This window comes from Rhinolophus sinicus, linkage group LG04 (assembly GCF_036562045.2).
Source record: "Rhinolophus sinicus isolate RSC01 linkage group LG04, ASM3656204v1, whole genome shotgun sequence".
NCBI lineage: Eukaryota > Metazoa > Chordata > Mammalia > Chiroptera > Rhinolophidae > Rhinolophus > Rhinolophus sinicus.
This window is the reverse complement of record NC_133754.1, coordinates 111273804-111392504: the sequence shown is the minus strand read 5'-3', so window position 1 is coordinate 111392504 and position 118701 is coordinate 111273804. Positions and strand designations below refer to the sequence as shown.

Genomic DNA, 118701 nt, shown 5'->3' with positions numbered 1-118701 from the left:
AGTGAGGAGTACCCAAAAACAGTACTTAGCTCTATAGGACAATAACTATTACAGTAGATGTCAAAAGCTCATCAAACTGGGGGAGAACAGTACTGGAAAAGTCATAAATCAAAACCTTGCCAGGTCTGTAGCTGAGAGAAACTTGGGCATCTCCCACACCGCTGTTTCTTAGTTCCCAAGAATGCTGCTGCTGTTGGCGTAGTTGCTGTTGTTGTTGTTGTTGTTGTTAGAAGTCAAGGTGTCTTCTGATGCTATAAGCTGCAAGCTGCATGTAAGTTTTCAAGGTGTTAATAATCTGAAGAATGTTGTTGTTGTTGTTGCTGTTGTTGTTAGAAGTTAGTACGTCTCCTGATGTTACAAGCTGCAAGCTGCACACAAGTTTTCTAGACGCTAACAAGTTCTCAAGAGGACTAACGTGGGGAACAACACTGGAGAGATCGGAACCAGGCAGACCTCCCCAGGTTCGCGGCTGGAAGTCAGGACGTCCCCTGGTGTTGTAAGCTGCATGTTGCTGGAGGTCTTCAAAATGTTAGAATGATGAGAAATCACCAATGACAAATGACCAAATGATGAAATAATAATAACTACACTGCCAGCTGAGGTCTGTCTTATGTATTTTCTCAGATATACCTTAGAGCCAAGTTTCTTGTTCCTGCCTCCCCCTCCAGGAATGGCCAGTTCTTGAAGTGTCCGGCAGTTACTGATAATGAATGTTGTCCATCCTGACAAAGGGTCAATTCATCTGGACAAGCAATATCTCCTGTTCTTGCTTGGGACCATCAGCCCAAGGTCTTCCAAAGCCTGACAACATGCCTGTCACGTCGTCCTGATATAACTTAGCTACTTTTTCACGTCATCTGTTGATGTGGGTGAAACAGAAAGAACGAAGAGGGAATGCTCTCAACCCCTGATCAAGAATTTCTTTAACCCTAAGCTAACCATCACCTCACAACATGGACAGAACAACAAACATCTCATGTCTCCCCTGCTCAGGATAATGAGACCAAAGGGGTAATTTACTCAACCCCTGATCACAGCACAGAAATCACCTCACATACAGGAACAGATAAAAGCTAATAGACAAAAGCTCACATCAACCAATGAAGGCAAATTTTCTTTAACATCTTTCCTATAGTAGACATTTCTCCAAAGAGGACATGCAGATAGCCAATAGACATATGAAGATACTCAATGTCACTAATCATCAGAGAAATGAAAATTAAAGCTAAAATGAGATACCACCTCACACCTGTCAGAATGGCCGTCATCAGTAAACCAACAAACAACAAGTGCTGGCGAGGATGTAGAGAAAAGGGAACCCTCATGCACTGTTGCTGGGATTGGAAATTGGTGCAGCTACTATGGAAAACAGTCTGAAGATTCCTTAAAATGTTAAAAATAGAGCTACTTTATGAACTAGCAATTGTAGTTCTGGGTATCCAAAAAAATCCAAAACACTAATTTGAAAAGATATATGCATACCTATTTTTGTTACAGCATTATTTAAAATAGCCAAGATACAAAAGCAACTGTGTCCATCAATAGATTATTGGATAAATAAGTGGTACATATATACAATGCAATATTACTCATCCATAAAAAAGAAAAAATCTTACCATTTATAACAACATGAATGGACCTGGAAGGTATTATGCTAAGTGAAGTAAGTCAGGCAGAGAAAGAAAAATACAATGTGATCTCGTTTATATATGGAATCTAAAGAATAAAATAAATGAACAAACAAAACAAACAGACTCATAGATACAGGAAACAAGCTAATGGCTGCTAGTAGATGGGAGGGGGTTTAAGTGTGGGTGAAAAAAGATGAAGGGATTAAAAAATACAAATTGGTAGTTACACAGTAGTCATGGAATGTAAAGTAAAATATAAGGAATATAGTTAATAATATGATAATAACTATGTATAATTCCAGGTGGGTACTAGACTGACTAGTCAGGGAATCACTTTGTTAATTATATAAATGTCTAACCACTAAGCTGTACACCTGAAACTAATATAAATTAATATTGAATGTTAACTGCAACTGAAAAATTTTAAAAAGCCGGGGGGAAGTTGAAAAGGAATAAGAGATTCAAATTTCCAGGTATAAAACAAATAAGTCATGTGCATGTAATGTACAGCATGGGGAATACAGTCAATAATATTGTGATAGTGTGTACAGTGTCAGATGGTTGGTTACTGAACTTATCATGGTGATCACTTCTTTAGGTACATTAATGTTGAATAACTATGGTGTACACCTAAAACTAATATAATATTGTACATTAGCTATATTTTAATAAAAAGTCATTTAAAAAAATAAAGAAAAATATAAATGTAAGGGTTTGTTTCTGGACTCTCTATTCCATCTAGCTATATATCTACTCTTATGGTAGTATCATGTTGTTTTGCTTCCTGTAGCTTTGTAGTAAGTTTTAAAAATAAAGAAGTATCATTCCTCAAACTTAATTCTTCTTTTTCACTGTTGATTTGGTGATCCTGAATTCCTTAAATTTATATAGTAGTTTTAGGATTAGCTTGTCAATTTCTGCAAAAATGTCTTCTGGGATATTGATAGGGGCTGCGTTGAATCTATAGATCAATTTGGGGAGTACCTGCCATGTATAAATATTCTTTCAATCTGTGAATATTGGATACTTTCAACTGATTTAGTTCTTTAACTTTTTTCAACATTTTCTGGTAGTTTTCAGAGTATAAATTTTGAGCTTCTTTTGTTAAAATTTATTTCTATTTTACACTTTTGAAATCTATCATAAAAGGAATTGTTTTCTTAATTTCACTTTTGGTTTGTTCATTGTTATGTATAGAAATACAATTGATTTTTGTACATTGACCTATGTCCTACAACCTTGCTGAACTTATTTATTTCTTGTGATATTTTTAGTGGATTCCTTAGGATCAAATGACTTTTAAATATATGAAAAGAGACCAATCTCTATTACAGTGAGAGAAATGCAAATAAAAACTATCATGGGATATAATTTTACTCACCTATTAAATTGACAAAGATCTAAAATTTTGATATTGTTGTGTGGGTGTAGTGTCTATTAACACAAACACTCACACGCTGTATTCAGGAATCCCATTTCCAGGAATATGTTCTACAAGTATATATTCCAGATTGCATACAGGGATGCGTAAACAATATTGAAGGAATATGTGATTTGTAGGCATGTCATTGTTTGATTCCATTTATAAAAGTTCAAAAACAGGCAAACTAATTTATTGAGAGAAATCAGTATAATTGTATCATCATACTGTTTAATCAAAATCCTTCAAGATGTTTCTTTTAATAATGAGGACTTCCTCCTTCTCAACCTAACCATAATGTTACTATCATCCCCCTGCCACTAAAATAATAACTCCCCACTATCATCAAATATCCAGTTTGCTTGCTGTTTGAAAGTTATTATCCATTTCGTAAGTATTCCATTCAGTTCAAATCCTGTACCCAAAAATTATTATAGTAACTTTCTTCATGGTCTGCTATATTTCATGATTCCCATTGCAAATTCTCCTCTAGACAGCACCAGATTGATTGAACTAAGTCAACCACAAATCTGACCCAACATTTTTAGCTGTTTCCTGCTAGATGATGAAACTTCTTACACGTGTGTAGGTCGGCATAAACTTTATTTTGATCCTGACATTACGTTGTAAGAGTAGGTAAGGAGAGTTTAAAGTCCCCAGTATTCTGGCGTTTGAGGCCCTTCACAAGCTCTGTGTCCTAATAAATCCATAAGTTCCAGTATTCCCAGAACAAGTCATGCATTAATTTATAACACATAGTTGTTGAACACTTACCGTCCCCTAAGAAGTATGTTGCTAAGGAAAATAGATCTTGTTTCTGCCCTCTGGACTTTATAATAGGGAGGGCAACAGACAATACCCAGTAAACAAATCAACAATGTATGTAATTACAAAAGAGACTCAGAACTGCAAAGAAAAAATTCACAAGGATCTAAGTAAAAGAGAATAGAGAGGACAATCCACTTGTGCAGGCGATCAGGTGAGGCTTCTCTGAAGAAGTGACATTTATAAGCCTCCTTTACAGAAAATGACCTGGAGGGAGGAAAGAGTGAGCCAGAGGAGGAAACTGCGTATGTAGTTGACCAGATGGCTAAATTCTGCTCCTGCTGTTTCTCTCTTGGAGTCATTGATTCAATAAACATTTCCTTAGCATGATGTGATGTTCCCTCCATGACCTGTAAACATTCTTGTGTATGTACACATAGCATCCTCTCCAGAGGCTAATGCAGCAACTCCTGCTGATAGGGTCCATTGGATACTTGTTGAGCCAGGGAGTGGAAAAGCTCTTCTGTTATAACTTTACATTCAGCAGTGCTGTGAGAGTGACAGTGACAGTTTTCATTGTTTGAGAGAAGCATGGAAGGGGCATGGCACTCTCATTTGTGATTTTGCTAAGGTTCCAGGAACAAATTATCAAGCCAAAAATGAGTGTGGAGAGAGTACCTTCTGAGAGACAGGATTCCAGAGAGAAAAGTGGCCCTCTTTGACACTTCTGATCCCACTGCTGCCAGACATCCAAGCAGAGAGAGTTGCAGCAGGCCAGTTCCCTCCTTCTTTAATAGGAAGACACTTTAGTGTGGGGTCTACCTGACCTGAGGCTTCCATGGAATCGAGGTTGCCAGACCCCTTCCATTCTGAATGGGAAAGGAGGGGACTCATATCCTAGTTGAGGTGGACCCTAGAGAGAGCATTGGGGGAGTGGGGAAGGGGTCAGAAGAAAGGGGGCTTGGCCTAGAACTGGGTGTGGCTTCTCCAGGGCCAGCATTAGCATCTTAGGGTGGGAACCTGATTGTTTTTCCTAACTGGTTTACTTCCCCTAGAAGAATAACTTTAGCATTTATGTTGTGACACAAACCTGGGGAAGCCATCTAGAGACCACAAAGATTCTTCTGTAGAGTCATTAATGAACCCCTTCTCTTCCCAGGCTCTATCCTAGGCAGTAGAGATACAGCAGGGAAAGGAATCAAAGGATCTGTCCTCTGCAAGGGTGATATAAGATAAGATGACAAAGGGTGATGAGAGGCTTAGAGAATCTACTGTCACCAATTCCAGCCTCCTGTAGCCAGGAGTGGAGGGGTTCCAGGCACAGCTGAGCTCTCCTTACCCCTTCCCTTCTTTCTGGTCCAACTGCTGGCCAGCCAGGAAGGCTCTGGATCTTGTACTTCCTCCTGTAGAGTGTGTACCAACATGGCTGTCAGTCAGAGAGATCTGGCCCGGCGCCTGATCAGGACCATCAGAGAAGAGCTGCCTCTGTCCTAGTGTGGCCACCATCTTATCGGGATTCACATGTTCGGGCTGCTTCATCAGTGTAGCCACAAACATATAGTCACAGGTGGGACTGGGAGAGCCAGCATGAGCCCCATCCATGAGGGTCAGTGTGTTCCCCGTGTAAAAACCCTGAACACCCCCATTTCAGTGACTTTGCCCCCACTGCCTGTGACCAGGCTGTGGGACCAACTGGGGGTGACCCAGGCAGCACTGGGGAGAGAGCATGCCCACCAAGCTCATCCACCTAGAGGTTAAGCCAATACAAAGAAATATCCCTATGTAAGGGGTATATACTGGGTTCTGAATACTTTCTGCTGTGTTGCATAATTGAATAATTATGTAACTAATTTGAAAAGGGTTGGTTTCCAAGTATCACATCAATGTCAGTAGGGTAGATATACCAGGGTTCACCGTGCGTCTGAGTTCGCTCCACTCCCACATCACAAATGTGTAAAAAAAATACTAAATGGAGCCACTTTAAAATGGAGTTGAGCTGCCATTCCAGAACTGCCTTGCAGTCTTTGCCTCAACCCTTTGGAATGTTAAAACGGGGCAAAATAACCTTTGGACTGGGCCTAAAGCAACATTCTATCCCAAACAACTGTTTGCAAAAACAACCAGAAAGCAGTTATTATGACTACTGGACTGAAAATTAGAAACATTCTTTAGAATTAGCATCACTAAGTTAGCTTATCTGCCCCTATAGAAATTCCTTCCTTCTATTGATGTAATTGTTCCCGTTCCCTTTCTTATAAACAGCCCTTTGCCTCTGCCTCCTAACCTGAACACTATTTGGGTTTCTGCCCGAATCAGTACTTCCCCAATGGCTATTCTTTTGTATCTCAAATAAATGCTTGTTGTCTCACTTTGGCCATTGATTTTCAGGTTAACAAATGTATTCATCTTTGGGGCAGAAATTCCCATATTCCCAAGTAGGAACCCAGGGACACAGCATTAAAAGAAACATAGGCCCTACTATAGGTATAAGCAAATATAAATTCCTTCCTGCAGGAGGAAAATAGATGTAGGCCATGCAGACCTCAAATCCAGAAGTCAAATGTGGTTGAGAAATTGTAAAGGAATGAACTATACCAGGGGTGCCAAAAAAATGTATACAAGTGAACACTTTGGTCAACGTTGCTGAAGCAGTAGTTCATATAATCAGAAGTGTCTGGATGCTGATGGTAACCACTTTGAGCACCTCTTGTAATTGCAGAAGTCAAACGTGACTTGTATTCATCTTTTGTTACAAGTATATAGTGAGTATTACAATTTTAATAGTTTTCCTTTCTTAAAGTGTGTATACACTTTTTGGCACCCTCTGTATATTTAGGTTTCTGGAAATGTTTGGTCAGCAAGTCGGAAGAGAACGGGGCAGCCTGTGAAGCTGAAGCAATGCGGCTTACTGAGCATTCTAGCAATTCATGAAATAACTTGAATTCCACTTTTCCAGCTTATTTTGAAAAAAATTAGCTTTTCAGAAAAGTTGAAAAAATTGTGCAATGAATACACATATACCATTATCTAGATCCCAAGTTGTTAACATTTTGCTCTATATGCTTATCTCTATAGAAAACACACCTGTTTCTGAGCCATTTGAAAGGAAGTTGTAGCTGCCACAAGCTTGACTTTAAATAATTCAGCACATATCTCCTAATAACAAGGCATTCTCATTAATAGCCATTACCACACTGAAACCTTTAATTATGATTCAATAAGACTGTAATATTATTCCACAAAGTTCTCCAATTGTCCCTGGAATCTCTTTCATAACTTCTTTCCTTCAACCTGGTGTATGATGAAGGGTCATGTGATGATTTGTTGGTGGTCTCCTACTATGTTTGGAGTGATTCCCAAGCTTTTCTGTGCTTTTCTTGATACAGTGATACCTCGGTGTTCGAACGTAATCCGTTCCGGAAGAACATTAGAGTTCTGAAACGCTCGAAAACAGCCGACAGCTAGGCCTCAGGATCTTGAACTCAGAGGTCGTGTGACATGTTTCACTTCTGATTCGTGTTCGAAAACCGAAGCATTTACTTCTGGGTTTACAGTGTTCGTAAACTGAAATGTTCGTCAACAGAGACGTTCGAAAACGGATGTACTACTGTATTGACTTTTCAAAGAGTCTGGTGGAGCTGTTTCGCAGAATGTACCTCAATCTGGATGTCTGATTTTTACCCAGTGGTGACTAGATTCATTTCAAAGATTTTTGGCAGATATATATGGGTGACATAAAAACCCATTTTTGACATTAGGCATGCTAATGAGCAAGGATTCAGGGGGCAGTTGAGATGCTACTAGAAGAACTGGTAGATGTCATCTGGAGGGCGTGACCTTTTCTGACATAGGGCTGGCTGAGCTCCCCTGCCTTGATAGCTTCAGTGACCATCACTAGAGGCAACATTTAAACCAGGGTTTCTCAGAGAGGGGGCGGGGGACACGACACAACACATTCGGCTTTTTCTGGAGACATTTTTGGTTGTGGTACTGTTGGGGGAGTGGGTGTACTACTGGCATCTAGATGGAAGAGGGCAGCGATGCTGCCAAACATTCCCCTTGAAAAAGAATTATCTGGCCCCAAATGTCAATAGTGGTGAGGTGGAAAAACCCAGGGAGCCACTGATGTGTTCCAACCAGCTCCTTGGCACCATTCCTCCTTGTTCCTGAAATGCTCCACTACCTTCTGGGGCATCAGCATTAAACGCACAAACAAAAGTAATAATTTCCCAATACTTGCTAACTGCTAAGTACGATGATTCACTTTTATACGTCTGTATCTAAATTGGCCCTCTAGTTGGCCTGAACTTCCCGTGCCTGCCAGTGCTTATCTGACACGATCAGTTTGAGCAGGCACGTACCAACTTTATTTGGAGAAAAGGGTGCTAGTGAAATCCCAAAGAGTATTGCAAACAGGCGTGCTGCAGGTTAGTGTACAAAGTGCTTTCTAATAATAAGTCTTGTCATTTACACTGACAACACTTGGGGAGGCGGTGTATTATGATATGGCTGTGCTTTCGCACTTGAGGAACCACGTGGAGAACACCGGCTAGTGGGAGCTGGAGGGAGGGTTGTTGGGGGTAAGGCGAGAGCCTAGGCTGGAAGTGGGGCAAGTTGGGGGAAGCGGAGAGCACCAGGCAGGGGTTGGGGTTCAGAACCGGGATTCAGCCTCCAGGTCCCCCACTCAACCCCGCAAGAGTCAAAACTGTTCCTTCCTCTCTATTCCTGCAAACACCCACCCTAACGCTCAAAGGGCTTTTTAGGATGAAGCAAAGTCAAATAAGTTGACCTGCGCATGCCTGGCTCCTGATCTCAGGTGAGCCCGGCGAGGTACTCCCGTTTGCGGTGGGGGCCGGCCACTGGGAGGACGTCAGGTCTTGCAGAGGCCTCCCAGACCACCCATCCGCCAGGTAGGGCAGTGAGCAGGTGCGGTCCGGGTCCGGGCCACCGAGGAGTCCGCGTGGGAAGCGGGCCCGCGGTGGATAGCGCGGCTCTGCCCGCGGACGCCGTTGCCAAGGTGTCTGGCCTCATCCCGCCGGTAGCGTGAGCGCCGCAGAACACCTTGCTTCAATACAAGGACAAGGAGGGCTGGTTAAAGGCCTGCCAATGATCGAAAACGAAACTTCCCTGGAGGCCTAACTTCCGGCGCCAGTCTCGTCCACCTCGGCTCCCGGGACTACGCGCTCTGAACACCGCCCTTTCCCGGAAAGCACCTGGAGCGTGGCGGTCTTGCTCGCCTACCCCGCCACCAGGTGAGAGCAGCTACAGGCCCCGCCCCACCAGACTCCGCGCGGTCACCCCCCAGGTCCCGCCCCTCTCAGTCCTTCCCCGCCCGCCCCACCTCCAGGTGAGCCGCGCCTGGCTCCGCTCTGTCGCCCACCAGGCCTTGCCCCGTCGCCCGCCAGGCCCTGCAGAACTCAGTCCTGCCCCGCCCACCCTGCGGCCAGGTGAGCAGCGCCAGGCCCCGCCCACTGCCTGCAGCGCCTGCGCAGTGCAGCCCTTCGGGCCGGGGTCGAACCGCGCAGCCGGCGCAGTCGGCCGGCGTAGTGCGCGTGCGCCGTGCGGCCGGGGGCGGGCGGCGGCGGCGGTGGCGGCGGCGGAGCGGGGGCGGGGCGGCGCCGTCTGGCTCGGTCGGGGCGGGAGCGCGGCGCGGGACGGCGGGCCCCGCGGGCTGCGGACAGCGGCCTCGGTGGCCGGCAGGTGAGGCACGTGCGTCGTGGGGGAGAGGGCGCCGTGAGAGGGGCGCGTTGGGCTCGATGAGGGGCGGCGGCGCCCGGGGAGCGACGGGCCGCGGCTCATTGTCCGGGCGGCGCCTGCACAGCGCCCCCTGCCGGCCGGGCCGTGGGTGGGGGCCTCGGGCTGCACGCCTTTGTTCGCCGCCCCCGCCAACATGGCCGCCGCCCCCGGCCCGGCCGCACCGCGCGCTTTGTTCCGGACGCCGCGGCTGCGCGGTCCCGGGGCGAGGGGGGGGGGGATCGTTGCGGCGGGTGCCAGCGGGGGCGGGCGGGGTGAGTGTTGTGTAACCCAGGCTGGGGAAGGGGAACGGGACCCTATGGGCGTGGGAGGGGCTGGAGAGAGGGGGAGGGTAGGCGTCCCCCGGGGCGCGGGAGGGGGGTTGGAGGGCTTGGAGGCTGGGAGGGAGGGAAGGAAGGAAGGAAGGAAAGAAGGAAAGACGTGGGGAGGGGAGAGGAGAGGACGGGTCCCCCTGGGCGGGGGCGAGGCAGTGCGGGACACTGCTAGGGGAGGGACAGGGTTGTGACCCCAGGGAGAGAAGGGAAGGAGTTCTGTGGATGGGCCCCTACAGCCCAGCGCTGCCCTCCTGTCCTCGCGGTGGGCTTTGCTTTGGCACTCCTCGTGACGCCCACCGCCCCATTTTTCTTGCGGCACCCTTCACCCTAGGCTCCTTCCGCGAGACGGGCGGGTGGCGGGGTCTGCGCACTCACACACACACTTTTTCTCTCACTGTGACCTTGAGCGCATTCCGCAGCGTTTGTGGAGATGAATCGCACGACACGGAAACTGCGCAGTGCCTTCGGTTCTGTTCTGCCCGCCTCTCCACTGGGGGTGCGACCCCCCCACTACCAGACTGGGTTTTAGTGACGGCTTCCTCAGTAAATGCCACGAAATAGGCATCCCAAGTCTGTTTGCGCAGTTGTTTCATATTTATTTGCTTTCTTTGACTTGTGGGATGGAATTCCGGGTTTTGGAGATGGTTTTTCCTGCATGTTGAAGTGGCAAAGGAGGATTGTTTAGCTACACATCAAAAAGCAACACAATACATTTCAGTGTTTTAAAGGCTTACACTACATAACGGTAACGTGGTTTCTGCCAAAGACGACATACCTACCAAAATGCGAATACCTATATAACTTTCTTCTGTTGGAATTTTCTAGAGGGAACTCTGCAGTTGGAAAAGATTGATAGAGAATACAGTAATTACTTTCTACGTAGCTTTTGTTAGGAAGTGAAAATTAAACCTGTACTGGGGGTGTATACTAGAACATCGAGCTTGTGAACACTCTTAGAGACTTAACTTTTGTGAAATTTCAGTTGGGGTTCAAGTGAAATGAGGGAGGCTTCTCCCACCTCACCTCCCCCAGCCCTAGTTAATGGGCAAACACCAAAAAATTGTAGCTACTAATTTACAGAACGTTTATTATCAATCTTGATTATATGTAAAGATTGCACAGTATGTGTCAAAATTATTGGTAGTTTCTTGTGAGAAATAAAATAGAATTTCTAATCTTCTGAGTAGTGAAATGGTTACTGTTAAAATGCTGTGAAATGGGTAAGGAAAAAGGGCCTTTAGTCATCTCTTTATGTCTAATTTAGGATTTTTAAGACTTTCGATGATTCCGGGAATTCCGCTAAGACTGTTTCTGACAATACCTTTAATTACCGACTCAGAATACGGTAACAATATTTACTTAGTTTTGGAATCCAAAACTGTGTTACTTAAGGTGGTATTATTTGTGACACAACAGACATCCCACTTATGATTTTTCGACTTTACGATGGTGTGAATACAATATGCATTTAGTAGAAACCGGACTTCAGATGTTGAATTTTGATCTCTTCCCCACCTAGTGATATGCGGTACTATACTCTGGCGATGCTGGGCGATGAGCCACAACTCCCAGTCAGGCCTGTGATCACAACCAATGCTCTACTGTGGACTGTGTTGCCAGTGATTTTTGGATATTGTGTTTTGGGTTTTTGCATCCCGTCATGTTTACAAAACACCCATCTGTGTGTCCTGTTTCTGGTTAGAAGATGAAGGCAGTTACTCATGAGTAATTGCCTAACCCAACTGCCTAGCTGAAGGCTAATGTAAGTGTTTTGAGCACGTTTAAGGTAGGCTAGGCAAAGCCATGATGTTTGGTAGGTTGGGTGTATTAAATGCATTTTCAATTTACAATATTTTCAATTTAACGATGGGATCTTTGGGATGTAACCCCATTGTAAATTGAGGAGCATCTGTAGCTCTAAGAGATGCTACAGGAAAAGTGGTCACCTAAGTTTGGTAAACTGCTGTGTCCTTTTCTGCTCCCCTAGGGTCACAATTCACATTATTCCATTAAAGCCTGAGAGAAACAGTGCAGTAGTGTTTTCCATATTTGGCTCCAGATCCCTTTTTGTTCTGTTGTTAGTGTAATGTCTATTAACATCCATGAAGTCTAGGTAATGTTGGTCATGGGTGTCCACAGTGTATCTTAGATAATGAGTGGTACTTCTCCTTTAATTGTGAACTGGGAGATTGTTGTGGTTTCTGTGTGCCTGTGCACTTATGGGAAGTAGTACCTCAAATTTGACTGTTATTGTATCGAGATATTATGAGAGTTATTAATTTGAAGTCTTAACTAGAAGAAATTTAATTACAGTGTTTTCATGTCCCCATGACTTACCTGATTACACAGTTACAACTTCCCTGGATGCATTCCTTAATTGTTAGCATTTTTTTCCTGGGATGTTACAAATACATGAAAAGGATACTGTTGTTTCTGGAATTTCTCATGTGGATTATTTAGAGATTAAAAATAATGCTGTTGGATATTTCTTTTGGTTTGGCTGTTAGCAGGATCTTAATTTGCTTAGAAAGAACAGTTAATATATATCCACGTAAGTTTATTAAATGCTTAATTAAATATTTCTCTTTTCTTTGAATAAAAAGAAATTGGAAGAGGGGAATCAACTATTTTGTCCAAGTATTTTGTTCAGTTTGGAAGACATTATGGTGCTGTGAAGAGGAGATGAGTTCTGGAGTTGGATGTGGAGACAGTATGGCCTTTCAATTCAGAAGAGTTGGGTTGCAATTCAGCCCTACTGGTCCAAAGCCACATAGCTGATTCATCACGTAGCCATTTAAAACTTTGGATTCCTCAGCTGTAAACTGGGATGAAACCTATCATCTAAAGCTATTATGAGAATTAAATGGACACTAGAGTTTCCAATACAGTTCCTGAAAAAGAGCAGCTGGTGCCAAACATTGTTGATTTCCTCCCGCTTCCTGCTTTTGAACTTTGCTGTAGTTATTAGCATGACTTTTTCATGTTGAAGTAACCAGGTTGCTTAGTTGTGCCCAGTATTCAATTTAATTTTTAATTAAATCTTTATTGGGTGCTTGTTTTATGCTCCTAAAATTGGCATAAGTCCTTTCTAGAACAAGTCATGTATGGACATAATATATAAAGATGTGCCCTTAGAGACCTCACAGTCTGGTAGGAAGATACACATGTATATAATGAGGAATTCTATTGAGGGTATCTGGAAAGAAGGTTATGCCCCTGCAGAATACAGAGTAGGAGAGCATGGAAGTCTAGATGGAGCGACAGCAGGAGCAGAGGCATGAAGAGAGTGTTTGAGACCTTCCTGGGTTTGAATCCCAATAATCCTCATTATGTTTTACTCTTGTGTATGTTGAGTTGTAGAATGGGATGAGGACATCTACTTTATCAGGTGTTACGTTTCAGTGCGGTGGCTCCTGGACACATTAAGTGCTCTGTGGGGATTAATCATGATGATGATCGCCCCTGCTGACACCACCTGTAGTTTGTCATCGCCAGTTTGTCTAGGGATCAATTTGGGGCCAGATTTTAAATAATTCTACATATCACATTAAGGCAATTGGTATTTATCCTGTAGGTGATGGAAGCCATCGATAGGCATTGAACATCATGAAAGGTGTATTGGAGGAATCTGCCAGTGTAGTATCTCTAGTCTTGAGCGTCCAGCCTGCTGGAGAAGTTAGGTGAACTCATTTGAGGCAGGAGGAATCAGTCTGGAGTTACTAGAATGTTGCATGTGTTGACTTTTGGGGGATTGGGTTGGGTGGGGGGAGGAAGGATTCATTCAACATGGGTGTTATCCAAATGTTGAGAGAGTAAATGAAAAGACTAGTAAATTATTTTATACCATTTTAGAGATTTTTATTTATTTTTTAATTAAAGTTTATTGGGGTGACAATTGTTAGTAAATTTACACAGGTTTCAGGTGTACAATTCTGTATTACATCATCTATATTATCACATTGTGTGTTCACCACACAGAGTCAGTTCTCTTTCCATCGCCATATATTTAACATTTTAGATGTTTTTAGATTGCACTAATGTCTTTAAAATACAAAAACAACAACTTTTTAAAAATTTAGATTATTTGTTTATAGTAAGTTCATTTTGCTTATAGTTATATCCTTATAACCTAGGTTTAATTTGTGAATCTGCATATGACTTACATATTTACCTATAAATGATCTATACGTTGTAGACATGTATATGATCTATATATCGATCTGTAATATTAACTCATCATCTATCTGAATAGTCTTAGCTTGAGTTTTAGGTTCTGATACAAGCGATAAGAATGTCCTTTTTACTTTGGAAGGATTGGTTTGTTGTTGTGAGCTTCCTTTTTGCTCTCTCTCTCGGATCACTGTGGTCCATGGATTTTGTGTATTCAGTGTGTTTTAATTAGTTATCATTCTTTTTCCCCAGCTTGCCCTAACTTGAGTGTGGTGTTGTCCTTTGAAGCTAATTCTCTTCCCTTGGACACAACCTCATTAATCTTTGAACTGTTTCTTGCTCCTGACACAAGATGTCTGAGATGCATTTTGTGTTTTTCTTGCCCAGTACCTGTCAGCTGGTTCTTTCAGCCTCTTTTATCTGGGAGTGGAATTTAGGTACCAAAACCTGGTGCTGTGCACCCTGACTGCTACTGGGATGCCCCAGCTTTCACTGGGTATACTTGGGAAATACATAAATTTTGATTTTGTATTGATATTTCCAATTCATACTATTGAAAATTTGCATTCTTAGCATTAGTCACTTTCCTTTGCCCTACAATATAAATATAGTAGTTTGAAAACACTAATAATAAACTGATTATGGGTTTATATCATTTTTATTCTTAAAATGTATCCACATAAGGATATACAGTTAACATTCTGAATTACAGAATCATTTGAAAAGAATTTCCCTCTGATTATGTACCAATTTGAGTATTAGTTTGGTTTATTTGCATGAAATCCTTAGTTTTTTTTCTTTTCTTTTTTTCTTATTGGGGAAGGGAAACAGGACTTTATTGGGGAACAGTGTGTACTTCCAGGACTTTTTTCCAAGTCAAGTTGTTGTCCTTTTTCAATCTTAATTGTGGAGGGTGCCATTCAGCTTCAAGTTGTCTTTCAGTCTTAGTTGTGGAGGGCGCAGCTCAGCTCTAGGTCCAGTTGCCATTCCTAGTTGCAGGGGGCACAGCCCACCATCCCTTGTGGGAGTCAAACCGGCAACCTTGTGGTTCAGAGCCTGCGCTCCAACCAACTGAGCCATTCGGGAGCTCAGCGGCAGCTCAGCTCAAGGTGCCGTGTTCAATTTTAGTTGCAGGGGCCGGAGCCCACCATCCCTTGTGGGACTCAAGCTGTCAACCTTGTGGTTGAGAGCCCACTGGCCCATGTGGGAATCGAACCGGCAGCCTTCGGAGTTAGGAGCACAGAGCTCCAACCGCCTGAGCCACTGGGCCGGCCCTCCCTAACTTTTAAGGATTGCTTTAATTTAATGTATTTTTTTGGTACGTAAAACACTTACGTGGTTCAGAAGTTAAAGCTGTATTCAGCGGTATGTTTACGGCCTCCCTTCCGTTCTGCCCCCTCTATTTGTTTCCCTCCTGCCCCATTTTTATTAGTTCCAGCTTATTCTTCTGTTGCTTCATTTTTGCAAATATAAGCACAAACATGTAGTTTCATTTCCCTTCTTCCTTAAAAACATAGAACTTTATATACGCTTTCTTTTTACTTAATATATTCTGAAGGTCACTACATATAAGTTCTTTTCCATTTTTTTGTGCCTGCATTTTGTCTCTTAATGATGAACACTTATAAATATTGCTGCAGTGAAAATCTTGTGGCTATACTGTTTTGTGTTTGTGCAGGAACAGCTTTAAGATAGTGAGATTTTGGGGTAAAATGGATAAATATGTTTGTAATTCTGTTAGTGTCAAAAAATTACATTTTAGGGACCAGCCCGGTGGCTCAGGCGGTTAGAGCTCCATGCTCCTAACTCCGAAGGCTGCCATTTGATTCCCACATGGGCCAGTGGGCTCTCAACCACAAGGTTGCCAGTTCAGTTCCTCGAGTCCCGCAAGGGATGGTGGGCTCCGCCCCCTGCAACTAAGATTGAACACGGCACTTTGAGCTGAGCTGCCGCTGAGCTCCCGAATGGCTCAGTTGGTTGGAGCAAGTCCTCTCAACCACAAGGTTGCTGGTTCAACTCCCACAAGGGATGGTGGGCTGCACCGCCTGCAACTAGCAACGGGACCTGGAGCTGAGCGGCGCCCTCCACAACTAAGACTGAAAAGACAACTTGAAGCTGAACGGCACCCTCCACAACTAAGATTGAAAGGACACAACTTGACTTGGAAAAAAGTCCTGGAAGTACACACTATTCCCCAATAAAGTCCTGTTTCCCTTCCCCAATAAAAAAAAATAAAAATAAAAAAATAGTTACATTTTAGGGCCGGCCCGGTGGCTCAGGTGGTTGGAGCTCCGTGCTCCTAATGCCGAAGGCTGCCTGTTTGATTCCCACATGGGCCAGTGGGCTCTCAACCACAAGGTTGCCGGTTTGACTCCTTGAGTCCTGCAAGGGATGGTGGGCTGTGCCCCCTGCAACTAAGATTGAACACAGCACCTTGAGCTGAGCTGCCACTGAGCTCCTGGAAGGCTAAGTTGGTCGGAGCGCGTCCTCTCTACCACAAGGTTGCCAGTTCGACTCCCACAGGGATGGTGGGCTGTGTCCCCTGCAACTAGTAACGGCAACTGGACCTGGAGCTGAGCTGTGCCTCCCACAGCTAAGATTGAAAGGGCAGCAACTTGACTTGGAGAAAAGCCCTGGAAGTACACACTGTTCCCCAATAAAGTCCTGTTCTCCTTCCCCAATAAAATCTTTTAAAAAAAATTTCATTTTAAAAAGGCAGATGTAATTATGTCACCCTTTTACTTAAAACTCTCAATGGGTTCGAATTGTTTTGAGGACAGAACTACATCACATAGCCTCAAGGGCATACATAATTGTCATCCTTTGGGGCTTTTGCCTCACTATACTAAATCTTCCCTTGGTTTCCGAGTCCCAGCCATGCTGGTCATTCTACTATTTTCTGGGCCCACCATCTTGTCCTCCACAAGGGAGCGTAGCACTTGTTCTTTTCCTCTGTCCAGAATACTTTCTGTCCTTGTTTCAGTAGTTTACCTGATTTAAAGGATTTTTATTTTCCCAAAAGGGCTGAGCTTCATGAAAGCAGAGACTATCCCTGGTTTTGCCCATAATTACTTTTCTAGTACTTTGTTCAGTTCCTGGGTTGTGGGTGCTCAACCCCCCCTGGGCAGTAGCTAGAATTGTCCAAGGGGAGGTGGAGGCTGTGTGGTTATGTCTGGTCTGCTGCATAGGGGTCTGTGAGACTGGTAATTAGGGATCCGAGTTAATGTGTAGGAGCTGACGGAGCAGCTTGTATACAGTAAGGCTGTTGTCTACGTGCCTGATGCTGGAGATTGAATTCCACAGGGCAGGCATTTGGGAAAGGAAAATCGATGTGCAGTGAGGAAGAACACGAACAAGCTGAGGCCACGGCAAGCCAAATTGAAAGCTGTGTCAGTTCTGTTGCCTGCGATGGTCGTGTGGATAACCTGCAAGAGCTGGGCCCTTGCTATGGAACTAACCACACACTCCTGGCCAGGAGTCGGAGCACGAAGAGCCTGGGAGAGAAGATCCAGTAGTTGCTGCAGTCAGTGCAGGCCCCAGCACACCTTTCATCAGTGAGGTGGGTGGCGAGGTCAGCGGGGGCAGCTTACCGAAATGCCCCTTTGCTTGTGCCCTCCACCTGCTGTACAAGGAGCCCTGTACAAACTAGAGGCTCCGCCCAAACCAGAAACAAACACGAAAGGAAATTCTGGGGACTGTGGTTCAGTTTAGCTAAGTTAAAACATTACAAAGTGAAATGATGAACTTAGGGTTTTAAATTTCCAAGTCAGGTTCCACATAAGGGAGTTTCTGTGTCTGCCCTAAAAGTACAAATTGAATTCCCAGTTTGTAAGAGAGCATTGATTGGTAAAGGAATGGGACTCTGAAGATTGGATTAGGGGCATATGGTCAGATTCCGATTGAGATGGAGACCTTGAATCCCTAAAATTTGCTGCGCTCTCTTTGCCAAGAGAAGCAGTCTTTCCATCTTATGCCTGAGCAACTTAGTCTACATTTGCTGGAAAAACCTGTAATTGGCCTCTCTTATGATAATCCTGCAAACCCCAAAGGGTGAGATGAAGAGTGACTCAGGAGGAGGTGTGCTGCCCTCCAGAAGATTGTCTGCTTTGGCATTATATAGATAGGAACTTGGGGAATACGTGTGGGGATGGATCTTAAGGGTGTGGTGTAGTGGTGGAAGAAACATAACGTAGGGTTAGGCTGAATTCATTGATATGGGCCCATAAGCCAAGATTCTGAATCCAGTGTTGTAGCTTGAATGGTTAGAAAGGTCTCTTTGGTTGATTGCCTGAAACAACCCAAAAGGTGGCCTTTTCTAAGCGAAATGGAGATGCTAGAACTTCCTTGGTGTACAATACAGGAAGGGTCCAAAAACTTACCGAGACTGGAGTATTGGAGTGGATTTGTTGTGAAAGACCTGCTTGCCCACCCTGGGGGCATTCAGCACTCGTGTCTTATCCCACAGCCGTAAGACATTTTTATTTATTTTTTATTTTTATTTTTTATTAAATTTATTGAGGTGACAATTGTTAGTAAAATTACATAGAAAGAGGAGCCCGGTGTTCTTGAGAGCGCTGGTCACTGTTCTTTATACGTCAGAAAAATCACAGCAGGAATTGCTGCACTGAATTGGTGTCCATAAATGCAGTGCGGATAGTTGGATCTGAGGGTGGCAGGTCTGTTGAATGGTCTTTTTAATTGAGAGTTAATCTCTGGGTTACAACTATTGGTCATTTTTTTTTGGTTTACTCGTATTGTTTAATCTTAAAAAGTTTTTCCTTTAAATTACACAGTAAAAGATAAAAGCAATCCCATGTAGTTTTCATTCATACTTTTCACTATTTTTGAAATATTAGTCCACAAAATAAGGTTTACCTAATTAAAATACATGGTCTTTCAATATTTCATACCGTTGGTGGGACTATTCATTTGGTAGAGACTTTTTGGAAAGTGACTTCACTATACTTAATTTAAAAGGTGCATAATCTGTTTGGCCTACCAATTCAACTGCTAGGAATTTGTTGTATAGGTGTATTTGCACAAGTATACAAATCTGTATGTGTGGGAGTATTGGGGTTAATGGTAAATGGTCTTTATATCCATTTTAGTGTTGGTCTTTATATCCATTTTAGTGTGTGTGCATTTCAAGATGTTTGTGTATCTACATTGTGTTTTAAGTATTTGCACAACATTGTGCTAGTAGATTCTCAAAAGTCTTACCAGTGTTTCCCTCTGGAGGTGGGACTGATGGAAGAAGGGGGAAATGTCTTATGACTGCAGTGCAGTTCTGAGAAAGTTTAAGCAAGGCCTGCGAGAGATGCTCCAGCCAAAATTGGGTCAGAGGCATCCCTTGTCCTGCAGGAGTGGGCCTGCTTTATCATTCTGCTGCTAGAAGCAGTCTGTGTATGGGGAGCCTGCAGCTGGAAGGAGGGCGATGATGGCTTCAGTGGAGCTGCTGAGTCATTCACTTAAGCTCCCCATGGTCGGTGAAACTCCCCAGGGTAGGTGGTCCAGGGGGCTCACCTCATTTCCATATTCACACCTGGCAGCTGGCCTGGGGCTCATGTGAGATGACTTGCTGTGAACATTCAGACATGTTTCTGGCACAGTTTTCTGTTGGGTAGAGTTAGGAGTAGAATTGCTGGGTCACATATTATGCCTGTGTTTAGTATTTGTAGGTAGTGCCAGACTTTTCCAAAGTGGACATACCAGTTTCTGTTCCTGCTATAGCGAATACATTCTTGTGGCTCCCCATCTTCACCAATATTTGGCATTGTTGGTCTTTTTAATTTTAGTGGTTCCAGTGGATACGTAGTAGTAACTTACCCTGGTTCCTGCCTCCTAAGTTAGGTGTGGCCATGTGATTTGTCTTACGCAGTGATGTGAGCAGAAGAGACTTGTCACAAACTTAAGAGCAATGGCGAGATTAAGCAACTAAGATTTCTGGAGTTTTTAACCATAGCATACTTACTAACCTATCTTTTTTAAATAGATTTTATTTTTAAGAGCAGTTTTAGGTTCGCAGCAAAATAGAGCAGAAAGTACGAGTTCTCCTGTACTGTTATCCCACAGATGCACAGCCTCCCCATTCTCAGTGTGCTGTACCAGATTATACATTTATTACGATCGATGAACCTACGCTGACACATCATTATCATCCAAAGTCCGTCACAGTTTATATACTAGGGTTCACTTTTGGTGGTGTACTATATTCAGTGGGTTTAAACAAATTAAAAATATGTAGCCACCATTATAGTATCATACAGAATAGCTTCACTGCTCTGAGAGTGCTTTGTTCTCTGCCTATTTGTTTTTTACTGATTTCTAAATTCCATTGTGGTCAGAACACTATGTAATTAAAAGCTTATGAAATTTTCTGACGCTTTATAGCCCAACAGATCGATTTTTGTAAATGTCCTGTGTGTGCTTGGAAAGAATATGGTTTTTTATTTGTTGGGTGCTGTGTTTTATGTTTGTCAGTTCAGCTTGGTTAATCATGTTAAATTCTTCTACATCCTTATTCTGTTTTTCCTTTTCTTTTCAGTCTTTTGGTTGTATTGGTTACCAAAAGAAATGTACACATGTACTGTGGCGAGCCAGCCGCCACGAGTCGATCAGTACCTGAAAAGGGGAGTGGGAATGAAAAAAGACACTCACACAAATGATGATGCGATCGCGGACCCCAGTGATGCTGAAGCCACTAAGTTTATTCTGTCCCCAGAATTTATACATTCTGTGGACGTGCAGTTTAACAAGCACAAAAATGCATTACCTCATTAACAGTAAATCTTTAACTTTAGACACAGAAACTACAAAATAACTAAAACTCCCAAAAGCAATTATCCTTATCAATTGCCTTGAATAGCCATCAGTCTTCTGTGTCCGGGAACTGACCGCTCCCACCACATTCCTGAGCAGCTTGCAAGCACCCTCCAGATGCAGACAGAGACAATTGCCTCAGGGGGAAAAAATAGGTTAAGCATAAACCGAGCCATTCTGTTAAGGCTCAGAGTTAGCTGTAACCATGGCTCCCCACAATGTACTTTGCTTTTGCTTTTGTCTGTTTCTCCTCAGTTCTGGTTATTATTTTTGCTTTATATATTTTGAGGTTATGTTACTAGGTGCATACATGTTCAGAATTGTATATCTTCTCATGAATTCAGTCTTTTAAAATTGTGTCCCTCCTTAAGGGTAAAGTATAAATTAGAGGTAACGTTTTCTTAGCTTAATGTTAATGTAGCTGTATGTAATGTAGCTGTACTATCTTTGGTTAGTATATGTAGTGTATATATATTTGTACCCTTTTTTTCCTTCTTTAGGAAATTTTCCACCTTTACTTTTTTTTCAACTTTAAGTGTGTTTTTCCAGGACCCATCGACATTTAACAAAATAACAGACATTTGAGTTTAAATCTGTTACCTTAGTAATTGCTTTCTGTTTATTGTACCTGTTTTATGTGCCTTTTCCTCTCTTTTTTTGCCTTCCTCCGTGTGTTTAATTTTTATATTTTTCCCTCTTGAAAGTTACTAAAACATGCATCTTTGCATTATCAGAATCTAATATTTGGTTATTTCTTTTCCTGGGCACTTAACATTTATCTTATTTTCACTTGCATACCACTGTTGTAGTGTTAAAATTCTGTGTGTATTTTATCTTAAGATATTATTAATTTGTGCAGTCAATAGCCTTGTAGATTTACCCACTTTGCTCTTCGTTCCTTGCTGTAATTCCAACCCTTCCATCTTTAAATATTTTCCTTCTGCCTGAAGAATGCATTAGGTTTCCCACCTGTTGTGTGATTGCTGATAGTGAATTCTCTGAGCATGTGTTAGTCTAAATATGTCTCAAATTGATCTTCCTTTTTGAAGGATATTTTTGATGTATACAGAATCCTAACTTGTCAGTTTTCTTCTAAGGCATTGAAAGAAGTTATTGAATTACATCCTCAGCTTCTATTCTTTCTGGAAGATAGGTAAACTGCCAGTTTAATATTTGCTCCCATGAATGGAACCTCTTTTTTACTTCAGACTTACGATTTTTTTTTCAATAGTTTTACTATGATGTGTCTGTATATATTTTTTTATTTTGTGTTTATAGGTCCAATTGAACCTGTGGTAATGCCTTTTATTGTTTTGAAAAGTTTGCAGGCATTATGTTTTAACATGTTTCTGGTGCCCTGTCCCCTACCCTTTTTGAGAGCCCATTTTAATGCGTGTTAGCCTTCCCAGTCTTTTACCTCTCCATGCTTCATTCTGGATATTTTCTTCTGATCTCTCTTTCACTATTTTTTTTTTTAAACAAGATTAGCCTGCTGTTAACCTCATCTGTTGAGTTTATTGGGGTTTTTTTGTTTCAACTTTTGGAAAATCTGATTCTTTGATCGTTTTCTACCAAAGTTTTCTATCTTATGTCTTATCTTTTTGACCATAATACTTATACAACTTTCTAATTTTTTTCGTTTAATAATTTTCGTTATTTCTGTACTCTCCTTCCCCCAGTTTTAAATTGTGATTTTGCCACTGCGATAATTGGCGCCCCTATGGGTCTGCTTTTTGTGGTTTCTTATTTTGTTGTTTCGGCAAGTTTTTATTTTGTCTCCTTGTGGATTAGATTGTGCATGTGTGCATATGCAGGAGATTACGTTTTCAAAATTATTTGAAATAATTGGGGTTTAGGATGATATTCCTAGAGTGGATATATGCTTGCTTCTGCCAGGCATCTGAGGGAGTGGACAGTCTGAGATCACCTCAGTTCAGTTTTAGGGTAAAGATGAGTTGTAGCTGGGCTGCAGTTCTTAGCCTGGCTTCTTACAATTCCTCCAGTCTCCTGCAAGCAATTTAGGATTCCAGCTCCTGTGACATGAGTTCACCAGTCCTCTCCTTCCTTTGGTAGGTCCTGGTGCTCGCCTCTGGCCCCACACCTTTCAAAGCTGTCAGCCTTTCAGCCGTCCCTTAACACTTGGCAGTTGCTCTCGGGCGTAAAAGTGGTTCGAAATGTGGCGTTTACTTCCCTAGATCGTGCCTTTGTGAGTACTACTATTTTTAAGTTCTTTGAGGCCTTCAAGCATAGTTTTAGTGTATGTGTCAGTGTAAAATTTTTGTCTTGGAAGTTTTCGATCATATGCACAAGTCAAGAAAATAGTGTAAAACAACCCCCTTTGTTTCTTTGACACCACTCCAGTGATGTCTGTCTTTCTGGCTTTGAATGCTTCCTGGCTTCTGCCAGGCATGACAGAGGTGTTCTAGGCTTCTCATTTCCCACCTCTGACTTGGAATTAGCCATTCCAGTAAAGAATCCTGGTTCCTGGTAGTTTCTGTTAGGGGTGTTCTTTTAGATTTCAGTTTGATTTTTTTTAGCTTTCAGGAGAGTAGCTAAATTATTAGTTCATCCCTACCAGGAGTTCATTTTTAGCATTGGTGTCTGCAGGTGGCGTTTGAAGACCCAACATGGATTCATAGTTGCTTGTTACCAGTGGTTTTAGGCTTGTTACCAGTGGTTTTAGGCGGGGGTTGTTAGGCCATGGACCTTTTGGCAGTCTGAAACCTATGGGTACTTTCCGAGAATGTTTCTGAATACAATAAATAAAATACAAGGGATCACAAAAGAAATCAATTATTTTTAAATAGTTATAAAATTATGAAAACAAGTTTAATGTAGTAACGTGACTTTAGTAATGTTAAGTGACTATTGTTAACATACAGATAAAAATTTTATATATTAAGATATTAAAATGACAAGTTTTGATGCTTATCAAAAAGTATATTGAGATGGTCTCTGACTTATCCCCTTTCACATATTGACCAACAAATAATTGATAATAGCCAATACTAGAGAGCATTGTAGATCTGTGTGTCACTGCAGTGCAGTTCTGACACCCTAGCTACTTAGGAGTGAGGTCATATACTTCACAGGCTGAGGCACTGACCTCCAACAAAACTGCCCTCACTGCAGACACCAGCCACAAGCTTGGAGTTCCCCAGGCCACACACATTTCTGACCAGCTGGCTACAAATTTGGGGTTCTCATGACCCTCTTAGGTTCAACAATTTACTAGAACTCACAGAACTCAAGAAAGTGCCATATTTATGAATTACAGTTTTATTATAGCAGAAAAAGATCCAAATCAGGACCAGCCAAAACAAGAAACACGTATGGTGAGGTCTGGGAGGGCCTCAGAAGCTCTAGTTCTCTTCCAGGGAGTCAGTCCCAGCACCCTCCTGAATGTGGGTGTGTAACAATAAGTAGAGTCAGTGCATTGTTGACCAAGGACGCTAACTCCAGCTTCAGTCTAGTTGAGGAGGGCGCAGCTCACTGGCCCATGTGGGAATTGAACCGGCAATCTTGATGTTCAGAGCTCGCGCTCTAACCAACTGAGCCATCCGGCCGCCCAGAGTCCTTTATTTTAATATTGAGGAGGTTTTAGGCAAAGGGACAGCCTATACTGGAGGCTTCTAGAATGTAATTTTTAGGTGCCATCCACTGAAGCATTTGTGATTGCACTTGCTGGTAAATTCTTCTAGGTACCTAGGAAGGTTTTGAGTTGTATTCCATTGCTTTTTCTTTCCAGATTTACAAAATCTAAAACCATTGACTCTGCCTCTGAATTTTTATTGTGAAAATTTTTAAGCATATAGAGAAGTTGAAGTAGGCTGTTGAACATCTGTATGCTCACCATCCAGATTCAGTAATTATAAATATTTTGTCATCTTAATCTGTTTTGAAAAATAATAACTTAGGAAATAGGTTACAGACTTTTGAACACCTACAGTAAGTCTGTGTTGCCACCAATTCCAAGTGTGGCTACTCTCCTCTGTCTGCTGTTTTCCCCCAAACTTAAAATGAAATTTCCTGTACATAGAAAACTTGAAACTGTAAGTGAATTATGTAAATGTACCCTCCATTGACATTCATTTGCTAATATTGTGCTGTATTAACATGTTTTGTTGTTAAGCTATTTGAAAGGTACAGTAAATTTCAGACATCATGAGACTTGTTAAAATAGGTATTTTTCTTTGTAACGCCAATATCATAATTGAGAAAATTATTTTTTTTTTAGTATTTAGGTCCTATTCAGATTTTATCCATATGTCCTTCATTTAGATATTTGTGATAACACATTCCTGTTACCATGTTGACCCCTCTGTGAAAACAACTGGAACACAACGTGTTGGCAGCCCGGCTTCAGCTTACACTTGCCGTGTTTGAACATCAGTGCTCCTGTGTACTTTTCACATTAGTGATCCAGGTGTCAGTACCTCTTTGGGACTTAGCATTTTTACTTTAATAGTTTTAGAAAGTTCTTTTTATAAACAGCGTTTGGTGATGACAGCTGGCAGCAAATATTTTGATATGTAATTTTTATTTTGTTTATTACTGCTTTTATATCTGAAATGTTGAAACACCATTTCTTAACCTTTTTGGATGGAGACAGGATACGGTGGCATTGATTTTTGTCGTGCCGTCTTCCTTTGTGGGAGCTATCTATGTGTTTTTAAAATAGGAAATTTATCTCAGCAATGCTACTTGCAATTTGTGTGACTGTGCGTGAGCTATTTTAACTTTTGTGAAGTGGTTTTTGAATTTCCAAAATAGAACAGTTATAGTTTGTGCTTTCTGGTGGTTGTGAGGAGCCTGTGAGTTGATCATGTACCACAGTGCACACACAGTGTGTACTTTGGGACACTTGTTTTTCTGCGAAAGTTTATGAGCATCTCGTGACCTTCTTTGAGAATTTTGAGTTTCAAAATTAAATTCAGGACTGCTGGGAAAATTTTGGGAGGCTGATAGACCAAAAAAGAGGCTAACAACTCCAGCATTTCTTCAAGAGTTTATTAAGGGAACTTCCATAGGAGGTGCGTCTTGAGGCGGAGGCAAGACAACATGGATATCCTCCTTGCCGCATGGCAGGTCCTGAGGAGTTATATAGGACAGGGCAGCCTGTGAAGGGTACTGCTGCGGGACCCACCCCAATAAGGCAGAATTCCTTATGTGCCTGCCCAGGGCAGGGCAGGGCAGCAGCCTGTGCCAGGAACCAGCACACCGTGGGGCATCGGGGAGGCGTTGGTCAGGCAGTCTCTGCTCTTGTCCCGATCTGGCTTGAGGGCTCAGCAGCAGTCATGTCATGGAACAGTCTCGCCTCCACAATGACGCATTTTAAAGATGATTTAGTGAAATTGCAAGGCTGGATAGTTAGCTATATTTAATAAAGATGGACTTAGCAAAGGGAAATCATGATCCCCCCCCTGCTTTTTATTATGAAAAATTTCAAATTGAAATAAAAGTTAAAAGAATAACAGTATGCTCTTCGCCAGATTCAAAATTATTTGCCATTTTCTCTTTATTCTTTGTGTATGTATCATTTTTCTGTGAACCTTTTGAAATTCACAGCAGACATTCTGAATCTACCTCTAGAAATTTCAACTTGTATTTCCTAAGAATAAGTACATTCTCATGCATAACCACAATGTAATTATCATGCTTTTAAAGGTTAATAATTCTATAATTTCATACACTAGCCCCTGTTTAAAATTCCCCATTTGTCTTAAATATTTCCAATAGCTTTTATTTCTCCATTTAGGGTTTAATTATTGTCTCCCTTTAGTTGCTTTTAATCTCGAGCAGTTATGTCTACCTTTTTTCATATGATAATGACTTTTTGAAGAGTATGGCTCACTGGTCTTGTAGAAACTTCTCACTTGCTCCTGTATCACCTGTATTTCTTGTAAACTGTAAATTAGCTCTAGAGTCGAGTAGATGTAGATACAGCACTTTGGACAAGAATGCGCTCTAAGTGATGCAGTGTCCTCCACGTCATATCACATCTGGAGCATGCGCCTCTGTAAAGTGTTCGTGCTCACTGTTAGTGGTGCTGAGTGGTTTGGTCCCTCCGTTGTCGTGAGGGAGCATTTATCAGGTAATTGTGGGTCATCCTGTGGTGCTGTGCAGTATTGTTCTCCTCAGCCTAATGGGGGGTCTCTTCGGAATACACGACTGTCTTTTTTTATGGCTTTGAAGTTAAGCTCCATTTAAGAACATTTTTTGTAATATTTGAAAAAACTTGTACGTATAATTCCTGCTATCCTAGAAGTGAGATTTTGCTATCAGCATGTAAAGTTTAAATTTTTCCCCCTCAGTTTGTCTTATTTACTAAATTAAGCACTTTAGTATAATAACTTAAGGTAAAAATAGTATGTTTTTTATAAAATGAAAAAATTAAGTTTTGCCCTTTCCAGTCAAAAGAGAGTGAGGTTTGTTTCAGGAAAACTCCAATTCATCTCAATTTTCAAAGCATTATATGGTAACTATTGAAGCAAAATGAAGCCACGGTTTCATTAGTTAGCAAGCTTCAGTGTTTTCCTTTCACTTAGTCTCTATACATTTCTTTCTGGTCTTACAGGAGTTGGGATAAGATTTGGCAGTTGGAATATTAATTGCAAGTCAAAAATGGAGGACTTTCATCTGAAGTTTTACGTTCTTATATTGTTCAAAAAAGCTCCTTGTGTCCTTCCCCCATTGCAACTCTTCAATTTATATCTTATACTGTAAAAACGTATTAACGAGTTCAACCTGAAAATTTTAACGCACAATAGAAAGTATTACCAAAATAAGCTTAAGTGTAGTGAGGAGAAAGCACACGCATAAGAATGGTGGTGGGCTAAATTCGTCTTGTTACAGAACCAATGTAATTTATTAAGGTAGGCTCTACATTGACATTTGTGTAGGTTAAAATATTCCTTAGTCTGAAGTAAATAGAAGTGGAGAAAAGGAGCGGTGTCATGGGACATTGTTTAAAGTTCGGAATTACATCATTTATTATATGCTGATGGGAATATTATAGTGGTAGGAGAGAAATTGATACAGAAGACAGAGATGGGATTGATAAAACAAGTGAAAGGATTGAATTTAAACAATCATGTTACTGTATCAGCAGGGGATAGCAATTAATGGTGAATTTGGTGGTGGGAAGGTGAGTAGTTCTCATTTGTTGGCTTCTGTTTTCCTAGCAGATAACAAGCTCATTTGCTGACATTGGGGTGGTATTCTTGAATGGTCACTTGAGGCATGAGATTATAAGTTTGCGGTTTTTCAGCCATAGTTACCAGCTTAAGTTGTAGGCATAGTAGGCAGGGAGTTGGGTTATGGTTTCGCCACCAAAGTGACAAGAAGAGGAGGGAGAAAATGGAGAAAAGCAAGGAAGTCACTGTAGTGGTTGACTGTCCATGGATCTCAGTCAGTCCCCAGGGTAGACAAGGGGACAAAGACAAAATGGTCACGATGGAGGTAATGGTTGCACCAAAGAATTGTTAAGCAAGGGGTGTTAGTTTTAAAAAGTGGAATGATCAGAGGTGGCACTGAGTGTTAGATGCTTGCAGCCAAGATTCCAGAGGTATTGCAGTCGTACAGGTGGTGAATGGTCGCTTGTGACAGGAGATAGGTGGCTGGAGGGGGCGGTCGTCTGAAGTAAGGATGTTGAAGAACTGAGGGGACAGGTTGTTGAAAGGATCACATGTTGCCAAGGCTGTGATGATAGTGGTAGAAAAACAGGTGCAGCAGGTACCAGAGTCCTCGGTGTGGGCAGATGACTAGAGGCCTGATAGGTACCTGGCTGCAGCCTAAAGGGGCTGCTGCCCTGCGAGTTCTGGCGCACAGGCCTCCCTGTGGGGGATTCAGGCAGGAGATAGTGTGTAAGTGTAGACAGTGGGGAGTACACACAACAGCACTGAGAGAGCTGCAGGGTGATGGGACACCTGACAGACTTCGCTAAAGGCAGACAGCCTTCCAGAAGACAGTGGAGAGTTTGCACAGACAGGGATGGTCCCAGGAGGTCAGGGGAGATCAGTGTGGGAGCCTTGAATGAGGGAAGCTGAGAGGTCTGGTGTTGAGCACGGCAGAGGGATGTAGGCTTGCGTGGCTGTTAGATGGACTCTTAGGAAAAGATGGGTTACCCGCCAGTTGTCCTGGCAGCACTGCCCTCGGCTTGGGGCCGTGAGGCAGGCTGGTGCAGCTCTTAGGAAGAGCACTTGGGACCTTGAACAGGAAAGAGTTACCTCCAGAAAAGATGCTGCTCTTGGGTTTTCATCAGAATTACCGTCACTTGAGACGCTATTTATGTTCCTTACTTACTTGTGTACTGTCTCTCTCCTCCTACCTAAACTCGAAACAGTAGGCATTCAGTGAATATTCATTGATGAATTATACAATCCATTCCCTTTTAAATCTATCATCTTTGAATAATAAAAGTTTTACATGGTTAAGAATTTTTACCAAACTAATTCCTCTCTTCCTCATTAATTAGGCTTTTTAATTATTTTAACTATTTTGTTACATTTTAGTCTCTAGAAAATTAATTCAGCATTGCCTTTAATTCTTAAACCTGTGAACACATGGCTATAAATTACAGACATTAAGACTAATACATGAGAACTGAATGTAGTCATGTGGGTTTTTGTGTTTTATGAGAATATGTCTCCATATATGTTTTACTATGTGGACTGAAACTGGAACCAAATTGGCTTAAATGATACACTGCTTCTATAAGATATCTTAACTTTTGCATGAGTGGAAGTTTCTTTGAGGCTCCTTCAAAGTTACTTGGTCTTTTCCTTTGTTTTCTGGAAGCTTGGGAGCAGAAAGTGAACTGTAAAGTCTTGTTGGCTGTAATTGTTTCTCTTGCCCAAGGCGCTGGCCTGCTGACCTTCCACTGAGCTGTGGCTCTGTCTTGAACTTGACTCCTGTGCTGTCTCCTCTCCAGCTGTTATTCCACCTTTCCTCCACCCTGACCTCACATGTCACCACCCCCATGCGATAGGTCTTTGTGTCCCACCAAGGAGGTGGGCCATTCATGCCAGTCTGAATTTCTTCTGGCACCCCAGCCAGCATCCACCCTTTTCTGACCTTGACAGCAGAATGGGTCGAGCAACTGTGGAGGAAGCCAGATACTATGCTGTGTCCTCTGAGGAACTGTACTTCGGGGCTTGCAAATGCCCCAGACCTACTCATGGAAGGGTCCAGCGCCTCCTTTTCTCTCTCACTGAGCTGTCCCAGGCACCCAGGTCTGAGGAAATAAAAGTTAATTGCTTCTGGGCAGGGTGCATTTTAGCTAATGTTATGTTTGAAATTTGATGTCACATTTGATGGCTTACTCGGATAATTTTGCTCTTGTGATGCTGTAGTAATGAACTATTATTTCACTATTTTACAGAGTGCTTATGATTTCACGTATTTTTGCTGAACTTGTAAAAGAGGCACTTGGATGATGGATTAACAAGAACATTGAAATTCTGTGCAGTTTCAAATTGGAGCATATTGAATTTTCACCCTAGTTCAGCAGCTCTGCTGCTCACTTAAATACAGATGAATGAAGACCCCATTCGGGAAGACACCTGGCCAGCGGTCCAGAGCTGATGCAGGTAGGCAGTGCAGTTCTCTGCATACCTTAGTGCAACAAACTGAAAAGAGGTGTAAAACTGAGGAATACTGTCACATAATTCCTAGTGGTTTGATCTTTTGAAAGCGTTGTGGTTTCCAGTATTTCATACACATACATGCGAAAAAACAGGTTTAGTTTTTTGAGAGGCGGGGGTCATAATTTTTGCCCAGTGGTCTCACCTTCTAGCAAGTTATAGATGGCCAATAAATTTAGCAAGTGAATGTAAATACCTAGTGAATAGGATTATAGTATGTAAAGGATTTGTCATTTCTTTTTGAAAGAAGTGACAGTGAGGCAACTAGATGAGTATTAGATTTAGTAAGATTTAGGTTATTTATAGCAATTTGAAGGGAAAAAGATAGATTCGGAGTTTTTGTATATTTGAAATAACTTTACTAGAATGAAATGCATGGAAATGACTATTTAATAGAAATTATTCTTATGTATGTGGCACACAGCTAATATAACTAGAAGTTTAGACTTTGTATGATTTTCATCTACCCCCAAAACAAAGATAAATTTTACAGGCTACACTATAAAATAGGTAAGTGATATTTTCTTTAGGACTCAGATTCTTTTCCTTTTCAAAAATACATTTGAGTGTTGAAAAAGTTTATCGTAACATTTTAAGGTTCTTTGATAAATGAGTTTGAGAGTTATGCTAGCAAAATTCTTAATCTGACAGAAATGGTTGCAGTGTGATTTAGAACTATTTCTTACGTTTATTAAATATAGTATTTGGAATTTTTTGTAGAAGAGCCACAGGGATTCTGAGTTTTAAGTACCCCTTATCTCTTTTTTATTTTAGTTTCTCTTTTAGAATGATAATATTGATGTAACTGTTCAATATTTGTCAGTAAGATTAATTTGTGGTAGTGATGACAGACTTCCAGTAAGGCATCTGAGAGTGTGCTATTCCAGTCCCATCTCTCCTGGGCTCTATCGTATTCTCATTAGCTGTATAAAAGAACACTGGCGCATTTTGTATCCTCTTGAACCTTGGGTTTTCTCATCTAAACAATGGGACTGTTAGGGTATGTGCCGGTACTTGTTGGGGTTATGAGAAATAAATGAGCGTATGTGTGTCAGGTGCTTAGCTGGGTGCCTGGCCCATTATAGCTGCTCTATAAAAGGCATTGTTCATCGTACTATTCACAAAAAAATATTTTTTATTTCATCTCATTAGTTGCAAAAATTGCTGTCAAGTTTTTGGTCAGTGAAGTGTCCCGTGTTGCTGTTATTTGAAATAGTAATTTTCCAAAGTTCTTTTTATGTACACCATTGCAAATTCTTCACTGATTTTGAAGTCACCTTGTTAGGAGAGCAAGCTGATGAAAGTGATGTGTCATGTGGTATAAGGAGCCAAAGGAGTTAAACCAAGAGACGTTAACTGTTTTCCAGGGAGAGGTTGTTAATCCTAGTCAGTATTTTGATCTTATATTTTCTTTTTGTTATTTCTCAGAGGATATGGCATAGGGCTAAAGACAAAGTGAGTACTCTGTAAATTCTAGTTGGTCTGTTAGACCATGAGGTCATGCTGTTTCTCACGGTTATGTGATAGATCCTATTTTAGAAAGATTGCTTACTCCTTTACAGTATTGTTTATAAAATTCTCGTAATCATTCTTCCTGTTACATAGACAAAGGCTCGTCGCTTTTAAATCCTTATATCAATAATGAATGTACCCATTTACAAATAAAAGACAGTTCATGAAAGGGGGGTTTCTTTCTCTTACACAACAGGAAGCCCAGGTAGGCATTCCAGAGTTGGTATGGAGGCTCAGCTCTGCCCTTAGGCTGGTGCCATCTCAAAGGTTAAAGCGCGGTGGCTTCAACAGGTCCAGCTCCTAGGCATCTCTTCCGTGGTGGGCCTTGGGGTAGCCGGGCTTCTTACATGAGGCTTCCAGAGGGAGTGTCCCAAAAGAAACAGGCACACCTGCGTGGTCTCTTCTGTCGGAGTCTCTGCTGTATTCTGCTCATTGAGGCACTCAAGGTGCCTGCCCAGGTTCAAGGGAGGGAGCATGTGCTCTGTGAATGGGAGGAGTGGCGGAGGATTTAAAACGCCTCTGTGGTAAATGGATTGGGCAGGCAAGTCCCGTACCTGACGCTGTGTTTGACGTAGTGTGAGTCAGAGATCAGTGTGAAAATTGAATTTTTACATTCTTTTTATATATCGCGTTCAACATAGTAGAGATTTCTATTTTAAAAATAACAGGTTTATTTATATAATTAGAATGGAATTTAATTGGTTACTAAAATAATAGTTTATATATATATCTAATGACATTGGGCAGCAAGTCTTATTATATAACTTTTTTCATTTATTTTTCCCCATGGCATTAGCCTCAATTTTTACTAGTTTACCAAAGGCTGCAATTTTTCTCCTTTAATGAAATACTTTAATCAGACGTATAGGTACAGGGAATGGTAATAATAGATACCCATGTACCTAACACTCAGATTTAACAACGAATTTTTGCTATATTTAATTCAAGTATTTTTAAAATGTTGATTTTATTTTTATCAAATTGATAAAAATTCAGTTAAAAATGTCAAGTTGTGCCAGAGATTTATAATAAAAAGTAAGAGCTCCATTAGTTGATTTTTTTTTTTAACTTCCAAATTTTTTAATAATCTGAGTACACAAATTACTCTCTTTTTGGACAATTTTAGATATTATGTATTGACATCTGTTGAGGGTTTTGGCTTTTTCACATGACATCTCCTTTTGCCATAAGCCTCCTAATAAAGATCTTGGATAAAATTGTATTTATTATTTTTATTATAATTACTATATAATTACTATATAAATACTTTTGAGCCAAGTAATGCAGTATGATTACTTTTTTCTTTGTACAGCATTTTGTTTTTCCTGGAGTTTAGTGATTGCGTTATTCTTTTTATATTTGCTTAGATTTCTTTGCAACTTGGGAGTCTCTTAAACCCTCTGATAACTTCATAATAAAACTCCTCTCAGTATAATTTTCTGCATATTAAGTGCGATAGATAACTCATATGTTTGTGATTTTCTTAGAGTTTTTCTAGTGCCTTCTGTCCTTTTCTGATCTGTGTGGTTTGTGGTCTCCACCTGCTGCAACATCATCGCCCTGGAATTCCTTTTTCCTTGCATACTTTGGCTTCTTTTTGTTCCTGGATGCCAGGCCTTTCCTTTTTCAGTGTAGCCTCTCGCCTAGGGTAAGCATATACATCTTCAGAAGCTTCAGGAGTATGCAGCGAATGAGTTGATTGTTAAAGCTGCAAGTGGAATGTTCATGCTCTTTTGTGCATGTTTGAAATTATCTCTTGTCTCTAATAATTTTTCAAAAATACATGTAGAAAATTAAGTTTTTATTGAGACCTTGCATCAACCTTGTCCTTATTCTACTCTTATGCTCAGTAAAGGATTCTAGGTTGGAAATGACTTTTCATTCAGAATTTTCCAGGCAGTACTCCATTCATTGTCTTTGAGATCCCAGTGTTGCTATTTGAGGAAGTTGGATGCCATTTTCATTTCTGAACCTTTGTCTGTGTCCAGTGGTTTTCCCCTCTTTACTAGAAACTTGAAGAATTGTCTTTTATGTGTTCTGAAACTTAACATTTATTCACATGTATTGTTTCAGGCTTTTCAGTCCTTGGATTCATCTTTCATGTGGAAATCTGTGATTTCTTTGAACATCTGTCATTATTTCTTTTGTCTCTGGAATACATGCTACCTGGATGTTATGCCTCTTAGGTCGTTTTTTTTTTTTTTTTTTTTTTTTTTAACTTTACTAACAATTGTCACCCCAATAAACTTTAATTGAACAAAACAAAACAAAGCAAAACAAAAAGATAACTTATCGGTTAAAGAAATGTTTTTAAGGATATTTCCAAATATTTCAAATATTTTCTAATCTTATTATTAACTTATTTCAGTTGATAGCTTTTTTGTTAAGTGTACGGAGAGATAAAAACACCTCATGGCTAAACATCCTATTAATTAAATATTATGATAGGGTTGAATACAAATTACAAGAGTTTAAAGATTAAATACAGATTACAGGGATTTAAGACGTATGTGTTCACAATTGTTTTTAAATATAAGACAATTTGATTCTAGATCATATTAAGCCTAGATCAGTTCAAGATTTTTTTTTAACCTCCAGTTATTTCCATCATCCCATTCTTTCTGAGGAAGTTTACTATATTTTCCAACCTTAAAAAAATTTCAATAAACATTTTAAATTTCTAGGAGCTGTTTTTGTTGTTGTTGTTATTTCATGCATACAAGTAGCTTATGCTTCTGAGGCTGTAAGTTGTGGTTTTAAAAAGCGTTTCTTGAATTAGCTCAGCCTCTTATTTGTGTCTTTGTGTCTCTACTTTTACTCTGTTTCATCTGGAGGTTTTCCCTAAATCTCTTGTGATCTGAGGCAAGGCACAGAAAAGTTGATTGGAAGCTGTGTTTGTGAAGATGGGCATTGTTGTCTGGTGGACTTTACTTGCATTATCGGGGCCTCCACATGCCCATGTTCGTGGGTTTCTCAACAGATGAGATTTCACATTTCTTGCTTGTATGATGAGATTTCTTGATTTCTCCCTTAAAGTTATAAAGTCATACTCTTTTTCCATCTGTTGAAGTGGCACCCCCAGAGACCATTGCTGGTCATTCAAAGATGGACTTATTAAATTTGCTGAGCAGCAGGGAGAATGTCACCTTGACAAGCTTCCTAGGGAAACTTCACAAGAGGAAAAGGTGCTCAGCGGGGAGGAATGAGTGAACTGAGACATGGAGGCAGTGAGTGTGGTGTAGAGGCGCGTCGGTGAGTGTTTCTAATCCACGTGAGTTGCTGGAACAGACCTTGCTTGGTCTTTATCTTTGCAGTATCTGAGTTCACACAAAGTTAAGTTAAAAGTTGGTCATTTTGGAACATGTATCTGAATGAGCTTTTGTTAGAACAGTTTGAGTGTAATGTAGGTTTTCTTGCCCGTTACGGTTTAGTACAGTTTAAATAACTTGTGAGTCGTAGAACAGTTTGTTTCGTAAATGTGGCTCTATTTCTTTTCTAACTTCAATCAGTAGATAGATGTAGCTGCCTAGTAAAGGACCTTGTTCTGTTTTCTCTGGAAAATCTGTGATGCTTAGATGGGTGATATAATCCACTCTTGATGACAAACTGACATCCGCACCCAGTGGATGGATACACACCTTTTACTTGCATTTTCCATTTAATGGTATGTGTTGGTGACCACTCCTTAGGAGTATATAGAGATCTTCCTCATGGCTCTTGACACAATTGCATAGGATTCCATTGTGTTGGTGTATCATATTAGTTTGTTCAGTAGTCAGTTATTTGGACATTTGGGTTCTTTCTATTCTTCTGCTATTAGAAATAATAACTGCAGTCAGTAGGCTGGTCCATATGTCTTGCCAGAGTGTCGTTGGGATAGATTTCTAGCAGTAGAACTGAGTCACATTTTACATGCCTGTGTTATTATGTGAGATACCACCAGATCCCCCTCTGTGGGCTCTGGGCCAGTTTTCATTGCTACTGGCAGGCAGTATGTAAGTGTTTCTGTCTCCCATTGTCTTGACAGAGTAGTATGTTGTCAACTGCATGGATTTTTGTCCATCTGATGGGTGAGAAATGGTGTCTCAGTGTAGTTTTTAAGTGGGAGGCTGAATATCTTGTCTTACTTGTTTGTAAGGGCCTCTTTGTCCTTCCTTTATCTCACCCATTTTTCTTCTCTACTTTCAGAAGCTCTTTTTAAAAATGTCCGAGTTGCCAACCTTTGTGGTATGAGTAATGTATCTCCCTACTCTGTGGTGTCAGCCACTTGGAGATAACCCTCCTTGAGTCCCTGTTCTCTTGCTCTTCTGTGTGGGTTTCAGCCGACTTCCTGTTGGACTCCTGCACTTCTGGGTTTTATCTGTGGTTTCTCAGCACCTGTGTGTTTATGTTTTTCTCTCTAGTTTTCTGAAGAGTATCCTGCAATAACTTTGAGAGAAGATTGTGTGAGATGTAATTCTGAATGCATACACGAATGTAAATGTCAATTGTAATTTAGCTGGGTACAGGGTTCAAATCATTTTACCTCAACTTTGAAGGCATCACTTACCTCTTGTTGCCTAGCCCAGTGTTCATGATGGAAAAATAAGTCTGGTACCTCTTCATTTCTTTAAAGGATTTTAAAAAAATACACTTCATTTTCTTAGAGCAGTTTTAAGTTGATAGCAGAATTCGGCAGACAATTTCTCATACACCCCTTTCCTCTCCCTACCCTTCCCCACTGGTAGAGTCCCACACCAGACTGTATATTTGTGACTGTATGTTTGTGACACATGTATGCTGTGACATAATTGTCACTTAGAATCCATAGTTTACCTTAGGGTTCTCTCTTGGTGTTTCACATTCTATGGATTTTGACAAATGTATAATGCCATGTATCTACCATTACAGTGTCACACAGAACAGTTTCACTGCCCTAAAAACTTCTGTGCTCTGCCTATTCATCGCTATGTCCCCTTAACCCCGGCAATCAATGACTTTTTTTTTTCCATTTTTCAGTTACAGTTGACATTCAATATTATATTAGTTTCAGGTGTACAGCATAGTAATTAGACATTTGTATAATTTACAAAGTGATCCCCCGATAAATCCAGTACCCTCTTGACACCATGCATAGTTATTACCACATCATTGACTATATTCCCCATACTATACTTTCCATCCCCGTGACTGTTTTGTAACTGCCAATTTGTACTTCTTAATACCTTTAACCACTGAGTTTTTATTGTCTTCATAGTTTTATCTTTTCCAGGGTGTCATAGTGAGAATCATACAGTAAGTAGCCTTATCAGATAGGCTTCTTTCTTGGTAATATGCATTTAAGATTTCTCAGTGTTTTTTCATGGCTTTTTAGCTGATTTCTTTTTAATACTGAAAAATATTTTGTCTGGATGTAGTGCAGTTTATGCAGTTACCTACTAAAACACTTCTTGGTTGCTTCCAACTTTTGGCAATTATGCATGAAGCTTCTGTAAACATCCATGTTCTGTATTTGTGTGGACATGGTTTCAAGTCCTTTGGGTAAATGCCAAGGAGTGTAATTGCTGGATCATATATTAGGTTGGTGCAAAAGTAATTGTGGTTTTTGCAATTATTTTTAACCTTTAAACCACAATTACTTTTGTACAAATCTAAGTATATTTAGTTTTATAAGAAACCACCAAATTTGCATTCCCACTGGCATTGAGTGAGAGTTCCTGTTGCTCTACATCCTGTAGCATTTGGTGTTGTCAGTCAGTGTTTTGGATTTTCACCATTCTAATAGGTGTGTAGTGGTACCTCATTGTTTTGAGTTTGCATTTCCTTGATGACATACCACATGAAGCATCTTTTCACATGCTTATTTGCTATCTGTATATCTTCTTTGGTGAAGTGTCTGTTAAAGTATTTGGTTCATTTTTTAATCAGGTTGTTTTATTTTTCCTTTTTTTCATTATTGGGGAAGGGCAACAGGACTTTATTGGGGAACAGTGTGTACTTCCAGGATTTTTTCCAAGTCAAGTTGTCCTTTTAATCGTAGTTGTGGAGAGCGCAGTTCAGCTCCAGGTCCGGTTGCCATTGTTAGTTGCAGGGGGCGGAGCTCACCATCCCTTGTGGGAGTCCAGGAGTTGAACCGTCAACCTTGTAGTTGAGAGCCCACTGGCCCATATGGGAATCGAACCGGCAGCCTTCTGCGTTAGGAGCATGGAGCTCCAATCGCCTGAGCCACCAGGCTGACCCAATCAGGTGGTTTTCTTATTGCTGAATTTGAAGAGTTCTTTTGTATTTTGGATAGTAGTCTTTCTTCAGATGTTTTTTGCAAATACTTTCTCCTAGTCTGTGGCTTGTCTTACTCTCTCGACAGTGTCTTCCACAGAGCAGAAGTTTTTCATTTTAATGAAGTCCAGCTTATCAATTATTTCTTTCATGGATAGGCCTTTGATGTTGTATCTAGAAATTCCTCAATATAACCAAGGTCTTCTAGATTTTGTCCTATGTTGTCTTTTAGGAGTGTTATAGTTTTGCATTTTATACTTAGGCCTGTGATCTATTTCGAGTTAATTTTTGTGAAGGATGTACAGTCTGTCTACATTTTTTTTTTTTTCCCACATGTGGATGTCCTGTTCCAGCACCATTTGTTGAAAAGACAATCTTTTCTTTGTTGTATTGTCTTTGCTTCTTAGTCAAAGATCAAAGATCAGTTGATGACTGTATTTATGGAGTCTATTTATGGGCTCTAGTCTCTTCCATTGATCTGTTTGTCTACTCTTTCACCAATAAGAGTAGACAAATAGCTCTTCCGTTGTGATTAGCGTAGCTTTATAGGAAGTCTTGAAGTCTAGTAGTATCGGTCATCCAACTTTTTTCTACTTCACTGTTCTGTTGGCTATTCTGTGCCTGTTGCCTTTCCTTACAAACTTCAGAATCAGTTTGTTGATACATCCACAAAATCATTTGCTAGGATTTTGATTGGGATTGCGTTGACTCTGTAGATGAAGTTGGGAAGAACTGACTTCTTGATAGTGTTGTCTTTACCATCTATGAATATGGAATATCTGTCCATTTATGTAGTTCTTTGATTTCTTTTATCAGTTTTGTAGTTCACCTCATATATATCTTGCATATATGGGATGTGAAGTGATATCCCCTCTTTTATTTCTCATTTTAATGATTTGTATCTTATCTCTTTAGTCTTAGTTATCCTGGCTAGAGATTTATCGGTTCTGAGCTTTTCAAAGAACCAGCTTTTGATTTCATTAATTTTTCTCTGTTGATTTCCTGTTTGAAATTTTACTGATTTCTGTTCTAATTTGTATGATGTCTTTTCCTCTGCTTACTTTGCATTTAATTTGAGCCTTTTTCTAGTTTCCTAAGATGGAATTTAGATTTTTAAAAAATTTTTTAGATCATTCCTGTTTTCCAATATACGCATTCAATGCTATAAATTTCCCTTTAAGGACCACTTTCTCTGCATCCCCCAAATTGTGGTAAGTTGGATTTTTATTTAGTTCAAAATGTTTTTCAGTTTGTCTTGAAATTTCTTCTTTGAACCATGTATTTAGAAGTGTGTTGTTTAATCTCCCAAGTAGTTGGGATTTTCCAGCTATCTTTCTGTTATTGAATCTAGTTTAATTCCGTTGTGGTCGGAGAACATGTGTGGTATGATTTTTATTCTTTTAAGTTTGTTAAGGTGTATTTTATGGTCTAGAATGTGGTCTATCTTGGTGAATGCTTCATGGGAGCTTGGGAAGAAGGTGTATTTTGCTGTTGCTGGATGAATTAATTATTCAGTAGATGTCAGTTATAACCAGTTGATTGCTGGTATTGTTCAGTTGAACTATGTCCTTACTGATTTTCTGCTTTTTAGATCTGTCCATTTCTGACAGAATGGTATTGCTCCAGCTATGATAGTGGGTTCATCTATTTTTACTTGTAGTTCTGTCAGTTTTGCATCCTGTAGTTTGATGTCCTGTTGTTAAGTTATGTACACATTAAAGATTGTTACGTCTTATTGGAGAATTGATACCTCTGTCATAATGGAATGCCTCTCTTTATCCCTGATGGCATTTCTTGTTTTGAAATCTCTATCTGAAATGAATACAGCTAGTCCCGCTTTCTTTTGGTCATTGTTAGCATAGTATATCTTTCTCCCATTTATTTATTTTTAGTCTAAATGTAACTTGTATTTAAAGTGAATTTCTTGTAGATAGCATACAATATGGTCTTGTTTTTTGATGGCCTATGACAGTTTCTCTCTTTTTTTTAATATATTTTTATTGGTATGTTTAGACCATTGACATTTAAGTTGATTATTGGATTAGTATTTGCCATATTTATTACTGTTTTTTATTCCTTACTCTTATTTTCTTTGAATTTTTGACATCACTCTTTATCTGCCTTTTACAGTTTTACATTGAGCATTTTACATGATTGCATTTTTTTCTCTTAGCATATCAATTATAGTTGACCCTTGGACAGTGTGGGTTTAAACTCTGCAAGTCCACTTTATGTGGATTTTTTTTTTTACTAAATGTTGTAAATGTATTTTCTCTCTCCTACGGTTTTCTTGATAACATTTTCTTTTCTCTACATTACTTTATTGTAAGAATATAGACTATAATATATATAACATAAAAGTATGTGGTAACGACTGTTTATGTTATTGGTAAGGCTTCTGGTCAACAGTAAGCTATTTACTAGTTAAGTTTTGGGGGAGTCAGAAGTTAAAAGTGGATTTTTGACTGTGTGGAAGGTTAGCTTCCTCCGCACAGTGTTGTTCAAGGGTCAACTCTATACTTTAATTAAAACAATTGTTTTTTTTTTTTAGCCCTAGAGTTTGCAATACAAATAGTTTATAACTATTCCAAGTCCACCTTAAAATAATCCTGTAGTGCTTCCTTCCTTCACTGGTAGTGAGAATACCTTATAATACAAAATATTCTAAATTCCTTCTCTCGTTCTCCATTTACTAATACTATTCTGAACAAAATATCAGTTCGATTATAGCTAAGAAAAATAAAAGTTTAACTTCACTTATTCCGTATATTGGCTATTGTAAATAATACTGCAATGAATAGAGGGGTGGGTGCATTTGTCTTTTCAAATTAGTGTTTTGGATATCTTTGGATAAATACCCAAAACGTGGGATTGCTGGGTCATATGGTAATTCCATTTTTAATTTTTTGAGGAACCTCCATAGTGTTTTCCGCAGTGGTTGCACAAATTTGCAAATCCTACCTATCTAGTACACGAAGGTTCCGTTTTCTCTGTGTCCTTGCCAGCACTTGTTTGTTTTATTGATGATAGCTATTCTGACAGGTGTGAGGTGATATCTCATTGTGGTTTTGATTTGCATTTCCCTGATGATTAGTGATGTTGAGCATTTTTTCATATGTCTGTTGGCCATTTGTATGTCCTCTTTGGAGAAATGGCTATTCAGGTCCTCTGCCCATTTTTAATTGGATTTTTTCCCCCTGTGTATGTTAAGCTGTATGAGTTCGTTATATATTTTGGATATTAACCTGTTACTGGATGTATCATTTGCAAATATCTTCCAATTCAGTAGGTTGTCGTTTGTTTGTTTGTTTTGGTTGGTTTCCTTCACTGTGCAAAAAGTTTTTAGTTTACTTTTTCTTTTGTTTCCCTTGCCTGAGGAAATATATCCCAAAAGATATTGCTAAGAGAAATGTCAAAGAATTTACTGCCTATGTTTTCTTATAGGAGTTTTATAGTTTCAGGTCTTACATTGAAAGCTTTAATCCATTTGAGTTTATCCTTTGTATATTGTAAGGAAGTGATCTAGTTTCATTTTTCTGCATGTTTCTGTCCATTTTTCCCAATACCATTTATTGAAGAGACTGTCTCCACCCCATTTTATTTGTAGGCTTGTCTCCTTTGTCATAGATTGACCATACAGGCCGTGGGTTTATTTCTGGGCTTTATTCTGTTACATTGATCTATGTGTATGTTTTTATGCCAGGACAACACTGTTGATTACTGTATCCTTGTAGTGTAGTTTGATACCAAGTAGCGTGATACCTTCAACTTTGTTCCCCTTTATCAAAATTGCTTGGGCTATGTGGGATATTTTGTGGTTCTGTGTAAATTTTAGGATTATTTTGTTTGAATTCTGTGAAAAATGCCACTGGTATTTTGATAGGGATCGCACTGAATCTATAAGATTGCTTTGGGTATTATGGACATTTTAATGTTAATTCTTCCTATCAATGAGCATTGTATATGCTTCCGTTTATTTGTATTTCCTTCAGTTTTTCTCTTCAGTATCTTACAATTTTCTGAGTTTAAGTTGTTTACTTCCTTGGTCAGATTTATTCCTAGGTTTGTTTATTTTATGCAATTGTAAATGGTATTATCTAAATTTATCTTTCTTATACTTTGCTATTGATGTATAATAACTGATTTCTGAATATTAATTTTGTATCTTGCTACTTTACTGAATTCATATATCAGTTATAATAGTATTTTGGTGGAATCTTTAGTTTTCTCTCTATATATTATCATGTCATCTGCAAACAGTTTTACTTCTTCCTTTTCGATTTGGATGCCTTTTATATATATTTTTTTGTCTGATTGCTGTGGCTAGGACTTCAGTACTATGTTGAATAAAAGAGGTGAAAGTGGACATCCTTGTCTTGTTCCTGATCTTAATGAAAACGGTTTTAGCTTTTCAACGTTGAGTATTATATTAGCCGGGGGTTTGTCGTATATGGCCTTTATTATCTTGAGGTACGTTCCCTCTATTCCCACTTTGCTGAGAGTTTTTATTGTAAATGGATGCTGGATTTTGTCAAATGCTGCTTCGACATCTATTGATAAGGTCATAAACAAAAGGTTTTAGCCTTCCTTTTGTTTATGTGGTGTATTACATTAATTGACTTGCAGATATTGAACTAGTCTTGCATCCCAGGAATAAATCCCACTTGATCGTGGTGTGTGATCTTTTTAGGATATTGCTGAATTCACTTGGCTAATATTTTGTTGAGGATTTTTGCATTTAGATTCATCAGGGATATTGGCCCCTAATTTGTTTTTTTTCTTTATAATTGTCAGCCTTTGGAATCAGGGTAATGATGGCCTCGTAAAATGAGGTTGGGAGACTTCTATTCTCTTGAAGTTTTTGGAATAACTTGAGAAGGATAGGTGTTAATTCTTCGTTAAATGTTTGGTAAAATTCACCTGTGAAGCCATCTTATCCAGGACTTTTATTTGTGGGGAGTTTTTGATTACTGATTCAGTTTTGTTAGTGGTAATTGGTCTGTTCAGATTTTCTGTTTTGTAATGATTGAGTCTGGAAGATTGTATGTTTCAAGGACTTTATACATGTTTTCCAGATTGTCCGATTTGTTGTTGGCATATAATTCTCCCTAGTACTTTTTTTTTTTTAATAATCCTTTGCATTTTGTGGTGTCGATTGTCACTTCTCCTCTTTCATTTCTGATTTTATTTACTTGGGTGCTCTCTTTTTGTCTTTATGAATCAGGTTAAAGGTTTATCAATTTTGTCTATTTTTTCAAAGAAACAGTTCTTGGCTTTATTGATTTTTTTTTTTTTTTTGTATTTTTTTAATACCTTATTTCATTTATTTCCACTATAATCTTTATTTCCTTCCATCTGCTCACTTTGGGCTTTGTTTGATGTTCCTTTTCTACTTCCTTTAGGTGTAGGATTAGATTGTTTATTTGAGGTTTCTCTTGTTTCTTGAGTTAGGCCTGTATGGCTATGAATTTCCCTCTGAGGATTGCTTTTACTATGTTCCATAGATTGTGGGTCGTAGTGTTTTCCTTTTCATTTGTCTCAGGTACCTTTTGTTTTCTTCCTTGATCTTATAAACCCATTCATCGTTTAATAGCATGTTTTTAATCCTCCATGGGTTTTGTGTGTTTTCCAGTTTTTTTCTTGTAATTGATTGCTAGTTTCATACAGTTGTTGTCCGACAACATGCTTGATATGATTTCAGTCTTCTTAAACTTATTAATACTTGTTTGATGGCCTAATATGTGGTCTGTCTTAAAAAAATATTCCATTTGCATATTCTGAAAAGAATGTATATTCTGCTGCTTTGAGGTGGAATATTCTAAAAAAAATACCAATTCAAATCATCTGGTATAAAATGTCATTTAAGGTTGCTGTTTCCTTGTTGATTTTTTTTGTCTGAAAGATCTGTGTTGTAACGATGAGCAGGGAAAAGAAAGAGGAGCACACGCTAGAGTGGGACTAATTGATTTATTTAGCAATCTCTGATCAATTTATTTAGCAATATGTAATAGCAAAAGACAAATGCAATTAATAGAATGTGCTAATGAGAGAAAGTAAAGGTGGTTAAGACTAAACTATACACATTGATACCAATGTCACGTCAAAGGAGTACACATACATATAAGTTTAAGAGATCCCAACACATGTTTACTATTGATCAAAAATCACTTGGCTAAATACACAAATAATATCAATAAGGAGTATTTAAATGCAGTAATAAACTCTATAGGAGAGCAACTATTACAGTAGATGCCAAAAGCTCACCAAACTGTGGGGAAACAACAGTGGAAAGGTCAGGAATCAAAACCTTGTCAGGTCTTTGGCTGGAAAACTGAAACGGCTCCTGATACTGCAAGCTGCATACAAGTTTCCAAAATGCTAACAAGTTCCCAGGAATGCCGTTGCTGGAAATTAGGGCGTCTCCTGATGTTACAAGCTGCAAGCTGTATACAAGTTTTCAAAATGCTAACAAGTTCTTAAGAAGGCTAACCGTGGGGAGCAACACTGGAGAGCTGGGGAATGAACCAGTCAGACCTCCCCAGGTCCGTGCCTGGAAGTTGGGGCATCTCCTGATGCTATAAGCTGCATGTTGCATACATGTTTCCAAAACGTTAGAATGAAGAATCACCAATGACAAATGACGAAACTACAGTGCCAACTGAGGTCTGTCTTATATATTTTTTCAGATGTACCTTAGAGCCAACCTCCTTGTTCCTGCCTCCCTCTCAGGGAATGGCCAGTTCCGGGAGGGTTCCGTAGTTACTGTGATAACAATATTGTTTATCCGGTTGAAGGGCCAGTTCATTCGGACAAACAATACTTATTCTTGCCTGGGACCATCGGCCCAAGGCCTTCGAAAGCCTGGCAATGTGCCTGTCACGTCATTCTGATATAACTTAGTTACTTCTTCACCTCATCTGATGCAGGCGAAACAGACAGAAAGACTCTTCATCACCTCATATCTCCCCTGCCTGGAATGAGATGAGGGAGAATTTTCTTAACCCTAAACTAACCAGCACGTCCCATGCAATCTCTCATGTGAGGGACCAAAAAGCTAACAGACAAAAGCTTACATCAGCCAATGAAGGCAAATTTTTCTAATATTTTTCCCACATATGTCAATGGGGTGTTAAAGTCCCCTAACTATTATTGTCTTACTGTTTGTCTCTTTCTTGTGTCCCATCAATATTTGCTTTAGAGTATACATATATGCCCTCCGATATTGGGTGCATAGATGTTTACAAGAGTTAAATTCTTGTGAATTGATCCCTTTATTATTACAAAATGTCCCTCTTTGTCTTTTATTACAGCCTTTGTTTATAAAGTATTTTGTCTGATACAAGTTTTGTTATCTCCGCTTTTTATTTTTTTGCTTCTATTTGCATGAAATATCTTTTTCCACCCACTTACTTTTAGTGTGAGTTTCTTGATATTGGGTCTCTTGTAGGCAGCATATGTACAGGTGGTGTTTTTTAATCCATTCAGCCACCTTATGTCTTTTGATTGGAACATTTAGTCCATTTACATTTAAAGTAAATATTGATAGGTACATAGTTATTGTCATTATATTATTTCCTGATTGTTTTTGTAGTTCTTCTCTGTTCTTATTCTCTTTTGTATGTACATGACTTTTTGTAGTGTAGTGTTTGGATTCTTTTACTGTATATTCTCATAAATTTTTGGTTTGTGGTTACCGTGTGCTTCCTGTATACAAGCTATGTTTATAGCAGTCTACTTAAAGTTGATGGTCACAGAAGTGTAAATATATTAAACTTAACTACAATTTTTATTCATCCCCTGAACATTCATGGTTTTGTCATTATTTTTTACTTATTTTGTGTGTGTGTGTGTGTATCCCTTAATTGTTGGAATTACCCCTGATCTTCCTATTTTTGTGTTTCAACCTTTGTACTAGTTTTATAGCTGGTTGATCCACATCTTTTACTAAGTGTTTGTCTTTGTCACTGATAACTTTTTTTTCCCTATGTTTCTTATCCCTTATTTTGGTATTTTCTAAAGAAGTCCCTTTAACATTTCTTGTAATGCTGGTTTAGTTGTCACGAACAACTGTCTTGTCTAGGAAACTCTTTATCTCTTATTTGATTTTAAACGATAGCCTTGCTGGGTAATCTTGGGTGTATGTGTTCACCTTTCATCGCTTTGAATATTTTGTGCCATTTCTTTATGGCTTGCAAAGTTTCTGTTGAAAAATCATCTTGTAGTCTTACTGGAGTTCTCTTGTATGTAACTAACTGTTTTCTCTTGCTACTTTTAAGATTCTCTCCTTGTCTTTAACTTTTGGCATTTTAATTATGTGTCTTGGAGCAGATTTCTTTGGTTTCATCTTGTTTGGGACTCTTGTGTGCTGCCTGAACTTGTGTGTCTATTTTCTTAACCAGATTAGGGAAGTTTTCAGTCATTATTTCTTTAAATAGGTTTTCCATCCCTTTCTCTTCTCCTTCTGTGACCCCATGTGATGCAAATGTTGTTGCGTTTGACGTTGTTTGACGTTGTCCTAGAGGTCCCTGAAATTGTCCTCATTTTATAAAATTCTTTTTTGTTTTTGTTGTTTTGATTGGGTGTTTCCTGCCACTTTGTCATCCAGATTGCTGGTTCGATTCCCTTCTTTAATCTGCTGTTGATTCCCTCTAGTGTATTCTTCATTTAGTTATTGTATTCTTCATTTCTGACTTTTTTTTTGTTTTCTATTTCCATTTTTATGTTTCCTATCTCATTGTTGAAGTTCTCACTGAGGACATCTATTCTTCCCGTAAGTTCATCGAATGCCCTCATAACCACTGTTTTGATCTCTGTACCTTGTAGATTGCTTGCTTACATTTTGTGTAGTTTTTTTCCCCCTAGAATTTTGCCCTATTTCATTTGGGGCATATTTCTTTGTTGCCTCATTTTGACTGACTCCTTTATTTGTTATTATGTAGTAGGTAGATCTGCCATGTCTCCCAGTCTTGGCAGAGTGGCCTTATATAGTAGGTGTCCTATGAGGCCTATTGGTACAGTCACCCTGGCGACCTGAACCCTGTGTTCCAGATTGTCCCTTTTGTGGGTTGTGTGTGCCCTCCTGTAGTAGTTGGGCCTCGATTGCTGTTGGCATGTCAGTGGGTGGGACTGACCCTCAGGCTGACTGGCTGTGCAGGCTGGCTGTGACTATAGTTGTTGTAAGGGGGCTGACTTCTTATGGAGGAGGATTTGCTGTAGTGGGGCTCTGATGCCAGCTGAGCCCGCCCTTTGGATGTGTCTTTTGGAGCTGGTTTGATGGTGCTCTGGTGTGGTCTGAAGCTGGCTACCAGGTGTTTTGGGACTGGAGCCTCCTGGGAGGGGCTCCAGTGAAGGCCAAGGTCAGCTGCAGCTTGTGCCATGCTTGTGGCCCCTTTGTAGGAGTTACAAAGTGATCTGTGGTTGGTTACTGCCTGTGCTTGGCTTTGAGGCACTTGGGAGAGGCTATGCTATGAACTGAGGCCGGCTGCCACTAGGGCTGGGTTTGGGACCCTTTGGTGGGTACCATGATGCGAGCTGCCACTTGTTTTGGGCTTGTGGCCACTTAGTTAAAGCTACGTTTCAGGTCAAGACTGGCCACCACTTATGCCAGGCTTGGGGTCACCTGATCGAAGTTACAGTGCAAGTTGTGACTGGTTGCCACTTGTGCTGGGCCTGCATCAGCTTAGCAAGAGCTACAGGGCACGCTGAGGTGGCCACTGCTTATTTGTGGCGTGTGGAATTTTGAGAGATTTTGGGAAAGTCCACAGGCAGGCTGCTTGTGTGGAGGAGCCACTGGAAGAGGCTTGGGCCAGAGAAATGAGTCGGGTGGGGTGGAGTCTCCGGGAATCACTGGGTTTAGCGGGCGGGGGTGGCAAGCAGTGTTAACCAAGTTAATGGAGAGCACAGATTTGGCTCCTGCCAGCACTTTGGTCCCTGGAAGAGAGTTGCCCTGAATCCTGCTGCTCCAGCCTTCACCCTGAAGTTAGTTAGTTCAGTTCATCACTTCGTGTTTCCCTGGTGCTGATTGAGCCACTGCTGCCCCTGCGCTGGAGCTTAGAGCAAGCGGATGAGTTTGTAAGGACATGAGTCTGCACTGGCCCTTTAAGAGCAACATGTTTCAGTCTCCTACAGCTCTTTGTCTTCCTCCCAATCGCCTGCTGATTTTCACAGCTAGATGTTATGGGTACTCCCAGCACTGGTGCCTTGGGCTCCTTCTTGGGGTGGGACCTCCCCAGCCCCAGATGTCCCTTGCAATTCTTAGTCGCCACTTCCCCACAACATGGGTGTGGGACCTGCACTTTCTGCCCCTCTGGCCTTCCTACCAGTCTTGATGTGGCTTTTTTATGTGCTTATTGATATAAAGTGTTGATCATGGTTTGTCTGTTCATACTTAAAAATTAAGGGGGAGTTATAAATGGCTTACCTTTTCTTGAGTGGTCAGTAGAAGATTGTTTCTGCCATGGTACACTCTAAATGGGGATGTGTCAGGCCTGATAAGCTTTGTCTAGGTAGCAGGGATGGGGACGTGGCTGTTAACGCTGAGAGCACAGCAAATCCTAAAGTCTTCTGCCCTTTCCTTGTGTGTTCAGTGTGGGAAGGGTGGGAAGGTGTCCTCATGCCTCGTGCACTGCCAGGAGAACTTGGCTGAATCCTGTACTGCTTTTGCATTTGTTACCTCCTCATCCGCTTGAAGCTAGACACGTCAGGGATGCTTCGGGTAGATTTGCTTTCCCTCTTTCTGTATCTTATCTTCATCTACGAACTGCCCACTTGTTTGAGTCCATGCAGACAGGCTGGGGGAAAGTGGGTGAGCACGGCTCTCTCAGCAGCAGGGCTGTGTCGTGCTGTCTTTATCTCTGCACTAGAACGGACAGTCTCACGTAGACAATTCACCACATATCTCCTTTCTCAGTTAACTCTTTAAGATTTTAAATGTAACAGTAGTACAGAAATTTTGTGTTTTAAAAATGGCCACTTTAAGGCCAAGGAGAGAGAATTTTGCAGATAACCCAGAAGCCTTCCTTCTCAATCCAGGGGATCCTCTGTTCTGAGTTTATGGTAAAAAATCCTTTCTTTGTTTTCTTTGTATTTGTGTTATTTAGTGTGAATTTTGATTAATAGTGTAAGTACTGCTTTTGCTGTATTCCACAGATTTTGATAGATTGTGTTTTCATTTTTAGTTCAAAATAGTTGATTTTAATTGTGATTCTGTGTTTGAACTGTGAGTTTTTTAGAAGGTGGTTGTTTAATTTTCAATACTGGGGTCTTTCCAAATGCTTATTATTTCTTTCTAGTTTAATTCTGATGTGGTCAGAGAACATACTCCATATGATTGCATGTTGTTTTAAGTGTATTGAGGGTTTGCATCTGAGTGTCATGGTACATCTGGGTGAATGTCCCGTGGAAACTTGGGGAAAATGTTTGTTTTGGGCGGTATTGGGTTAGCACCCTATAAATACCAACTAATTCAAATTGGCTGGTTGTGATGTTCAGGTTTTTTATCTTTCCTGATTTTCTACCCTCTCGTTCTATTAACTACTGAGAGAAGAGTTCGAATCTCAAAATGAAGGATATGTCGATTTTTCTTGTTCATTCTGTCAGTTTTTGCTCCCTGTATTTCAGTATTCTGTAATTAGGTTCACATACATTTAAGATTGTTATGGCTTCTTGATTGATTCACCCTTTTTATCATTTTTGAAATTTCCTTTTTGATGCTCGATAACTATCCTGAAGTTAATTTGTTTGATATTGTATCTTTCTGTTTTATATTGTTATATGGTCTATTAATTGCTGCGTTGAGACTATTTACATTTAATATGTTATCATTGTTCAGATTGGAAGGTATTTTTGCTGAGTAAGGTATGCTCAGTTCACAGGTAGGTTGCTTTGTGTATTTTAGCAGCACCTTAAAGATTTAGTGCACTGTCTCTGGCTTACATTGTTTCTGACAACAAATTTGGAACCAGTATTTTCTGTTTCCCTGTATTTAATGCGCCTTTTGTTCTTTGGCTCTTTTAAAAATACTTTCTTTGTCAATTGTTTTCAGAAATTTGGATGTGCCATGGCATGGTTTTCCTTGTTTTTATCTTACTTTGGCTGTATTTATCTCTGGGGCTATATGGTTGTATACTTATCACATCTGGAAAACCTTCCGCTGTTAGTTTTTCAGAATTTTTTCTCCTATACCCTTCTGTCTTCTCTTTTGTGGAGTAGTCCAATTTCATTTATGTTATGTGGCCTTCAGGGCACTGAGGACGTTATTTTCCCAATTTTTTCCTTTTTGTTCCATTTTTAATACTTTGTATTACAACGTCTCAGGTTCACTGATCTTTTTTATCTGTGGGGTCTAATCTGTTATTAATCACATTCAGTGCTTTTTTTAATTTCAAGTCATGTATTTTTCACGTTTCATTGTTTTTCTACCCCTTTTTTAAATTTTAAGTGTCTTTTAAATATTTGAAATATTTGAGTATATTTGTTATAGTTCTTTTCACCTTTTTGCCTGCTAATTACATTGTTTTGGTCATAACCCACTTGGTTATAGAGTTACAGTCTACTGCTGTTCTGCATGTCTAGTAATTTTTGTTGGGGAGTTGGATATTTTAAATGTGTTGTAGAGCGTTGAGCTTTTGTTGATGTCTTTTACAGAATGTTGGAGTTTGTTTTGGAAGCAGATGCCAGGATGGGTCTGTGGCTCTTTTTCTTAGGGCTACTTCAGTCTTCCTGCTAAGGGGCACCTTTTGGGTTTTACTGACTGCCCCCTTGGCTTCAAAGAGTGGCTAGGTGGACTTTGAACGACCTTCATGCCTTTGCATGTTATTATCTAGCTAAAGACTTAACCCTCCACCCGCCCACACCACCCACTGTGTTTGGAGCCTCCTCTGAGATCTGCTCATTGCCAGCACTGCCCACAAATCCCAGGTACCTCCAGCCTGACTCTCAACTGAGCACAGCTACAATGTTCTTGGTTTCACACAGCCTCCTCCACAGTTGTTGGGAACATAGTCTAGGTTGATGCAGGACACTCACACGGCTTTCTGTTCCCTGGTCCCATAGTCCTGTGCTGCTCATCCTCTCAATGTCTGGACCTCGATGTTGCATATCTTTTGTCCAGATTTTTAGTTGTTTCCGGCAGGAAGACAGGTTCTGTAACTTTTAGTACTTTACGGTTAGGATTGTCACTGTTTTTATTGCAGTTTTTGTCCACATGGTTTGGGTTTGGTATTTTATGGCCAATTTGGAAAAATGAACTGTTTTCCCATCTTCCCAGAACCCCTTATGTCTCCTTTTTGAAAGTTCAGTAAACAAATGGCTTTCCTACATATTGGCCATTTACAGTTTATTCTCATCTCATGCTTTCTATGGCAGTTTTCGTAAGTTAATATTTTTCTTGAGTTTGAACTGTTTTGTTATCCAGTTTTCATTGACTTATGCTCACTTCTCTTTTAGGCCATGCTGGTGTATCTGCAAACATGATGAAGAAGAGGACATCCCACAAGTAAGCTATTCTGAAACTGGCTTTTAAGATAGCAGATCGTGGCTTGTGGTGACGTGGGGTATGAGGTGGCCCGTGTGAGGCCCTCTCCCCTGGAGTGAGGAGGTCCTGCTCACACAGCCTCACTGCACCCTGAGTAGTGGTGTGGACCATGGTCCTGTACATTCCCTGTCCATGCCTGGCCTCTGAGCCTAGCTCTGTCCTTCAGCCTTTAGAAACCCCTGGGCCATGGTTTCCCCTCCAGCTTGATGGGAGCTGGATGGCTGGATGAAATGTTAGCTGTGGCAGGCTCCTGGTGAACTTCTGCCTCTCCTTGGAAGGGCTCCACGCTCTTGGCCCTCACATCCCTCTCTAGCTCTTGGATCCGCTGCTGGACTAGGAGCTCCTTGTGGACAGAGACTATAGCTCGTGCTCGAGGGCCTGCCCAGCGCACTGCTTGCACACTCACTGCTTTATAACGTTTTCAGATGAATGAAGAGCTTGTAATTTAGAGGAAGCATATGCGTGTCGAAAGATAACAAAATAGCCATGTATTTTAAGTGACAAATAGGTTAGAAGTCCTAAATTCTATAGGTACCAGGCTACAGAAGTCACTTTTTTTCCTCTCCGGGATTGTTTTGCATGTAATGCAATTGTCCAAGGAGAAAACTGAGATACTGTCTTAAATAATAATATTCACCTGTACTGTATTATATTTAATAGATTCCACAACTACCAACCAGTACTGGTGACTGCTACTGCACTATGGAATCCCCTCTAACAAATCAATTCTGATAGCACGAGTCTTAATTGTAGCTTGTTAAATATAGAAGAGACCCTTCTGTACCCTAGTACCTCCTGAGCCTCTCATTATAGCAGTTATTTTCCTTGCATCATAGTGGTTGAAGAGTGTGAGAGAGGGCTCTGGGCTCTTAGGGAAGATCTGCATGAACGATAGTGCCTTTTAGTAATGGTTAGTGATGAAAGCAAACCTGTGTCCATTTAAATGAATACATGAATACATATATAATATAAATGTCTGTGATAACTCAGGTCACGAAATGACCTGGAAAGTAAAAATGTGAAGGTAAGTGTACTCTTGTGTCCCTGAGGTTAGTGAAGTGCTTCTCAAATTTCATTTCATTTCCCATCACCCTCGTGGCTCTGCCATATCCAGTGATCTGATAGCTGATGTAACATATCTCCACTCATCATCATATCATTACCATAAATGGTAAACCGTTTCTTGGCACAAATAAAGGGTGGTGATAAAAAGCCAAATACAGTGGGGAATAAAAGTAAATTACATGTTAAATTTGCAAGAACAGAACAGTTAATGCAAAATAGATTTTGCCACTTTGGTTAAAATAAGTGGCTTTGAGGATGTAATGTATATTTTTTATCTGTTTTTACAAATTTCTAGACAGGATTTCAGGCACTCATGGATCTGCATTCTTGGGCCTGTTACTGTGCATTTTGGTGAGGGAGATTTCATGTGTCTCATCCTAAGCTATATTGTTCATTAATTCATGGCTTTTTTGTACTAGTTACCTTTTCCCCCCTAAAGCGCTAGGAATAAACATGTGCCTATTAAGTTGCAGTTCATGTGTGTGCCAGCTAAAAGGGTCTCACATCTGGATGTTTTGTGATGCGGGGACTCCATCTAGTGCTTTAATAGTGCTCATCTCACAGACTAAGAAGCTGTGAACACGTTACTTACTGTGTAGCAAAGGGGAGAAGTTGAAAAGAAAAGTATCCATCATTTTCCTATTTTTTTCTAATCTCAATGCAAATAAATACAGTGGTACCTTGGGTTTTGAACATCTCGGTTGATGAACATTACGGTTTATGAACGCCATAGATTTCAGGGATCTATGGTATCATTAGATAGTAAAATTCATGCTAAATTTGCAGTTTTAGGGGTTGATTTTAAAGGTCTGGGATGGATTAAGCCATTTTGCATTACTTTCTATGGGGAAACCGTGCCTCAGTTTTCAAACGTTTCAGAACTCGAACGCTCTTCGGAACGGATTACTTTCAAAAACCGAGGTACCACTGTGCAAAGGTAGGTGGAGTGGAAAAAAAGACCCAAAACAAGCCTCCCCATTTTACCAATGGTGGCCTTTGGAGGGGTAGTAGGTAGGTTGGGCGGTGCTGGTGGAGAGGCCTCCACCCAGGAGCTGGCTTTGACATGGGAATCACAGGGACGTAGTGGTGGGTTCCTTTGCCTGCCTGGTGCTCAGCTTCCTCATGGCTAAAATCACAGTTTTGGACTAGAACCACGGCGTTTCCAACTTTCAACACAGAATGCTTTCTGCAAATGAAATGTTCATAGACAAGCAGAGCTGGAGCCTGGGACTCCCCTTGCCTGCCTCACTGCTCATGTTGGCACAGGGGAGCTGAGCAGTAACCTCACATGCAGACACCTCTGCTTGCTTGAGAGAGAGTTACAGGAATGCCCAACAGACCAGTGCAGCAGAGCCCTTGTCCGGAGGATGGAACTCCTGCCTTGTGCGTGGCAGGAGGGTTCAGGGAATCGGGTTTGCGGTGCTGGAGCAGTGTCTCTGCACCCAGAAACCTTATGTAGCTGGGTTGTGTTTTTGTTTTTAAAGTAAATAGAAAGAAAGTTATGTACCTCCCCGCAAGCCTGGCCCCTTGCTGTGTTTGGGGGACAAGCTGGTGGACAAGCGTTTCCTGACTACCTGGGAGGTTGGGAAATGAGTCTGCATGGAAATTTCCATCTGAAGGGAAAGTACAGTTGAGGGGGAGTCTAAGGTGAATTTAGCTATAGAGGTTTGTTGTTTCAGTTCTCAAATGTAAATCTTTATCCCCCCCCCACCATTTGAATAGTGGATAGGTTTCCATTTCAGGGTACTGTTGGAGGGCAAGAGTGGTCTTTGGTCTATTTTTTACTAACAGACATTTAGAAAATGGACAGGAACTATTACTGTTATATACTATGTAGAGGTATTTCCAGGGAATATTTTTCTTCCGTTGTGTAAGTCATAAATGCTCGTCACTGACAAAGGCTGTCATTCTCCCCTCCTTCTCATACGCCTGCTGTGCGTTCATGTAGTTTTCATGGCATCCCTCTCAAGTAGGAACCGTGAGCCCTCCTTCTATGCACAGAGAGGTTAAGTAACTTCTGAGTTCACACAACTAAGAAACATTTTGTTTCTAGAACCCATATTCAGTACCACACCATATTTCTTGAACTGCATGCTTTGTTGTCTCATAGTTGAAAAATGTGACCTTTGAGTCATAAACACACAAACTAGATAACTGTTAGAGTGGGCGTCTAAATCAAACATGGTATTGACAGTCTTCAATTGTTCAAAACATGTAATACTTTTTAATCAACTTGCAGTAACTGTTCCTCATCCCAGTGAAAGTGGATAGCGCTGTGGGAGACCCTCAGGGCACTTGGACGTCTCAGGTGTTCTCAGGGTAAACTGTAGACTAAGTAATGAAAGAAACCTTAGTGATTGGGATGGAAAACTTGATTTCTTTCTCTATCCTGGTTTTGTATTGTCACTTGAAGCTGGGAATGACAGTATCAGTTACAGAACTTTTATCAAGCAACAAGTATCAGAAAAGCAGTTTTTTCCCCCTCTTAATTTGCTGGTGTGCATCTTGCAAAAAGACAATTATTTTGATGTAATCAATTTTTTTCTTCTGAAATCTGCTGGAACACAGTAGGGAACTGTTTTTATATCACAATGCTAAATAAAATAAGGAGTGTCAGTAATTAATTCATATAAAAAAGTACATAGTGTGTGACAGGTATGGTTCATAGTAGAATTGTGATAGGTGATAATGTAACAAGTATGGCCACCAAAATAAGATATTTAATTACCAATGGGAATAGTGGTCAATTTAAATCATTAAGGGAGTCTAGGATAGAAGACGAAAGATCTTCCGTCACAGGATTTCTTTTCTTGATGACAAAATAATTAGAATGGGACTTTCAGAATTTATTTGAAGTATTGAGGAAAGTAGATAAATGTCTGCCACACTCTCAGTTTTTCCTTTTGGGACTATGGATGCATAGAAATTAGGATTGGTTCTGAATCACTGCTGCCTGGCTGTGGTGCCTGGGTCAGCAGGAGCAGAGCACTTGGAGCTTGTTCGAGAGCCTTTTGTCCCTCTCCACACCTGGCGGTGGAATCAGACCCTTCTTTCAGCATCTCTCCGGGTGATGGATGCATGCCAGAGTGTGAGAAGCGCTGGCCCAAGCCATCATCAGGGCTGATACTTAGGCACATCAGAGAACTAAGTCGAGTTGTGTGGAAGTTAGTATACACAGTTACAGCAATGAAAGGTGGTCAAATGCTGTGTACTTGGTCACCATTTACTCCTGTCGCAACTCTAAGAAAAGGTGTTCTTAGCCATCAAGACAAATATCAGTTCAAGCCTAATGAAGCCACATACTTTGCAATCACTTTATTTTTTTTTTCCCTTAAACATTTGTTTTAAGAAGTAGCTTCTGGAGAAGATAAGAAACAAGGAAAGTGTTGACCGGTGTTTAATTCTGGTTTTTCTGCTTTTATCTTTGAATCGTTTGGGTTATGATAGAATACAGCCTGTTGTTTCCACTTGGCTGTAATTCCAGAGGACCTCGGTTGAATGCAGTGTCTTAGGGTTTGTGTTCGATATTGCTGTTTATTTGTTGACTACCTGGTAGGTGATAGTTAATATTTTAGATACTTTCCCAAGAAAGTCAAGAGATTGAGGGCTGTTAAAAATACATATATCAGGGAGAACATAAATCAAAATCACCATGTTCAAGGAGCCCTCATTTTAAATTAAAAAGTTACTTTAAATTGTTAATCTCACATTTCTGTTTGTGCTGCTCTTAGATTGCACGGTCTAGAGATGACCAAAGTGTGTTTGTGTCCTTTTCATACCTTCTTCCAGTAATCTGACATGTGCTATTGTTTACGTCTGTATACACTATTTCATCTAAGTAAGCTTTAATTTTTATTACAGTTTTTCTTGTTCTTTTTAAATTAGCAATTAGATGTTAAAATTTAAGAACTTGTTTAATATATAACTTTTAGAGTAGTATGCAACATATCCTGAATCCCTATCTTCAGCTTCAGTAGTTATCACCATTTGTCCAATATTAGATATTCTTACTGTATTACTTTTATTTAGGGACACACTAAACCTTGTCTTCAAGTAGACGCTAGTTGGAAGAACTTAATTAACAACTTACGTATTTCTACATTTAAAATTAAATAATATTTACTATTTTAATATATATTTTTAAATAATCTTTGTAAACTTTGGCTGCAAGGGCATTTAAGGCCCAGTAATTAAAAAGCTTGACTAGGGCCGGCCCGGTGGCTCAGGCGGTTAGCACTCCATGCTCTTAATTCCAAAGGCTGCCGGTTCGATTCCCACATGGGCCAGTGGGCTCTCAACCACAAGGTTGCCAGTTCAATTTCCTCGTGTCCCGCAACGGATGGTGGCCTCCGCCCCCTGCAACTAAGACTGAACAGGGCACCTTGAGCTGAGCTGCCTCCAGGATGGCTCAGTTGGTTGGACTGCAGGCTTTCAACCACAAGCTTGCCAATTCAATTCCTGGAGTCCCGCAAGGGATGGTGGACAGCACCTCCTGCAAGATTGAACATGGCACCTTGAGCTGAGCTGCCGCTGAGCTCCTGAATGGCTCAGTTGGTTGGAGTGCATCCTCTCAGCCACAAGGTTGCTGGTTCGATTCCTCAACTCCCGCAAGGGATGGTGGGCTGTGGCCCCCTGCAGCTAGCAACAGCAACTGGACCTGGAGCTGAGCTGCGCCCTCCACAACTAAGATTGAAGGACAACAACTTGACTTGGAAAAAAGTCCTGGAAGTACACACTGTTCCCCAATAAAGTCCTGTTCCCCTTACCCAATAAAATCTTTAAAAAAAAAAGAAAGCTTGACTAATGATTTTGAAAAGTAATATATTATTCTAATTACCATTTTACCTTCAGTGTTCTTTGGGGAGAAAACTATCTTTGTTGTCTCTACCTTTTCAGTCAAAGTAAGTTGTTTAATAAACAAATTGGACAGAAATAGGGTCTGTATTAGATCTTCTTTTAGAACTAGTTTTAAAAATAGATGTTCTAAAAGTAGAAATTACCCTTGACTGAGAAAAGGCAATAGAAATAGAATTTGGAATTGATAACATTAAAATGTGTAAGTCTTTATATATCTGTCTTTATATAGAAATCCTTGTAGGACTGGCACATTCATTGCATTAATTTGGCAGTAATTAAATTTAAAATGCGTTTTATCTGCTTGTAAATGTGAAATGCTTAAGTCATTGTAGAAAACTTTGGAAACATAGGTAAACACAGAGGAAGACAACCTAATTATTTCTAATGCCATCATCCAGGGGTTACATAACAATGTATATTTTAGAAGTCTCTAAATATATAACTTAATGTATATTTTAGAAGTCTCTTTTCTACATATCTACATGGATAATTGTCTGTATAAAACTTTCCATGTCATATTTTCTTCATTTGTGGTTTTTTAAAATGTCTTTAAATTCTTTTCCGTGATTTTAATAGATATGCAGTTATCATGTCGATACACTCTTAATTATTGAATCAGTGGAACCTATTGTTGAACATTTTTTATTTCCAGTTTCCCGTTATGATCACTGCTCAGAATATCACTGTAGCCATCATTGTGCTTATCCATTATTTTCTTTCGATAAATTCTTAGACACGGAATTACTGGGACAGTGGAGTGCTACCATGTTTCCCCAAAAATAAGACCTCACTGGAAAATAAGCCCTAGCATGATGTTTCAGGATGCATCCCCTGAACATAAGCCCTAATGCGTTTTTTGGACCAAAAATTAATATAAGATCCGGTCTTATTTTCGGGAAAACACGGTAATTTGTTTACTCAGAGAGCTGTACTTGCTCTGTAAGCAGATAGAAAGTAATACCTCACTATACTTTACATTAAACAATGCCTCAAATTTTTCAGTCTTGTTATTGTTACAGAAAGATCATTTCACCAGCAGACTAGAACACTGAGAAATTTCTGAAGGTGGGAAGCATGAGGACAGATTTATAGAAAAACCATAAGCTGCGCTGAGGAACTCTTAGCCATTCTGAGCTGAAAAGGAAGACCTCCAAAACTGAATGTTCACACCAGACCCCTACTGTCCAGTCCAGATCAGAGACAGCAAAGGCAGCCACAGTCGCCAAAGTCATGGGCGAGAAATCAGCCGTGTCAGTGGAACAGCTGGTGCTCGCCTTTCCTCTCCTGACTTAAGTCTCTCATCACTCCCAGCTGCTCTGCAACTGCCTGGTCATGGCTGCTTATCAGAACCTGCACTTAGTGCTCAGACTCCAGTACCCCGACTTGTCCTGAAGAAATACACCATAGCCACAGATTTCACTCTGTCTTGTCTTGCATTTTAAATATGAGCATCAAGAATCAAGTTACCGAGGAGCATTGCCAGCACAAAAGAAACTCAGACATAGAACAGGAGAGCAAACCAGGAATTAGCAAGCACGAAGAACACCACCACTCAGCCAGCTCCAGGCCTAACACAGACAAGGCCCACACCAAAGAGTTCATAGAGGGATCAGGAAAGGAAGTGGTTATCCTCAGGGATCAGAGGCATTAAATAGAAAAACCGTTCGAGATAAGGAAACTGATGAACAGTAGGAGGGGGAGTTGAGTCGCAGAGGCTAGATCTGAATGAAGTGCTAATGTGCATCTAACAAAGAGTTTCAAAGAGCCTGGAGGAGGAAGATGATTTTGCACAACTCTCTAGACTGACCAAGTGCTAGTGAGGGTTCATTAAAAATGTGTCACACGTTCTGATGACATTTCAGAATCCCGGAACAGGAAAACTCTAAAAGGAGCTCAAAGAGAAAAACATTACCCTCAAAGAAGCAAGGATCAGGTTGGCATCTGTTATCTGTAACTGGGAGAGAGAAGAAAAGGAAAATAGTTTTTTCCAATAAAAGCGCTGAGCAGAAAGGGATTCAGAACCTGACTTGTACACCTCGGGTATTCATGGATGAGGGCAAAATAATATTTTGATGCTTGCAAGAATTTAGAGTGCATTTATGAATCCTGTCTGATTGACGGGAGGCTACATCTCGAAAAACAAAATAGACATAAGAAGAAAATGCATGAAAACGTTAAGGAAAAAGCAATAAAAATCCTTTCTTGTTTATTTCTAAATAGGGCAATGTTTAAAAAGTTCTTCTTAAGATAGTAGCAAAATGAAAAATAACAATCGGGAACAAAACCTAAATTTCAGCAGTGTGGTAAAAGTGGGTAGTTGGGGTTACTATGTGCTTTTACAATTTTTACTAGTTTTTTAAAGAATTTTTTGTTTGTTTTTTAGTCTTGCTTGGTCTGGGGAAGGGAAAGGTACGTTTAAGTTTAAATTTGGTATTTCAAAAGTTAGAAGTAATTGCTGTTAGACTAGAAATAAGAGCTGTAGCTTTCTTTAGAAACTTTATTTAGTACAGAGAAACCTCCCTCATTCTAACGTACAGATAAAGGAAGAAAGGGGTAAGGAAATGGAAGCATTATAAGCACAAAAGTGAGTGTTAGACTAGATCCAAGCATGTTATATACCACAGCAAAAGGTGGTTAAAATTCTCTTAAAGAAGTTGAGGAAATAAAATCCATGCAATAGAAAGGGTCATGTGTCTTAAAGGATACCGGAGCCACTTGAAAGAGAGTGCCCACTGGCCCTGTTTGAGTCCCTTGTAAAGCTCAGGAGAGGGAGGAGGGAGCCTTGTGACCATCGCTGGAAGTGACTGGGATGAAAGCCGCTTGTTCTGAAATGTGATTAAAGGAGCGTCAAGCATCTCCCTTTTCAGGAGCCAACTGCACAGCACAGAAGAATGCAATTAATGAGTGTGGAGAGGCTGAGTGACTGCGCTGGAAAATCACTGCTCTGAGGCTGCCAGTTGCCCTTTTCTGCTCTCACTGCTAAGTTTATATGGGTTTTGTTGAGAATCAAGGTAGTAGAACTGTCATGTCTCTGAGTCTAGGATAGAATCTTTTTCTGGTTGTAGACAGTTCTCTCCAGAGAAACAGAACCAGTAGTGTGTGCATGTGTGTGGCAAGTGTGTAGGTGTAAATATATAGAGAGATTAGAGACCCAAGGAAGAGTCGATGTTGCAGCTCGAGTCCCAAGGCAGAATAGCCTCTTCACTGGGGGAGAACACTTTTTCTTAAGCCTTCAACTGATTGGACGAGGCCCATCTACACTATGGAGGGCAGTCTACTGACATAACATGTTTTTCTACAAAAATACCTTCACAGAAAAAAATGTAGAATAATGACCAAATACCTGAGTACTGTGGCTCAGCCAAATTGACACATTAAATAAAATTAACCATCATACTGGTGAATATTGTATCATTGGAATTAACCCCTGATTGTTTGCAAAAGATGAAATGCACAGACTCGGCCTGAAATGAGGAGAGCAAGGAAGTAAGTTTATTCAAGAAAGATGCCGGCATAGAAGCTGCCAGGGCAGACAACTGCGCCTGATGTTAGGTTAGCTCTTTCTTATATAGGAAAGGGTAGGTGAATTTGCTTATAGCAGGAGATGTGACTGAGGTCATTTGATTGACATATGTTGGTTATATAACTAGTTTCTGTGCGCTTTTGCGTGCTCTTAGTGACCCAGAATGCATACAGAAAAACTCATGTGGGGGCTAAGCCTTAATGTGCATTTTATTTTAATTGTATTATGAGGGTAGAGTTCAAGTAAGAGACAGGTTTCAACATTTTGTGCAGGCATCAAAACCAGATTACTCCATCCAATTAGGGTCTTAGCTCCTCTTTTTAGGAGTGTTTGAACATCTTGATTTATTTCTAGGGGATAAGCCCCGGGCTGTTCTTGGGGAAGGGATGCAGGCCTGGGCAGTCCCCCTTTAGGCTCACTATTATTAACCCTTTTTTGCCTCATCAGTGAAGATTCTGTATTTGAAACTTGGGTAGTAATAGTATAATGTCTATGTGAATTACAAAATGGTGCATATGACTAATGTCCTCAGTGAGGTTTGGGAAAGAAAGCCTGATCCTGGATACAGCATGAATCACTAGGACTTCCTGCCTAAAGACCAAAAGAAGATAGATAATTGATTGTCTCTGAAGAAAAATATAATACTAAAAATGATTCTTGTATTTTAAAGGAGAAATGTAATCACTGTCACCAGCCATTTTCCACAGAAGGCCATGGATGTTGTGGTGCAATCCCAGGGAATATGAAAAGGTCTTGAATTTCACTTTCTCTTATGTTTGAGTATTACTAGTAGTTAGAAGTTATAGACTTGATAACGCCTCATTAAGCTTTTTTCTCTGCACTGAGTTTTACATTGCAGAGTCTTTTTTTTTTTTTTTTTCTGGTGATACAGATTGGTTCTTTCCTGTGAACAATATTGAATTTAGCTCTTGGCTCTATCCTTCCTCTTTGCATTGAATATAAAGTAGTTTGTTCCTTGTAATACCCTTTTGTTCAGCAAGTTGTTTGTACTTTACATATTCTTCCCCCCCCCCACCCCCCCCGTTTTCAGAGTGGTAATGTTAAATGATTGTCAGGGCAGATAACAGCTAGATAGTATTCTATTTCTCTTATCCCCATGCCTGTTTTGCTGTTAGATGTATATACATGGTTTTCTATTAGCCCTCTGCTGAAACTCTTCCAGGTGTTCTTTGATTATCTGCAACTCCTGTCCTGTCTGTAACTTTTGAAGCATCTGTGACAATAGTGTTCCCCAGATTCTTACACATTCACAGTTTTGTCTGTGGCTTTTTACTTTGAGGTCAGTATAGAATTTGGGGCTGATTATAAAACCTTTGGCTCACATTTTCTTTCCTGAGAACCTTAATTTTGTCATTCCATTGTCTTATGACACAGTGTTGCTGTCATATTCTGATTTTCTCTTCCTTACACATAATGTTCTTTTGCCTGGATGCCCAGGAGATGTTATTTTCTTTAAAGTTCATTTATTTTACTAGAATGTCTTAGTGTCAGTAGTTCTGGGTCAGTTTTCCTGGGGGTGCATTTGTACATTTAAGTTTTTATTCCAGGACTTTTTTCTTGAATTATTGAGTATTCTTTTCCATTTATTTGATTTTAGTTTTTGGGTAATCCTCTTATATAGAAGTTGGAATTTCATATCTGTCACCATCTCTTAATTCTGTATCTTTTGCCCCATCTGTCTCTTTCATCATCTATTACATGCCCTGTGTTTCTGTTCTCCTAGTCCTCTAATTTAGTTTTCATTTCTGAATAGTTTTCAAATTGCTGCTTTGTTTCCTGAACTGTGCCTGATTTTCCTCATGTCTTGTGTAGCTGTCTTGTTTCTGAAGTCAGGTCCTCTTTCATAGCCTTTGTTGTGTGTCTGAGTTAGGTGATAGTTTCCTATACCGTGTGGGTGTATGTTTTGGGTCTGCCTTTATTTCCAGTTTGTTCTCATTCTGATTGTTATAGTATCATCCTGAGTTGGTCCCAGCACACTTGCCTCCTGGTCTCCTGTACGTGAAAAGGGTGAGACTACTCCAGGTCAGCTGTCCTCTCTGCAGAGCTCTCAGCTCTCTGTTTTCCCTGGCAGACTTAAAATCAAGCCTCTGTGTGGTCTCCTGGATCAGACCTTTTGCGGTCTGCCTCCTTTGGACTTTGCCCTTCAATCTCTCAACCTCCTCTTTTCTTGGTCTTGCCACCCTACCCTGCTCTTTCAGGGTGTCGTCCCCAGCAGTGTGTCCTAAGCGCAGGCGCTGTCATCCTGGAGGGCAGTTTTGCTGGTATTTATTTGCAGTCTCGAGGGCTGGAGCGTGCCCAACATTTTCTGTTCTTCTCACAGTCCTGCACAGAACCTTGCGAACCTTTTTCTAGTCTGACTGGAATTTTCCTTTACGGTTTGTTCTCCAAATGGTGTTCTCCATCTTGCTTAGATAAAGGCCTGTCTGAACTAATTCCAAGCCTCGTCGAGGCAGCCCAGATGAGTTGCTGTAACCTGTTTCTTTTTCACCAAATTTACTAAATTCACTAAACAGGTCTATTTAAAATACATACAATTGTAGTTTTAAATACCACAGCTTATGAAACAAAAAGCATCTAAATTGGAAAGGAAGAAATAAAACTCATTATTTGCAGATGACATGTATAGAAAACCCTAAAGATTCCACCAAATAACTATTAAGTGATAAATTTAGTCAAGTAGCAGGATACAAAATTAATATTCAGAAATTGATTGCATTTTTATACACCTGTAATGAATCAGAGAAATGAAAACAATCCCATTTGTGATTGTATCCAAAAAATGGCTAGAAATAAATTTAACCAAGGGGGTAAAAGACCTGTACTCAGAAAAGTATAAGACACTGAAGAAAAATTTGAAGAAGATACAAATAAATGGAAGCATATACTGTGCTCATGTATAGGAAGAATGAACTTGTTAAAATGGCCATACTACTTCGTACTCAAAGCAATCTATAGATTCAGTGCAATCCCTATCAAAATACCAATGGCATTTTTCATAGAACTAGAACAGATAATCTTCAAATTTATATGGAACCACAAAAGACCCCAAATAGCCAAAGCAATCTTGAGAAAGAAGAACAAAATTAGAGGTATCATGCTACCTATCAAACTATATACTGCAAGGCCATAGTAATCAGAACAACATGGCATTGGCATAAAAACAGACACGTAGATCAGTGGAACAGAATAGAGAGCCCAGAAATAAACCCACGTCTAGATGGTCATCCAAACTGTGACAAAGGAGGTAAGAACAGTGGGGTAAAGACAGTCTATTCAATAAAAGAGGGAGAGAAAACTGGACAGATACATGCAAAAAAATGAAACTGGGTCACTTTCTTACACCATTTACAAGACTCAACTCAAAATGGATTAAAGACTGATTCAGTGTAAGACCTGAAACCGTAAAACTCCTGGAAGAAAACATAGGCAGTAAACTGATATTGCTTTTGGTGGTATTTTTTTCTGATCTATTTCCTCGGGCAAGGGAAGCAAATGGGACTACAAAAAGTAAACAAATGGGACTATATCTGACTAAAAAGTTCTTGCACAACAGAGGAAACCATCAGAAAAAGGAAGACCGCCTACAGAATGAGAGGATATTCTCCAATGATACATCTGATAAAGCGTTAATATCCAAAATTTACAAAGAACTCATACAACTGAACAGCAAAAAAAATTTTTAAAATCCAATTAAAAAATGGGCAGAGGACCTGAATATACATTTCCCGAAAGAGGACATACAAATGGCCAATAGATACATGAAAAGATGCTCAACATCACTAATCACCAGAGAAATGCAAATTAAAACCACAATGAGTTACCACCTCACTCTGGTCGGATGACTATCTTCAGTAAAGCAACAAACAAGTGCTGCCGAGGACGTGGAGAAAAGGGAATCCTCGTGCACTGTTGGTGCAGCCACTATGGAAAACAGTGGCAAACCCTATGGAAAACAATAGAGGTTCCTGAAAAAATTAAAAATAAAACTACTTTATGTACTAGAAATTGTAGTTCTGGGTATTTATCTGAAGAAATCCAAAACACTAATTCAGAAAGATATAGGCACCCCTATGTTCACGGCAGTGCTATTCACAGTAGCCAAGATGTGGAAACAACCAAAATACTCATCAATAGACAATTGGATAAAGAAGATGTGGTACATTTATACAGTGGAATATTACTCAGCCATAAAAAGAATGAACTCTTACAGTAACCACAACTTGAATGGACCTAGAGGGTATTATGCTAAGTGAAATAAGTAAGAGACAAATACCATATGGTCTCACTTATCTATGGAATCTAAAGAACAAAAAGAACAAATGAAACAGAAACAGACTCTTAGATACTGAGAAAAAACTGATGGTTGCCAGAGGGGAGGGGAGATTGGGGAGCTGGGTGGGAAAGGTGAAAGGCTTGAACACAGATTGGTAGTTACAAAATAGTCACGAGGATATAAAGTACAGCATAGGGAATATAGCCAGTAATGTGACAACTATGTATAGTGCCAGTTGGGTGCTAAACTAATTGGGGGATCACTGCATAAATTATATAAATGTCTAACCACTGTGCTGTACACCTGAAACTAATATAAAATAATATTGAGTACAGCCTATAGTAATTTTTTTTTTAAAGTTTGTGTTTATGCCGGTTGTTAGTCAGTTTTATTCATGGTGTACCAAATGAGCTTTATGCCCATGTACATTTATGAGGGGAATTCTTTTCTGCTCTAAATTTCCTTTCCTTGGCGTATAACAGCATCCAGGTGCCAGCATGACTTTGGCTTTCGGTTTGTATTCAGGCCAAGTCTTGTCCCCTTTGGATATCTTTGGATATTTAGGTGAAACAAAGATATTTTTCCTGATATCAGGAGCCAGGCATGTTATTTGTAAACATTATATGTAGATTTTTCAAGTGTTAATGATCGAGAAAGATCCAGTAGTTTGGTGTTGGCTTCAATAATTTTTACTTTTGTATTAAGTATTTGTCACAACTTTAAGTGTTTAAGATTATGTTTTCTAGAGAAGTAATGATGGTATAATGCATGGATATAAACCAGTCTGGACTCCAGTTTAAGAAAAAAAAAAGTCTAATCTTACTGTTTAAGTCAGTGGGAGCAAAATTATGTAAGCATTTAGAATGGGTGAAATTGAATAGTTAAAATTTCTTTCTGACTAGAAATGGGTTTATATTCTATAAAGCCATATGCATGTATCTCTTTAATTTGGATAATTGTGAGTTGATTGAAGTAGGAAACTCAGCAGAAAAAAACTGATGCTTTATATTGGGGCTTAAATTGCTATTGACGAGTCAAGTTTTTCTGCCTGTCCACAGTTGGGATCACAAGAAGCTCCTACTGCCAACACAGCGTGTACACACACGGTAGAGAAGGGCCCCACCCGTGAGCCACACTGCATGGCGATGGGACTGGGCAGTGGCCACATCAGCTGGCACAGTCGGGGGCATTTAGTGAGAGCATGCTAGCGAGCAGCAGTGGTGTTGCATCTAGGAGTGCATCCCTTAACTGTGTGTATGTGTGAATACAGAAAACACCGGAGCAGCGTGGGGCCGAGCAAGCCTGTGTCCCAGCCCCGGCGGAACATCGTTGGCTGCAGGATTCAGCATGGGTGGAAGGAAGGGAGTGGCCCTGTCACCCAGTGGAAAGGAACCGTACTGGACCAGGTGCCTGTGAACCCTTCTTTGTATCTTATAAAATACGATGGATTTGACTGTGTTTATGGACTAGAACTTAATAAAGACGAAAGAGTTTCTGCACTTGAAGTCCTCCCTGATAGAGTTGGTAAGTTCTCTTTACTACTTGTGCTTTATGTGCTTTAAATATGATTATTGAAATGGGGGCTTTCTGATTCTTTTGCATTATTGGTATTTTTACTTTTATTGGAGCACAAGCACTCCATATTTAAATCAGTCACCTAATACCACAAAAATTGGTCCATGAATGTTTTAAAACTACAGTTCAAGGAACTGGAGGATATAAATATGTGTAAAATTGTTCCCCAAGAAGTTTACAATTTAATCATTTTTAATGTGTCTCCCTTTTTGCTCACTGTCTGCCCTCTGATGGGTAAGAATATTTCTCATTAGCTCAAATATATTATGTATTTATTTCATTGGATTATAATAACTAAGAAAAATGTCATGTATGTATTTTAGAATCTTTATGTGAAGTTTATCTTTGATTATGTTACTATATAAATGATAATTGTATATTCAGCTAAATTTAAGCAACCAAAACGTGAACTTTATTATATATCCTTTAGGGTTTGTTTGCACAATGTTTATGAAAATGAAGAGCTCTTTTTAAAAAATACATACTGTGTCAGTTTTGTCTTGCATAATTAAAATGCTTTAAGGCATATGCTGTCGGTTAAATAATGACTGATTTTATTTTTTAAGAGTAAAATACTTTTAAGATCAGTGGGATGGATACACCCAAGTTAATGTTACTTCCTTCAGAGCAGTTGCTTTGAAATGTCTTCTTACTATTACAGATGATACTGTTACAGGTGATGCTGCTATTATGCTTTTGGAACTGTCTTTAAAAGCCTATGCTGTTAACAAACATAATTCTTTGCCAGAGCAGCAAGTTTCTGTTAATCTTCTCTTTAGATGGCAAATGTTAAGTCTTTATTCATCCTGTATCAGCACAGTCCAGTTTTCACAGAAATCTTTCTTTAAATTATTATTCCCAAAGGTAACTGTGTGATAGTAACTCTTTGTCATTTTTAACATTTTTATCCTAAGTGCTACTGAGCACCTTATTCATCATGACATCAGTGCATTTCCCACATAAGAAACTAACATTGATGACTCTGACCTTCAGGGCTTAAAAAATATTATCCATACCTTTATATCAATTATTTGTAGTAAATAATTATGCTTACTTTTTCTAAACCCAGAATTTTAGTCTCCATGCCTTTTAGGACAAGACTACTAGCTCATTTGCAATTTACTACGTTTTGCTGCATGACCTGTGTTAGTTCATTCTGTTGTCATCATAGGACAGAAAAAAATATTTTCATCTTAATAAAAAAAAGAAAAAAAGATTTGATCAAACCAAAATACCCCAAAATATGTAAGTATCTTTGGTGATGGGTTACTCAGTGTTTTTTATTTTCTAGTTCTGGGTCATCCCAGTTCCAAACAGTAGGCATGGATTGCTTTTGTAAATAGCAAAGCAATTTAACAAAGGAAATAACAAGGGACTCTATGCAAACCAGCAGTATATTATGTGCCTAATTTAATTAATAACTAATTATAGTAGTTCCTATGATATTTTGGTCTGAAAAATTATTTTCCATGTAGGAAGAAAATAGTCTTTGCTAATTTGTTCCAGGCAGTACATTAGACTATATTTAGAATTTTGTTTTCCTTAAGCTAAAGGCGGAGAAAGAAGTAAATCAGTGAGCCTAAAAGCATGTGATGGTTCCCAAAGCGTGGCCTGGGAACCCTTTAGATTCTCTAAAGCCTATTCAGGAGGTTGATGAGGTCAAATTTATTTTTATAATAATAGTAAGATAAAACTTGCCATTTCACTCTCACTCTTTCAGTTATACACTGGAGTTTCCCACTATTTGGAAGATCTGCATAACTCAGCAAACACAGTACTTTCTATATGAATAATGCATGGCGTTACCAAATCATGTATTTGCAAAAGATCCATTTGAAGACCAAAATATTTTTTTGTTTTGTTTTGTTGTGGTGAAAAACACAACGTAAAATTTACTACCTTAACCGTTTTTAAGTGTACAGCTCATTTGTGTTACGTATATTCACATTGTTGTGGAACAGATGTTTAGAACTTTTTCATCTTGCAAATTTGTAATTCTGTCCCCATTAAACAACTACCCATTTCCCCCTCTTCTCAGCCCTTGGCACTGTTCTACTTTCTATGTCTAAGAATTTGATTATTTTAGATACCTCATAAGTAGACTTATACAGTGTTTCTCTTTCTGATTAGCTTCTTTTAGTATAATGTCCTCAAGGTTTATTCATATTGTAGAATGTTTCAGAATGTCCTTTCTTTTTAAGGCTGACTAATACTCCATTGCATGTATAGACCATATTTATCAATTCATCTGTTCATCTGTAGATGGACATTTTGGTTGCCTCCACCTTTTGGCTATTGTGAACAATGCTGCTATGAACATGGGTGAACAAATATCTCTTCTGAACGCTGCTTTCAATTGTTTTGGGTGTACCCCGAGGTCAAATTGCTGAATCACATGGCAATTCCTTGTTTAATTTTCTGAAAACATACATACTGTTTTTCATAGTGTGTATGTAACATTTCTCTATATCCTCACCAATGCTTATTATTTTCGATTGGTTTTGATTTGCATTTCTCTGATGATCAGTAATATTGAGTATATTTTTATATGCTTTTTGGCCATTGATACGTAGTTTTAGCAGAAATGTCTGTTCAAGGTCTTCATCCATTTTTTTGATCGAGTTATTTTGTTGGATTACAGTTCTTTATATATTCTGGAGATAAACGTGGTTTAATTTATCAGTGTGACATATTTACTGATAATGGTTTTAGCTTCTACATTGCAATTAACCTTTAAGGAGCTACTACGTGTTGAGTTTTGATGTAGTATCATAAAATATCGAATTATCTGAAAAGACTAATAGAACACTCCATTTTCAGCAGCATCTCTTTCAAAAGAATGTATGTAACAGATTGAATGCTAAAGCAGATGAGAATCTAGCTGTTGTTTTTAAAGCTAGACATTTAAGTGATTTGTAAAAATTTTAAATTATGCCAGTCTTACTAAATTTTTGTTAGAAAATAGAGTGTTTCTCGTTAAAATTTATGTAGGTATTTTTAAACAAATATTTTCAGTTTTGTCATTTATAATTTCTAAAATAGATATTGATAGTTGTCATCCATATAAACAGATACTCTTTTATTTGCTCAAATGCTCAAAAATTTTTAAGAACTTAAAGGAGTCCTGAGATCAAAAAGTTGATAACTTCTGGTATGAAGAAACTAGTGGGATTTTGTTTCAACGTTATGCACAGTGGGGAATTCTGTGTACTTTTCATTAATTATTGCATAATTAAGCAAAGAAAACCACCATATGTGTTTAGAATGTCCTGATAAACTGGATAGCAGTATGTCTACCAAGAAATTCTAGTCTTTGTTCCTTTGAATTTCATTTAACAGAAACAGAAGTACTCGTGAGTGAAAAGAGAAATGCTAATTTCTTTTAGAGACATTTGTCTAAAACTTAAGGACTGGAGAAACCTTACATTTAGTAGGAATCTCTGTAATTTCCCAGTATTAAAAAAAAAGAAATGAAGCTTGTAATTTTTACCTACTTCTTTAAAGAATGTGGAGCAGGACTGCAGAGGACTGTTGATAAACCTGTGGGGAGGCCAGCTCCCCTAAATAATTCATTCATACAGCAAATACTGAATCACTGTGGGTTTGGTATTGGAAACAGGTCGGAAAGGCCTCTGCTTGCATCATGGTGTCTGGCTAAAAGCAAGTAAACAAACATATGAAACAAGATAACTGCAGATAATGGCAAATGCCATTAAGAAACAAAACTGGGTGAGGTGACTCACTGGTGGGGCTGCTTTCACCAGGATGGTCCTGGAGAGTCTGCAGGAGGAGACCTGCTTGGGATCCAGCCCATGAAGGTGCGGGAGCAGCGTGTGGCCTGGATGGGGAGAAGTAGAGGGTGTCAATGAGGTGGATGCAGTCAGGAGGAGGGTGACAGAACGGAAGGGAAGAGGGCCAACACAGGAAGGTGGCCCGTGAGAAGCACATGTTCAAATTATGAAAGGAAAGCAGTGGAGCACTTCAGGCAAATGAACAGCAGTCTGGTATAACTGCCACAAAGATCTCTGGTTGTTGTGGTCATAGATTGTAGGACCAAGAGTGAAAAACTGCCTTGAATGGGTTAATTTCTTAGTTTTAATAAATGGTCTGTGGTTATTGATGTAAGATGGGGAGGTGGGTGAAGGGTATATGGGAATGCTCCTTTTGCAACTCTTCTGTAAGTCTATCATCTCAAAATTTAATATAACTTAAACAATAGCAAAACATTTTATACCTTGAATGAACAATTAAAAGTACTAATTTAGATAACAGTACCAAGAGTAGATGAGTTCAGAACAAAAAGAAAAGAAAAAAACATTCTCAAAATACCTGACATGGGACAACAAAGTAGTCCCTATGGAATGAAATGTGGGTGACCCGGCAGTGTGAGTTTAATGGCTGTCCTTGATCCCGCCAGGTGACTGGTGTGGCAGTGTATCGTGTGAACAGCATTTCAGGTAGCCTCCTGGGATGTGTTCAGTCTTCTTCACAGCGCATATTCAGTAAAACCCTTTGTAAACCAGTGTTGGCTTTTTTGTCCCCAGCAACCTCTCGAATCAGCGATGCGCACCTCGCCGACACAATGATTGGCAAAGCGGTGGAGCACATGTTTGAGACGGAGGATGGCTCGAAAGACGAGTGGAGGGGAATGGTCTTAGCACGCGCCCCTATCATGAACACGTGGTTTTATATCACCTATGAGAAAGACCCCGTCTTGTACATGTATCAGCTCTTAGATGATTATAAAGAAGGCGACCTTCGCATTATGCCTGATTCTAGTAAGTATGGATTGACAACTTTTATTTTTGATAATTCAAAAACAATTTGAATTTTCGAACAAGATATATGATTACTTGCAGATACATGTTTTACTTTAATTTTTAGAGATAAGTTATGATTCTTTCAGGCACACACCAAGCAGGTAAAATTTTTTACGTCTTTGCTAGGAGTAATTTACTTTCTGTATAGATTTTCCTGTTTTGGACTTTGGACTTTCATGTGAATGGAGTATGTAATATGGAGTCTTTTGTGACTGGCTTCTTTCGCTCAGTATAGTGTTTTCAAGGCTCATCCATGTTGTATGTGTCACTTTTTTTTATGGCCAAATATAACTCCATTGTATGAATAGACTACTTTGTTTATTTGTTCATCTGCTGATGGACATTTGAATTGTTCTCTACTCTTTGGTTATTATGAAGACTGTTGATACAAACATTTGTGTGCAAGTTTCTGAGTGGGCACGTATTTTCAGTTCTCTTGGGTATATACCCAGCAGTGGGATTGATAGATGGGTCCTAGTGGTTATTCTGTTTGCAAAGCTGTTGCATCATCATGCAGTCTCATGAACAGTGTGTGCGGTTCTGATTTCTCCACATCTTTACCAACACTAATTGTTACCTGGCTTGTTTATTCTAGTGGTTGTGAAGTGATATCTCATTGTGATTTGGGTTTGCATTTCCCTTATGACTAAAGATGTTGAACATGTTTTCATTGTTAATGGCCATTTGTTTGTCTTTGGAGAAATGCCCTTTTTTCAGTGGGTTCTCTTGCTATTGAGTTATAATAGGGTGTTCTAGGTAGAAGTGTTGTCAGATAACATGGTTTGCAGATACTTTCCTTCCGTGGGTTCTCTTTTCACTGTCTTGATGGTGTTCTGAAGTCCATTTTATCTATTTTTTAATGTTGTTGTTCGTGCTTTTGGTACTGTATTTTGTAATCCTTTGCCAAATCCAAGGCTATGAATGAAGATTTACCCGTTTTCTTCTAAGTCTTATAGTTTTAGCTCTTACATAGTCTTTAACTCTTCTATTTAGATCTTTGATACAGGTGTGTCTTAAAGGCCCAACTTCTTTCTTTTGCATGTGATAATCCAGTTGTCTGAGGACCATTTTTTGAAAAACATATTCTTTCCCCCATTGAATGGTTTTGGCACCCTTTTGAAAATCAGTTGAATATAGATGTATGAGTGTATTTCTGGACTTTCACTTCTGTCCCATTTGTCCATATGTTTGGTTATGCCAGTGCCACACTTGCTTACATTGCTTTGTAGTAAGTTTTAAAGTCCAGAAGTGTGAATTCTCCTACTTGTTTTTTTTTTCCAGAATTGTTATGGCTGTTCTGGGTCCCTTGCAAAAATTCATATGAATTTTGGAATCAGCTTGTCAGTTTTTGCAAAGAAGCTAGCTGGGATTCTGATGGGGATTGTATTGAATCTCTAGTTCAGTTCAGGGAGTATTGCCATCTCGACAGTGTTAAGCCATCTGACCCATGAGCATGGGATGTTTTTCCATTTATTGAGATTTTTTTTCTAAAATTTGTATCAACAGTGTCTTGTAGTTTTCAGAGTATAAATTTTATACTTGTTAAAATTTATTACTAAGTATTTTATTCTTTTTGATGCTATTGTGAATGGAGTTATTTTCTAAATTTCATTGTTGGGTAAGCCTGTTCCTTTTTAAACTACTCCATAGCCTTTGCTTAAACACACGGAGTCCTGGACAGACACTTGCTATGTTAGCAATGTGACTACATCTCTAGTCCTTTTTTTATCTTTTAACGTTCTTCCTGTGAACAAGCCAGTCTGTGAACCTACTCAGGTGTTCATTGAGCTCTGACTTTCTACCTCCTGCGACTTTTTGAAGTTTGTATGTACATTTGTTATAAATGTGTAATGAGAAATATTTGTATAGGTAGGAATGATCATGAGACCGTCCTTAAAAGCATTTCTCCAACCTGTATGAATAGTTGAGTTTTATTTTTTGTAGAGATATATCCAGTCGAAGTATGTCCTGTGGACTTGATAGTAGGAAGTGTGAGGTCATTTGCACATTCCCCCTCTCCCCTCCCCCACGTCTTTTTTCTCCTTTCGTTCTCCAAACTGCTAAATATTTTTGTGATTGGTGTGGAAGCGTATTTGCCATTAGAAGTGGTGGCAATGCTCTGAATCCAAGCGCTTTGCAGTGGCCTCTGTTGGAGTCTCTGGCTGCTTTGCTCGGGTTATTGTAAAATATATGGGATCATGCTTTTGGAATTCTTTTGTAAACATGAAGGGCCATGAAAACATGGCAGAATGCTGCTGCTTCCTGAGGGAAAGGCATTTTTGAAGAGAAGATTTCAGCTTAGGTCTCCTCTTCACAACCCTGTTGAAAAGCATTACTGGTAATGTGTATGCTCAAGCATTTTGGTTGTATTGTGTGTGACTCTTAGTACCAGAGATAAGAATAGGGATTGAATTGTGTCATTCAGTGAGAGAATTTATTGTAATCAAAGAGGCAAGCTACCATTAACATAAATACCTGATGATGATCCAAACCAGGATACCGGTGAGAATAAAACGGTGCACTGCTGACCATTGTGCCGGGACGGCTGGCATGAGCCTGGGCGGTCCGGGGTAAAAGCACATGTCTGGTCGCCCTACCTGGAGGCCCTCTGCTACTACATGGAAAAGAGCTTGAGTTTTTCGGCACCTACCAGTATAAGGATTTCTTAAAATAGAATTGTTAACTGCCTAGCTCCATCCCCCCTTTTTTCTCTTTTACTGTGTTTCTTTGTTGTTGGTGGCCATGATTTGCTCTCATTTCATGTATATTCCTAGAACGGAGTTCCTGCTAGGTCATAAGGGCCTTGTGTTCCAACACTCAGGTTTTCCTAAGGACCTTTTAAAGAGTACAGGTGCCTTAAGCATCCTCAGAGATTAGGTTGTAATTGGTCCTGGGATGGAGTTCACTTAGCACCTATTTTTAAAGCATGGGAAATCTCTTATATTTTGAAATTGGGTTAGGAAGACGGTGTGGTGTGTAAGGCAGTGAAGTTGAGAAAGAAGCTTTACTCACAGGGTAAGACCAGAAGTATTCCGGCATTTTAAATGTGTAGCATATTCTCAGTAATCCCAGTAGGTATTGTCTGCTTTGAAATCCTCTTTGAGAGTAACTCAGACTTATTTTTAAGAAGATAGGTAATTATTTAGATTTTTTTCTTGGCCCTTTCCTTCCTTTAGTCCTTACCTCCTCTGGTAATTACAGCCATAATTAAACATCAGGCAAAGGAATTTCTGGTTATGATTTTTTTTTAATTGTTTACGTATCTAGATGGTAAGGGTTGGCACACTGTTTTTATAATGGACGTTTTCCTGGTGCACAGCCACACCTTTCATTCATGGGTCATCTGTGGCTGCTGTCACACAGCGAAGACTGGCCTCAAGCCCAGTTATTTATTATCTGGTCTTGAAGAAAAGGTTTGTTGACACTTGATCTAGATAAGATGAATTCAGAATATTAAATTTTTTTAAGTTATCATTAAAATAGACACGAGAGTTGGTGTGTGTCTACAGTTGACTTTAAATTCTTTTTCCCCCTGTAAATACAGATGATTCCCCTCCAGCAGAACGGGAACCAGGAGAAGTTGTGGACAGCCTGGTAGGCAAACAAGTGGAATATGCCAAAGAAGATGGCTCTAAAAGGACTGGCATGGTCATCCACCAAGTAGAAGCTAAACCGTCTGTCTATTTCATCAAGTTTGATGACGATTTCCATATTTATGTCTACGATTTGGTGAAAACATCCTAGATGTCATCATGAACTTTGCCAAATGTGTGGAACTATTAAATGTATAATTTGTAGACATAAAGACTTGATTGCTTTCCAGTTTAATGAAAGCTTAAATGTCCCTGCGAACCCACAATCTCTGCCAGCAGAACTGGTTTTGTTCTGAATAGTACAGATTTATGTGAACACAAAGCATTTTGTGTAAGGAACTCCTTCCTCTTAAAAGAAGTCTGTCTGGAGGGGAGTTACAGGCAAGTTTGGTAAAAGTTAAGCAAGTGTCATAGTCTATTAAAACTGTAATAGATCTTGTCCATTTTCCCCTTCACTCTTAACACTCTTATTCTGCTGCCACAATGCAAGCATAGTTTGGTATTTTTGTTACTGCCTTTTTGAGATATATATGTATTGATATCTACCTATCTATATCTGTGTGTATACATATATAATATATATACACACAGAGATCTGTGTACACACACGCGCGTGCACACACACACACACACACACACACACATACACACTTCATTGGCAGTCCTTTCTTTGTGGATTGGGATGGGGGTTAAATAATTTTCTCCAGTTTAACAGGAGTGCTTGTCCCAAGTCAGTCATATTTAATATATTACTATGTTTATTTGAAATTAAATTGGGGTACAGGAAGCACATAGGGATGTTCAGCTTTTTTAGAAAGTCAAAAGTTCAGAGCACCTTTTGCCTGGAGGCTTTAAACTGTAAGTCCAAATATGAATCACTTCTCAGCAGTTAATGACCCATAATAGACTTTTTAAAAACAGAAATCTGTAAAAGGCTGCCTTTAAGTCTAAGCTTTGTAAAATTTTTTGTTTACATTTTTTATCATAAGTACTGGTTTTTTGTTGTTGTTGTTTTTTTGTTTTTTTTCTGCAAAGCCCAGGTACTTGGTCCACACAGTGTAATGCTGGTGTATTTTGGACGGCACGTTTGGTCTATTGTACAAATCAGTACTCTGGATTTTAGTACTTGGATTTCAAAGGCAACTGTATATCAGTCGTTTGTGTGTATGTGGTAAGTTCCTAGAAGAACGTAGTGCTTTTATATTAGAAATGTAGGCTTAAGAAACGGCAGTGTTGCCGTCTAACAAGTTCTCTGGGACACTTTCATTTTTATTACTGGTGTTACTGATAACATGATTATGGTCCAAAGGCTTCTCCCCCCGGCTTTCCCCCCACAAAGAATGTCTAGACAAGTACCAGCTGAGGTCTCCTAACCCCTTTGGAGGTGCTGTGGTTCTTGCTCCCACTGTGCTGCTGATGTGGCTTCGTTTCATGCGGTGGAGCCCGCCACCCCAGGGCAGTCACCTGCGCTAGCTTGCAGATGGGACTGATAGCCGCCCTTTGCCACAGAATCCTCTTGTGGCTTGTTCCTGCAAGGTGGTCTTAACCAAAAAAGTGGTAGGTTCAGCAACAAAATGCCCAACTGTCACTTTGTTTTGGATAAGCCCTGGCGGTTTGAAAGCTGGAAGCAAGGCTGTATGTGAAACCAGTCTATTGTGGAGACTGGAAATCTAACCTGAGATTTAGGCTAAATGCTTGTGCTGTCAGTCAAACGCCAGAGGTCCCTGCGACCTCCGCCGTGGCCGTCCTTGAGCATACAGATTCTGTAGTTTCAAGGTCTCGCTACGCGTGGTCTGCATGATGCCCATTTTCACTTCCAGGAAGGTGTGCCTTGTGCCCTTGGATGGTAACCCCACCTACTGTGTACATACATGCCCTGTTCTCTGCAGTGTGCCCAGAGTGCAACCCAGGGCGAGCTTCTTCATGCAGTGAGTACCCAGGTCTTAGACACTCCTCCCGTGCTTGAACAAGTGTCATGCTGTACATCTGTCATCTGTGTTCCTGATGGCTCGTGTAAGAGTCCCTGCATGTGAATCTCACGGCCAAGTCCAGCTCCCCAAGCCCAAGTGGACACGTGGCCCACAGAGTGAGTGTGTTTAGCGCGTGCACCGTGTAAACCCAGCACAGGGACTTTGGGCTGAGAAAGTCCTTTGGAAGCATCCTGAGGGTTGGGTCAGTTGGAACATTTCTGGCATTACTTATTGACTTGCATTGTGGTTTTTCTGCAAGTACCTTTAGCAACTTCAATATCACATGATCTGCCACTCTAGATGAATGTGACAAGTGATTATTATCATTAATTATTGTTCCATTTGTTGCCTTTAAGGCTGAAGGAAGGGGAAGGGGTTTTTTTGTTTTTCCATTTTTTTTTCCATTCTTTTTTCTTTTGGTGGCTTAAACCACACTTACTGATGCTGTGACTATTCTGCTCCCTAGCCAAGTATTCAGGCTTCGTTTTAGGCTCATGTTTCAGATCTGCATGCATTGCTTGCGTTTTCCTCGTATCTGAATGTTGGTTCCTTGTTTTAGGAATCCAACATTAATTTCCAAAATTATCATGGGACTTGTGACAACACAAGACATGAATCTCTGTATAAAATGTATTGGCCTTCCTCATTGACCTGCTATAGTATTATTGTGTCGTGTGTGCGTGTGTGTGATGTCTGGCTGCCACGTAAAGCTTCAAAGGAAAACCTTAAAAGCAGACCATCCTTTTTTGCATGCTCTATTCTAAGTAGAATGTTCAATGTAACTAACGAAAAGTGCATGTTAAAGATATTTAGGTTTTTTGTTTTCTATCTTTGTTTTTATTTGTTTTCAGTTTTCTGTATATTTGCTTACTGTGCTGTTTAGTGGATGTAGGATAAAATGCACTGGTGAAGCAAGTGTAGCACCAACAGAAGGTGATTTTCCAGTTGTGTGTGTCATGCAGCATTTGAAGGGACTGTGCATCTTAAAACAATCACAGTTGCTTCTAAACCGGATTTCATTTCTATTATTGTTTTACGTGCCAAACCCCAAAGTGCATTGGGCTTGAATCTCTGAACGCTGTGGACCCATTAGAAGACTGTTCTGATTGTCACAAATTGTAGTGCCTGAAAACATTCTTAAGCTGATGTCTTAAAAAAAAAAAAAAAAAAAAAAAGAACTCCAAAGACAAAACAAGAACAATTATTATAACAAAATAATTATGGTTGAAATGTCTGTGGTTCCTTGGAAATGCTGCGCTTTTTGTCTTTTCCATCATTCTAGTGCAGTCTGAACGAATGTGTATAGTTCAGAGGTCTTCGTGTTCGCATCTTCAAATTAGGTAAATGACCTCACCTTTCAAGCTTGAATTCATTTTTAATTTTAATTTTATACAATGTGTAGACAGTTCCCTGTTTTCTGCATTTAGAAGTATAAACAATATAAATCTGTTAATTCTGTAAGTAATTTTTATAATTATGATGTAACTCTATCCTATCCTTAAAACATTTAAAATAAACCCTTTATGTGCAACTTTTGACTGTAAATTTTGTGCTCCTGAGCAAAATGTGATGTGTTAAACCTGCTTCGGAAAAAAGTTTTTAAAGTTTTACTTTAAGATTTTAAGTAACCTTTTTTTATCCCTTTTCACCACGTAAATGTTAGATATACATAGAAACAAGCATAGAATTTTTATTTGAATGATAATATTTAATATCTGAAAGGAGAGGGGACAATAATCCATATCCCAGATACATAGTTCAAAATATTAAAATTTATGATTTGCCATTAAGGAGAAGTTTTAATTTATCATAAAATTTTTAACTTACCGAATTGTTTTAAATATAATTAAATGTGTACTTTATACTTTCACATCTATTCTTGCTTTATTAATACTTAAATACCAATCAGTGAGATTCTGTAGTAAAAAGTGTCCATTTTTTCAGTAGCAAGGACAAAGAAATATAGGTGATACTGTGACCTGTGTATAGTATTTTATCTTTCTGGGTAATTTTAATCAGTGAGGTAAAAAGTAGAGTTTATAATGTGCCTTTAATTAGATTTGGTTTTTTGGTGATTTTTTTTTTTTTTTTTTTTTAATGTTTCCTTGTTGAGTTTGACTGAAGGATTTTGTGGTTCAGGCCAGGCCAGCTCGCCTTTCCCTCTTGCCAGAGTGGCTGAGGGAGGCTTGTCTTGCACAGCAGCTGTGATGGCCAAGGGGATGGCCAGGTGGGTACAGGGCAGCCTCTCAGGCTCTGGAGGGGAGGAGCTGCAGACAGGTGTGCGAGGACATGAGCCCTGAAGTACAGGCCCTCACCCGGACTATATCTTACAGTCATTTTCTCGGGGTATGGAAGGTACAGCTTGGAAAGTATTTTCCCCCCAAAATACGCATATCAAAGCAAGTTAAGCCTGATGGTTGGTGGTTGCTGATTGCTATTTGTAAACTGATAAATACAGTCTGTTTAAAGCAGCCGCCATCACTACTGGAGAACTGCAGGGATGGGCCCACCTTTCAGTTGTTTTTTCCAGCTCTCTAATGATAAAAGAAGTCTCAAATACTTCAAAAGGATGTTGCCAAGCACTTTGCACCCATTATTTCACTTCTTAATCCTGTGAGGAAGGCACAGCTTTTCTCTGTGTTGTGCAGATGAGGAGGCGGTAGGGATTGGGTCTCCTGTCCAGGATTCAGAGGTCATCAGGACTTGGACCTTCCATGCTGTGCCCAGGCTCCAGGCTCCACGCTGTTAATGCCTCAGAATGAAATCACCTCGGTGGAATGATTTGAATAATCTATAGCCTAATTTCTATGACAATTTTTTGTAACCTGAATTATTATAGGTTCATAGCAAAAAGTGTTTCCTTATTTCCATATTGCCTAATAAATGGTTCTACATTGGTCAATAGAATATAGGAATCTATGCTCAGAATTACAATGCAAAGTTGTTATTATTTTTTAAAAAACGAATACCTTTTATTTTGGAGCGAAATTATGCTGAAGAAATTTAAATAACTTACAAGAATGTAGATACTATTTTCTATTTTTAAAGACACTTTAAGACGTCATTAAATTAATATTCTTACAAAACCTGGACCTCTGATGTCCATAGTACACAATCTTATACCTAATTTTTATAGTAATTAGTTTGTTTTATGTCCTGTATTTGTAAGTTTCTAGGCTGCTGAGTTTCGGAGAATTCAGTGAGTCTTCAAATGATTTTCCTCAGGCATTCTTAGATAGTCTCTGCTCTTATGTTGTTCTTAAAACTAAGTTTTGGTAACTGGGGCAGATGGTTTGGGGGTATTGCCTTGGCATATCATTTTGATAAATATGACATTGCATTCTTTTTGCTTAATTGTTATGTGAGGGCACTGGACCAGGTGGCAACAGTGACACTGAAGTACAGGCGGGCCCTTTCCCTGCATGTCTTTTTTACGTTGGTTGTTAAAGCAGGCGACTAGGCCGCCAACTGTGTTGTAGGCATGTTCCTTTCTCCACTTTTATCTCCATTTTCCTCTGTTACTTTCATTTATGCTTGAAAATTCATGCATTAGGGGAACGTAAAAGCTTGGAGTACCATGTGAACTATCTAAAATCCTTCATAGGATTGGCACGTTACATATAACTTTAAAATTCTGTGTCTTCATGTTGGAACCGCTGAAGCAGATTATGATGTGGAAAGGAAGGCCTTAAAACCTCAATGTTAACATACAGAGTTATCAACAACTTGAGTTGAAATTCAGCATTCTGAATTCTCTTCAAATATAGATTGCAAAAATAGCTTTCAAGCTTTTGCCTTGAATTTGTCTCCTAAACAATTTGCAAGAAATCTGGGAGGTACTACCCCTGCTCTGTGCCACGTACACGTGATAGGCTGTGGGCCTTCCCGTTAGAAAAACAAGAATGGTCCTCTGGTCCTTTTCCTGAAAGTGATTGTTTATTGTGGACTGTGTTTACTGTGTGTGTGTGTGTGTGTGTGTGTGTGTGTGTGTGTATGTCTGCTGTTTACTAGGGACATTCTTTTACCAAAAGGGTGCTTTGAGTTGTCCTGTATATTATGGTCACGTAGTTCTAAACACTGAGTTTGTTTCTTAATTTATCCAAAATTGTCACACTAGGAAGGACAAGATTGTGGTCTTTATCACAACAGTCGTGTGTGGTAAAGAAAGCAGTATGCCAAAGACTGAAAAACAAATCTGGGCGGATGGAGTCCACAGTCTACATCATCCCACAACTGGAATAACTGCTTCCGAGCAGTTTGAAGGGAGAGAGATCATATCAGTGCACAGGAAACGAACACGTGGTACCAGATGTCCATTTGTTAAACACGTTCTGGAAAAGTACAGAAATGTTTCAGTCATCATCACTGGCCCTTTTTTTGTTTGGTAATTGTGTTTTTAAAAAGGGTCATGTTCTGATTAATCAAATGCATGTGGTAGACCACTGTAGGAGTGCTTTGTGATAAAATTATGCATACCATATGTATCAGTTAGCTCAGGATGCTGTAACAAACACCACAGACAATACGGCTTAAACAGCAGACATTTATTCTCTCAGCTCTGGAGTCTGAAGATCTAAAACCAAGGTGTCGGCAGGTTGGTTTCTCCTGAGGCCTCTCTCCTGGGCTTGTAGATGGCCGTCCTCCTCCTGTGTCCTGACGTGTCCTTCCCTCTGTGTGTCTTTGTCCTGGTCTCCCCTTAAAAGGACACTGGTCATACTGCATTAGGGCCCACACTTATGATCTCATTTTCACCTAATCACATCTTTGATATCTCCAAATACAGTTATACTGAGGTATCAGAGGTTAGGACTCCCAATATATGGATTTTGAGGGAATACGATTCAGCCCATAGCACAATATTAAAACTTAATTGGGCTTTCTTATTGTTAACCTTACAATGGAAAATAAATCATATGGGCAGGGCATTATTTTTGACAGACTTTTAAAAATAGTACTAATGTTCTATTTTGATATAAAAGGGATGGATAAATTTAGTGTACTAAAAAGAACATTGAAAAAGGAGCCAAACTGCTTAGTTACAGATCGAGTTGTCCAAGTGCTACAGGTGTGATCTCAGGCAAATGATTTAGCCTTTCTAACTTGTTTTCCTTGTCTATAAATGGGGAGCGTCCTGCCCCTGACTTTGAGATGCTGAACACGTGCATGATGCAAAACCGGGCCTGTGGTAAAGGGGACATGTCACCTTCATGATGGCAGTTTATCGGGAGGCAGTGATTTATACAGATGGCGGCATTGTTACTTAAGACTTTGCCATGTTTTGCTTTGACTTTTTTTGATGTTTGAGCTCACACTTTTAGTTCCACGTGGTTTCATGTATCATGTGACGTCATGAAGATGTCCACTTTTACGTTTTTTTCAGAACACTAGCTAGTCTCCTGCATACATAAACATTGTAGCAATAAGCACTCTTGAAATGTCAGTGGGATGTTTCACATTTTATATGTCATTGTGACTGAGAACTAGACTACCCTTTATGAATAAAAGTACGTGCACCTCTGTGGTTTGTTCACGTTTTCACATTGTCACAGTGGTCATGAGTGCTAAACTGACTCCTTATGCTTTTGGGAAACATAAGGTGCTAGACTTCGCGGTGCCTGCTCATGGTCTGATTGGTAGTTATTTAAATATCAGGTCCATTTTCAGGATGTATTGCTGTCAAATACAGAAGCTGGCTTCTTTAAAAAAGGCCGGTTATGCCCATGATGCAGTGGAGCTGTGTGTGCAGTGCGGGAGTAGTGCTCACTGCCCGCATTCCACCCTTAGTTGGGCCTTGGCGCGCTCGGTTTAATTACTGCCTTCTCTTCTCCATTCTAAGATAATCTGAAATTGTTCCCTCTTTGGAGAAGTCTTAAAAGCTGATTATGTTCCTGCGGGAGGAAAGTTTGCAGGTGTTAAAATTCACCTTGGTTTTGGAGAGCCCATCATTAAATTTCTGGTATGGATAGTTAACGTTGGTCCCCACACTCTAAGTAAAAGCCAGCTGCTTTATTTAAATTGCAGCAGAATCTCATCCTATGTTAAATGTGTGCTCAAAAGAACCATGAAAATTGCCAGAGGATGGTGACGGGAAGCTGACACATAACAGGACTGCTACCCGTGTTTCTCCACTGGCACCTGGGCAAGTGGAGGATGTGGGCACCAAGAGCATGTTTTTGTCATAAGGATGCGAAGCTAGCAGCTGCCTTACTTTAAAGGGATAACAGCTTAGGGGACACTCTACTTCTCCAGTTTAGAAATGTTAACGGGAGGTGAGGGTTGAAACTTCTGAAGAGTGGAATTTCAAATGTGTATATCTTCCAAGTCTTTACTGTAATTTATAAAAAACCTTCTTCAGCTTTAATGCTATTCAGATAGCAAAAATGCACATTTTCCTCAAGTATATTTTGTAAATGTGGATATATACAAATAATTTGATAAGCTACCTAAAATCTTTTATAGAACAAAGTGGGCATGAATAGTAATTATTTTTTGAAAGTTCTCCATCCTTTAATTTTAAGTGAAATTTTAAGCTGTCCTGTGGAAGATTGCTCTTTTTTTTCTGAGGTAAATGTAAATCCATACTGTGTACCCCCTCCTCAGAGGGCTTTAACTTCAGAGGCAGTTAACTGAATTGGTTCCTAAAACTTGCCACTATTACATGATTAAAATTCGCTAGCACATGAAGTCATGGTGGTTATGAGTTGGGGATTTTTGGGGGTACTGTTCTGTGTGGCAGCTAGACTCGGCAGGATGATTTCACCAGGCCTGATACACTTAGGGATTTTGGGGTCTGGTCTCTGTTCTCTATTTTAACACGTTGCATACGGCGGGGTTTAAATCCCTTGTGAAGATTCTCGTGATCTGTACGCAACGTGTTAAAATGTCTCTGTGCCTCAGTTTCTTTCCTGTCATGATTTTTTTAAACATCTCTGAACTTCTAATTTGTTTATCCAGGATACTATTATTTTCTATTTCTTCAAAGCACTTAGGAAAGATAAACTTGTTTTTACAAAATGCCTCAGAATACGTGAAGTCCATAGTGCATATAAAACTGTCAAGGTAATTTAGAGCTAGCAAGCTTATGTGTTTTCTAAGTATTACTGCATCCCAGGCTCAGCGAGCCGTCTGGTACCAGCAGTTACACCTGGGCTTTGTCTGATGAGCGTTTATGAATAACCAGCGTTCTCCCCCAAGCCATGCTCCATGGAGGGCTCACGTCTGGTAGCGGCCACTCAGGCGTTTTAATTCTCTGAAAACAGAATGGGGTGCTGTGGCTTTTAGGAAGAACACAGCGGAATAGAAGTTGCAGCAATTTCTCCATTTACAACCCTGATTCTCGCAGCTGACCGCTAAGCAGCGGGATGTTAGTACTTGGGAATCCACCAGAGCTATTTCTGCCGTCTTCCCCAAAGAGGCAGCGCTCGTGAGCTTTCCTTGGTGGTGCTGGTCAGGACCACTTCCATTCGGCTGTGGTCGGGGCCTTGCTGGTCCGGCATCATATCTGCTGCTTCTCAGGTCTTATGTGCACTCTGCCCTGTATTGACCATGAATTGCAAGGTTAAGTTTCAAGCTGTTTCCCATTACTATCAGAAAAATCCAAAACCTTTTTCCTAGTTTCTATGTCTTCATAATTTAAAATATCCTAACAATGTCACATCTTCCTGTTTAAAAACAGTTCTAGTTCCAGTGTCAAGCTGGAATGGTGTGAAGCGCTAGGTGTGGTTTTGGGTAGATACCCATGCTGATGGGAATTGGGTGAATTACCCAATGAAACATGGCTCTGCATTCTTATCGCTTCCTCCTTTGAGGAGATCATCTTTGCCTCTCTGATGGGGATATTGTAGGATTTAGTGGGTTTCAGAGAAGTTTAAATATTTTGAGGAAAGAAAACTATTAAAATAAGATTTATAAATCAAGGTATTTTAATGTTTCCCTTATACTGTGGAAAGAATCCTAGGTTTGACTTAATAGTTTATGTGCTGATTAAGCACTGAACTGAAAGTAAATTAGAAATTTTTCAAAATGGATTTGCAAAGCCTTTATAATCAACTGACATTCTGATGCTAATTGTTAATTTTTCCAAGAAAAGGAAGTCCCTTTTAGAACTAACCATATTACCGAAATTCCTTTGTACTTTGTGAAACCACGTCTATAAGTTAAGCTGAAATTGTCACACCTTTATTAATGATCCTTTTTAAGGATCATGTTAATGCAATTTTGTGCTTGATTTTCCTTTTATGATCTTTAAAGGCCAGATTTTAAGAATCTTATGTCATGATTTTTTTTAGACGGATAAGTCCTAGTTTACTGGGAAGTACTATCTAGAGTATCCTTTTGAAAAAGTCCTGGATTTGAGTGACTTTGGGAAGACTGTCCCCGAAAAGGGAAATTTATGAAAGTGTATCATTGATAAAAGGAGTCAGTTAGTTCATATAGTGCTGAGGGTACCTTTTTAAGCATTAGAAAAAAACGCTCTGACCAGATTCATCTCAAGTTCGCCCAAGAGTCCATCTTTAAAAAGCTGCCCATGTCAGGTGCCTGCTAGCTTCTGAGTGCCTGCGAGTGTGAAGCTGAGCACTTGGGTGGAGGCCCAGGTAGAGTCAGGGCGCACCTCTGCTGTCCTGTCCTCTCTTACCTCCTCCACAGCCTTTCTGAAAGGTCCTGGTTGGTATCACAGGCCACCTGAGTGTTGGTGCTGTCACTTACCACCTCTGTGAAGTGCAGGGAGCGGCCCAGGCCTGATGGCCAGTGGCGAATGTAGTCCCTGATAAAGATGATTGTATCCTGTCAGCTGGATGCTGAGATGACACACCTCAGAAGTCATGATGTCCCCAAGGACCCTGCTGCCCAGCTTCCCCTCGGACTACTGCCTGGAAGGAGGAACAGGGAGCGAGCTGCCTTGTTTGCACAGCGATCTGTCATGTAGTAACTACTATCTCATTTACGCTTCTGTTGTGGATGGTCAGGAGGCCCAAGAAGAAAAGGGCTTCACAGACTGCAGAGCCATATCGCAATCGCAGGTCACTGTGCTGGATTTGCAGCCTTGGGCATTGGTCCTGCCTGACTGAAGAGCGTGTGTTTGATTGAGGGGTTTGCCATGGTACTTAGGAGCACTTTCCTCGTTCAGCATGGGAACTCCTTCTCTGAGTGGTGCCTGAGCAGGCCAGTGAGGGCTTAATAGCCCCCTTCTACCTTATGCCATGCGTTGGTGACCCAGGATTGCTGAGAAAAGAGCAGCTGACCAGTCCAGGTGGCCTGTTGGCAGCAGTGGCTAAGCAGGCACCATGTAACGTATGAAATGTTTGTTGATGTGACCTTTTTGTTTTACACAAATTAGTCCTCATCTTTTGATACCTTTATTTCCCTTGCCCTGTCTACAGTTCACATGCTTTTAATGGTTTATTATGAGCCCAGGTAAGCCCTGCCAGAAAATCCAGTTGCTACCTTTTATCTTTAAAAGGTGGTTTTTTGTGTGCTTTTCCCTCAGGGTCTGACACTGTACTTGTAACACACCATTATTTACTCTTCTGGGGGCAGGAAGGGGTTAAAGAGCCAAGAACCAAGTTTATTGCACCCTAATTTTCTTAATCATCAGAAATGGATGGTTTTAAGAATGACCTGTAAGAAGGAGAAATTCTGAAGCTCAGTGTGAGAATCTGCTGCATAGTTTCCTGGGTGAGGGTCATTAAAATGCAGATTCCTGGCCTTCACATAGACTGAGATTTAAACCCAGGAAACTGTAGTCTAAGAACCACTACTCCCCCCACCCGAGAAATTTCGTGTACACTCAAGTTCAAGACTTCCCGTATTAGGTCTTACAGGGAGTTCAAAGTCGGGGAGTTTTTCATATTTGCAAGGCTGCATTTCAGGGATGATGAGGATATACTTTTATATTTCTAATAACCTTGACCTGAATCTTCCTCTGTTTTAAACCTCCAGATTAAGTTTTATATCAATATGAGAATCTTATTCTTAAAGGACTTTGGAACTGTGGCAATGATTAAAGTTGTTTTGCTTGGAGTTCATTGACTGTGTTTCCCAGGTTGCTCAGATGATCAGCGAGCAGTGGCGTCCCTGTGTGCTGCCCATTCACAGCCAGGCTGTGTTAGTTCTAGGTGACCCTTGTCTGGTGTTGGCCCTTAGGAATGACTTCCTGATGCAAAACAACCCTCAGGCCTTCAGCATTCAACTGAGATTGGTAGTTCCACCTGAAATGAAACTCAAGTCACATTTAGATTACCTTCATTCCGTTCCTGAAAAGATACCCAGTAATAGTTTTTAAACAATACATAAGAAACCTGCAGACGGAAATACATTGTACCAAACGATTTTCACTTGCAGGACGCTCTCTCATTTTCTCATACATTAATTTAACTTTGGAAAGTAGATTTATATCATAACTTTGGAAGATATTATTAATTACAAGAAACAACTGCTTTATTATAGGGACAAAATAATAGTATTTTATCACAGTTCATTTGTCAAGTACACTTGGAGTTTCTCTAAATAAACCAACTACCTTAGCTGTGTATTTGACAGAGTTCATATTTGTTATGTGGCTGGAACTTGGGCTACAAACCATATGAGTTAGGACAATGGCTTGATACCGAATGCACCCACGTGTACTTTCTAGGTAACTCACATTACTCAGATTACTGGACTACATTGCATAGGTAGAGAAAGAGACGTCTTAATATGCTAATGTTATGTTTCAGATTCTGAAATACAGAGCTTGACTCGGTTAACTAGCAACCTATGTTTTATGTTAAGTTATTTGTTACCTTCCTCAAAGGGAGTCTGACTTAAGCAAAATCTGTAATAAGTGAGAATTGAAGAGGTGTTGGTAAAATAAATTGAACATCACTTTCTAATAAGTGCTAAGCACAACACTGTCAGAATTAATGAACATAGCTAAACAGTGCTTAGAGGGACATTTATAGCTCTATGTATATTAAAACGATCCCAAATCAATTGTCTAAGCTTCCACCTTAAAAAAACTAGAAAAAGAAGAGCAAAATAAATCCAAAGCAAATGGAAGAAATAATAAAGATTAGTATGGAAGAAACAGAAAATAAAAACAATAGAGAAATCAATGAAACCAACAGTTGGGTCCTTGAAAAGATCAACTTTGGCAAAACTTCAGTTACACTGACCAAGAAAGCAAGACACAAATCACCATCATCAGGAATGAAAGGGAGCATTACAGAAATTAAAAGAATTGTAAGGAAATACTATGAATAACTCTATGCCAAAACATTGGACAATTCAAGTAAAATGGGTAAGTCTTACCAAAAACTTAGTCAAGAAGAAATAGAAAGTTTCAATAGATCTATAACAAGTAAAGGAATCAACTAGAAAGTAGACTCTTGTCAAAAAATAAAGCCTGAGGCCAGATAGCTTTACTGGTGAATGCTACCAGACATTTAAAAAAGAACTAATACCAATCTTTCACAGACTCAGAAAATAGAAGAGGGAATACTTACTAGCTGTATGCTATGAGGACTCTCTTACCCTGATATCAAAGCCAGACAAAAACTACAGACCAACATTCCTCATGAATAGAGATAAAAGAATCTTCAACAAATCTGGTGACACAGAAAGGTTTTAGGTATATATGAGTTATCAAGCGAGATTTAATTAGAAAACCAATGAATGTATTCCAGAAGGCACACAAGTAAGTCATCTCAAAGTGTGGAGAAAAGGAATAGAGGGAATTTTCTTAACCTGATTAAGGGCTTCCATAAATTTCAACAGCAAACATCATACTTAATGGTGAAAGAATAACTTTTCCTCTTAAGATCAGGAATGTGAAAGCTGTCCAGTTTCACCTGTCTATTCAACATTGCACTGTAACTTCTAGTAGCCCTGCAGTCAAGCAAGAAAAAAGAAATAAAATTATTTGCAGATGACATGTTTCTATGTTAAAAATCTTAAGGGATATACACAAAACAGCTAATGGATTCAAGTTTGCAAGATAGATCTAGACAACAAATCAATTGCATTTCTATATAAAGAATAGCAATGAACTATCCGAAATGCAATTAATTCCATCCACAATAGCATCAAAAGGAATAAATTTAATAAAAGTGTGAGATTGTGCACTGAAGTCTACAAAATATGCACTGAAGTCTACAAAATACTGATAAGAAATTAAAGGAAATTTGAAAAAAGGGAGGGATTGCATGTTCATGGATCAGAAGACAATGTGGCAGTCCCTGTCAATCCTAGCAGGCTTTGAATAAACAAGCTGATCCTAAATGTTTTATGGAGATGCAAGGACTCAGAATAGCCAAAAGAATGTTGAAAAATAACTATGAACTTATACTTCCTCATTTCAAAACTTAACTATAAATCTACAAAATCAAGATAGTATGGTTCTGGTATAAGGATATATCTAGACTTATCTATCTGTCATCTCAGTGAAACAATTGAGAGTCCTGAAATTAATCCTTAATTCTTATATTCATAGTCAATTGGCTTCCCTCAGAGGTACTAAGGTAATTAAATGGAAAAAAAAAGATTGCCCTTTCAACAATTGAAACTGGGAGAATAGGATATCCACATGCAAAAAGATGAATTTAGACCTTTCATCATCATGGTCCATAGAACTAAATGTTAGAGCTAAAATTATAAAACTTAGAAGAAATCATAGGTGAGAATATTCATGACCTTGGATTTGACAAAGATTTCTTACACATGACACTGAAACCATAATCCATAAAGTTAATAAATTAGATTTCATTGAAATTTAAAAACCCTTTGTGAAGCCCCTGTTAAAAAGAGAACAATCCACAGCCTAGGATAAAATACTTGCAAATCATTAATAAAGGATTAGTATCCAGAATATGTAAAGGACTCTTTAACAAGACAGATAGTCCAAGTAAAAGTGCAAAGGGTTTGAGTAGACATTTACCTAAAGAGGATATACGAATGGTCAATAAACACAAAAAGATGCTCAACATTCTTAGTCCTTAAGGAAATGCAAATTACAACTGAGATGCTACTTCCCACCCACCTCCATGACTAATCCAAAACACAGGCAATGACAAATGGTGGTGAAGATGTGGAAAATGTGGTGCAGCCCCTTTGGACAACAGTAGCAGTTTCTTAAAAAGTAAATTATAAATTTACCCTAAGACCCCAGATTCCTAGGAATATACACATGATAGTTGAAAATATGTATATGTCTACAGACTACGTGTAAATTAATGCTCATAGCATTATGAAATGTCCGGAAGAGGGGAAAGCTAGAGATGGAAAGTGGTTACTGGTTGCCTGGTGCTAGGAATAGAGACCACCTGCCAGTGACACTGGGAGTCTTTTTGGAGTGAGGGAAATGTTTAAAATTAGATTGTGGTACTGTTTGTACAATTCTGAATTTGCTAAAATGAATTGTGCACTTAAAATAGGTGATTTTATGATAACGTAAATTATACCTCAGTAAATATTTTAGGAGACTCCTGAGATGAGACCCGAATTCCAAAAAGAAGAAAAGGAGAGAGGGAGAGTTTGTGATTCTGAGTGTGGCCTGGCGCCTGAGAATATGTGTTTCTAACAAGCTTCTGATGGTACTTTTGTTTCAGAAGATGGGGGCCAGACCAAGAGTGTGGTATTTTAGTACGTTGTTCATTTGAACGAGTCAGATTGTGATCTCCACAAAGTGTCTTTGTGCTCTGGGTCAAATGCTGGGGAATAGTGTCAGGGCTAAAGTTGTGAAAAACTAAAGGTTTCATTTTTTAGGAAAATAAATGGTGAGAACCAGAAGGTCATCACAAGTGGACACTGTTGAAAAGCTGAGAGGAAAGGCAGGAAAACGAGAAAGAAGCTCTGTGTACTTGCAGAGCTGGGCGGCAGACTTCTTGCACATGGCGTGCGGGCAGCCTGGGGGACAGCAGTGGTGGGTGATCCAGAGCTTGCGGTGAGGCCTGGAGGTGAGCAGCAGCTAAAGGAAGCACCTCGGCCCAGGTGGTCCCTTGTGATACTGACAGCCTGTGATTCTGCCTGGAGAACACTGGAAGGGGCTCAATCTGGAAGAGGGCATAGACTCATGAGAAAGGCAGGACCAGAAGGGGCAGCCAAAGAGTCTTGGCACAGAATGGAAGTGAAATGCCATTTTTGTCCATATTATTTTGTCCAACTTCATTTACCAAAACACTGATACACACATACACACACTCAAGAGTGGCTACAAGAAGAGGGTCCCCTAGTGAGGAGGGCCATCTGCCCTTCAGCCTCTACTGTGCCCAGATTTTCCTGGAGGCAGGGGAGGGCTGCCCGGCTTCACGGGAGTGCCTGGATGGGCTGCTTTCCCAGAAATAGGCACCCAACCCTCAGCACACAGCATTTATACAAACAATTAGATATTTCTCCAGTGGGTGGATGGTACTAAAAGGAATGTTCTGTACTTGGCTCACTGTTGTGCTAAAAGAAAAAAGGCCAAACAGGTGAAAATGCAGTCTTGTTGATATTTAGAGTTTGGCGACATTCCATTCACCTTATTTCTGACATTTAACAAAAGTCAGGGGCTTCCACATACAAGATTTATACTGCTCACAGTTCCTCTCGATTTTTTTCTCCTATGCTCCTATAAATCCCTACTCTTCTACAAGGACAGTGAATAGACGCTTTGGCAGCGTGCTTCATAGGGCATCATTAGTCCTTCGACAGAATTTCCCCTTAGCCCTGGTCTGCCAAGTGCACTTACACAACAGACCCCCGTAGGTTGGGCTAGTACCGTGTTTCCCTGAAAATAAGACCTAGCCCGACAGTCAACTCTATAATACCCGGTCTTATAATAAGACTGGGTATTATATTAATTTTTGCTCCAAAAGACTCATTAAAGCTGATTATCCGGCTAGGTCTTATTTCCCGGGAAACACGGTAGTGCACAGTGTCCCCGTGAGTCCGCCTCCTCTCACGGGGAAGCGGGAGGGGACAGCGGGACTCCACCTTCTCCATGGCTCATTCAAACTGCGCCGCTCCCTACGGCTCCGCCCTTCCCCTGTCCTTTTTCCTGCCCCTTCCCTCTCTAGAGCACACACAATGAATTTTCCTCATTCACCTAGTTTTTGTTTGTTTAGTCCCCACTGGAATATAAGCTCCTGGTGGCGGCGTGTGGGCTGGTACTCAGGGTGAGGCTAGCGCCGTTGGCGTCGGAGATCAGGGTGGGATCCTGTCCTATTTACACGTTTGACGTTTTGGTCATCCTGAACATTTTGACATTAATTTTGAATTTTTAAAATATTGCACTAGAATTCTTTTATTGCTGAGTTTTCTGGCCCTCACAAATTCAACGCCCACGCGAGTGCCTCTCTCGCCGGGGACGAGAGCGGCCCACGCGAGTGCCTCTCTCGCCTGGGACGAGAGCTGAGTGTATTGACTCAAGGCCGATACCAGGGCCTCCTACAGTGCCAGGCCCATTCACACTCTCCTCCGTGAAAAACGTCCTTTGAAAATCTCCCCGTTACTTGCAAGATTTCTGGGAACCTGCCAGCCTGGGCGCAGGAAGTCTGGGAAATCCCGGGAAAGAACTGGGCGCGTCTCCCCACCGCCCCGCCCTTGTTCCTCCAGGCCGAACAACCCTGCACCTCCCCTGTCTGCGGTACACCTGTGGCAGGTGGGGCGGGACAGAGCACAGAATGGGGACGACGAGAAGGGGAGCGGGCGTGGACTGGGGGCCAGGGCGCGGTGGGCGACGCAGGGGAGGGCGCGAAGGGGAGAACAGCGCGTGGGGCCGGGAGCCGGGAGGCAGCTTGCGGGGCGGAGTGGGACAGGACGGATAGCTAAGCCGGTAAGGGGGATGGGAGGTGAAGAAGATTGTGGGGCGGAGCGCATTGGGGAATGAGGAGGCGGGGCAGGGCGGGGCAGGGTGGGGGTGCAGAGAGGAGAGCTCTAGAGCGGCAGGAAGCCTGGGCGACTGGGCTCTCTCGAGGCGGGTGCCCCGATGTAGCAGCCGGGGCTGCATCTGGGGACGCTGGTGTCTGGGGGTGTCCCCCCGACCCCACCCAGTGCGGACGCCCTTTCCCCAGTCGGAGGCCGAGGCTGGTGTCGAGGTACGGAAGAGTCTTGCGCGGCCCGAGAGCCAGGCGGTGCGAAGGGGGGCGGGGCACCGCCGCCCTCCTTCAGGTGACCATCCACCTGCGCTCAGCGCCGCCCCCGCCCCCGCAGGTGTGTCTGTACCGGCTGGTGAACATTCACCTTCGCTCACTGCCGCCCTCTCCCTTTTCTCTTTCCAGGTGTCCTTTCCCATCAGGTGTTCTCCGTCGCAGGTGTCCCCGCGCGGGCTATGGTGGATGTGCTGGGTGGGCGACGCCTGGTGACCCCCGGCGGCGCGTGGGTGGAGGCCGAGGCGGTGCTGCAGAACAAGGTGGTGGCGCTGTACTTCGCGGCAGCCGGGTGCGCGCCCAGCCGCGACTTTACGCCGCTGCTCTGTGACTTCTACGTGGAACTAGTGGAGCAGACGCTGCCGCCCGCGCCCTTGGCTGTGGTGTTGGTGTCAGCCGACCGCAGCGCCCAGGAGATGGAAGACTTCCTGCGCCAGCTCCCGGGCGCCTGGCTAGCGTTGCCCTTCCACGACCCCTATCGGCAGTGAGTGGGGCCCCGAGTGGGGCCGCCAGGGCGTCCCGAGTCCGGTGCCTCGTGCCTTTCCCTGCAGTCTGGAGCCCCGACCCCGGACGATCTTACCCCACACACGTCGGGGTTGGGCGGCTCTGGGGTACATTGTAGTCTCTTCTCAGCTTCCCAGGGAGGCTCTAGCAGTTGGCAGACTGAACCGTCCGCAACCCCGGGGGCTTGCTGATCTCGAACCCTATCGCACCCCAGTCTCTGGCTGGGAGGGTCTGTATTTCTCACGAGCTCTGGTGATACTGCGGTGAGCGGAACCCACCTTGGGAGCCGCAGCCCGGAACGCCCCGCCCCACCGCACAGGGAAGATCCCGAGTCTGGAGAGCAGGAGAGGGGACCCGGGAGGCCACTTCAGCCAGAACCGGAGACTGGGGGGGTAGCTGATCAGGGCAGCAGTGCGTGGTGGCTGGGGGCGAGGTGCGGGGGGGGGGGGGGATGAGGTCCGGGGGGGGGGGGGGGAGGGTGCTGGGGGAAGGCCAGGAACTCCGGGGCTGGAGAAACCCAGTGCTGGCTACGCTGCAGTTTTATTTTTACTGCCAGTGACTGGAATTTCCTAACAGTAGAGATGATTCTTGCTCCGACAACTGTAGAGGGAACCTGGTTCCTGGATTCCTGCCGAGACAGATGTCAGAGGCGACTAAAATCTTGCCCCAAGGATCTCATTCTGCCCTTGCTTTAGAAAAGACATGACAGGGATTTGTTGGATGTCAGAATTTGTGAATTGACCACAGGCCTCCTCTGTCTGGTCACGGGCTCCACGATGGGTAGGAGGGAGGACTTGGGGGGGTTGGCGGAGGGGGAGCATGATAGGGGCCCAATGTCCAGCCTGCTGGGTCTCCTGTAGTGTAAGCGTCCAGATTTGGGTTTAAATCGTGCTTCACAAAGTACATTATCCCACCATCCCCTTAGATGCAGAGGAGAATTTCTGGGCTTTGTTTTACAGGGAGGGGTACGTGCCACATTTCTCTGGGGATTATTATTCAGCGGTGGCATTAACCACCAAATTAATTGTCCTCAGATGACACTCTTTCTGGCCAGTTGAAAATGGGAGCTAACTTTGGAAGTTCCGTGGAAGTGTAACTCCCCCCCCCCCAACACCTCCTTTCGGTCATGTGGAGGAAGAGATGAGAGGGGCAAGCCTGCTTCCGCAGACCTCTGTCACAGCACGACTAGGAAAGAACCAGATAAATCCAAATGACCGAGATTCACTTGGCAAAAGGATGCATTATAGCATTGCGTCTTGTGCTGGTTGTAAAATGTGTTTTGATTTGCTTAGTACTCAACTTATACACAGGTTTTGAAAGCACACATTTAGTTTTGAAAGTGATAGTAATCAAGCCAGGAGCTCAGGCCCCGGAGCCCAGCTCTGGGATTCACCCATGGGGTGAGCTGGAGGCTGAGTATAATTACATGTCACACGCACCTGAGGACAACTGTTTGTGTGCCAGCACTTGGTGTGTACTGCCCATTTCACAGATGTGCCTTGAGGCGCAGAGCCCGGCACTTCTGGCCCTGGAACCGTCTTTCTGCTCCAGCTACTGCTTCTCTGAGGGCCCCAAGCTGGGAGGAGGGTCATCAGATCTCTCTTCCACTTCCCTGGTTATCTGGTTGAAGCTGCTGAGGTTCCCTGCAGGCATCTGAGCAGCTCAGGGCTGAGGTGGCCTCATTCGGCCATGTCAGGCCAGGCGCCTGATCTCCCTGGGGGACCCAGCCTCATCCCTCAGTTTTCCTCTTGGGGAAGTTAGCTCCTTGTCCTGCCCCTTTCCAGACTGCACTTCCGTAACCCTGTCACTGCTGTGTGTACGTGAGGAAATGGGGTATTCTGTGGGGATTCTTGGTGTTGCTTCCTTAATTCTGCTTACCCCAGCCTGAATTTATGAGCTCAGATCAGGAGCAAAATGGAAATAGCCACCACCAAGGAGAACGAAAAGCTGTCAGGAGCATCCAGGCAGCAGTGGGGAAGCTCCTAATGTGTGCAGAACACAGCACTCTGCTGGCTGCTGTGGGCAAGTGAGGCCAGGGCACTAATCTCCTCGGCCCCTTGGTCACAGTGAGGGACCCATGCTGTCTTCCCTCAGCGGCTGTCCATTGGATTACTGCTGACCACCGAATCTGAGGAGGAAGAGAGGACATCACCACACAGCCCCCACAGGGGTGGCAGAGTGGGTGAGAGGAGGGACTGACCTTTGAGGCCTGAACACGGGGTTGGCACCGAGGACAGGCCATCCTACCTGGCTTCCTTCTCTTTGTTATGGGCCCAAGAAAGAAGGAACAACTAAATTTGCCAGCAGGAATTCCTGTCACATGCTCCCCCCGTGCAGGCGAGACCTGCTCAGTAGTGATGTCACACGGATTTTTGATGGTTTCTTAACACTCGTGCCCACTCAGGCTCTGGAACCTCAGTAGACTGCAAAGCGGCCTGGAGTAGACCCCCCTCCTCCTGCTCTGGCGCTGAGCACTGACCCCCACCATAGGCCAGGTGCATGGAGCAACTTGGCTTCCAGGTCTACAGGTTTGGATTGGATGGAAAAGACAGCTGGCTGTAGCTTCGTTTCCTGGGTACAGCACGGTTCCATTAGAGACCTCGATGCAGTGGGGTGGAGTCGTTGCATGTGCCAAACTGCTTGTCCCTGCCCTCTCCAGCCTGGGTTTCTAGCCCTTCTGGGCCTCCTGACTCATCACATCCCAGTCAGGCCCCAAATCCACAGAATCTGCAGCTCTCCAGTCCTTTCCTGTCTTTCTACTCAGTGCTACTTTCTTCATGTAGATCCTGGACCATCAGAACATTCTCGCTGGTTCCCCACCAGCTGCCTCCGTGTTCTCACTTAGAGGACTCTTGTTCTCACACCTGCCTGTCTCATCAAAGACAGGTCTGGGCCTGCCACGCCGTAACCCAGTTCTCCAGGGATTCCCTGAGCTCCTGTTGCCCACAGGGCTGCCTCGCCCCCAGCATTTGACCATACTTGCCTCCCATCCCAGCCCTTTCCACCTGTGTGCTATCCAGACTGGACAACTGAAGTTCCAGAATGCTCCACACACTTTCCCATCCCCAAAGGTTGCACATGCCACAGCCCCCAACCCTGGAGTCCCCTGGCAGCCCCTCCTGTGTGCCCCTGGAGACACCTGGAGCATTTCTGGCCTGGGAGACCTGTGCCCTTCATAGCTCGAGTGCAGTGCCACGCTGTGTAGCAGTGTGTGTGTGTGTGTTTTTTTTTGGGGGGGGGTCCTTTGTAGCCCTAAGGTTGGACCAGACCTTGTCCAGTGCTTGGCACCTGCAGGATGCTTGTTGGATGGGTGATTGGAGCAAATAGATTTCCTCTGTAACAGTCTGCTGGTGGTTGAGATGGAAAGAGACTGGGGCCAGGAGTTGCCATGGCAACCTAGAAGTGGTTGTGCCAGGGACAAGGACACACTGCATTAGGTGAAGCGAGGGGGCCAACGTAGCAACAGCACCCAGCACCAGGGGCAAAGAGGAATCGGGAACTCGATTTCCCCCAAATGGTTAAATGCCCAGTTATAATGACTTCTGTCTGCCCAATGACAAGGTTCTCTCCTTTCCAAGGCACAGTCTCCTCTCTCTGGACACAGCTCAGTGCCCAGAGGGGATTGAGATGACTGCAGGGGAGGCGGGTGGTTAAGTGCCTCTTTCTTGGTTCCAAGGTTACAGTTGTCCCCAGGCAGACGCTGCCTGGATGGGGATTTGAGCGCCCACACTGGTGACTTTTTTGAAGATTTACCTGGAGCAACAAAATGTCTATTCCAAACCTCTGTGCTCCTCAAAACCCAGCTTGCCTTGCATTCCCCTGACTGCCTCAGAGTTTGATTTAATGTTGCAAGTGATTGAAACAACAGCAAAGCCTAAACAAGAAAGGTTATTGATCAGCTTACCTGGAACACTCAGCACCCAGGAGCTGGTCCGAGGGAGGTGGGAGGCCACTGAGGATTTGTGGCTCTGCCTTCGGCCATGTCCTTCATGCTCAGGCTGTAGCCAGTGGCCACCTGGCAAATGCAGTCTCTCACAATGACAGAGTGGCTGCTGTGGTGGGCTGCACACTCTCACATCGTCCTCTTTCCTAGCACACAAGTAAGTGCTCCACGGAGCTCACTGGTTCTGAGTGTGCTACCTACTCATTCGTGTACTGTCAGTATAGCCGGGGCCGAGGCCTTGCTGACCGCACAAGGCTGAGCTGAACTTGGTACTGGGTCCTCCCACCCAAAGAGAACAGCCAGCGTTTGTTGAGTACTTACTATACTCCAAGCCCTTAGCTAAGCTGTACATGTATTACTCATTTCATCTTCGCAACAACTCCAGGAAGTCGGCTCTGTTATTCAGCGGTCAGACAAGGAATCAGGGATGTAGGGAGACTAACTATAATAGCTTGCCAAGTCACACAGCTGGTTAATGCAGAAAGTAGAGGAGGCATGCTTTCTGAAGGAGGGTCATGGAGGCTGAGCAGCGAGCCACAGGCCTCTGCTCCCCGAGCTGTGGAGGGCCCGTCCTCAGCTTCTGCTCCGGCCTGCTCTTTCCCCTCTCCTCCTGGTACCTGGAGGGGATGCAGGAGGCCCTGGGAGGTTTGGCAAACTTGGGTAAGGGGGCTCCACGCCCACCATCAGGGGCAGGAGACTGCATTTCTGACAGTTCCTGGGTGATTGCTGCTGCTGCTGGTCCAGGGACCCCACACTCAGAGGTGCTGCTGCTCCGGACATGCTGCCCAAAGGCTGGACCCTGGACCAGCGGCAGCAGTGATGGGACCTGACAGGGATGCAGAGGCTGAGTCAGGTTCCAGGTGGGCTCCGCCTCCAGGATCCCCTCACCTCACCACCCTCCCAAAGCCCACCAGGCTCTTCCTCCTTGTTGGTAAGCCCCAAGGCCTTGGGTGGCAAAGCTCCAGCAGGGCCACTTCTTCCCTACTAGGCAGGGTGGGCACTGCATGCCCTGCCTCCACTGCCCAGAGTCAGGTGCTGACATAACCCACCTGCCCACACGGCCAGACAAAGCTGGTCATGTCCCCACAGCTTTTGTGCGAGTTACTTGGGTTGTTTCATATTTTTGTTTTATGTGTGTGGAGAAAAAATTCAGGGGTTGTGCAGGATTCTTAAAACATTGGAGAGGGTCATCTCTGCTATATTTCTCATTGGCCCTGCCTGAGTGCCCAGACCTGTGTGGCTCTTTGTGACAGATCCATTTGTCCCTCAGTCTGCAGTCTGATGTGGATTTGCATCCACTCTGTTTGTGGTTCGGGCTTGTCAGTCCTGCGATGCTATTATATCAGGGCCATCTGTATTGTGTCTTTCTCATTATTCATGGTCATTTTTATGTAATAGTTCCCATATTTCTTTTCCTCCCATTTCCTTTTTCCTCCTCATGTAAGTAGAGGACATGTGGGGACTGGTTTCCAGACGCTGCTGGACTGGCAGCCGCGTGCAGGGTTTCCTTCAGGGACAGGCCTTCCAGTAGTTGCCATGTGTTCCAGGAGTGACAAGAGCCGTCTGCCTGTGTCCCTGGCTTCCCTCTACCTGGCCCAGTCTTGGTAGAGCTTTGCTCCGTTTTTCAGTCTTTCTTAAGAACCAGGTGTAGTTTTATTGCTCATCCTGATTTGATTCATTTCCTATTTCAGTGATTTCTGTCCTCAGTCTTTTTCCTCTTTCTGCTTTTGTTGCGTTTGCTCCATCATTGTTTTTCTAGCTTCTTGAATTAAGGGCAGAACTCATTCTAGACGCCTTCTAGTTTTGGATAAGGGTGTTTAAGACCACAGCTTCCTAACTGTGTCAAATTGTATCTCCAGCTTGGGATCTGTAGTATATTCCATATTGCTCTGTGTTATTTTGTAGTCTGCATTGCTATTTCACATATAACATGTGGTTATTTCGTTCTTAAGCTCATTCCAAAAAAATTATTTTTATTGATTTCCAATTCCATTACGTTATGGTCTAAGTGGTCTCTGTGCTACTGATTATTTGAAATTTAATAAGACCCCCTGTGTGACTGAGAGCACGGCCAGTTTGTCACTGTCTCCTAGACGTTTGAAAACAAGGCATATTCTCCCTTTCTCGGGTGTAGGTACTGGGTTTGTTTTCCTGTTCCAGTTGAGTCTTGTCTTTGACCTGGGTGTGGGAAGACCTTAATGGAGATGTCGGGGAAGATTTGGTAACAGGAGGGTCTTAAGCATTTTCTCTTCTACTCAGATTCACAGTCCTGAGGGTGACATATGAGGCAAATCAGATTACTGTTGACGTGAAGCCTTTGCAAGCTGGTCATAGACACAGGAAGGGGATTTTCATCAGCTGTCCTGTCCTGAGGGCAGTAATCCCTGTGAAGGTTATAGGGAGATTTGGGAAACTAAGAAGGACAATGCTCCTTTCCCTAGATAAATACAAATCATTTTGTAGAAAGGCCACTCATGGGGTTACACTTGATGGGAAAGTAGTCAAGAAATGGTTCATCGTACTGTTAATCAGCGTGTCCTTAAACTTGCAGGGCAGAGAGTTGAATAAGGCTTTGCATTTATTTAGAACTCCTGTGATTTTAACTTTCACCATTCTATCTACCTCATATTTTTCAACCTCTTGAGATGCAGAGAGGGATATCAATTTATTGGGTTGATTTGTGGATTTAGAGTTGCACTTTGTAATACAGTAGCCACTAGCTGCTAGTCACATGTGGCTTCTTAAATTGAAATTGACATAAAAGATTCAGTCCCTCAGGCACAGCAGCCACATATTGAGGCCTCAATTGTCCCCTGTGGCAGACCCACCACTGTAGACACTTTTCTGGGATAGGACTGGTCTGGACTGGAAAAGAGCAAGAAGGAGAGAGGGTGAAAGCCCCCCCCCCCCCCCCAGCGCAGGAGGAGGGCACGAGCGGGCTGGGTTCTGAGGCTTTGCCAGGCTTGTGGGCACAGGGGAGGCCCTGGTCCCTTTAGAAGGGACCTCTGGCCCCCATGCTGACCCCTGGCTTGCCCTCTTGTCTCCCACAGCGAGCTGAGGACCAGATACCACATCACAGCCACGCCCAAGCTTGTGATCCTGAAACCCAGCGGGGAGGTCATCACGGACAAAGGGCGCAAGCAGATCCGCGAGCGGGGGCGGGCCTGCTTCCGGAACTGGGTGGAGGCGGCCGACGTCTTTCAGAATTTTTCAGTCTGAAGTGGGGGAAGCCTGGGGACCTGGACAGGTGTGCGACACACCGGCTGCTGCATGCAGGGAGAACACAGGGAGAAGAGTTTGTGGACCGGTTCAGTTTATGTCAGCGCAGAAGCACTCAGATGTGGCAGAAAGAAAACACTCCGTAGGAAGTACGTCCTCCCGTTTTGCTTTTGGTTGTAGCTATTTTCATTATTCTCAGCACAGTTTTCTCCGCCTCAGTTAACTGTGTTCACACTGAGCTATTGGAAATCTACGCAAAACGTGTGAAGGCTTAAAGCAATACATTTATTGACACATTTTCTGGAGATCTATTTATTATAAGGATGTGGTTTCACAGCTCCATTTATTACTAAAGTTTGCAGAATCTCAATGCTTTAATAAACAAACTTATTTCCACTGGAGACCTCTGATTTTCTTTTTTCTCCCGGCAAAGCGAGTGAAGCTCTCAGGAAATACTGTTCTCAAACACTTTTTCTGTTTTTCAAAGGGGGTAGTCTCCAATTATGAGTCTTCCTGGGATTCTTTTCTTTTCTTTGTTTTCTTTTCTCACATTTATTTATTTATTATATTTTTTTTATTTTGGGGGAAGGAGAACAGGACTTTATTGGGGAGTAGTGTGTACTTCCAGGCCTTTTTTCCAAGTCAAGTTGTTGTCCTTTCAATCTTAGCTGTGGAGGGCGCAGCTCAGCTCCAGGTCCAGTTGCCATTGCTAGTTGCAGGGGGCGCAGCCAACCATCCCTTGCGGGAGTCGAATTGGCAACCTTGTGGTTGAGAGCCTGTGCTCCAACCAACTGAGCCATTTGGGAGCTCAGCGGCATCTCAGCTCAAGGTGCTGTGTTCAATCTTAGTTGCAGGGGGTGGAGCCCACCATCCCTTGTGGGAGTCCAGGAGTTGAACCGGCAACCTTGTGGTTGAGAGCCCACTGGCACATGTGGGAATCGAACCGGCAGCCTTTGGAGTTAGGAGCATGGAGCTCCAACCACCTGAGCCACCGGGCTGGCCCTCACATTTATTTTTAATAGCGTCATCATATCCTAGAAAGAGGTGAAAATTTCAAGGCTGTATAGCCACATCTTCAAGATCAAACCTTGACATCTCCTAAGAGATGCTTATGGATCCGAGTGAACAAAAGCCCATGCACAGTGTTTGCTAACAGCAAGAGGGGAGCTGTCCGGGTACCAGTTTCCAGCCCTGGGCCCCTCCTTTCGCTGGCGGCCTGCCCCACCTGGCCAGCCCCTCCGTTGTCTTTTCTAACTGCATTGTCATCGCGATGACTGGAATCCTGAAATACTGACATCCACCTCTAGCCCAGTCCCCATCTGCCACCCCGCTGGGCTGATGGGTCCCTCAGCTGGGAACTGGAGCCAAGCTGTCCCTTGTGGGACCCAGGAAGCCCCGAGTTCCCCTAAGAGCCCCTGTGCGCAGCAGTGTGGGGCACAGCGACGGAGGCGCTGGGTTGCTCTGGTACCAGAAGGTGAGAGCTGAGTCCTCGAGGGTGAGACCATGTTGTTGGTTTAATCAGAGCAGAGCTGGGGACTCCATGGCCCCATCACTTCGACCTCCCTCTCCTGTCCTCTACCAGTTAGGTTCTCTCCACTGGACACTGAGGCGCAGTGTCACTGGGGTCCATGCGCTGACTTAACAATGTAGTGGGTGGAATTATTTGCCCCAGAAATAAAGCAGGTAGGAATGCAGTTATCTTCCTAAAACAATACATGGGATACTCATTTAATTGTGGTGTTTTTCCCCAGCTTCATTGAGATATAACTAGCTCACAACATTGTGTAAGTTTAAGGTGTTCAGTATGCTGATTTGCTACATTTATATATGGCACAATGATGACCATGGCTAAACTAACGCCTACCCCCTGTCACATGGTTGCCATGTCTTTTTTTCAGTGAGAACATTTATAATCTAATTATGGTATTTTCAACCACACATTCTTGGGGATGGGTGGGCATCTCTTGCAAACCGTGTGTGTGTGTGTGTGTGTAACTACAACCATGGACTTCTTAAAAGCCGGAGTGGAGATACAGCCCTCCTGGTAAACACGCTCATGGCTTCCACCAGGGAGCCCAAGACCCATGCTAACTCCGTGGGCTGGAACAGCGTGGCTGCGGCTGGGGAGCTCCTGGAGCTGCATGCAGTTGGGATTCAGGCACCTCGAGGGAGGGAAGGTCCTGTGCAGAGGCCACTGCAGAGCTGTACCTACCCTGCAGGCATGTGCCTGCTCCCCCAGGGCATGGCCCAGGCTGGGAGAGTGACCGTCCTTTACACTATTATTGTTATCAGAGCCCTGTCCCTTAGTAACATCACTAACAATTCATTTCTCCATTCCAGGCAGAGTATATCGAGCCTTCTACCAGGGAACTGTGTGACTGGCTGCTGTTTCTACAAGTGCCGTTTTGCCACTTGTATAGCAAAACTTGCTCATTGTGGAAAATGAGGGGGGAAGTCCTGTCTTCCAGAGGTAAAGGCACTGTTGGTGTTTCAATACATATGTTGTCCCACTAAAGTCACCCGTCATTGTTTTCCCTGTGAGGACTCACTGATTTCCATCTTTACCCTGTAGCCGCGAGACCCTCATGTAGGCCGGGGCCGCAGCAGTGTCATTGCTGACAACCATAAGTGCGAGTGAGGAGCTTCTGACATGTGCAGCCTCATAGCTGTCCTCGTCAGCTTGGGCCACCATCACAGAACACTACCGTCATTTATTTCTCACAGCTCTGGAGGCTAAAGTCTGTGATGAAGGTCGTTCCTGATGAAGGCTCTTTCCTGCTTGCAGGCAGCCTTCTCGATGTGTCCTCACATGGAGAGAGCCCTGGTGCCTCTTCTTACAAGGGCACTAATCCCACCACGGGCCCCACTCACCCTCGTGACCTCGTGTAAACCTGATCACCTCCCAAAGGCTTCATCTCCAACTACCAGCACATTGGGGGTAGGGCCTCAGCATGTGAATTTTAGGGGCATGCAAACATTCAGGCGACAATAGTTGCCACATGCCTAACCCGAATTGTCCAGCGGGGATGGACTCTAGAGTCTAAGGACATCATGAACAGATCCTGCGGGTCCTAATATGGGCTGTGTCTCTACTTCAAGGGCATCAGGAGCCACTGGGGCTCAGTCCTTGGAGGAATCCCTGGTGCAAACCAGGTGGTTCCCGTCCTCAGCGCTGGCAGGCTCATTGTGTATGGGCTGCAGTCATCTGCCACCCCGTTTTCTTACAGAGCTTCCAAACAGTTCTTGTTTCTTCGTTTGTTTTTCCATTATTTAAAAAACCCTTTTGTTGCTGTCTTACTGTCTCTGTCAGGGCTGTCAGGGAGTGAAATTACGTGCATGTGTTCAGCCTGCCTGTTTGCCTGAGCCTTGAGAAGAGTTCATTTTAAGTTTGAACACCACAAGGAAGCTTCCTTTAAAATGTTAAATTTAAGTTAGTGAATTGACAGAATGCTGTGTAAGTCTAGTTTTCTGCTTTATTTTTTATTTTGTTTTGCCCTTCCCCCCCCCCCCCCCCGAGTTTTTAAGCTATTATTTGTTTCTCCGTCTAGTTGTAGTACACAGCCCCCTGGCCCATGCTGGTATTATGAGCCTTGCGCTCCCCGCTGCTGACGCAGTTGGTCGCCATTGGTCGGCCTCTCACAGCAGCTCACGGCAGCTCTCGTCAGCTGCCTGCTAGCATGGTCACCTGCCACTCATGCTGGAACAAAGCAGCCCAGTTCCAGGAAGAGCCGTTGTTCACAATCTTAGCTGTAGAGGGCGCAGCTCACTGGCCCATGTGGGAATCAAACCAGCGGCCTTCGGCGTGAGGAGCACAACGCTACAACTGCCTAAGCCACTGGATCGCCCTAGTTTTCTGCTTTAAACATGAACTTCTAATCTTTATAATGTCTCCACAATTGTAATTGTGTATTCAATGTTATATCTGCAGTATCTCTCTGACTTTGTCTTTGGAGAATGAGAGTGGTGGAACGCAACCTTTCCACACCCCAGGTGGGGACGCTGGTAAAGCTGGCCTGGACTAAGTTCTAAAAGGATGATTGAATCCTGGTACAGCGGGGTGTGAATCTCAGACTTCAAACCCCGGCCATACCCCTCTACTCCACACAAAACCCACTGCCACGTGGGTGCAGTCTCTCTCAAAGAACAACATCCTGGTTGGCAACAGTAATTAAAGAGGAATTCCACTGGTTACTTGCATTGTTTGAAAAATAACTGAGAAGATCCAGTCCACAACAAAAGACTACACATCTACAACTCCCCTTGTCTGCTCCCCAGGTCTCCCTCCTAAATCTCTCCCAGAGGTCAGCCCACATGGCTCTATTCCCCATGCCGCTTCTTCTGTCTTGAGTCCTCGTCACACAGCACATTCTGGCGTCTATGGTTCAATCTACATGGTTTCCTTGTCTTCCTGCGTGTCCTCCCATGGGACCTGGACTGACCCAGAGGGCTCTTCTTAGTGACTGAGGGAGGTGGCGCATCTTACGGGGTAAGGAGGACATTCTCTTTATCTGGCTGCAGAGTGACAGGGAGAAGGCTAGTTAGGGACACGGCAGACCATGTTTCCTTTATACATCATATAAAGATGTCTTATTATTCCAGGTAAATAGAATCTCTGGGATTAAGGCCTCATGATTTTGGGGTCAGCATTCTCAGTGATAGGGCGTAAATTATTTTTTCCTATGTTCTTTCACTGCCCTATTTTTCTGAAACAGAAAAGTCATTTTATTTATTCTCCTTTCCTTATATATGTGTCATGATGACTTTATCTGTTATGAGTAATCATCTTAGGTTTGGGGCAGAAATGCATTCATTATATCAATACAAGTTCTTGAATATTAATTAGTTCATTCATTTGACAAGCACCTGGTACTTGTCAAGCTCTTGGGCTGGCAGACATTGAATGGTCTGTGATGAGGGTGGTGATGGAGCATGGGGACCTCAGGCAGGGCTCAGGCTCAGGGGTGAGAGAGGAGGGTGGAGCTGGTGGAAGCTGCAAGGACAGCTGCCCACAACACCAGGCCCTTTAATCAAGAACTCAGTACCCTCTCCCCCTGCGAGCAGCTCTGAGGCGATTCCCAGGTGTGTGATTATTTCTTCATGGTGATAATGACCATCTGCTGTGAGCTGGACCAGAGAATAATCTGCCTGCGATGGAGGGAGTCATTTTGGAATGTTTCTGAATTGCAGAGCCCGGGATATGATAACAATGTTGCCTACTCGCTGAAGGACGTGGAATTCGCCCAGGAGAGTGCTCTGTGCTTGTCTCCCCCCACCACCCCCCTGGCCGGCTGTGCTCCATGACCTTTCAAAACAGACTCACCGAGTGTCCTGTGAGGCCAGCCCTGGGCCTCACATGCCTCTCACTGAGTGGGCTTTCCTGGAAGAACCAACATAACCAATGGGCTGAAATAAAGCCCAAGGTCAACAGATTAAAGAGGATGGCGTGGGGATTTTCCTGGTCCACGGAGCAGATTTTGTGGGAAAAAGGTTTGTGAGGCTTCTGGATTACAGGAGAAGAGAGGCTGAAAGAACAGTTTTAACTTCGGCAAATATATTTGCAGGTGATCTCTTGTTTGCAATCCTCACCTGATGAGGCATGCTTTCCTCTTCCTCTCCCAGCTTTGAAAGGGATGATGGGAGAAACCAAAGACATGGGTGGCTCCCCTCTGAGGGGCACCACCGCCACCTTCTGAGTTTCTGTGGCAAAGGTTCCTTGCAAGGCCCACTGCCTCAGGATTTCTGGCGTGCTTACGCTGTGAGGATGTTGATGAAACAGACACACAAACCCATAAACCAACTGTCTTGCTGTCAAAATTCATCCCTGTTCTAAACTTGATGGACTTCAAATGTTCTTTCCTATTTCCCGGTGTTCAGGTAGATGGACCCCACCAATAGCCCAGGATAGGTGCTGGAGTAACTTAGCTCTGGGAGCTTGGCCTGTCCACAAACAGACCCCGACTGGCCACGGCAGTTACAGATGTGCTTCTAACCCTCACCCTACCCAGCGGTGCTACAGTGAAAACCAGAAAACAAACAACACTATCCCCCTCTGTTCAAGAACCTTGGAGTCAGGAGAACATAATTTAAGGGAGGGGTCAGTCCATCCTTCTGTATAACAAGCAGAGGTCTCTTCACATTTCAGGAAATCCTGTCAGCCTTTGTCCACTCCTGCTGCGTTCAGCAGACGTCATTTGAGAACTTGTTTGCTAGGAAGATGGTTGTGTCTCTCTTTCTCTTCCAGGGCTTCCCAGGACATAGGTCCAAAGGGGAGGAGACAGGTCCCTCTAGTCCCAGGTGACAGGTCACTCAGTGCTCACAGGGCCCCTGTCCCTACCTACAACCTCTTGGCACCTTTATCAGTTAGCTTGGGCTGCGGAATGAAGTACCACAGACTAGGCTGCTTAAACAACACAGATCTACAGAGGATGCCAAAAAATGTATACACAGTTTAAGAAAGGAAATAACTATTACAATTGTAATACAATGAATGATGCTAGTGTTCATTTGATTAATGCCATCTTTTGAATGAACATCATACTACACATTGCTATCATAACTCAATTCAACTTCGAAAAGTAATACATAGATAACATTTCTTAAAATATTTACATGTTTTTGGCACCCCAGGTATTCTCACAGTCCTAGAGTCTGAAAGTCTAACATCAAGGTGTGGGCAGGGCTGGTTTCTCCTGAGGCCTCTCTCCTTGGTGTGTAGATGGCCGTTTTCTCCCTGTGTCCTCACATGGTCTTCCCTCTGTGCACGTCTGTGTCCTCATCTCTTCTTATAAGGACACCAGCCAGATTGGATAGGGCCCTTCCTAGTGACATCATTTTACTTTGATTTACCTTTTAAGGGTCCCATCTTCTGACACAGTCACATTCTGAGCTCCTGGGGTTAGCGCATCAGCATATGAATTCTGGGGGAGGGATAGATACAATGCAGCCCATAACAGCGCCCAACACTGAACCTCCCAAAGTGCTGTATGCTGGACAGACACATCTGCTTGTGTCACAGTAAACACAGACAACCCAGAAACAGAGGGAGGAAAGGGTCCAGCTAGCCTTTCAGCTGCTGCTTTCCCTTCAGGATCATCTGCTCTCCTGTCCCGTTCACCCAAGGTGGCTCTCGGTTATGGGGACAAGGAGCTCAAGGCCTCTGCTCAGGGCCAGGCAGGTGCGCCTGCTCCCAGCCCGTGGATATTGTGGCCTGCAGGTGACACGGCAAGTGCTTCGACACCACCAGGAATAACAGCAGTTCCCTGGAGACTGGAGGCTAATTGAAGGCAAACCCAAAAGACCTCAGAGAGGGGCCACGTAGGAGATCCTCCTTGGAGACACACACAGAGCTTCACCACCTGGCATGCTCCGTCCTCCACTACCAGCGGGCCTCCACTTCCTGCCCCTCCAACAACAACAGCAATAGCAGTAACTGCAAAGGTCCTGCTGGTTCCCATGCTCTGGGCCTCAGCTCTGTTCACAGAATCCCTGCTCTGCCTCCCAATGGCTCACTGCCTCCCTGACCTACTCTCCTGGCCACTTTCATGCCCGATGCCTAGCAAGCCCAGTGAGTTGTAGGTTTGATCAAGTCTTGGGAACGGAGAGGGTTAGGCTTGAATGGGACATAAGGAATGCAATATTTGAGTCTGGCAGGTCTCTAACACCTTTTCAAGTTAACTCAGCCAAGCTGGGTGGGCCCTCTAGGCGTGGTGCAGCCCCTTCACCTTTCCTCAGGCCTTTAGGTGGAAGTGGGGGCACCTGCATAAGAACTATCATCCCCAGAAGAAGGCCAGAGCTGGCAGAAACTGCGTGAAAGGGAGGCAGCAGCTTTCTCCAGGAATAACTGCAGGGTCTCCCAGTCTCTCATCATCAGGAAATCTGAATGCAAATCTCCACACGGTAGTTTAAACCATTTGCAATAATTTCTGGCCTCAGCGACGATGTTAAAAAAAAGGTCTGGTCACCTACTGCACAACAGCTCCTCCTGGAGCAGCTGGACACAGTACCTGCCAGTTCTGGACTTGCCGCTTTTGTGCCTGTCTTCCCTGCAGGGATGAACCTCCCAGCACTCGTCCACATTCCACTTGCCGTGGGCTGCTGCTTTCTTGAGGGGCGGACACCCGAGGTGTTTGCTGAAAAGTCCCAGAGACCCTTGGGCATGGGGTCCTGGATCAGGGAAGAACCCTCGGGTGAAGGAGAGGGCTGGGGGCGTGTAGGGTACACAGGGGATTTCCTTCCCGTGTTAGAAAATCTCAGGCTAGCATAAGACTTACATGAAGATAACTTCAAAAGCACAGGTGGTAAATAGAGCTTTTATGACTCTGGTTTACACAAAAAAAAATGAATATTTTTGAGACAGAACTAATGGACAAGTGATAAAGAGGAAAGACATTTGCAATGGCAAAAGCAAGATGCTCTTCCCCATTTGTCCACAGAGCTGCCATAAGTGACAAGAAAGGACAGTGGGGAACGTGCAAAAGGTACCTACAGGCAAGTGGCAGAAGAGGCGACCCAAGAAGCTCACAGGCCCGCAAGGAGATGTTAACTGCCATTCGTCATCGGAGACACGGATTGGCAAGAGTGTGTCTGGACTTGCAGGGCCGTGTTGTCCACTGCTGGGACAGTGTGGAGGTAAACCATGGTGGTGACATCAAAGCGGGATAGGCAGCATCTGAGGCCACAGACTAGATGTTCATATAGTGGAACAGAGTGTCCTTGTATATATGCCTTCCTGCACTTTTGTTGAAGCATAATGAATTTGTAAATGAATTGGCAGAGTAAGAGTGACATATCTCAATTTTTCCAAATGGTGTACTGTTGTCCCACCAAGATTTAGGGAATAACATGTCTTTCTCCTGCTGTATTAGGAAGGCCGTTGGGCTTTGAATTAAATAACATGAGCTCTTCCCGTCTGTGACAATCCAGGGGGGTGCCATCTAGAGGCCAGGCACACCCGCTCTCTCCATTCGGATGCTCTCGCTCCCTAATACATGGCGAGGACCAGCGTGAGGCCAGTGAGATGTCCACACTCAGAGTTCAAGGTGGCCCTCACTCCCATGACCCTGAGCACCGTGCCTCCCTACATTGCCTCATCTGGTCGACAGCTCTAGGTGTTGACCTTTCCTGTGTGACCCCAGATGGTCACGGCATGTGTGGGCCAGGCCTCCTTCTAGGGGAACCTGGGGAAATGACTTGTTTGTAAGTTGGAGATGACCAGGTTCATGGAAACGCACACCAAACACATGTGAGTATTTGAGCACATGAATTGTAGCTAGTGTGACTGAGCAACTTAGTTTTCAGTGATGCTTAATTTTAATTAATTTACATTTAAAATTAAATGTCTACATGTGGGTAGTGGCTACCACATGAGACAGCAGATGAGGATTCACACAACGTATTCTGTTTCCATCTCCCTAACACAGACGTGGTCACATGGCCGCACCTGAGTATGAGGGCGTCTGCAATGCCTTCCATACTGGCCAGCCAGGTACCTAGTTCTGAAATGGGGGCCAGGCAGGAGATAGGCCTGGGGCTACTGCCAAAAGGGCCTGGGACACTGGGCCCGGGGGTGATAAGCAGTGAGGCCACAAATCAAGACTTGAAGAATTGCCTTCTTTCATTTCTGTCTTCAGTGTCTTATAATTTTCTGAGTACAGATCTTTCACTTCTTTGGTTAAATTTATTCCCAGATATTTTATAGTCTTTGGAGCAATTGCAAATGGGGTTGTTGTTTTTAATTTCTCCTTCTGATGTTTTATTATCGGTATATACAAACACAACTGATTTCTGAATATTAATTTTCTATCCTGCTACTTTACTAAATTCATCTATCAGCTCTAATAGTTTCTTGGTGGAGTCTTTTGGGTTCTCTATATACAGTATCATGTCATCTGCATATAATGACAATTTTACTTCCTCCTTACCGATTTGGATGCCTTTTATTTCTTTTTCTTGTCTGATTGCTGTGGCTAGAACTTCCAGCACTATGTTGAATAGAAGTGGAGAAAGTGGGCAACCTTGCCTTATTCCTGATCTTAAGGGGAATGGTTTTAGCGTTTTTCCATTGAGTAGGATGTTAGCTGTGGGTTTATCACATATGGCCTTTATTATGTTGAGATATGATCCCTCTATTCCCACTTTCTTAAGGGTTTTTATCATAAATGGCTGCTGGATTTTATCAAATGCTTTTTCTGCATCTATTGATATGATCATGTGATTTTTATTTTTCATTTTGTTCATGTGGTATATCACATTAATTGATTTGCGGATGTTGAACCACCCTTGCATACCAGGGATGAATCCCAATTGATCATGGTGTATGATCTTTTAAATGTATTGCTGAATTCTGTTCGCTAATATTTTGTTGAGGATTTTTGCATCTATGTTAATTAGAGATGTCAGCCTGTAGTTTTCTTTTTTGTGGTGTCTTTGTCTGATTTTGGGATCAGGGTGATAGTGTCTTCGTAAAAAGTGTTTGGGAGACTTCCCTCCTTCTGGATTTTTTGGAAGAGCCTGAGGAGAACCGGTGATAATTCTTTTTTGAATGTTTTGTAAAATTCATCTGTAAAGCCATCTGGTCCAGGGCTTTTGTTTGTTGGGAGATGAGATTGTTGATTACTGATTCAATTTCCCTGGTGGTAATCAGTCTATTCAGGTTTTCTGTTTCTTCTTGAGTTAGCCTTGGAAGGTTGTACGCCTCTAGAAAATTGTCCATTTCTTCCAGATTGTGAAATTTGTTGGCATATAGTTGCTCATAGTAATTTCTTAAAATTTTTTGTATTTCTGCGGTGTCCATTGTCAGTTCTTTCATTTCTGATTTGATTAATTTGGGTCCTCTCTCTCTTTTTTTTTAATGAGTCTGGCTAAAGGTTTGTCAATTTTGTTTATCTTCTCTAAGAACCAACTCTTGGATTCATTGATCTTTTGTATTGTTTTTCTGGTTTCTATTTCATTTATTTCCGCTCTGATCTTTATTATCTCCCTCCTTTGGGCTTATTTTGCTGTTCTTTTTCCACATCCCTTAAGTGTGAAGATAAACTGTTGATTAGTGATTTTCTTGTTTCTTTAGGTAGGCCTGCAATGCTATAAATTTCCCTCTTAGGACTGCTTTCGCGGCATCCCATAGATTTTGGGTCATCGTGTTTTCATTTTCGTTGTCTCAAGACATCTTTTGATTTCCTCCTTGATCTCCTGTTTGACCCATTCATTATTTAGTAACATACTGGTCAGCCTCCATGAATTGGTGTGTCTTCCAGTTTTTTCATGTGGTTCATTTCTAATTTCATATCACTGTTGTCAGAGAAGACAATTGGTTTGATTTCAATTTTCTTAAATTTATCAAGACTTATTTTGTGGCCTAACATATGGTCTATCTTGGAATATGTTCCATGTGTCCTTGAGAAGAATGTGTATTCTGCAGCTTTGGGGTGAAATGCTCTGAAAATATGGATTAAATCCAAATAGTCCAATGTGTCATATTAGGCTGTTGTTTCCATATTGATTTTCTGTCTGGAAGACCTGTCCCTTGTTGTCAGAGGTGTGTTGAAGTCCCCTACTATGATAGTGTTACTGTTGATCTCTGTCTTTATGTCAGTCAATATCTGTTTTATATATTTAGGTGCTCCTATGTTGGGTGCATAGATGTTTACTAGGGTTATGTCCTCTTGTCAGATCGATCCCTTTATTATTATATAGTGCCCATCTTTGTCTTTTAATATGTTCTTCATTTTAAAGTCTATTTTGTCAGATATAAGTATTGCAACTCCAGCTTTTTCTCATTTCCATTTGCATGAAATATCTTACTCCAACCCTTCACTTTCAGCCTGTGTGTGTCTTTTGATCTGAGGTGAGTCTCTTGTATACAGCATATACAAGGGTCTTGCTTTCTTATCCACTCAGCCACCCTATGTCTCTTGATTGGAGCATTTAATCCATTTACATTTAAAGTGATTATTGATAGGTACATAGTTATTGCCATTTTAAATTTGTAGTTAGATTGTTTTCATCTTTCTTCTATTTACAGAAGTCCTTTTAGTATTTCTTGCAATGCTGGCTTGGTGGTAATAAATTCCTTTAGCTTATTCTTTTCTGGGAAGCTCTTTATCTCTCCATCAACTTTAAATGATAGCCTTGCTGGATAAAGCAATCTAGGTTGTAGGCCTTTGTTTTCCATCACTTTGAGTATCTCCTGCCACTCCCTCCTGGCCTTCAATGTTTCTGTAGAAAAGTCATTTGATAGTCTTATGGGAGTTCCCTTGTGTAAAACCCTCTCTCTCTCTCTTGCTGCTTTTAGGATTCTCTCTTTCTTTAACCTTTGCCATTTTAACTATAATGTGTCTTGGTGTGGACCTGTTTGGGTTTATCCTGGTTGGAACTCTCTGCACTTCCTGGGCTTGTATGTTGGTTTCCTTCATCAGGTTAGGGAAGTTTTTTCACATTATTACTTCAAATATGTTCTCAATCCCTTGCTCCTCTCTTCACCTTCTGGTATTCCTATGATGCATGTTGTTGCACTTGATGTTATCCCAGAGCTCTCCTAAAGAGAGCTTTTTTATTCTTTTTTTTTAATTTCTTTTTTCTTTCTGTTGTTCTGTTTGAGTGACCTCTGCTAACTTGTCTTCTAAGTCGCTGATTTGATCCTCTGCTTCATCTAACCTGCTGTTAATTCCTTCAAGTGAGTTCTTTATTTCGGTAATTGTATTCTTTAGTTCTAACTGGTTGTTCATTATGATTGCTACATACTTCTTTATGTCATCTCTAAGCTCCTTAAACATTCTTATCATCAGTGTTCTGAACTCTGTCTCTGATAGCTTGGTTACCTCTGTTTCATTAGGTTCCATTTCTGGAGGTTATTCTGTTCTTTTATTTGGGACATGTTTCTTTGTTTCCCCATTCTGGCTGATTTTCTGTGTTGCTTCGATGTATCAGGTAGATCCCCTAGAGTTCTTAGTTCTTGCTGGGTTATCTTGTGTAGTATGTGTCCTTTATATTTGACTTGCACTACTTCGTTCTTCTCCTCTGTGTGTGCTCCAAAGGTGACTCTTGTGTTGTGTATATTGTCCTGTTAAAGAAGATCTTTAATTGCTTTTTGCTTGTGAGTAGGTGGGGTTAACTCCTAGGCTGACTAGTTGTGAGACTTGGCTCTGCCCACCGCAGGGTGTTCTGCTTTGTGAGGGTTGATCACTTAAATGTGGTTGGGCCTCTATGGGCTCTTGTGCCTGTAGAGAATTCCTTCTGGGTGTGTCAGTTGTAGGTCAAACCCGGTAGTAGTCTGGTTTGGTCTGGAGTTGGCCTCTGGGTGTGTTGAATCTTGTGCCTCTTAAGCTGGGCCCTGTTGTAGGGCAATTTCAGAACAAAGCAAATCACCAAGCACAACAACAACAACAACAACAACAACAACAAAGAAAAAATCAAATACCTTCACATGTATAAACCACTGACAACCCCCACTCAACACAGGCAAAGATATCAAAGATATAAAGACAAAACAAAAAAAGAAAACAAAAAGCAGCACCAGTCTTGGCTTAAGCCCACCAAGTAATCTCCAGGTTGTCCTCTGCTGTACCAAAGAGTCCCCTGTGTGTTGTGCAGGCAGAGCCGGTCACCTGGTGCCCAGAGTGACGTTGGGACTGCAGATTTAGATGCATGGGGCTGAGGGGGCTGGACGGTAGTTTCTACAAAGTCAGTGTAGTTTCTGCCCTTGCCTGCACATATGCACACTGAGAGTAGCACCACCAGCCCTGTGTCCAGTTCTCCTGAGTCTTAGGCCACTTCTTCCGTGTGTGTGTGTGTGTGTGTGTGTGTGTGTGTGAATGTGTGGTGGGTGGGAGATTTCTGATCTGGTCAAAGCTGGAAGCTGCATCTGCCGCTTACTGCTGATCCCTGGGAGTGCCTCTGCAGTTGTAATTGCCCCGGCCTAGGTAGGCCAGAAAGGGCAGGGGCTGGGGATGGAGGGGTCTTCTCTTTCCCAGCCCAGCTGTGTCACAGTCTTCCTGCAGGCAAGAAAACGTGATGGCTGGGGGTGGAGGAGTCTCTTCTCTCCTAGCTTAGCAAAAATCACACTCTTCCCAGCCTCTTCCCTGGGTCAGAGCTGCACGCCAGTCTTCCCAGAGCCTGAGCACTAAGGCTCCTCTGTAATCTGACACTACTCTTCAGTTCAGGGGCCAGTTTAAGTCTCTGGAAGGGTGAGGGTAGGATTGGAAGAGTGGGGGGAGGGGCCCAGGTATGAAGTTTCTGTCCTTTGTCTGGCCTAGGGCCCAACTGGAGGTCTCAGCTGATTTTATTGCCTCAAGTGATGGATATGTTGCCCCCTCGGCGGGAGAGATCAGCTGTGGGACGCAGGGAAAGAGCGCACCTCCTGGCTTTTGTGTTCTCTGTTCCGTCCTGGGATCCCCTGTGTCTCTGCATCTGCGGATGCCGGCCGTGTCCCCACAGCCACAGATGTGGGCCTTGTCTCCACTCCGCTCCCTTCCCTCTTCCCCTGCTGGCCCAATTTGCCCACCTTCAAGTAATCCTTGCACGAGTCTCTTAGGTGTTCTTCGTGATGAGCAAAGAGTCGTTTGATGGGTTATAGATGTCCCATTTGTGATAAGATCTGGAGGAGAACTCAAAAAGTGTGCCCTGCTGCCGCCATTCCTATGACGTCCTATTTTTATTTTTTAACAGCTTTATTGAGATATAATTCACATACCATATAATTCACCGAAACTAATTTTAGAATATTTTTGTCACCCCCAAAAGAAACTTGCATCCATTAGCAATCACTCCCCATTTTCCCACATTCCTTTCCCTTCCCTGTTCTAATAAAGCACTTTATTTCTGTTCTCCAGATGTCCAATTCTGAGCATTTTCATATAGAATCATGCAATCATATAATGTATGGTCATTTGTGACCAGCTGCTTTCACTGAGCACAATGTTTTCGAAGTTCATCCACAATGTAGTGTGTGTCCGTATCTCAATCCTTTTTATTATTGAGTAATATTCAAAGTACGTACAGACCACATTTTGTTCATCTGTTCATCAGTTGATGGGTATTTGCGTTGTTTCCAGTGTCTGGTTCTCTTATGACTAGTGCTGCTATGAATATTTGTGCACAAGTTTTTCCATGGACATATGTTTTCAGTTCTCCTGGGTGTATACATACCAGTGGAATTGCTGGACTACGTTTTAAGTCTATGTTCACTTTTAAAGAAATGATCAAAGTGTTTTACAAAGAGACTACACCATCTTACATGCCAGTATCAGAAAGTGACGGTGACTCCAGTTTTCCCCACACTTGTTAACTGTCATCTGTATTACACTGCGGTTTTGATTTGCATTTCTCTGATGACTTATGATGTTGAGCACATTTTCATGTGCTTGTTGCCCATTTATATATCTTCTTTGGAGAAATACCAATACAGATCTTCTGTTTTGATTGTGGTAAAATGCTCCTCACATGAGATTCACCGTCTTAAGCACTGTGAAGTGTTCAGTTCAGTAGTGTTGAGTATAGTCCCTTTGTTGTGCAACTCATCTCCAGAACTTTTTCATATGCATTAAACAACAACTCCCCTCTCTCTTTCCCCAGCCCTGGCCACCACTACTTCTGCAAGTTTGACAATCGGTTGGTGACTAGGTCGAGTGATTCTCTGCACTGACACCCCCCCGCCCCCCCACTCCTTACTGCCCACTCTCCACCCCCTGCCGCCTCCAGGGGTTGGGGGAGTAATGTGATCCTGTACAAACGTTTCCCGTTTCAGTATGGAATCTTCTGGGCATTGAACACTCTATCGGAGCATTTCTCCGACATTACCAAATGCTTCTTGGGTATTTCAGATTTCAAGATTACGTCCTTCAGTCATGTGGCAATTTCAGTTAATGTCTAATAGCAAGCTCGTCATTGCCCCTCACATGGACATTCTCTCCTCGGAAGTCCCAGGAGATGTCACTGGGTGGTGCTCACAGGCTTCTACACCCATCTACTCCCTACACAATTCTCTTTAGAGAATTTATTCACACAGCACTCCAGCTTCTATTCTGCACTATTTGAAATTAACAACCTGTGAGGGCTCAGGCAGTCTTATCAGTTCCCATCCATGTGTCCAATTAATGTTGCCTGAAGGACAGATTTACCTGCGTTCTGTTCTACAATACCGGGGAGAGGAAATATCCATCTCCATCACACATTTAGATAAAAGAGATGCATCCACTTCACAAAAACCCTGCTCAGGCATGTCAGACTTTGTCCAGACTTTTACCTTAATTCATTGATCCCTGCTTTTTTAACTGTAGCCCCATTAGGATGTCACTCACGGGTTTGCTTTTACAATACCAGGTAGGGGAAGTGTTTCCTGTCTGATGTAATATCCGTTCCCAGAAAGCATTCTGGTGAAGGGAACACAACTTCATTATATAAAGCCTGGTTAAACATTCCAACTTTCATCCAAACTTCCACCTTATCGACCCTTGCCTTTCTGCATTTTCTGTTTAATTGTAGCCTCCCTTAAGACTTCACCAGTGGGCTTTGGCCCCATGTCATGGAGTCCCAGAAACTTCCACACCCTTGACCATTTTATACTTATGGGCTGCCTTGGGGACTGAGACAAGGGACCCTAGCCCTTTTGTTGATCTTTCTCTTGATTGAATTATGGGACCATCACCCCAGGTAATTGCAGGTCAGGTTCTTGTTGCCATTTTTGGCTTGAATCTTTCCAAATTCCTCCAAACTAGATGAAAAAAAGCAGATTTGCTTAGGGCCTTCAATGTTGGGGAAATAGCAGGGGCTCCATATGGTCCACTCAACCTCTGAGAGTGCTGCATTAAGTCCTCTGTTTTGACCTTCAGTGGCTGCTTTATTCACCCCACTTCTTAAAAACTACTGAAGGATTCCACTGGGCTGGCACCAGTCCCATGACACTCCCCTCTGTCTATCCCCATTACTTCAGCAATCACTCTAGCTGTCTTTGTGATTTGTTGTCTCAGCACTTTTTCCCTATGGAAATGGCCCTGAGACTAGAGGCTGTAATTTGAGCTGGCCCTGCGTCCAGAGCCCCAAACATCCTTCAGTGGGGATCCTGAAAGAGAAGCTGTTGTTCCCACTGGCCACAAGTTAAGCTTGGCCCATCTCTTACTCTCATTTGAACTATTATATATAACAATAACCGAGGGATTGTATTTTTTGCCCTTTTCTTATTAGTTTGCATTTTCTTATTTGATTATTTATTTTTTCTTATTTATTTATTCTTATTTTTTATTCTCATTTATTTGTTCTTATTGAATCCAGTGGACCAGCGCCCTAGAATTTGGATCCATCACCTCTAAATTCCATTGGTAACGTTTGTCTCCACTGATAGCCCTCAGCACAGCAGCTGCCCCAACCCTGGGTACAGACGCAGTCGCCACCTGGCATCGAAACTTCCTCATCCCCGCCCTTTCATC

The 118701-nt window shown here is 41.8% G+C and overlaps 3 protein-coding genes across 12 annotated transcripts; 2 read left to right on the top strand and 1 right to left on the bottom strand.

Moving 5' to 3' along the window:
* Nucleotides 1–6943: 6943 nt before the first annotated feature.
* LOC141571257 (uncharacterized) lies at nucleotides 6944–10477 on the bottom strand. Its single transcript, XM_074331511.1, has 3 exons — nucleotides 10260–10477; nucleotides 9158–9866; nucleotides 6944–8881 (listed from the first exon to the last, which is right to left on the bottom strand). The coding sequence occupies exons 1-3, from the start codon at nucleotides 10475–10477 to the stop codon at nucleotides 8687–8689; spliced, it is 1122 nt and encodes a 373-aa protein (XP_074187612.1). The 3' UTR covers nucleotides 6944–8686.
* SPIN1 (spindlin 1) lies at nucleotides 9047–79046 on the top strand. 6 transcript variants are annotated; one of them, XM_074330225.1, is made up of 7 exons: nucleotides 9415–9516; nucleotides 22947–23079; nucleotides 30256–30463; nucleotides 51731–51779; nucleotides 66828–67081; nucleotides 71677–71910; nucleotides 75497–79046. In XM_074330225.1, the coding sequence occupies exons 3-7, from the start codon at nucleotides 30412–30414 to the stop codon at nucleotides 75694–75696; spliced, it is 789 nt and encodes a 262-aa protein (XP_074186326.1). In that variant the 5' UTR covers nucleotides 9415–9516; nucleotides 22947–23079; nucleotides 30256–30411; the 3' UTR covers nucleotides 75697–79046. The 6 variants fall into 6 exon arrangements, with proteins under 6 accessions (XP_019576729.1, XP_074186329.1, XP_074186325.1 ...); XM_019721170.2 differs by lacking the exons at nucleotides 9415–9516; nucleotides 22947–23079 and adding an exon at nucleotides 9047–9068; XM_074330224.1 differs by lacking the exon at nucleotides 22947–23079 and having other exon boundaries at nucleotides 9383–9516.
* Nucleotides 79047–92928: 13882 nt separating this feature from the next.
* Nucleotides 92929–104791, top strand: NXNL2 (nucleoredoxin like 2). Of its 5 annotated transcripts, none has more exons than XM_074330223.1 (4): nucleotides 93381–93567; nucleotides 93751–94102; nucleotides 103625–103754; nucleotides 103857–104791. In XM_074330223.1, exons 2-3 carry the CDS (start codon nucleotides 93801–93803, stop codon nucleotides 103728–103730), a joined length of 408 nt encoding a protein of 135 aa, XP_074186324.1. In that variant the 5' UTR covers nucleotides 93381–93567; nucleotides 93751–93800; the 3' UTR covers nucleotides 103731–103754; nucleotides 103857–104791. The 5 variants fall into 5 exon arrangements, 4 of the variants coding, with proteins under 4 accessions (XP_019576700.2, XP_074186324.1, XP_074186322.1 ...); XR_002136615.2 differs by lacking the exon at nucleotides 103857–104791 and adding an exon at nucleotides 101116–101433 and having other exon boundaries at nucleotides 93383–93567; nucleotides 103625–103815; XM_019721141.2 differs by lacking the exons at nucleotides 93381–93567; nucleotides 103625–103754; nucleotides 103857–104791 and adding exons at nucleotides 92929–93131; nucleotides 101116–101685.
* The last annotated feature ends 13910 nt before the right edge of the window (nucleotides 104792–118701 follow it).

Coding starts and splice junctions, on each gene's coding strand:
- LOC141571257 (XM_074331511.1), bottom strand. CDS start 10,477: ATGAAACAACTGCGCAAACAGACTTGGGATGCCTATTTCGTGGCATTT. Junction 9,867..10,259: donor GTGAGAGAAAAAGTGTGTGT/GTGAGTGCGCAG, acceptor CCACGCCCATAG/GGTCCCGTTCCCCTTCCCCA. Junction 8,882..9,157: donor CAGGCGCGGCTCACCTGGAG/GTGGGGCGGGCG, acceptor CTTGTATTGAAG/CAAGGTGTTCTGCGGCGCTC.
- NXNL2 (XM_019721141.2), top strand. CDS start 93,801: ATGGTGGATGTGCTGGGTGGGCGACGCCTGGTGACCCCCGGCGGCGCG. Junction 94,103..101,115: donor TTCCACGACCCCTATCGGCA/GTGAGTGGGGCC, acceptor TGTCTCCCACAG/CGAGCTGAGGACCAGATACC.
- SPIN1 (XM_019721170.2), top strand. CDS start 30,412: ATGAAGACCCCATTCGGGAAGACACCTGGCCAGCGGTCCAGAGCTGAT. Junction 30,464..51,730: donor GCGGTCCAGAGCTGATGCAG/GTAGGCAGTGCA, acceptor CTTCTCTTTTAG/GCCATGCTGGTGTATCTGCA. Junction 67,082..71,676: donor AGTCCTCCCTGATAGAGTTG/GTAAGTTCTCTT, acceptor TTTTGTCCCCAG/CAACCTCTCGAATCAGCGAT.